General features: G+C 45.9%; 1 protein-coding gene across 4 annotated transcripts; it reads right to left on the bottom strand.

Annotated features, from left to right (window-relative positions):
• Window positions 1-54,599: 54,599 nt before the first annotated feature.
• On the bottom strand, window positions 54,600-143,505 carry ST8SIA1 (ST8 alpha-N-acetyl-neuraminide alpha-2,8-sialyltransferase 1). Of its 4 annotated transcripts, none has more exons than XM_059472863.1 (5): window positions 143,261-143,505; window positions 118,503-118,647; window positions 93,337-93,446; window positions 89,401-89,493; window positions 54,600-55,074 (listed from the first exon to the last, which is right to left on the bottom strand). In XM_059472863.1, the coding sequence occupies exons 1-5, from the start codon at window positions 143,503-143,505 to the stop codon at window positions 54,600-54,602; spliced, it is 1,068 nt and encodes a 355-aa protein (XP_059328846.1). The 4 variants fall into 4 exon arrangements, with proteins under 4 accessions (XP_059328846.1, XP_059328848.1, XP_059328849.1 ...); XM_059472865.1 differs by lacking the exon at window positions 143,261-143,505 and adding an exon at window positions 136,041-136,072; XM_059472866.1 differs by lacking the exon at window positions 143,261-143,505 and adding an exon at window positions 129,282-129,480.
• Between the last annotated feature and the right edge of the window lie 674 nt (window positions 143,506-144,179).

The following is a 144,179-nucleotide window of genomic DNA, read 5'->3' as shown; positions in this document are numbered from 1 at the left end:
GCTATCTTTTTGTGCTCCTGCTATCACTAATTTATAATCCCACACTGCAAATATATGTGATGTAAAGACTGCCATCCCATCATGACCTCTCTGAACAGCCCTGAGAGACACCTTGAGCCCCTAAACCACATTCAGATTTTCTGTAATGACTCAGTTGCAGAGCTATTCTCAGGGCTTAACAGCTGCCTGAATGGTCCTTCAGGCTCAGCAAGGGACACTTGCCAGTGACTCATCTCTGGAAAATCTTTATCATCATTAATAACTCCAGGAGAGGAGTATCCACAATTGTGTTGTGCTGGATTTTATTATTTTAGGTTGGGCACACAATCTATTCTTCTATGGACGTCACCAGCACTGATCAGGATGCGGGTTGTCATGAGACCCCTCAAAAAGCCTGTGGTCTGGGAGAGGAAAAGTAAACCCTGCATTCCCTGCCCCGGGTGAATCCCTCAGATACCCCTTGAGCGCCCAGCTGATATTTCAACAAAGGCATTTACAGCCATTCACAAGAGCACACCCTACCTTTGGCATTTTTGTTTAGTTTTGTGTCTGTTACCTTGCAGTTCATGCTTGCCTGTTTTCCACAGCACTTGATGCAAAGAGCATTTTCTTCACAATTAAAAGGAGAGCATCTTCCACAAATCCCTGGGACTGTGAGAAACTGTGCAGCGCTGGGGAGCAGACAGACCCTGAGCTAATGAAGCATTAAACACATCCTTAACTAATCTGAAGCACAGTAGTAGTACCACTGTAACTCCAGCTAGCCATTCCTCTTTGTTTCTAGATAACCTATCAACGTTCCAAAACTGACTGTGCTGCAAAGACACCGGATTTGATCCAGAAGAATCATGTGTGCTTTTTCTGTTTGGCTCCCAAACAGTGTAAGTTTCTCAAGAGAAGTGTGAATCGAGAGGGAGAGGATTCTGAAGGTTTTCAAGCAGCTGGAGGCTTTTCCTCAGGGTAGATTTTGTGATCTGGCTGTTTAGTAGCATTAATCCTCAGCTGTCTTGTTCATGATACAAATTTGTCATTTGTCTGTGGGCACTGAGTGGAGAGACAGCAGCCTGTCAGTGGCAGAGCAGCTGCTCCACTCCCAGCACACAGATGGCCAGGATGCAGCTCAGTTCTTTCCTCTCTTTATTTCCCTCCTATCTTATCTTATTTTATGCAACCCCCTTCTCCTCCACCCAGTTCTTTCAGTGGGGGGAAGGAGATCCACTTGGACCTCAGTGTTCTGAAAGAGCAAATGATGTTTTTGATGCAATTGCTTCCTGGGTCTCTGCAGCAGCAATCTGTCCTCACCCAGACAGACAGACAGCAGCTGCACAGCTGCTCTGGCACCAGCAGGCTGGCAGATCAATGGCAGGGCAGGCAGGTGTGGTGCTGCTTTGGCTCATGAGCTGCCAAGAAGTCCAGGAGGAAATCCCTGCCTGCTGCAGAGGGCAGTGTGGTTTGGAAGCTGCTCCAGCACGGTGGCTGCTGGTTTAATCAGCAAAGAGCCTAATGGATGAGCCCACTAATTCCTGGATGGTGCCAGCTGGCACTGGGCCTTTGCTGGAGGACTGAGGGAGGCTCTCAGAGCCTCAGTGGCACCCAGCTGCCAGGGCGGTGGGCACACACAAACACAAATGCCTCAGGGACAGCTTGGGGGCAAGACTGGCATTAGAATCATTAAACACAAATAACCTTACCACAAAAGAAGGTAATAAAAGGAACCCCAACTCATCAGTGTAAAGAACAACCTAAGACTTCTTCCCCATTCTCCTTCACTCGATAAAGCAACAAGTTATCCTGGACCACCCAACAGGCTGCCAGCTTGGCTGAAGTTCTGTGCAGCTTCAAGCATTTTACAATAAAAACATTTTCAGTCTGAGTGGTGGTGTCTTTTGTTTCCCCATTTTCATTTGCCAGGTTGGCCACAGAGACTTTCACTGTCATGCTGTCACTCCTGCCAAAGTTTTCAAGAGCACTGAAATGTTCACACACAAATGGATGGATGAGTTTGTTTCCAGCAAAGGAGGAGTATGACCTCCTGATACCAATACAGCACTCTGTGAGCCTTGTGAGCCTGTACAAGGGCACGGGGATGAAAAACAGACCCAGCCTCAAGGACCAGCCTCTCACCAGGCACTACAGAGCAAAAAGAGCTGACAGAAAAACAATACCACTTAAAACCTGGACAAAACTGCTTCTTCAACAAAAGATGGTAGAGGTGAAGAGCTTTCAAGTTACCATGAAAACAGAGGAAACACTAGAGATCCACTATGACAAGTAACTGAAGAACAACACGATTTAGATTTTAGATCCAGTGGCACAACCCAACCAGAACATTTTGCTACACATGAAACCAAACTCTGGAAAATTACAATAGCAAAACTTAGGTGATAACTGAAGAGGGGGAGGAATCTGTGTATCAAGGCATACTGGGGAGCTTGCTGAATCTGTGATGGTGGACAATACCAACCGGTAAGGGCTCTAACCTTCACAAAATCACCTCTGTTCAATTAGAGAGCACTGTTTCTCCACTCCTTCCCAGCAGGTCAGTGCTGGGAACCTGCCACGCGTCCAGGCAAAGCCAGCTAGGAGGGGAAGCTCCCCAAAAACTAACCCCAAACCTGAAAAATGCTCAAAAGCCTGAACAAACCTAAGCACCATTTCTTAGATGTTTTATTCAGGAAAAACTTTCTCTGACTGTCAAGGGCAATCCCACCTTGAAGGTGTGATTACACTCAGTAAAAGTTAACTGCAAGTCAGGCAATTTCTTCCCCCAGGCCTTATTGAGCAGGCTCCTAAGCATTTTCCAAATAGCATAAAAGCAGTTGTATTGAAAGGTCTAGAATTCTTATTTGTTGTGGTTTTTTTTTCATTATTCTCAAACTGTCGAGCCTCAGCCACAGACTCACAGACCACAGTTCGACAGAGGGAGCTGCTGGGAATGCAGCACAACAAAAGATAATTAAGCATTAGGCAAAAATAGAAGCATGTGTTCTCCCAGGATACACTCTAGGCACAATCATTTATGGGTAACTACAGAACAGTGACAGCGTTTCCACAAAATCTCCCACCAGGAAGCCAGATGACTCAAAAACAGACCTGGAAACTCCTATATCCTTTCATTTTCAAGCAATGAGGGAGAAAAAGCCAAGATGTCACAAAAGGCTGGCAGACTCCATGTATGCCATGCTGAGTCAGCATCTCACTGATTCCAAAGGCGCCGCTGAGATGAAGATCAGGCAGCAGCTCCCAAGGGAAGATGGGCCAGATCCTTCTGCTGGGCTCTCCACACAGGGTCAATGCATGAACACTGAGAGCTGTTTCCATCAGGGCCGGAGGCACCACTCCCAGACATCTCCTGCCACTTCCCAAAAAGTCACAATCCATTTCACTTCCTCACAGTAAGCCAAAACCATCATAAATTAACAACAAAACTGAATATTGGTCTGAGCAGGATCTGCAGCCCTCACATCCTAGAGATTTCTGTTCCCACAGTAGGAAGATAAGGGCTTTGCTGCAGTCAGCAAAAGAAAGTGATTTTAAAGCATAATCAAAGCCAGTCTCTCTTAAACAGCTTCAAATATCCCCTATGACTTTGCAAATCCTGACCAAGGGCACCATCTTGCAGCACTTTATTCCAGCACAGCATTCTGTGCTGCTCAGTGGCATGAACTGTCCTTAAATTCCACTGAATCCACTGATTTTTCCTCTTCTTTATCAGCTGAATAACTCTGCTCCACTGCTGTCTCACTCATACAGGCAGGTGGGAGAATGTGCATCTCAGTGGATGCAGGAGGTAAAAAAACCCCACCAATAAGGGGGAGCCAAAGCAAAAGCTTTTACTTGCTTCCATCTGGGATTTTGAACGCATGCACAGAGCTGTACAGCCAGCTCAGGCAGCAGCAATGACTGCCTAAGCTCCACCATGTCCCTCCAGGAGGTCTCTGATCCCCGTGGCCATCCCAAACCACATCCCACCCCCAGACTGTATCCCATAAGGAGCTGGGTCACACCCACAGATCAGAGCACTGCCCCAGGTTATGTGGACATTGTTTGGCAGGGACAGAAAGCCATTCTGAGCTCCTCAAGGCTCCACCAGGCTTTGCAAAGCTCAGATGGACTGAGCAGGAATCCCAACAGCCGTGCAACGTTCTCCACATTCCCCATAACAGCACGGAGCAAGGAGCATCCAAGGGCATGTCCCAGAGTTTGGAGCTGCATCCAACCATCCAACCTTCCCAGCAGCTGAGGGGAGCCCCTCAGAGAGGCCAGCCAGGCTCTGCCCGGACATGCCATCTCCTGGCTGAAAACAATGGCAAGCCTCATCTACATTTTCCAGCAGCTGTGTCAGCAGAAGAAATGCATCATCTAGATCCATAAAGAAATGCATCATCTAGATCCATCTAGATCCACTGCACACCCAGCAGAGCAGGGTGCTGGTTTTGGAGCAGTGTAATTCCCCAAACAGGGTTACTCCAGGCCCCAGGGACACACTGCACACCCAGCAGAGCAGGGTGCTGGTTTAAGGCTCAGCTGTCATGCTCAGTCTGTTAACACTGTGTCTGCATGTTTACCCATGCACATCTGTGTCCCTGCATGGAAAGCCAGAGGAAAAACAAGGAATGCTTAAGAAATGCTTAGGAAAGAGCCTGGCTCAGTTACCAGCCCTAGCACCCACCAGCTCTGCCTCTGAACCCCTGCTGCCCACAAAACCCAGGCGCCTGTCTTGGCAGAGTTCAGAGCGCCCCACACACAGGAGTCTGTGCTCAGCAATGCAATGATCTGCAATTTCAGGGTGCTTTTATCATTCTTCTTGCCATAACAGACTTTGGGACAAGAAATGACCTCTAGTTTGACCACCTGTGGGGGCAGCAGGACACCCTTCTTCACAGGATTACTCGATAATATTATTTTCATTTTCTAAGTGTTTTTCTTCTCCTGCTGTTTAACACTGTGGATGGAGAAGCTGTTGAAGGAAGGCAAGCAAGCCAGGAGCTGATGGGGATACCCAACTTCCAACATTCATCAGCCCATCGGCCTGAGTGAGAGCAAAGGCAAGGCAGAGAGGAAGGAGCATCACATTTCTGCCTATGCATGCAGATGATATCTTCATAAACTTAAATTGTTGCATCTTCCAGCAAGCACAAGAATTTTTTTCAACAACAATGGTGCTCCATTTTAATTATTTTTTCCCCTAAGCTAGAGATTTACTCTCTGAATGTGGCTGAAGTGGCAACTGAGTGTCTGCAGAGGTCTGAGCACAAGGCAGTGAGGAATCTCCCTCACACAGCCATAAAATCAAAGCGTGAATGTGCAAGGCAGGGAACGCACTTTGCTTTGTGTTTACACTCTGCCTACCACAGGGTGGTCTCAGTGTCTCAGCCCGAGGCTTTAAAGGCAGAGAATAATCACCAATAAACAATAGATACTAAGGCAGATAAACGAAGAACTCAAGCTATTGGTTAAATAGGCATGACAAAGGCTAATAGAATTAGCATCTATGTGACTTTCCTTATGCTACAAAATAATTATAAAGGCCAGAATTAAAGTGTGAATGATCAAGAAACCTCCATGAGAATTCAGTAAAGATCTCAATGTATTCAGAAGTAATAGCTCTGCAATTCAGTTACATCTCTCATTAGGCATTGTTAAAAACTCCATGAAAGGGAAATGAAGTTAATTGAATTTAAATCAGCTAATAAATATTCTTTTGCATAGTCTTTTCCCAGCAAAAAAAAAGAGATGATACCAGAAGTGTATTACCAATGTTAAAACCAGCAAAAGAAAGCTTATTGTACTCACATACAGTAAATTCTAAGTGTAAACCTTGTATCTTATTCGGGGCTGGGATAATTCTTCAAATCAAATGTTCAGGTAAACTGAGAAATGGTGACTGAAACACAGTATATACAGGAAAAATTCACCTTTTACCCTGGATTAATATTTTCTGTCTGTGTAACTGCAGACAATTCTGGTAGTCACACAAGCACACGCTTATGCCTGAGTATCTCCAGGAAATAGCTTAATAACGATAAATGAACAGAAGTCATGGAGAATACAACAGAAAATCAACTCACACTGGAATTATACATGACAGAATTAATTTGGGAAGCATGCTGTAATGCCAAATTTGATTCATGCAAGCAAATCTCACTAATTCGGGCCAACATCTGGCTTCTTATCTGAACTCTGCAAGCTGCTTCCTGATTTCCCAAAACTGGCTGGGATATTTAATAAGAACCAAGTCTTTCTCAAATTTTCCAATACTTTCTGTTATCAGGGATGCCAGAATTACCCCAGGTAGGTATTTTTGCAGGTACTGTGAATTGGATTGATCCAGACTTCACTGCTAAGTGTTCTGGTCTGAAGCCCAGGTATCTGCCAAGGAAGGTGGGAACCTACCTTGGAATGGAAAATGTGACCCCCTTCCCCCAGATCACCAGATGAGGAACTTTTGTGACTCAAGTCACACTTCATTAAAAGAGGTTCATCCTTAAACCAGCATTGTAAATGCTTGTCCACGTATTACCTGCCTGCCCTTCAATAAACCGTTTGTGCTGAAGACAGACAAACTGTCTCCAATTTTTAAAGTAGCCACTATGAATCAGAATAAATATACTCCTCCCTATCTAGCAACAATGCCATCTTGCTGCCCCTGTAACTGCACCAGTTCTGCAGGAAGAGCGCGCCTAATTTATAAAACCTCTTAGTTTATTGTGGGATAGCAGAAATCTAGTGCAGGAGAGACTGCCTGTTCAACAAGGAGACACAGGTTATCACACGCTGTACTTCTCAGGGGTCTGACCAGACTTTGCATGGACCCACCCAGCTCGGACCTGAGGAGAGAAACAGAACAGAGCAGTAACACAGCAGAACCCAGAGCTGCACAACCCTCTGAGATGGCTCTCCACATTTCACCAACAAGCTGTGCCTGTTACTGGGCTCAGCAAGGGAAGAGGCAGCTGCTGTCCCAGACTATCCATTGGGTTATCCATTACTGTCCCAGACTATCCATTAGGTTTTCTTCGTCAGTTACGGCTGAAACTTGAAACAGGCAAACACCCCAGGCCTGTTTCTTTCCAGCTTTTCTTTAAGAGGAGAATTCATCATGGGTCCAGGAACACAAATTAACGAAGTCAATGCAAACCCAGTAGTATTTCTAGCCCAGCCTGCTAGGCTCACCACTGGAGCACCTTCCATCACTCGCCTCCCCTATATTCCCTCACCACACAATCAGAACAGAATTCAAGATGCTCCAGCATTTGTTATTTCACAGAATAACAGCAGCCAGGTGATGCTCATGTATTTCCTGCATCAGAAGCTGAAGATGGAACGAGACCCACTAATTCATCCATACAAACCCAAGGTACCAGGGCATGACTGCCCTTGCAGCAAACCACAGAGGGGGCTTAGCAGCCAGCTCCAACAGAGGAGCTGGCCTGGCAGATTGAGGAGCTTTGTTTCCAATCCTGCACCCCAATCCCCAGGCACAGCCCAGCCAGGAAAGATGTGACTCCAAATGACCAGCCCTGCAGAACATTTTCCCAGCTCTTTGCGTCACACAACACCAAACAATGTTACCACCATTTTCCATGGAAGATTACTTAGCTTCATTGCAAGCAGCTTTTCCTGATGTTCAAGGTACCTTCTCTTTTGCAGCCCATTATGTCTAATCACACCCCCGTGCAAAGGCTAAGAGATTATGTTCCTTGAGTAATCACACCTGAAATCAATGGAGTCTTTGCTTCTCAGATTATCTATATTAAGTATTTTTAATCATTCCTCAGAAATCAGTCCCTTTGCTCTCCTCATCAGCTCTTTCTGTTCCTGCAGAAACTTTCCAAGGGCAAGTAGCTTACAGTTATGGCAGGGAGCTAAATGTGCTTTATCCAAAGTGCAAATGAAGAGCTGTTATTCTCTGTCCATAACTGGGATATCCAGGACCCCGTGCTGTCCATACAGTGCTGCACTGAGCAGCCACAGCCAGGCACAGGCCCCTGATGTGCTCCAGCCCTGTGACTGCAGGTGCCCTTGCACACCCCATGCACACATTAACCCACCTATCATTCTCTCCTCTTCCCAGCCCTCAGTCTCCTTGGATTGTTCTGCATCACTGGTGTGCCTGCACAGCCAGTGTATTGCCAGAAACTGCAGGCACACGAGTTTGACACGCGAAAAGGCCAAACTCACCCATCCCTTTGATGCCGTTCATGGTCCCTTGCACCCTCCCTCCCCAGCTGCCATCATCCTGGCTTCTGCATCTCACCACTCCTGAGCAGAAACAGGCTTTACCCTTGCTGAGGAAATGCATCGCCACATCTCCTGACAGAGCTGCTGCTTTCTCTGCTCACACGAGCAACATGGAGGTACCTCTGTGGGGGTACCAGCATCTTTGGGATCACAGCTGTGCCCCAAGCCACTCAGCAGCCTCCCAGGCAGACTGAATTTCAGCCTGAGCAGCACAAAGGAGGATATTGTGGCTATCTGATGGGCACAAAGGGAGTTGCACTTTACAGCTTCTGGGAGTTTTCAAGCTGTTGTGGGGTAATGTGACAGAAAGTAAACATCTTTCAAGTAAAAATATCTCAGAATAAAATTGACATCCCATTTGTTTTCAGGACCAGTCTTCGTTTCAGATCCCTAGTCATTAAAAGAAACAATCTTCAACTCAATTGTGTGAGCAGAGGAATGCCCAGCATCACTGAGTGGCATTTTCAGTTAGCTGTCAGGTTCCATTTAGCATTCTGCACTGCTCCTGTGGCTTGGTTCGCCTGGAAATTTTAAATGCAAATGCATTTCCAAGATGACTTGAGAGAACAATATCAGAATTTTACCTCACACGACAGCTCCTCACTCAGTTCCATTCAACTCCCTTTTCCTCATTCCCATATACACAGATTTGCTGCTGCTAAAAACAGAAGGCTTAAACAAGAAAATCTTTATCTACTATTTTTTCCTGTTGAAAGACTTTCCCTCACTATTCTGTTTAAAGAAACCTAAACCACAGCTTAAGTAATGCTTTAAAATTGCCTAGAGCTCCAACTTGAGACACAGAGCAGGCAAGGAATTTCTTTAACAGTAGCAAATAAAAGCACTTAACTTAAATCATCCCCATGCATTATTTTCCATCTTCCAAGGGCTAAATATGCACTGGCTAATTAATCACTCTTTTAGTGACACCTCAAACTCACCAGTGTTATCCTGTGAAACTGAGGGAAAGCCAACACCTCCGAGAGGATGTGCTGCAGGACAAGCACTGGGATTTTGTCTCTTCTTTGTGCTCAGTGCCAGTGAGTCCCGGGCCACAGATGGAGGCAGAAAATCACCAGCTCTCATAATTCAACAGTTTCCTGAGAGGCTGTGACAGAGCTATTGGAGAGGCAAATTTTCACTGACCTTTTTATGAAGGCATTTATTGAGCAGTGACATTGCACCACTTCCAACAGTGTTATATGACCAGAACCACCCTAGCAGCTCTCCCTGGCACAAGGATGGTGCTGAAATGACCAGAACCAGACTAACAATTCTCCCTGGTACAAGGATGCTGCTGAAATGATCAGAACCATCCTAGCAGCTCTCCCTGGCACAAAGACATTGCTGAAATGATCAGAACCGGAGTAACAATTCTCCCTGGTACAAGGATGCTGCTGAAATGATCAGAACCATCCTAGCAGCTCTCCCTGGCACAAAGACATTGCTGAAATGATCAGAACCGGAGTAACAATTCTCCCTGGTACAAGGATGCTGCTGAAATGATCAGAACCATCCTAGCAGCTCTCCCTGGCACAAAGATTTTGTTCCCCACGTGTGAGACCAGCCACTCGTGTAAATAGAGGCACAGCCTCAGTGCAGCTCAGCAGTTTGTGCTGAGCCACATGGGATCAGAACACATTCTAGAAATTACAGTGCCTTCATGCTGCAGCAAGACATGCTCCAGTTTGCGCTGTAAAGAACAGCTTTGTGATTTGCATTTGTGATTTATTTTCAAACACACTCACAAAAGTGATACTTTAAAGGAAAATGAAGAAGTAGGCCACGTCAGCAAGCATGAATGATCTGAGCCTCCAGCTCTGGACCAATCTATCTTGCTGCAGTTAATATCCATATTTAACTCTACAGTTGAAAGAGGAAATACTATTTTTAGCCATTACCTATTACTTTTGTTCTGAGATTAAGTGCCACATACTATTACAGTATTTACAGAGCTGTTCATCAATCCCGACAGCTTCTACACTACAAAAAAAATTAATTAAAGTAATTTCACTGGCATGCTTTATTGTGGCCAGATTTTACAACCATAATTCTATCTACACAAATTAAATGAAAGTGCCTCCAGAATGGAAGTGTTAGGACTTATGACCGCAACCCAAGGATCAGATTTTTTAAAGCGCTCAGGGTGTGATTTTCTTATGCACTGAAGGTAGATAATTTGTCTTACAACAGACACATTTCCCTCACTGTCTCCCAAAGCACTCTGGATATAAAAGTCTGAATACTGAAAAGCAAGACCTGAAGATCTAGCAATTAACTCTGGACCCTAAATACAAGCTAGAAGTATTCAAAATCTGGCTATGTCTTGGATGAGTAAGTACCTCTGGAAATTTTTCTTATACTCTGTCTGCTCTGCAATGTCTTTTTTACGGAGTTCCACTGGGACTGTGTCTTAGTTCCATATTCCTTCCAGAGTTTTCCTCTAATTAGATTATTAATAAGTAACAATGAGATGAAGCATGAAGTCAATCAACGACGTATATTACAGACATGAAATCCCTGTCAATACGTGTTTCATAACAAGTCACTTATCGCTAGTCTACCACAGAGGAACTAGATTTATTCACTGCATTCACCTGACTCCCACAATGAAGTTTTAGCTCTGTTTTGGCTACGAGGCAAGTTTCAGACAAAGAACGGTTTTGCCAGGCAGTGCCACAGCTCTACACTCAACTACCTACAGGATGACAAGTGGGTCCATTATTCTATAGCTGGCCTATACTGAAGTATTCCTTTAATTAAAGTTGTAAGAAAGCTGCCTAATCATCACCTAATAATTGTCTTTTCCTAAGAGCTAACAGGTGCAACAGAGAAGAAATGACAAGAATATATTTTAAATGAAGCATCAAAATTTAGCTTTAGACCTATCTTCTATTATTCCTCAACGTGCTAGTAAACACAAAACCTAATTGTTTCCTGCAATTTACCGTGACTTGCTTACAAGTATGCCAGCTGGAAACGATAAGCGTTAGGAAAGCTAAACAATTTCCTTTAACCTTTTTTAAAGGCTGTTCTCTCTTGTTGCTTCTGCAATATCAAAGCACAGGCATACATACAGCTTAATGCATTCCTGAAGAACACGAAGACACCGGACCTTTACCAATGATCCCTTACGAGCTGCCAAATCCGACGGCACACACACACAGACTGAAAGGGACAAGCCCATCTCCTGCATGAGCCATCGCAGACGGTGCATTTCAGAGTGGAAACATGCAAAATCATTCTGCAAGAACATTTTACTCATGCATTCAGGTCTTACTCGCGTAAGTAAGGCTTACAGTAGTCAGAGCACAGGAATCACATTTACAGCCAAGTCTAGTTACCTGAGATGGCCATTACAGACTGGAAGAGAAGGAGAGCAGTGTCGGCACAAACGCTGAAGGCAGTAAAACCCGCGAGCCCGAGCTCCGTCCAGCATTCCCAGGCACCTTCCCAAAGGCTGCCAGGGCTGCGTCTCACCCAGCGCAGCTCAGAGCCACGAACAAAGCCGGGAGCCCCCGCGCCCACGGCTGCCACCGAGAGCCCCGAGCCTCGGCCGCCGCCCGGCCCGGGGCTGCTCGGAGCCGCAGCCCCCGGCAGCGCAGCCCGTGTCCGCCCGGCGGGGGCCGGGCACAGACCCGCGGCCCTTCCGCGCAGCTCCGCGGGGCGAGCCCCGGCCGGACGGACCCGCACCACCCGCTTCCCCCGCAGCGCCCGGCCCGCACTCACCGCACCCCTGAGGGCAGAGCAGGCGGCGAGGCCCGGCCCGGCCCGGCGGGTCGGGGGCGCTGAGTGGCCGCGACCCCTCACGGGGCTCCGCCCGGGCAGCGCACGGCGCACAATGCGCGGCCGCGGAGCCACGCCGGCGGGGCGGGCACGGGCGGGCCGGGGGCGGCACCCGGCTGGGAACCAGCGCCCAGAACCGCTGGAGCCGCCCGAGCCCAGCCCAGCCCGGCAGGGCCGCCGGGGGCACCCCGGGACGCGGCCTCAGGCCGGCCCAGCACCGCTGCCCTCGGCGTGCGGCCCCGGTGTGTCCTGCGGAACCAACCCGGCCACGGGCCCCTCCCCGGCCCCAGCCACAGTGGAACAAGGGATAGCGACCGGGCAGACACACGGACACAAGAAAGGGGCAGGTGTAGGCAGCAGCGCATTCACGCGTGCCAAGGAGAAATGATGCTGCTCCAGGTGCTCCGGTGCTGGAGGAGCTGGGAGGCCACTAGGAAGCATCACACCCTTCTCCATGGGCACGCAGAGCCGGCATGCCGCGGTCCCGGCGAGGGCTGTGCTGGGGCTGGCCGGAGCGTGCTCCAGTTCCCCTGGATCATACCAAACTGCTGCTCTGGCCGCGGCTGGGAGGGGTAGCTTGGATCTGAGCTATGCGATTTTAGGTACACCTTGCAAGGGTTTAAACCAAAGGAAGTTTTATAAAATCAATTCCACCTTAACTTTCAGCCACATCGAATCGTAGCTTGGTTGGGCTATCTGGCAGGCACTGCTCTCATACCTCCTTCAGCTGTCCTGCTTGAGGGAATGACGGTGCCAATAAGCGAGTTCAGATGCCAGCTGTGTTTGCGTGTTACTGCCACTATATCTGTCACAGTACCATGGGTTTCAACCTACACAGTCTCAGGGACTGCTCATGCTTCATAGTCTTCCAGTGCCAGCTGGTCATCACCATTTACTGGAACTATTTGATCCAGTTTGCATTCCAGGTAGGAGGACTTTAAATGGTGATGGTATATCGAGGAACTAAACTTCTGTGAGGAACCTCTTATGGCATCAGAGCCTCACTTTGCTGGATTAATTTGTGATTATGCTAGGTAGGTGAAATACCATCCCAATATGGTGTCTTGGTGTGAGAAATATTTAGTTTTCACCAAATATTTACTTTTCACTAGATGCCATAGCATCTAGCTGATAAATATTTTGCAAAATAGCTGCAATAGCTAAAACATCAAAATGAACATAAGGTTACTTACCATTGGGTAATTTTTGAGTGAAGCATTCTTTAGGAAGAGCTGAAGTTTTTCATCCCAGTCAGTGAGTTTACCTTGAGAATACACAGTGCACCTGAGGGCTGAGGATGTTTGTCCAGAATGCCAGGGACCCACAGTTCCTGCTTTGATTCAGCTGCTGAATTTGCAGGCAGGTCCCACACAGCGTCTGTAGGAACAAAACTACAACAGTGATTGGCTGCTTGAAGGAGGATCCATCTCTGTCTTTTCTTTGCAACTATGAATTTTGGTGTAAATTGTTCACTATGAACTGGGCAAAGGAACAGGCTCTTGCCCCGTGACCTTCCTGTTGGACATGAGAACACTGCACAGAGGCAGTGTGAATCCCAGGGGTCCCTAGCACAAGGAATCTACCCAAGAAGCTGTTGCTGCCCTCTCACCCCATTGCCTCCATCGTGCAGGGCCTCTGCAGAGAGGGTCCCTGTTCCTCACGCTGCACAAGAGCTGCACACACCACTGCCCCTTGTCCTTGCACTTCCCAAAGCCCCCTCGTGTTCCACACTGTCCCTGCCTCTCCCTCCGGCAGGCATTGGGACTCTGCCCGCCAGGACCCTGTCTCATCACCTCCTCTGATAAAAACAAACTAACAAACCAAAACCAACCAACCAACCACAAAAGGAACCAAATCAAAACAAACAAAAGAGAATAATTTGAATTTTGAAGTGTTGCAGGAGGTGAAAGCTGTTTCTGCAGTGCTCTGCTGCACATACTGATGCAGGTAGTTTTTTGCTGTCATGCTCTTGCCCTTCCAAATCTGTCACTTACGCAGGTCCAGGGAATTGCTTATAGGATTTCTCTGGGCATCTTTCTAAGATTTTGGGTAATTAATAAATTTGGACTGCTGTTGACCTTGCTGCTAAGGGGTTGCTGCTTTCCATGCCAGTGTTGGCTGCATTTCCCTGATTACAAAAAAGGATTCCTACATCTCATATCATTAAAAGTTTAAGTGCTAGTGGTCTCTTCGCCTAAAGAGTCCACATGCACCATCTGCAGGGACTTCAACTTTCTACAAAAATAATATTTTTCATTTTCTATTTTTGATTTGTTTTTTGATCAATTTGTTTATTGCTGCTAAGGCTCTTCCTTAAGGGAGTCTGTTTTCTAAGTACTGTTTTTAGTACCCTGAAGAACAAACTTACAGTAGCCCTATAAAATAGATTTTAAGTATTAATAGCAGTGTACTTGTAATGGCATAGGGAATGATAATATCTTCTTTAAAGTCCATTCACCAAAATTACCTCAATAAATAACATTATTACTCTGATACTAGACTAAAAGCAATGAAATAATAAATCCTTACATATTTGCTGTTTGTTGAAACAATTCTTTCAAAAAATTACCATAAAAGATCTGAAATTTCTGTAAGTCTTCAACAGCATATCCTGTTTGTCTTTGAACAGACACTCCTTTTTTCAAATTAAAAAAACAGTGGTTTTGTTACTCTCAATGTATCCAGATATATTACTCCCACAATAACAACTGTTCAGAGCTGTTTTACCTCATTTATCCTTTGGCTAACACTTGTTTGCAGTAGCACCTGTAGCTGACCTTTCTCCAACAGCAAATACAAACCTTATATATTTGAAGTTTACAAGTTTTTTGAGCTTAAGCTACTGGTATCTGCTGGCTCCATAAAGCAGTGAGGCATCAACACAGACACCTTGGAACAACTCACTGTGAGGGAGAGGAGAAATAATGGAAGACTGGGAAAATTCCAGCTGGTCATGAACATTACTGCCTTCAGGAAGGAGCTGAAGACCTGGGATGATGTAAAAACCAGAATGCCAGTAGGTAGCTCAATACTCCATCAAGATCCAAAGCTTGTAGGTTTCATATTTTCAGAAGCCAAGTTATATCCATGCAGATAAGTCCATACACAGATAGTACGTGGCATTCCTGCCTAAAGGACAACTCTGCTGTCATGAACAGCTCAGCTTCCTGGTCAAAATATCAGGACATTTGCAAAGAACAGCTCTGGGTGAGAGAAACATCCTTGTTAATAAGGTGGCTTTTTTGTGCTGATATCCTGAGAAGTTCACAGAAATTTAAAAGACAAAAATGCTTATCAGTACAAAAAATGAACAACCTATCCAAATAACTGAAGGAAAAGCCTGTGTGTCATCAGAAATGCTGCCTGCGTAATTTGATTTCTTTGGAGTAGGCCTTGGATCCATATTATGACCATTCCAGCAGCCAAAACATACACAATTACATGTATAACCTTCCTGCTCTTATCTAATCTGGGTTTTTCAACCTCCTGTTAGCTTTGTAACTGAGACATCTTCCAAGTGACTGACTCTGCAGCCTCCTACATGCTGAATGAAAACCTGCCTGCCAGGAGGATGGCTTTTGTGTTTGTACCTTTGTGTGGACCCCTGAAAGTCAGAGACACTCGGGAGTGCCCAAGGAAAGGAGTGAAAGATAGTGGTTTCAAAAGCCACCCTCGAGGAGCATTCCAGGTAAATGAGAGGGAAAAGCATCCCAGGAGCAGCAGCCAGAGATGAATGAGGTGGGTGGGAGCTGCTGCAGGGCACTGGCTGCCTCCTACCTGCTCCCATGAGGGGAATCCTGCACCCAGGCCTCAGGCATGTGTTGTACCTGCTGTTCACGCAAAAGCAAGGTGTGTTCTAAAGGCTCCTTAGGGCTTCTTTCCTCTGCACCAGAGATGTTATCTATGCCACATGCTGCTCTAATTAATACCTTTGTTTAATGAACAATGTGTAGGGGAAGATTCTGTGATGGAGAAGACTGGTCAGAACAGCTACAAATCCACTGAAGTGTTTCAAAGTGATTTGTATAACATTTTTCAAGTTCAGCTGTGTACTATTAATGTGCCTTTTTTTTTTTTTTTTTTTTTTTTTTTTTTTCTGTGGGAAGTACCTGTTTTCTCTTTACTGTGCTTCATTCTCCCAGTTCAAGACAGTTTGTGCCCCAAGAGATGCCAGTGGAACAGAGATGGAGAGAAGAAAAACCATGCAAGGAAAGGTTCATACACTTCATGTGACCACTTCTCTGGTGCCCTCTACCCCTCAGGACAGAGGAAAGCATACCCCATCCCAAAATACTGCAAAATGAGAAGAAACATTTTGGGGAGGCAGGTTCTCGGTGTTTGAGGTGTTCAATACATGATGGAGGAGATCATGAGATGTCAGTGCTGTGCAAAGATCAAGGCACTCAAGAGCAGATCTGCAGAGACCAGGCACAGAGGATGGAAAAGCACTTTATGGTGAGCTCATGACTCAGTACCATGATTTTCCAAAAATGCTGGTAACAGGAGAACAAAGTGTCATTTACTACCAAAAATTATTGCCAATCCAGTCAGATTGCTAATTCATTTTATGAAAATCAACAGATTGTGTGATGGAATTTCAGACTACACCTAGCTTTTATAGAAATCTGTTGGTCTTTTCTTTCACAGGCAGCTCCTCAAAGACAATCTAGAAGGTATTCAAATTTAGTCTTCCCTACACCACAAACCTGACTTGCTGACTTTTTAGATCAGACAATGACAAGTGTCTAGGAGTTACTTGAGCAGAGGAATGATTTCAGAGGTTTATAAACAAATGTCTCCCTATTCATTGTGTCCTAGAGAGGCAGACCATTGCTCCCAAGCTGTCTTTTAGGGGTTTTTGGTGGGTTGCAGCTATACACACACACTCAGCTCTCTAAGATATTTTCTCTTACATAAGCAGAGCTTGGAGGATGCTCACAGCTTTGCTCAGCAGTCATTAATTTCCCCCCGGTGCTGCAAATTGCTGCTTTGCTGCTGCTTCCTCTGCTTTACCCCAGCACCCAAACATCTCTCCCCCTTGGCCAGATTCAACTGCTCCCTAAGGGAAGGAGCATCCTTGCTTTTTTCAGAGAGCTCTTTACACACCCACTCTCCTCTCACAGGGAGATAACCTACAAAGCAAGGACAATCAAAACACACACTGTCTGTCACACAGAGCTGTCGCTCTCAGTGTGCAGATGGCAATAATATTTGTTACTCACTGATCACCAGTGATCCGGGGACATGGCTTGACTTTCCAGCCTGTGCTTGTGGCAGCTTCCAGGACCAGCAGGAGCACCAGGAATCTCCTTTTGGAGCCTCGTTAATACCCACAGGCAGGCCAGAGGGGATCACCCAGCAAAGCTGCAGGGCAGGAACAATTTAACATGTTGCAGATGAAGAGAAAAACAAAGGACATCATCAGATCTTCCCACAAGCTAGACTTAATGCATGGAGAGGAATTTGCAGCATCCCAAACTTGGAAAAAGGGCATTTCTAAAGAAAGCCACCTGCTTTGACAGTATTTTAGGGGTGGTGGGTGTTAGATTCACAGTGTTGAGACGTTGAATTTGTCAAAAGATTGGGAAGATGCTTCAGCCAAGAAGCCCCAAATATCTGTTGGGAACAGACTTCTTTTTCAGATCTGATGGAAGATATCAAAGGAGTCAACTTTAAAATGGAATCACCCTATCTGCTGCCAGTAAATGTTCTGAGAGTGTGCTATAAAACTAAACTAGACTTTGTTAGATCTTACTTTCTGTCACATCATCAGATAGGGTTGCAGAATCACACACCAGCACAATCCTCATTTTTTCAGGAGGTTCCATAAACTTATGGTCAGTCATTGTGTGTGTATGTGCTATGGATGCCAGAATAATTGTCAGCAAAAGCCTGAGGAGTGAAGAAGTAAAGAACAATCTCTTCCTTATTCTGCTGGCAGTTCAGAATTTCAGTGCTTCACATTTTAAGTAATGCTGTACTTGTGCATGAGAAAATAATTGCCACACAGGAATCCACATCTCAGGTATACTGTGGAGATCTCTGGGGCACCACCTTGATAAGTGCAAAGGGGGTAGAAGCTGTTCCACTTGCATGAGCACTGTGTTGTCTGGTGACCAGAGGAGTCAGAAATTGTCTTGTCTGATGTCCCCATTAAAAAAACCCAAACATTGTCCATAAAAAGATCTTTCTGCCCAGGGAAAAGGTTCTTGCTCAGCCCCAGCAGTGCAATTCCTGCAAGGTGCCCTTGAAGCAGCAGGAAGACACCAGAACCCACCAATGCTCCCCAGCAGCCAGGAGTCTTTGCACACTGAGGAGGCTCCTCTGCAGCCCATGGAGAGAGCTGTGTGTTACAGCCGTGTGCCAGCCAGGCAGGCTCAGCAGCAGCTGAGGAGAAGCCCCTGCAGCAGCCAGGGAAAAGCTGCCCAGTGCCCTGGGATGGTGTGTGATGAAAGGAGACACTGAAGGATAAAGCCTATGCAGATAAAGCCTTGCAGGAAAGGCCTTCACACTGTAGTACTACCTCCACCAGCTGCCGCTTCTCACCATTTATTTCTCCTGCGCAGGCACATTGTTAATGCAGGCAATGAGCTCCTGGGAGTTCCAAAGTGCTGGCACCTCCTGCCTCAGTGCCTCCTGTGCATGTGCAGCTTCCCAGCAAGAGGGCTTGGGCTGTGTTTGTAAAGATACAGTCAGCTAGCTGTCTCCAGGCCCAGAACAAGAACCCTGTATCTGAATGAGGACAATTCATTCCAGGAAGTGGGCACAGCCAAAATTGGCTGAAACCAGGGCCTTCTGTGAGTTCCACCTGACTTGCTAGCTTTTCCCTCCCCAAACCACTAAATTAAGAAAGCAAGGCAAAAAGCCTCAGCAGCACACAACCTCACTGCATAAAATTATGCCTCACTCAGCAAAAAGAAGGAAGCGAGTAAAACAATGCAAGTGATTTATATCATTCCACTCGCTTTCCAAAGGGCCGTGTGAGCATGCTACAGTCACTCATTTTTAACTCTATCTCACTACTGTTATGGATTCTGTGAACTGTCTGGCTAAGGCGCTGCTGGCCTCTGATATCCCCCCCAACCCTGCAGAGACGCTTCACAAAATCTCATTACAATGGGTGTAACTTTTGTAATAAAATAAATTGCTTATCCACAATGGCCTCACAGCTGGAACAATGAGCTGAGGCAATCCTGCATGGAAAAGTGCTGACCCAGCTCTCACAACATCCAAATTCAGCATTTTGCAGCAGGTGGCCACAAAACACGGAGACACAAGGTGAGGTTTGCACTCTCCTAACTTCCTCAACTCACCATACTGCAAGCATCAGGGTATCAGCATTAGCCCCTGCCACAGGGATAACACTGGGGAACGACAAAACATTTCAACAAAGCAGAAAATGCCTTGAAAAACCTTTCTCTTGATCTTGCCATATATTTGTTATGTCACACAGGTACAATCAAGCACACCTCTGGGCAAGCGCATGGAGCCAGAGGATCTGAGTCTCAGTGGAACCAACAGTGGAGAACACACATACACACCCTTTGGAGCCCATTTCCACTTCTGACACAGTGTTAAATAGCCCCACTGTAAACAAAGTTCTCTTTTCCTGAGCTGCTTGGGCAGTAGATCACACCTGTGTTATGTGAAGGGTAGCAGATATTTAATTTTCCTCCATAAAGCAGTCCTGCATATCACTCACCGGTGTTTCTGCACCTCCATCTGGATTTTGGGGGAGCACCCTCTAATGAGGCCTCTGCTAGTGCTGTGCAGTTGTCAGGCGCACATGAAAGAACTGATCAAAATCTTAGGTTTCTTCTTGAGCTTTAACTGATGTTTTCTTTAATTAGAGCATTCTTTTGGTTTTTTATTCTTTTTTCCAAACGTCAAAGCCGGTTGCTTCAAAGGATCATTTAAGTCACCCCTGCAAGAAGAGAGAAAATTGCTTGGAAAGATTAAAGGGAGCATGAGAGAGGGAGGTGCAGACTGACAGCACAGGACAAAATATTTAATGAATGCTTGATCCTCCTCCCCCCACAGTGACTCTGCAGAGGAAATGCAGAGAACAAATAAGATTTTTGCATTTAAGACACACTCATGACAATACAGCAGAATAGTAAATGCAACTTCTGTGACATTCATGAGAGACCTTTTGTGAAGTTCCTCTACTCCAGGCAGATCCTGGCAGTTGCCTACTCAGGTATCATATTGCTGATACTCATTCCAGCTCAGAAGAGCTTCAGAAAAGCCAATTTTAATTCTTCATTCTCAGTTCTTTTTTTCTTTCTCACAGCAATTTAAATTAAGCAGGATAGGCCTCACATCACAATACCTCATCTTCTAAATACACACCACATAATGTAGTAAAGCCTTTGGATAGAAATGTATTGTTTGACAATACAGTATTTCTAATATTTTCATGCTTTGCAGTTGCTCCAGTGGGTTTCTGTTGCAGTGCATATTGACAGAGAAATGTGTACATGTAGAAGAGTTCAGAAGAATGAAATCCAGCTGCATTATTGTGCACATATAAAAAATACTAGTCTTGTTTCAACCTAGGCTCTAGTGAATATCCATTGGCTGTTTTTAACAGCCAAAGCTGTGGGCCTGATGTTAACACAAACCCACCGACTTCAGTGGGACTCTGCATGGAAATAAGAATATCTTTACACAGCACTGCACTGTTCCATGCAGCTGATCCGGGAAGGAAAATTCACAGCAGCTTCCTGGAGCATTCAGCCTAAGCTGCTTCCCTCTTTGGAGCAATGCTCATGCTGCCTGTGCAGCTCAGAAGTAACAGAGGCTGCATTTTCTGATGGGGAAGGGATGACTCAAAAACCCGACTTTTTGTGCCAAAAGCAGCCAATTTGATTAAACTTTCCTAAAAATGTTCACCTTAAGTATTGCGAAGGACTGGGAAATTTTAAGGCACTAAACAGACCCAGTCATCTCCTCAGTGGGTAGGACAAACCTACCCTAAACCTACTTTTAAAAATCTTAGAAAAACATACCTGCACTATATGAAACAAGCCTAAGAACCATGGATATTTCTAGTCTAAGCCTGATATTTTCCAAACACAGAGACTTCAGGAAAAGACAAATTCAATAGCAAAAATGAAAAGACTCAAAGATCATGGTCTCCCAACTTTCCCCTTTCCCATTTACAAGCCAGCAGTTTATCTGCCCATGACCACATTTCAAAGAAGCCAAAATAAGGCATAAGGATGAAATTTGTGACTTCAGGACTGGAAAGCCTGTCCTCATTCCATCAAACACAAGTCAAGCACTTGAACAGACCTGATAGTGATCTAACAATCTCCAACAGAGGAGACCCATGATACTAAATGGATAATTAACCCAGTTCTACAAAATGCATTGATTGGAAGTTGGAAAAGTTCATAGCTAGACGAAAGACTTCCCTTTTTTGAGGTATGACACCAGTAAAATGGTGACCAATGAGGGAACTACTGCACTAGCATCGCTTGCCAGGTCCAGCTGTGCAGTGCCCTGAACACACTCCAGCCCCAGACACACAACTGTTATGTTTGGCTTTGTTACCTTTTGGGACTTTACTGGTGTAAACACATGTGTGCAGTCATGTAGGTACATACCCAAAAATGCCACGTGAACCTTGTGAGAGTACTGCTTTTCCCAGCTCTAGCCAAGGAATACATGGTCCAGACAAAGCAAAAAACCCCACAACCATCCCTGCCTCATTTGCTTGCTCTCTCCTTTTCTTTAGCTGGGACCAGGCATCTCCTGTTCAAATGGCTGCTTCTAACCCTTTGTTTTTCCCTTTCACCTGAGTGTTCAGGTCCTCCAGCAAGATCAGTGGCAAAAGCCTCAACCCAAGGAATTTTCACTTAGTTCAATTTGTTGTCTATTGACACAAATTCCTGATTGTTAATTGAGATCAATGATTTGAGGGGAAAGAGTACAAACACTAGAGACCTTTAGATCTTTCCAAGGGTGGGCATTGTAGCAATCTGAACATAAATCTGTTACACATTGCACACCTTGCTCCTGTCAGCTAGGTCACCTAATGTTATAGTACCTGCTGCAGAGGTTGCACCTTATCCCTGTAAAACACACAGGCAAGAACATCATACCCACATAAACTCCTCATGAAACCTTAGCATCAAAAATACAAACTTTGTTCCAAGATTAGTGTAACTACAATGGATACTGATATGCCTGTAAGCCCAGCAGGGCTTTGTGCAGGCCCAAGGGGATGGTGAACACTGTTCATTTGATAAGCAGGAGCCTTTCCCCTTTTGGGGAGTAAAATGATGCACTGAGGGGTGCAGCTCTCCCTCCCAGAGCTTCCTCCATGTACTGTGGCATTAACTGAGATCCCACCTTGTCCCATCACTTGCAATTCCTTAACCCTTCCCTCAAATTCTGCAGGGCTTTTACTTCATCAAACCCTCTCCCTCTTCAGGAATCTACACAAGTCCCTACAAAAATACTGGAAATGCAAAATATTTGCTTGCATTTACAATTCTAAGCAAAGAAGTTGTTGAAGAGAGCAGCTACAGTGTTCCATTTCATTTCTTTTCAGGCAATTCTGGGCAAAAGATGAAGACAGATTCCTGACTGGGATTCCTAAAATATGTCTAATCCTTACATCTCTTTGGCTTCAGAAAGAGTTGTGTAGAATGTACAGGATAGTTTGCTATCAGTTTTTTCCCTTCTGCTAGTCCAAGGATATGATGCTCATCACAAACTACAAAAAAAATTACATGGGAGAAGCTGCTTAGATTATTGAAGTATTAGCTGTGGATGTGAAAAGAGGCCTCTTGCTGCCAAAAATTAGGCTACAAGACCTCAAGCCATCTGCAGCAGGGTGGAAATTCTAATGATATCACATTGAAATAATAATTTGCTCCATATTTACTTGCTTTTCTCTCTCTTAAAGAAGGAGACAAGTAAACAGTGAAGGTAGTGAGCTTCAGAAACAATTTTCTAACACAAATAAAATAAATACATAAATAAATCTTCATGCTGGAAAACTCAAATGTAACAAAAGAGAAAGCAATGTAGGTATTTGTCCCAAGCCTCCCCCAGAGCAAAGCAGGCAGAAACACTCTGCTGCATTGCTTTACTTGGCATGCCCATATGGCAAGTGACAATCCCAAATCTCTGCCACACTCACTGGCTCTTTACTCGTGCCAGGTTTTGCTTTTTGCTCTGCTCACAGACACTCTGAGGTAGCCCTCTCTCACACAGATTTGCAGATGAAAGAAACAGGATATATATTTTCAGAGACCTACATCACTTAATGCAGGGGTCCTCCAAAATCTCTGAAGTCAACACATTCTTTATCTAAGCTGTTTATCATTAGATTATGCAAAAAACCCCAGACTGAGAAAAGCAAAGAAGAAATACAATCCTGAATAGGAATACTGATACTGACCTGCTTGCAGAGCTGAACTGTTCATGCCTTGGGATGCAGACATGACCTGAGCACATGCCTCCTTACCTGAAGGGAGGCAAGTTTGAGAGAAATGGAATCTAGATAGCAATAAAAATACTGGCTGATACAAAGCCTTCAAAAATTCCAAAAGAAAGGATTACTTTTCACAAAATGAAGGCAGTCCTACACTCCCTGTTTGAAATTAAAATGATAAAAGATACCTGTTGCATACAATGGGCCCTCCTAAAGAAATGGCATACACTTTACACTATCTTTCCTTTTATTGTCTGCTTGTGTCTTTGACTTGAACTTGCATTCTGGAAAATTTTATTACAAGTAAGTAAATAATTACATTAGTCACTTGTTATTAATTCTTTTTCCATATTCTAGTCTCCTATTCCAGGATTTAGGAGCAACTCAGCAATGTAAAACCCAGGTGCAAACTTTGTATCAACACCCAGTAAAGACAAGGCTGCAAAAGCTGCAAAGGGATTTGGTGAGCAGTTATGAACCACAGAGCCAGTGCTCTAAATTGAATTCAGTTTGTGAAATATTTGGAAGCCATAAGGGAAAAAAAAACCCCAAGAACACAAACCACAGACCCAGGGAGGATTACTCTGGAATGCAATGCAGTGACTATGATTTCAAACCTATTTTCAATTATAAATTCCTTAAGATGTCTCATATTTCTTGTCCTATTTACAACAGAGCAGTCATCATGCTATTAGGTATCAACAAGACCTAAATGATGAGCGTGAAATTAAAGCCACGAGTAAAGAGTGAAAACTGGAATAACAACTGTAATAAAAAAGAAATAAAGAAATAACTGCAGCTATTTTGTCAGGGACAGCTCAAAGACAAGCATGTCTCCCATGTAAAATAATGTAAAATTGTAAAATGCCAACATGTTTTAGAAGGGAGGAGCTTGAACACACTGTGAAATTGAAACAATTAAACAGATTAAATTTTCATAGTAATAGATAATGGCTGAGGAAAAGCAGCTCTGGCAGGCCTTAGTTTGGCAGGGTGAATAGGGGTGCCTTTATACTCACCAATACACATATTCTGAGGGTTTTTGAACTGCAGTCTGTGATCCAAACCTGTATTCATCTGGCTGCCACTCTGCGCTCCAACACACCTAGAAAATACACTAATAGAGACTGTGACTTACAATAAAAATATCAAATACCTTGACTTGGGTCACAGAAATAATGGTGATAACAAATCCATAGTATTGATGATAAATTCCCATGGCATTCATTTATAAATAGAAATATATAATTATGGCTCCAGTGCATTTCAGAAGAGTTACAATTAAAAGTAAACTGCTATATCTGCTTTATGAGTCACTTGCACACAATAAATGTAGCTTTTTCTTTCATTTGAAAACCCCAGCATTCTAGAAATGCCTTTTTCAGGCTGATTTTTCTGTTCATTATTGCTGACCAGGCACATTCTGAAACCTCCTATATAAACCACAAAGGCACCCTGACAACAGACACCCATATGAACCTGATAAATTCCACATGATTATCTAGTCTGTTACTTGCATTCTTTATTGCTGATTTGCACTGGAGATTTCCACCTGTCCAAACTCAGAGTGCTGAAGAAAGCAGAGATGTTTTATCCACTTTTGTTTAAAAAAAAAAAACAAACAAAACCACAGCAACAACAAAAGGCAAGCAAAAACCAAGTCTTCTAACAGGCATTTATGAATAATTCAAGTTTGCTGCCTTGGCTGAAATTCAGACGATTTCTGAATGGGTAGCCTGCTCCCATCCCACAGAATGATGATGGCATTTGCTGCAACCCCATCCCTAGCCCTACCCAGCCCTCCCTTCCATGGCATTGCCTTTCATACACATCCCCTGCCTTGCTCTGCCTCCTCCTTTCCTCCCAGGCTTTGCCAGGCTTTGCCTTCCTTCCTTTAGACCTGCTGGGTCTTTCCTTCCCTTCCTTGTCTTGCCTTGTGTACCATTCCCTGCCTCGACTGGCCTGCCCCTTTGTTTGGCCTTGCTTTGCCCAGCCCTCACTGCACTCACCTGCCTGTGCTCAGCCTTGCCTGCAATTTCTGGGCCTTCTCTCACCTCCCACCCCTCTTGCTTTCCCCACTGGTCGTGCCTTCCCACCTCTCCCGGGACTCGCCTGCAATTGGATTGCATTGCTTTGCCTGCCAAGGCAAAAGGCAAGGGGCAGTGGGCAAAGCAAAGCAAAAGCAGCTGCAGACAGGGCAGGGCAAGGCAGACACGAGCAAGGGAAGGCAAAGCAAGGCAGCAAGGATAAACCAGGCAATGGTACCGAAGGCGAGGCACTCCCTCAGAGTAATTCAATGGTGATGAACCGTGGGGAGGTCAACTCCAGCAAGAGATTTCTCACAGTTCCTCTCTTCACCAAAGAAGCCAACTTGGGCTGTGCACAGAGTGCAGTCTTAGAGGGTTTCATGGCTTTTCCTGATAGGCAGTTCTATGGGCTGGAGCTGTGCAGTGGGAATGCAAAGGCCAAGCTGTTGGGCTTTCTGTCCTGGTACCTTTAGAGTGTGAGCAGCCCCAGTGCCGTTCAGTTTAGCTCCTCACTCCGTGAGACTAAAGGATTGTGCCGAGACACACAGAGCTGAGAAGCAAAGTGCAGGCGCCAGGGTGTGCTGCTGCCTCTGTGGGTGCAGCTGAAGTTGTGAGCAGCAAGAGCTCTCTCAGCTGGCACTTTTGTGAGCTCTGTTTGCGTCTGATGTTTTCAAGCTTGTAGCCAGACTGCGAGAGTGGAAAGGTTTCCTAGGGCAAAGCAGTTCGTGTTGCCGTTTGAGTGCCGTGCAATTAGGAGTCAATCCCTGGAAGGGGAAGATCATTGAAGTCGTTTAGTCCTGACACCGCGGATTGGAGAGCGGTGACATTTTCAGCTTGACTCTCAGCCGGTGGGTGTTTCGGAGCTGGGCTGGTGCGGCCCCTCCTGCGAGCAGACACCGCCGTCCTGTGGCTGTTTGGGTGAGCGCTGACGGTGTGACAGCGCCCAGGACAAAGCCAGCGCGGCTGGCCCGGCCCCGTTCGTGCGGGGACAGCTCCGCTGCGGAGCCCGGCTCCTGGGGACTGACAGCACGGGCTCCTGCAGGCAGCGGGCATGGGAGAGGAATCGCTGCCTTTTACAGGCTGCACGAGAAAGTGCAACTTCCAGCACGGCCTCCTTCCTTCAGAACCTTTCCCGTGGGAGCGGCTCTCAACAGGTAACTCGCACCCACTGAGCTGCATCCTTTCCCTCAAGCTCTGTGTACCACTCCACACTCAGGCTCAGCTGATCTTGAACCCCTCCAAAACATCCATGGGCTTTTGCTTTGTTGCCTGCAAAGAAAAAGTCCAGCAACACAAAGCCAGTGCTGATGTTCATTCTCCCCTTGCACGCTGCAAACTGGACCAAGCACACTTAGTGATCTGCACTTTCCTTCTCAGCTATACAGAAAGCATCATCCTCTTCTCTCACGCCTAAGCTACGTGTTTCCAGCTGAGGACTGCAGGTCCATCAGTCACTGGAGCAGCTCTCAAACCACCCAAATGCTTCAGAAGAGAGTGTTGGCAGCTCTCTCACATTCTCTCATCCACTAGTGTCACACTGCATGTTAATAAAGCAGTCCACAAGCCGGAAAGATAATCCTTCAGAACAACACCAAATACATATTTGTGACTTGTGCAGCTGAGATCCAGCAAAATCCCAACCTCCTTGTTCTCCTAACAAATCCAAGAGAACAGTCACAGGTTCCAAACAGTTCCTAATACAAAGGCATGGGGGCCGTAAAGTCTGAGACTCCTTCAAAAGTGACTGAAAAAAAGCTTTGTCCCTGTTGGATTTATAACTTGGAAAGGCATTACAAAATTTATTTCTCTCCAATAAATTCCACATCCTCTTTAGCTTTCTGATTGATCCATAGGGAGAATCCATGTTGTCTAAATGCTACACCTGAGCTCAAACGCTGTTTTCCAAACATGATGTGAAGTGTTGAGTGGAGAGTTGTGGGGAATGCCCATTGAAAAACAACCTGCACAATTTTGCATAGATGAGACAGGTATGAAAGAAATCCACAGACTTCAAGAACCATGACATGGTTTGGGTTAGAAAGGACCTTAAAGATCACCTCATTCCACTAGACCAGGCTGCTCAGAGTCCCATCCAGGGATGGGGCAGCCACAGCTGCTCTGGGCAGCTTCACAGGGAAGAATTTAATCCCAAAATCCAATCTAAACCTACCCTCTGTCACTTGGAAGCCATTCTCCCTTGCCCTGTCACTCCAGGCTCTTGTAAACAGTCTCTCTTTATTTATCCTGTGGGATACCTTCAGGTGCTGGAAGGCCACAATTAGGTCACCCCAAAGCTCCTCTTCTCAAGGCTGCTCCAGCACTCCGTGTTAGCAAATGCTTGAGAAAAAGGAAGGTTTAGAGAAACATTGATTGCTCTGACAACTCTGAGCCACATTTTTGTCCAAAATCTAGTTTTTTATCAATGGGTTTAATCCTTTTGGCTCATCATTGAACTAAAGGGTTCTAGCCGAAGACATTTATTTTGTAGGGATTTAAACAAGATTCTGAGCAATGCTGGAGAATGGATGCCCAGAAGGTAAAATAATGCTGCTCAGTATGGCCCTTAAAATAGCTCAAAGTGCAGAGTTTGTAGTCTAGCTCACCAACCTCCAATAAGTATCTTGGGAGCCTGCAGCATGCCTGCTGTTACAGAGGGATCTCTGGCCTAGTTTCAGCTGGGATGGAGGGAGCTTTCTTCCCAGGAGCTGGGGCAGTGCTGGGGCTTGGATTTGGAATGGGAACAACATTGGTAACATACTGACGTTTTGGTTGTTGCTGTGTAGTGCTTACCCTCAATCAAGGATTTCCTGGTTTCCCATAGTCTGTCAGTGAGCAGATGCACAAAAACTGGGACAGGTGAACCAGAGTGGCCAAAGGGATATTCCATAGCAGCACCTACCCGAAATCAAGGATTTCCTGGTTTCCCATGGTCTGTCAGTGAGCAGGTGTACACAAACTGGGACAGGTGAACCAGAGTGGCCAAAGGGATATTCCATAGCAGCAGCTAAGCTGGGAGAAGTTGGCCATGAGCTGCTCAGGAATGGGCCGGGCATCACTCAGTGATGGGGAGTGGTGCTTATTCCTCTCGTAGGTTTTATTCCTTTCTCTCTCCTTTTCTTTAATCTATTATATTTTCTTTTGTCCAACTATTAAACTGTCCTTACTTTTTCTTGGATTTCATTTTTCTTTTTTTTTTTAAATTTTTCTCACCCCACCAGATCAGCCTTGCAGAAGCAAGTAACTGGTACTTAGTTGCTGTTGCCACAAGAATCTGCTGAGCTGTTCTCCTTAATCTGTCTTCCTCCTGGCATTCCTGAAAGGACAAGGTGGAAGCCTGCATGCAAACACGTTGACATTTCAGTTTTGTTTTCTCACTGAATAAAATAACAGCTGCACCTGGTGTGTAATTGTGACATTTAGAATTCCCTTTGCACCAGTCTTGTGTTTGGAAGATGTGGAAAATCCTAGTGTGTGATTCTGAAGCCCAGCCCTGATTTACACATTGCTCTAAGGTAGGAATTACTGCTCTTCTCTGCTGCAGCCTCTTGGTGGCAACAGCACCAAGGCAGCATTTCTGAAAGAAAGACACTAAGTTCATAATTTGGTTAGGAGTTAGCACCTGACACATTTTTATTGGTATGTCTCTAGTGACTTAGAATTTATTTTCATGATATTTGGTTAAACTGTATGCAAGGAAGGAATACTTAGTGCTTACTGGAGATAAAACAGTATTTTAAACTTATGGCCTTTTTTCTGGCTTTGCTAGCACCACTTTTAAAATCATGGTATACTTGGTTCATTGCCAAATTTGCACAATTTCTAATCACTACTAAAGGGGAGGGTTTGGCTCCTCACCTTTCAGGCAGTTTCCAGGTGGCTGAATTTGGGTTGTGTCCTATCCAGAGATGATGTGCAATGTGCCCCAAACTTCTGGTTATTCACATTACCTCTTAACTGCAAAGTCAAGGGTATCAAACTCTCAGCGTGAAGTTCTGGCATAGCAGAAACACACAGCTACAGTATGGGGACTTGTCAGGACTTTGAATTACTCTGCATTTGCCTCAACCCTTTTGGACACTGGTTTTTGTTACTGCAACAGTCCCATCTGTGTATCACCATCCAAGACATCCTATCTAATATTCCCATTCCAGGCTCAGGTTGAGAAAATTTTTTAAAAATTACCCAATCTTGATCTAAGGATGGCAAGTGGTGTAAAAAGCCCTTCCCTTTCACAAATCGTTCCATTTCCGATTGATCCACATAGTTTTAAAGTATATCTTGTGAGCAGGATTTCTGCCTCTTGGTTCTAGATACCTATTCCTAACACAGGTTCTTTTTATAGACAGAGGGGAAAAAGAAGCACGGCAAAAGCACATTTCCTCTGGCCTATATTGTTATCAGCTGAAGACTGACCTAGACAAGTTGCTTCTCCCATTGGCTCCCTCTTACCTCTACCTCAACCCTAATTTTGACATAATTTTACCTAAAGAAAAATATTTTTGTTTCAGACTCTGATATTTCATGCTTTCCCTGCCAATGAGCTGAATCAAAGGAATTTCTAAATCTCCCAGTACAGTGCACATTTTCAAGCCTCCAAGTCACTTCATAGGTGTTAAAGCTCCCTCCAGTTTTTCAGGAATTTGGGGGATGATGGGTGATTCTGATAGCACTTTGCAAGCCTGATTCCAGTGTATGTGGGTCAAGAGGCACTAGCAATAAGCACCTTACTGTGGTGCTCTGAACTAATTAGACAAGTGACTCAACCACTTAGTTCTGGAAAATTGTCATAGTGGTGTGACCATAATCATTCACAAGTGACGCTGTAATCTCTGCACTGCCTTGTGTTGCACAGCTTAGACAGAAGGGGGTTTAGAAAAATGTCTTTGTGATTTGGATATAACAAAGAAACAGGACAAAAATTAATTTAACTTAATATAGTAAATGATGAATAAAAAGAAAATGACAATAGGGAAAAAAAAACCCTTAATGAACCTTATAGTGGGTTGTCTGGGAGTAAGCTATTATATAGTATATTCTATGTTGCTTTGCTTTGTGCCCCAGAATGGTTGCTGTATCTCTAGGGCCAGGGACTGGATCTGTGTGGGGCTGGGAGAGGGAAGAGGCCCTGCTTCAGCACGGGCATTTTTCAAAGCCTCGCTGTCCAGGTTTTCAGTGGTTTGGGGCATACTGCGAAAGGTGAAAGCTTGGCCTGAGCTCCTGTTTCCCTGCGGCACATTTTGGGCACTGTGCCCAGGGCCTGCCCGCTCGCTCACTCACCTGTTTGTTCCCCAGGGTGTGGAAGCCCAGAGTGTGGGTGCCCTCAGGCCGGCCTGCGCCGGAGCCCTGCTGGCCACGGCTGCTCCCTGGGTGCTAGGCTGGGACTTGGATCCCTGCAGCTCCTGCACTGCAGGCTGGCTCCTTTCTGCTCGCTTTCTGCCCGTTCCCCGGCCCTTTGGCTGTCCCAAGCCGCAGTGCTGCCATCGCTGGCCTTCCTGCCCACAGGCCGCTTCTCCCAACATGGCGCCCGAGCCCTCACGGCCTCCGCAGGGCCCCTCATGAGCTCCGCAGAGCGTGCCGGAGCTGCGGCCAGCTGCTGCCTGTGGGCTTGCCTGAAGGAGAAATCTCCTGCAACAGGTAAAACACAGAATGTTTTATTTTTGCCTCGATTGCTAGTTTGTTCTTACTCATTTTTTAGTCGGCCTAAACTTTGTAACTTTCATTTTGTAACTTAGCTTTACTTGCCTGATTTTGCTTAAACTTCGTAACTTTCATTCTGTAGTTTTGTTTTGCCATGTAACTGACTTTGGTAGCTTTGTTTTAGTTACTGTTCAGACAATTAGTAGAATGAAAAGAATGAGAAGGAGGTGTCTTGACCAACAAACTGTGGGCCTGATGGAGGAAGAGCTACACATGGCAAAGAAACAATGAAACACAAAAGAAACAATGGGGGAAACCATAAATTCCATAGGAATTCCCCTAACAGACACAGACTGTTACTCACTCAAGGCCGAGCTAAATCTCTGGGTTTAGAGAAAAAAAGCAGGGACACAAAGAAAAAGAAAAAAGGGTGGTTATACATTACAAGGGATCTTAGGTATTAGGCATTCAAGAAGTCTGAACCTCTCAAGTATCTCAGCCAGTGGGGAAAGAGAGAGGGAAATGCAGCCAGGAAATTGGGATGTAAAGGAGGCTGTGTCCCCTAAAAATCTGAGAGACCCCAGGGGAAATGCCCCATGGACTCTCCCTTTATTCAAATAAAGTTGGAGGACTCCTCTGTCTCCTTTTTGAGCTTAAACCTCTGGTGTTTGTGGATTTTCCTGATATACACAACACCCCAAAACTCCAAAACAAATGCTGCAGTTCTGAACAATGAAAGGCAGATGACAACCTTGCACCATGAAAACATAAGGGACAAAAAAAAAATAAATAAAAAAAAAATTCAGGGTTTATGTACTGATTACATACCAAGAGGAATGGACTTTGGGCGTGATTTGGGGAATTATTTAAATATTATAATGTATATAAACCCCAGAGAGCAATGCCTAAACAAGGTTGCTTATGGAAAGGGACACCTCCAGCACGCTTCCAGTACTGAATAAATTAATGCTTTCCTAGCAGGTTACACTGTTAAGTGTTTTTCTTTAAATAACTCCCATCTTTCTTTTTGCCTGAGCTCCCACCACCATTTGAAGAGGTTGCTGGCTCGTATCAGCTCAAATACCTATTGCTTCAACTTTCATAATGTAACAAGGAAGATTCTTTTTTTAAAGTTAAATCAAAATAATTAAAATTACAATAAAGCAATAATTTCACTGTAACATTAAATATACTTTCCTCCAGTGAGAATGATTCATCTGTTCTGTAATTTTTTTTCTTTTTAAGTAGTTTGTTCTATCACTAAATTAGACCTACAGCTTGAGCCCGTAATGCACTGTGAGGCAAATCTGGGCTGTTGAAAGCAAGATTTATATGCTTAATAATTAGATACCTCTCTTCCCTTGCTTTAATTTGGTTTAGGAGACAACTCATATTTTGGTGTCAGAGTAATTGAATCATGATTTCTATTTTAGCAAAAGCCAGTTCTTGCAGAGGAACACGCTGATCACAAGGGTGGCACAGTGTCTATCCAGGGGGTTATTTTTGCTTGCTAATCCCATATCCCACAGTGGCTCTGCCTTTACTCCAAGGACACATCAGCAGCACATGGATCCCACCTATTGCTATTTCATCCGTCCTCCATCACGTGTCACCTCACCTGCCCCTTCTCTTTTGGGCACCAGGAAGCCCCAGCAGCACTGAAAATGCACCAGGTCTCCCAGGAAAATGAATTTGGCACATCGGTCCTACTGAGGCTTGGTTTCAGCTGTAGCAAATGAACAATGAGGTATTCCACCAGAAAAGCTTGCTGGGACTCTATATGAGGTCCACATAGACAGGAACAGGAGATGAGGGGCGAAAAAACCCATCAGTCACATTTTTATAGCAGTAAATTCCCAGTTCCTAAAGGAAGAGGAAATTACCTCAGCTCTTGTGTCATGGTTTAGGTTTCATCCCAGGTGGCAGCTACACCCCACAGAGCTGCGTGCTCATTCCCCCCCTCAGTGGGGTCAGGGAGAGAGTTGGAGGAGCAAAGGTGAGAGAACCTATGGGTTGAGATAAAGGCAGTTTAACGGGTTTAGCAAAAGCTGTGCACAGAAACAAAGCAAAACAAGGAATTAATTCACTGCTTCCCATGGGCAGGCAGGGGTTCTGCCATCCCCAGGAGAGCAGGGCTCCGTACAAGCTGAGTAACATTAACAGGAAGAAGCACTGTTGGGCTGAAATTGTATTTTAGGAGCACAAAAACTCAGGAGAAGCGATACCAAAGAGCAGCAAACGTGTCTCTGAAGGGGACGGTGTGTGAGGGAACTCCTTCACAAGCCTTTTGGAGGGAAGCACTAAAGAGGTGGTGCAAGATCTCACCATGCAGAGAAAGGAGAAAAAGCAATGGCGAAGTGGTCATAGATAGGGTTTTTTCCTAATTTTTTTAAACTGAAAACAATGTGAGCAGATGATATTTCTATCCCCTGGCTCGGGTCCCCTGCCATTTGCCACTGAAGCATCCTGGATTGCTCATGATCCATGCCAGCCCACTCTGGCATACCCGTGTCTTAGAGCACTGCAGCAGGTGTGCATTTCATCTGCCCAAAATATTCAGCTACCAGAGATGTGAACACTTCTGGCAGTCACCTGTAATTTCCCCCCAATCCCCAGACCTTCAGTTTTGTTTGTAATAGCAAAATCACGAGTGGTTAATCGTTGATGAATTTATATTTGTCCATGAAAACAGAGACAGATTGGCTGGAGGTTGTCTCCTCAATCAGCCAAGCTGAAATCCTCTGAGCCAACAGGTCTATTTTCCTTCAGTCCTGCATGTTTCCCATGACGTGTGAATTCATCAAATGCTGATGCTACTCTCTCCCTAAAGGAGAGCCTTCACAAGCATTTTCTGATTTGGAAAAACAACATTTTATTAGAACTAGTATATATGCAGTGGGAACAGCACCAGCATAGGGAATTGCAAGTTTGTTGAGTGGTTTTAGTTAAATGTTTGATATGTTTCCCAAGAATGTTTTCCACTTGAAAAGACAATTAATTTGTGCCTGTTCTCATTGTTTTTGTGTTTGCTTTGCACAACAGCAAAACATCTGCATTGCTCCAGGCCAAACTAATATGAATTACCAAAAGAATTGTAATTTTCCCATTTATACAATTGCTGTCAATGGTTTTGACAGCTGAAAAAGTTCCCTGCTTTTTAATTTTCCTTCTAGTCAGCCTTCCCCAGCTGACTAATTGCTCCATAAATGATGGGTTTCCCGTGAAGGTTCCCACTGCATGGAAAAGAGAGAGCATTGAATAGAGCCTGATTGGCCAAAAGGTAATAGCCAAGTGTTCCCCATGGGGACAATCAATGAACTAAGTCAAAACGTGTCTTTTTCTTTCATCACTGATGATACAAATATACCTTGACTCTGTGTGTCTAAGCATAGAAAATCTGGGGCAGAATGTCCAATAGCTGCTAAAAGCATACAGAACTGCTTGTGCTGCTTTGGAATGTGCAACCACTGTGGCTTCACAAATCTAAATTTAAATTGAAAAATAAAACTGCCCAGAGCAATGATCTGTATTTTTGCTTAGTACCTTGATGAACGTTTAAGTCTAGGCTTAATCTGTGGAACAATGCTGCACTCCAAACATACCCATTACAGCTGATTTGACATATGCAATCTATAAGAATATTAGGCTATCACCATATTAAAAAAAAATTATAAACCACATGAAGAAGGACAAAAAAACCCACCTTCTTCCTGAATTGATGTAATTAAATTCTAGCCTTCTGTCAGGATAAAATGCAAGCAGTGATTATCCCTCCTCTATTAATTCTGCATTAATACTGCTACAAATGCTTTGGGAATATTACAAGCTGCTTTGCTGCCCACATTCCAAGAAAGTGAAAAAGCAGAAGACTGAGAAGAACAATCTAGGAGTTGTTAAAGTATTACAAACATTCTGCAGACAGTCTTGATGAACTTACATTTAAATGCAGTGAGGGAGCAAGGGCACGACGATGGTAGGTCTACTTTCAGATATTGTGGGGAGGGAAAGGAGTGCAAGGAGAGCTTTCCTCAGCCAGCAGGGAGGCACAGGCAGATCCAGGGACCTTTCTGTGAGCTCAGATGGCTTCAGAATAGAAGTGAGTGCACACAGTGGTCCTCTCTGGAACCCGGTAGATGCTCATATTAAAAATAAAACCATTTTACTCCATCTCTTCTTTTCATCAATGGCTTCAGCCTATTTAGCCTTACCTTCAGCCTGCTCTTTATCACAGCTCAAAGCCAGTTTTTGTGATCATGGCTTCCAGAGGAAGATTATAGGTGAATATATATTCACCTGTATATTTCATGGGTGAATGTATATTAACCCTTCATGAACAATGATCTGAGTCTGACAGGAACTTTAAAGTCTTGTAGGGATGTTGATAATTCCCAACAAGTTTAACAGTATACCACTAGCAAGATTTTTCGATAATTATTTCTGCGCAGTTTTATTTCTGCTCTTCTCAAGTCAAACTGAAATAGAGTTTCTAGTTCCCTCTCCTTGAGATTTTTAGTGAACTGAGCTTGAACTCATCTTACATTTTTATTAATCCTGTGTGATTTTTCTGGGAATCCTGCTACTCTTCCCTTGAAATTCACATCATCTGCCCACAAGTTTTTTTAACACAGAATTGAACTTTTCCCCTTACACATCCCTCTGAAAGCAGAAAAGTCTGGTTCATACTCTGTTTCATTAATTGCACGGCAAAAGACTTATGAACTATTGAAAATGGATTAAAACATGAACACATTCCTTGTAATCACATTATATCTTGAGACAGACTTCAACAATTATTTCTTAATGAGAAGCAGAAGGGAAGAGAAAATATTTTCTGGCAAGTTATGAAATAGTAAAGGCCCTGCTCTGTAATCAAACTGGAAAAAGTGGAACCTGTTCCTTCACGTGAGGAACATTTCCACCAACATAGTCCTATACTAGTCCATTATTAAGGAAAAATAGATGTGCACATACACATATAGCAGGCACGTTTGAGAAGATATTTTTTAGAAAAGGCTAAAAGAAAACAAAAAGAAGAAAGGAAACATGGATGTAAAGATCTTGGCTGAATTGTTTCCCTCCGGGCAGAGCAGTGCTGATGGCAGGGCCCACACAAGGCTCTTGCTCTGTGGCATGGACCAGTGACAGGGGCCTGTCCGAGCAAGCCCATCACTGGTTACTCAGTTATTCAGCAACTGAAAAACAAACTATTCCCTAGGTTGAGCCTGAACCAAACACAGAGTATTCTATAATCCACAAAACCAGCCACCTGAGACCAAAGAAAACCAAAAACAAAAAAACCAAACCAAAACCAACCAAACAAGAAACCCCAACAACAAGAACAAAACCCATACCCAAAAAGCCAACCAGCTTTAGTTCCTGGACTTGGAGAACTCTTTTCTATTTACGCCCCCTCTGGCTCAATTCCCTGCAGTGCAAATCCCTTCCCAAACTTTACCCACTAAGTTAATATATCTCACTATCAATTTTACATGAACCCTGGTGGAAAACAAGCAAAAAAGCCAGCAGGATGCTAAATTGCATCAACAAGGCCATAACCAGCAGAGACCAGGTGGACCTGATCACTGGACCAGGTGATCTTGGACAGGTCACAGACATTGCCTGTGATACCAAACAACAGTAATTTTCATTTACAAGGCTTCTTTTTCTGCCCAGAGATTTCAGATCAGCAATCCCACACAGCTCCACAGGTTTGTGCTGCTGTCAGTAACCCCTCAACACGGGCAGCCTGTGCCAGGTATTTGTGGAAGAGCTTGCACAATATTTGTTTCCATTTTCTGGGTACATCTGCTCTGAGCCCTGCCTGATGTCAGCAGGGTGTGCAGAATTAAGCCATGGGGATCTGTGAACTCAGAATTGCAGGAAGCAGGTAATACCCATCTGAGTGATGGATGGATACCAATATTTGTCAGAAGGATGATGTTGGCATCATCTTCAACAGCACTTTGTCAGTAGTATTGGTTTTCTGTACTCCTTTTCCTCTTTTGAACTCTTTTCTTTTTTCTTGCCAGACAGGAATCTCTTCTTTTTACACTGAATAAATAGTTATTTATACCTATTTTATATTCAGTGTGGTTGTCACGAGCTTTCTAGAGTTCAGACCATCAAAATATGCACAGATGAAAAAGTATTTGCTTCCTCCAGGCTCCTTTTGTGGAATTTTCCCTACAGCATCTGCTTCAGTCTGTCCAAGGTGTTTAATGTGGAGCAGCAGCGTTAGCAATGCCTCTGGGGATCTGAGTGGGGACAGTGTGGGGCTTGGAGGATCCCTCAGAGTGGGGCAGTGGGCAGGGAACACCACAAACTGCAGGGCCCCAAAGGGAAGCAGAACTCCAGGGACTGGGAAAGGAGCGAAAGGGAGGAGATGAAATGGAAGAAAAGAAGAAGAGATGTGGAGTACTCAAACAATTGGGGAAGGTGGTAGTTCTGAGAGGGCTTGGCCAGAGTGGGTGGGAGCAGGAAGGGAGCTGGGAGGCAAAGGGAAAGCAGCCCTCACCCTCCATGCCCCAGTGCCACAGAAACACCAGGAGATGCTCCAGTCCCCATTGTCAGGCATGTTCCCACAGTGCCCCCAGCCCAGGACACGGTCACCCTCGCTGCCTGCTTGTCCTCCTCTCCGTCAGTCGGGACACTGGGGCCTGGAAAAGCCAGCAGGGAGGCCCCTGGGCTGCTGAACTGCGCCGGGAACAAACAGCAGCTCTCCCACCTGTAACTTGGTGCCAAGAGGCAGGGCAGAGGGATCAAAGGAAGTACTCACAGTTGGGAGAATCACAGTTTGAAGAGTCATCATTCCAGTGGGAAGGAGCTTTAAAGGCCATTTGGCCCAACCCCAGCATCAGATGTGGATGGCAGGGGTACAACTGACACCAAAGAAGGCTCCAGGCATCTGCAGCTCTGTCTTGTCCCTCAGCCCAGGGTTTTGTGCCCTGCTGCTGCTGCAGTGCCCCTGTGTACCCTCTGTGCCCCTGGGCACTCCATGGCTTGTTCCCTTCAATGCTGCTCACCTGTGGGCACAGCTGGGGCCAGTTGGGGATGACTGGGCACAGCCCACCCCAATCAGCACACACTCTGTGCCCACAAGGCGCAGCATTGCAGACACTGATTCAATCACTCATTGCATGGCAGAATTCCTTGTCTCAGCCTCCTGGGCACACCCCGTGGTCCCTGGCCATGGCAGGTCTGCATTATTGACGTGACACCTGGTTTGCTGCCCTCCCAAGCCCTCTTGTCCCTCATAAACACGGCTGCCCTTGCCATTTCCTTGTTAGACACAGCTCTGAGGACACCCACCTGGTCACTCTCACAATCATCCATCCCAGCAGCTGATAATCCAGGAGCCAAAGCACACCGGACAGCCCACGTGCACTCTGAGCCCCAGGTGTGGTGCCATTGAATGGACCCAAGGCCACCGTGGTGCTGGCACTCACAATTTCCTTTTGTTGTCACGTTTCTGTCACGCTTTCCCGTCCCGCGCCAGTCCGGTGTGCCACCACAGCGGGATTGTCTCACTCAGCATTTGCTGGCAGCCAGTGGCGTCCCAGTGGCAGCGAGGGGCTGGGAGATGGGCATGTGAGGAAGGCAGAGCACCTGACCCACGTGGATGGGTTAGAAAGTTTGTTACATTGCTTCTCTGAACTGCTGAAGCCTTCAAACCAAATCTTCATTTCAATAACTTGAGTGGAACAACTTCTGGGAGACTTTTCTGAAAGAGACTCTGAAAAACACATTAAGATAAAAACACTCATTATGGCACAGGGTTGTTATGAGAGAATGCAACTGAACTATTTGAACTTTGTCTTCTCTCTCACATGCATATTTTCAGTTTCATCTCCTTACTGGAAAATCTCACACTAGCTTGATTTTCAAGTACTTTGTTTTGTCTTAGAATATTTTTTAAATTTAAACACCACACAGAGCCTGATGGTAATTCAGCATACACAGTTGTATTTTATTTTTAGTATCATGGCAGATAATTTTTATAGCAGGGATTCTGAATATCTTTTCCTCATCATCTATAATATTTTTTGGTAGTAAGCCTGTATAACACAGTAAAAAAAAAAATCCCTTTTTGGGAAATACTCTATGTCTTGTGAAATATTTTTGCATAATAACATGGATATAGATTAATTTCAACTGGTAGATCTGCAAGTATCACCACTTGTAATCCTAAAGGGTGAATACAAAGCTCTAAGAAATTGATGCATAAATCCTACCTGAAAATTATCTAGAATCTCTTTTTTATTTACACGATATTGCCTTTTTCTTTGGAAGCATATACAGGTACTTGATTTTTTTAACCATTTTGTGGGATCTATGCATTGCTGGTACTGGTTAAAAAACCCTGTTTTTTTTTCTCAGTTATGGGTATGTAATATAGGAAAAATACAAAGTGGATGAACTGAAATAAAAATATTGAAAATACTACAGTGATCTTTTTGAGAACTGGATGAAATTTTTTTGAGACAAGAACAGGGTCTAAACCACATTACAATCTTACCCCTGTTAGATGCCTACAAAGTAAAAGGAGTCTGTAGCAGAGTGGACCAGAGCAAATGATTCCACCTTCCTTTATCTTTTGATATAATTAAATTAGTAATTTTTGTTCTTTACAAAAGGGGCCCATGCAGACCTTTTAATGGAAAGTAGCTGAGTCCCAACAATCAATCTTAAGAATATCCAGATATCCAAAGGGGTTGCATTTAAATCCCTCTTTAGTAAGAAGTCTGCTTCAGATATCTGAAGCCTTCTCACCAAACCCCAGGATACAAAAGTGTACATGTATACACACACATATATGTGTATACAGAAATTAAATAGAACAATTAGATTAAATAAAATACAAAAATGTTCTACTTTTAAATTTTAATTTCAGCTGCTTAGCCCACCAGATTTGCAGATCTTGAGGTTCTCAGGGAAGAGGCTAAAAGCTGGAGATGAGTAAGGCCTGAATTAACAGCCGCTGAAAACAGTGAAAAGAAACCTTTTAATTGAAATTCCATGAAATTCCAAGCCTTTTCTCTCAAAAAGAAAGAGGAAGGAGCAGAAAAGAGTGCAGGGAAGAGTGCAGGGATAATAACCCCAGCTGCTGGGTGGCTTTGATCAAAGCAGTAATAAATGGGGAGTCCTGGCTGGGGGAGATGCAGGGCCTCGGCATTGGCAGATGGGGAAAAGCCACACTCCGTGGTGGGAAGGTGAACCACGCACCTGACAGGACAATGCAGGAGGGTCTTTCACGGAGTAGCAGTTTAATTAAGGCACAGTACCTCATGGTTATGGCACACTGGGAATGCTCTCTGAGCAGATACGGCAACACAAAATGTCACGGCGGCCTGGGAGCTGTGTCCCGCTGGAGGCACTGCTGGGCAGGGCAGCTTGTTTCTTTCCAGTCTCCAGTTCTCCCTGCCACAAGTTCTCAAGTTCCTTAAGAATATTTTACCTGAATATTTGAGAGACTGCAAAGAATTGGACCTTGTTGACAAACAGCACTTGACATAAAGCAGTTGATCAGTTTGAGGGGGTGAGGAGGAAATCTCCAGCAGAAAATCACAAATTAAGGGTTTTATCCCAAGTCCCCCAGGTCTTCTCTGGAAGATCGTCTTGAAGGTGTTACCCATGTAACACAGATTTCTGTGTTCATTGGAGGACGGCAGGTGCTGCCTGATGGAGGCTGAAACCTCACTGTGGCTGAACAGGCCCAGCAAAATGCCACAGCCAGCTACAGATCCTGGTGTGCCTGCGGCATCAGCTCCACAGTACCTTCAATAGGGCTAGGCAGAATTGCACCACATGGGGATGTCTGCATTAACTACCCTCACCAGCCCCACTGCAGCTCTCTCTGCCAGCTGACCTTGGCATTTCCGAGTGTATTTTCTGCCAGCCAGCCAGATCAAACCATGGAGAATGTGCAGCACTTCTGCTGAAATGCCATGCAGGGATGGACTGGAAAGCACATCAGTGAAACAGATCCTTGGAAGCCAAAAAGTCCCAGCCACACCAGGCTGTCCACCAGGCTGGGGATGTCACTGTGTGCTGGAAATGTGGGTGGAAGAGGATTTGAAGGGAGATCCCAGGAGAATTCTCTGCACTGGATGTGCTTCTCTTGCCCTTCCCTATGACATTCAAGCGTCTCCTGTCAAAGTCAGACAGAAGCAATCCTAAGGCCCTGATACTGACAGCATTTTACCTTTTCCCAGCATATTTTCCTTTAAGGAATGAATATCAGTGTACAAGGTTAAAGGGTTAGGAAGAAGATGCACACAGCTACACCAAAGTACCTGGGATCAGGGGTGTAACTAAGGAAGGATTCCTGCCCAGAAGGAATAAAAACTGCAGACATCACTTTCAAGTAGCATTCACCAGCTCCAAGTGCAGTGTACCTTCAAGGACTTGGGTATGGGACTGGGTTTCCTGCATACCAAGGCAATTCTGCCTCCACAGGGAAGCACCCACAGTGAGATCCTGCACAGGAGTTCAGGGAGTTCTCATTCTCTGAGCCCCCACTGACATTGGACTCTCCTTGCAACAGGAACTAATCTAGAGAGCCACCTTGATAGAGATGGTACATTAACAATAAAGAACTATTAACAGAGAATAACGAGGAACTCTCACTTACTCCTCACTGTGTAGGAACATGCATTTAGAGAAAGGAAATGCATGTGTGACAGAGCCAAGGAAAGCTAAGGCATAACCTGAGGATTTCTAGCATAAACATCATCACTGGGATGTCATCCTTGACTGGCTTCAGCAATTTATATCTGCCCACACCTGATAAAACTGGAAGTTAAATGGACTCTAACTCATCTTGAAACATGGGTTGTTGAAAGGAACCATCACAGCTGAAGGAAAGTGTCTGTCTGCCCCCGTTACCCCAGAAGAGAGCACCTTTGCTATGGATAATGCCTCCAACAAAGGAAAGCAGAGCTGTTGGCTCTGTGGTACCTGCCGGCCGAGGAACCCTGCTGCAGCTGTCCTGCAGTGGCCAGCACTGTCTGCCCCTTCATCCTCGCTGTCCTTAAAGGGGGCTCAGGCGGGAAGGTTTAACATGTACAGAGCAACGGGAAATTGCCTGGATTGTTTGGACATCTGGGGTTAGAGAGTGAGGAACAGAGAAGAAAAAGAAGCCCTGCAAATACTCTTTTCATTTCTTAAAATGGCGATATTTATTTGTTAGGATAATGAATTTCAAATAATGAGTAACATAACAGTGAACTCTGAAAAATTTCATCAAAATTAAATAAAACAATGAGCCTGTCCCTTCTGATCATGATCATTAAGACTCTGCAGCTATGAAAAAAAGGCATGGGCAGCTATAAAATCATTATTTGTTTCCATCCACTTGCACAAACATTATAAATAAGACTTTCCTTATAAAAAATCACAGAAGATGCTTGTAGCACATTTTGCAAAATGCAACTAGAAAAAGACAAGATACTGTTAATAAATAATACATTCAATAACAAAGCAGTTTTTGCAATTAAGAGACATCTAGACATTTTGGGGTACAGTCACCATGAAACCACCTGAAAAAGGGACATTCTTCAAAGAAGCACTTCACAGTACTTGAGAAATGAACAAATTCTACTGACAATCATAGAAAATACATTATTGCAGGGCAAAGAAAGAGATTCCCTTAGTCCTTGAACGGTGTTGGCTGACAGCAAACATCTGCTACATTGGAGAGTGAATTAGATCAAAGCCCTACTCACGAGACTCAGAACAACACCACACTTTGGGATGTTTAACACACTCCACACAAGCACCTCTGCCCCTGAGCATGCCAAAAACCAGTGATTTGAGATGTTCACCCAAGTGCTCCTCTCATTTGGGCACCATATCCAGCCTGTAAAGCTTACACACACCAGAAATGAGACATAAACATTACATGCTGGGCACTGCAGGTAAAACAAATCCATGGAATTATGCAATCTCAGGGGCATCATGGTGTGCTTATCTACTTCAAAATCATCTCAAGACATCAAACTACCACTTACCATCACATTTCTTCAATAAACTGGGCAAGGGAAGAAGGAATGCAGATAAAAGTACTAGAATTTAACAGCTAACACTGACATCCCACATCACATGGCTCCGTTGGGAATACTGTGTGAGAGAGCAGAAATGGCAACTGTGCCCTGTCCCTAAAGAGCCAGGAGAAACCTGGAGTCTGTCCTGCCAGGGCTCTGCATGGCAGCAGTGCTGTGAGGCACAGACTGACCCCAAACCACCTGGTTTCACGCCAACACTGAGCTCCTTGCCAGCACCTGCTGAGGTACCACGGATCCAAGCACCCTTCCCTGAGCACTGCCCCTTCCCACAGGCAGAGCCAGCGCAGCAGCAGGGCTGGGATGTCAGATGGCAGCTCAGGGAAGGTGACAGCACCCTGCAGCCTCAGGGAGCAGCAGCAGAGGCTTCCAGCAGCGCTCCATGGGCTGCCTGCCCTCAGGTAGCACAGCCTGTTCCAAGGTCAAACACCAGTGGGATAACCCCGTGACATTCCCTGCTCCCCTGGCAGGGCACACGTTCAGGATGGCTGCAACTCCAACACATATTGGTGCCCTGGGAAAGCACTCACTTCTCCTAAATACCTCTGTGAGGTAAATGCAAAATTAACAAAATTTTGAAAAACCTGTGCCCAGCCCATTTCTGTTCGTTGGAGCACAAAACCTTCCCAAGTTGCCCCAAGTTCTTTTCAGGTGGCTGTGCCTACCAGAAATGGAAGGGAATTCTCAGAGTTTTAGTTTGCACTGCAGCTTCTGGCCCTAAGTGCAAAGTGTACCAAAGCCCAGTGAGTTATGTCCTGGCACAGGCACAGCCTGGGGAGGCAGGTGTGGGCTGGGGGCACCAAACACACACTGTGGCATCACCAGTGAGCCTGAGTGATCCAGCCAGTGCAGCCCCACGCCTGGGAACAGATCAGATGGGCTGGAAATACACACAGATTGTCCCTCCCAGTGCTGGAAAGAGGCAGATTTAACTTTAGGAACAGAGCAGTGTGTTTTTTACTATCCTAATGGTGAGGGCCATGTTACCAAAGCTGAGAAGAAAAAGCAGTCAAAAGGGGATGTGGTTCACTGCAAAACCCACTACAACTATCTTCTTTCCACTTCCCTTCTCTTTCCAGTATTTTTCACTACAGAGCTCATACTAACAACCCATCTCAGGGAGACAACATTCACATAACAAGACATGCAAGTGTTTACATTCATCATCATCACATGCTACATTTCACAGTTCATTATCAGAGCAGTGTACCACTCTAGGAAATCAACAGCAAGGCACCTTTCATTTCCTTGGTGTCTTTGTTTGCTTGCTTCTCGCTGGAGCTTTCAGAAATAGCCAGATGGAAACAGCATTAACACAGGTTAAAGCCAAGTGTCTGCTATGTGCAAAAACAAACAAGTTTACAAGTCCTCGTAACTTCCATGAGACATAAAATTAAAATAAAGAATGCTTGTATTGGCGCCAGGTGTTTTTAGTATTTGGGGCTAGGGTTGGCTTTAAGTCCCACTTTGCAGAGGGTCCAGAGATCGATCCTGTTACCCATCCCAGCAGGACTGGGCACTCGTGCCCTGCTCCAGCCTGGAGGCTGGCGCTGTGTGAAGTGGTGGGACAGGTACCCCCCAAACCAGGGGGGGAGGAGCATTCAAAGCCCCGAGTGCTCCCACAAGCCAGGGCTGCTGGCAGGGAACCCCGAATTCCCTGCTCCAAAGGAAAGACCTGAAACAACTGGGAAACAGGGACTGATACCAATCAGGACTGTGCCATTTCAATGGTTCTTCTCTGCATGCTCAATGCACAGCCGGTAGCCACAGTGCAGATTTGGTCCCAGAATGTGCATGCAGCTTTAGTCCAAAATGTATCCAAAAGCTCTTCATGAGAACAACCTGCCAGGGTGGTATTGAATATGTGAAAATTGGTCTGGTAAGTTTTGCCCCCAGATAAAGACTGGGCTGTTGGCCTGTGCCCATGGAGCTGTAATTCCAAACATAATATTTGATCACAGTAAGGGTTATCGAACATACTGAAAAGCAAATTTCAGATGCAATTTTAGCCCCACAAGAAGTCCATGATTTGTCCGGTATACTTTTACAAAACAGAATGACTCTAAATTTCCTACTGGCTGCAAAATCATTAACACTGGTTGTTGTTTTTATGTAGATCAGGGTGAAAGAATTATTCAGGATTTGGTTGAAATTTGAAAGCAAACTCATATTCTACTTCAGGTACCTTTCAAAAGGCCCATTGAACTTTGAATATATCTTTGACATTCTGGCCTCATGGTTACGGAACTGGGCCTGGATAAAAGGAACTGTTCCTACTACTTATACCTGTAGTTATTCCTTAAATAATAGCTGGCTGTATGACACAGGGATCTGGTTAAATATGGAGTAGAGACTAGACAAGGCAGAGTCTTGTTAGTCTCTAATAACAGGGGGAATGATGCCATACTGATTTATTTAGGATAAAACCCAAAGACACTTGACAGTTTCATGAACTGGGTTTTATGAAAGCCAGAAGATCTTTCCATTTTTAAAGAGGAAGATAATTTGTTGAGATTTCATCACTGAAAACATAAGTACTGTTATGAAATAAAATATTGTGCCCAAGACAGAAAAAAAGTGTGAGACCAACATTTTAAAGAAAACCAGCATTTGAGATTCGAATCATGCCTTAAATATAAATTGTCATTTTAGAAAACAAGAGAGAAGAAAGAAGTATTTCTTCCTTGCAAACAGTATCAAAAAAGAATTGCAGTCAAAAAGCAGGGGGAAAAGATCATCCCATTCCATCAATAAAATCTAACAAAATTATTTGATGAGAGGAAACACTGGCAGACATCAGATCCATCAAGAATAATGAATTGAGGTTACAGCTACAGCCAGCGAATGGTGAAGCTTGCCAGTGTTGAAAATCCTTTTTTCATTTTCCCTTGGCTCAGCCAATGCCCTTGACAAATGGAGCAGCTTATGGATCATTCCACGAGACAAGGACCTGACACGGATCACGACTGGATTTCAGCCTGGGATGCCTCCAGTGTGGCAGGAGTTTGAAATGCAGTGAGAGATTTGCCTTACAGAAGCACCCAACAAACTGCAAAATCTGCTCAAGGTCTAAACGTGTGGGGAAAAAGGAATTGGCAGATTACACACTTATGATACTTTGACTAAGTATCATGATCTGACAGTGCTTTAAATAATTTCAGATTTTCATAGGATGAATTCCCTCAGGTTTGAGAACAGTCCACTAGTTAAAATCCAGGCAATTCTATTGATCTGATTGAGTCAGAACAGTGAAAGAGAGCAGAGAATCTGGTTTGTAGATTGATGGGTGTGGCTGAGAGGAGAAAACCTTTTCTCTTTATAAATGCACAGCTTTTCCCTCCCTGCAATCCAGGTGTGCCCTGAACAGAATGTTCCTATTGTACTTCCTAACAAAGGCAGAGGATTTTAACTCAGAAGGATAAATTCGCTCAGATAAAGAGGGTAGTTCATTTGCCTGTTTGCATTGTTCAAAACAGATAAGCTTAATAACATTTCTGGGGTTTTTTCATTTTAATTCCCAAGCATGAGTTAATTAATTCTCACAACACCTGAGCTAAAAGCAATCTTCATTCACCTAACACAGAAATCACCACAGGAAGAACGATTTCAAAACTCTGGGATAAGTAGTAGCTTCCACTATTTCATTTAACTATGAGTTAATAGAGTAATTAGTACTAGGAGGATGTGAAATGCTGCATACAAATATTGATAAACCAGAGGTAAAATGCTGCATACAAATATTGATGATAGACCTGAAGTGGTTTTTGCCTCTCTGGTAACTTTTAGGTTTAGGGCCAGAGGAAAGTTCAGTGCAGTGCAGAGAAAATTTTAAGCAACTTGTGAACAGGGCAAGTTTCCCAGTACAACAACTGAGGGAAAGAGAAGCAAAAGAATAAAGACATAACATCAATTAACAACTTTGGGTTCCAAGCATTTAAACCTATGCTTCCATCACTTTACCAGCAATATTGTGTCCTTTAGTGCATTCATCTCCTTTCTGACCTTTGCCTGCTTCTTTGGCCACCACTACTAAATGGCAGCACACAAACAGTCACAGCTTTCAGAAGAGCTGAACCTGTCCTGGGCTTGCTTTTTTGGTGTTGTTTTTTTTGGTTTGTTTTTTTTTTTTTTTTTTTTTTTTTTTTGTGACTACATTTGGAATATAACTTTTTTGTTGTTTCTTTTTTTTGTTTTGTTTTTTAATTATATTTTTTTAGTCTATGAACACCACATGGGACAATCTAGAATTGGAAGGTTTGCACAAGTATGGACTTGAATACAAAACTTGAAGTGCAGGATAAGGAAACCAGGGAAAATTCCCATGTCTTTTAACATGGTTTCTTTAATTATTAGTACACTTTAGGAGAAAAAAAAAAAAAAAAAGGAATATTTTTCACATGTAAAATTTCTGCAATTTTTTTTTCCTCTAAATGATTTGGAAGTAATTATTCAAGACACTAACCAGCATCTGAGCTATAAACCTCAGGGTATTTTATTTATATGTATGTAACTGTGCCAATCTATTATTTAGGGAGTCCTCACAGCGCTCTGAAAGGGGTAAGAGCTCTGAGTTTTTGTTCCATTTTCAATGCAGCGTGACACGTGTGAACAAGAAAAAATCTGCTGTTTCTGCCTTTGCATGGAACAATGATTGGAAATGCTTACGGAGGGGGAGTTTCACCGAGAGCTGCCCCAACGCAGCGTTGCCCCATGGGGATGGGATCACTGACAGAAATGCAAGCACCGTGTGCCTGCACTCTGCAGCCTCAGGCTGCTGCCCTGCAGGGACCTCCCCTGCACCCGAGTTCTGCAGCTGCAGCTCGGCTACGATGGCTTTGGGTGCCCAGACACAATGGTTTTCATGTACATGTTCTGCAACAGGCCAGACCCTGCAGTGCCCAAACCATAACACACCAAAGGACAATTCCCAGGCATTTCCATGCTCCTGGAGCTTTCAGCACCAAGCCCAGGCCTTTAAACCAGCCAACACAGGACTGATCTGTAGGATCAGAGCCCTTGAAGGCCCCACAGAATGAACAAACACCACTCCACAGTGGGACACATCAAGCAGCCAGAGCTGAAATGGCTAAAATATCTTTGCTTTTTTCCTGTATCATCTGCCCAAACTCTGCAGCTCAGGAGGCAGCAGCCAACTCACGTGCTCCAGGGAGTCCTGCCAGAATATTCCAAACCAGCATTTTCCTGAAATCTGGACATCTCCTGGCACTTTCACTCTGCATACCATGGATACCCAAAAAGAAACTCCTGTTCCTGATGAAGGAGTGTTTGCTTTCAGCACATGGAAGGCTTATAAAAAAATTTCAAGCATTTCCTATAAGAACACACGCACAGAAGAAAAAAATAAGTTGCGATTATGGCACTTTTACAGAACACCAAAATCTTTGCTGGAGATACCAGAGTAGAGACTCAAATTAGTGTCTCAGTACTCCAAATGATGCTTTTATTTTCAGTGAAGAATTTTCATTTACTATCAAGATAATCACCCAATAGCAAAGCTTCCTGCACAAGGAAGATTCCTTGAGTTGTTGGTAAGATTCAGCTTGAAATGTAATACAGTTCTGTAATTGTTTCCTTCCAATTAACAGAAAATGATGCAACTCATCTCTGCTATGGGTCCCATCTGACTGAAACAATTCATTGAATATACAATTAGAAATCAGAAGGAACTGTCCAAAAGGTACTCCAGTGTTTTACTGAACACCATCTTCTTCACAAACCCACAGAACAAGTACTAGTGGCACTGCTTTCTTAAACTCACTCTGGAGTCCCTCACAGGAGTTAAATCCAGCATAAAAGGAGGAAAAAAAAGAGTTTAACTTGGAAGATGAAGGCCTCAAATCCCACAGTAATTTCCACATGGTCGGGGTGCTAAAGGTTCCCTTGCTTGAGAGGGTCCCAGACAGGATGAACATTGAGCTCAGCCGAGAGCTGACCCCACAGCAGAGGGAGCACACAGCCAATAATTAAAGATGCAATAATTAATGGGCCTTCCTGAGCCTTGCAGGGATCTCAGGCGCTGCTGGGAGCAGGCTGGGCTCCCGAGGGATGAGGATGAGCTCCCAGCGTTCCCACCACTGCCAGCAGTGCTGACTGTGAATCGGGACAGGGCTCACCGTGCCTGGGGTGCTGATTCACACTGCTGCCCCTGGAGCTGCATCCCCTGGCCCTGGGCACAGCCACAGAGGAACAATCAGAGCCTTCTGCAGAGGGGGAGAGCCCAGCCCTGCTCTGCCCTGCACAGCCACAGCTGCAGACAGCCCAGAGCAGCCTGAACCTGGCAGTGCCTCTCTCCTGGCTGCACCAAACCAAGCATTTTCCATTAGCAACACATTTCTTCCCCCCACCGTAGCTGAAAAGCAGAGTGAAATTCATTCTAAACACATGCATTAAGCTGAAGAGGCTGAATACACCAGGGCCCAGCCTGCTGCAATAAAACTGATGGAAATGAATAATCAGAGAGGAATGAGTAGCTGTTTAAGGTCTCGCTGCTGCCAAAAAATATTAGCCAGGGAGGATAGGCTAAGCCTCCTGTTGGGTCTTGGCATTCCACTCAGGGAAACGAGTCTGTTAATATTTAACAAAAACAACTTTAAATCTTTTACTAATTGTTCTGTTCAGAAACTACAAAAAAGTCAAACATATGATAGATTCCAAGAGATAAAATACGGGAATTCAAGGTAACAGGTATTATTTTACAACAGTTGAAAACCACATCCTTCTATCATGTATCCTCTTGCTCTTCTCCAGTGAGGGAATTACCAACACCTGGCTGAAGCCCTATTTTCTATTTGGAGCTCTTGGCGGATTTGTCAACAGTTTAAAAGAAAAGCTTGTTCAAACTACAAAACATATTAGCTGCCTTATGGCAGGATTTTTAAAGTCACACCTCAGTCCCCAAAGGGAATGGTCATCTGGAAGGGCAGGGAAGAGAGATCCTTCAGGATGATGGCTTGGGGCAGAAATACAAATCCACACTAAGAGGAGGTCACTGCACCCAGAACATTCCTCAAACAACCATGGAGATGGGGAACAGGCATTTCTGGGCAAAGCCTGGTGAGTTTGGCTTCCCTGGAAGAGTCAGCTAATGGAAACTGCACCACGTGAGCTTTTGAAGGAGGCCATGGCTCAGGACAGCAGCTGGTTAGTCCATTTTACATCTGCGTTTGATGGGCAGGAACAAACAGCCTGTCCTTCCTACAACCTGGACTTCTTCCAGCGCTTCCTGATCTGTTAGGCTGGAGGAGAGTCAGAGAGGCAGCAAATGCTGAGATTGCTGTCACCTCCTGCATTTCCTCACTCCTCAATAAATGTTCCCTTGCACCTTAATTACAGGCCAGGGTGAGCTGGATACCAGGTCGGTGTTCATGAAGCTGTGGTTCATGAAGGAGTGGTTTGCTGTAACTGACACATCTCAGGACACTACATTTCAGAAAGCAGATACTTTGCATAGTTTCATCTCTCACAGAAGGGCTAACTCAGCTGCCTAGAAAACAACATTAATTTTGAGGAAAATAACAAAAACGTGAAAGTAGTCAAGTCAAAAAACCAGCCAATATTTCCATATTCTGTAAAACTTCATCTGTAACAGAGGCTTAGACCTTTGGCTTTAGTAGCTGCCTCACACCGAACTTGTTACCTTCATTCCAGCAAAAATATCAAAATAGCACATTCATGAGCAAGAGTTCTTAGCACTGTAACAAAGTCTGTGCCAAAATTAGAGATGTTTTTATTCTCATGGGCACACCTCCCACTCCCTTCTCTAGGATTCTGCTTTGCTGGTTTCTGTTTTGCTTGTCTGATCTAGAAAGAGCTCCAAGAGGCTTCCTAATCAACAAGGACGGAAAGTTTCACATGATTTTGTCACAAGTTCAAAAATTGGTCTTGATTTCCTCAAGAACATATACAGGCCCAAAAAGATTGTATCAAGAGGGATTTCAGTGCATGCCCTTCTTGTAAAGATATTTAATTTATTCTCCTCACAGACATGGGACAATGATTGCTCTGCAGGCAGAGCAATATTCCAGCACTTCTGTCCCTTGTTACCTCTATCATAAAATTAATAACTATGAATATTAACAAATCATTTGGCCAGCCTGAGCCAGATTTTATTGAGGATGAACTGCAGTGGCTTTCAACCTGGCAGATTTGTGCAGCTTTAGCCACACTATCAGGGAAACTCAGGAACTCGCAGTGGAAACAGGTGCTGCAGGAGGGAACTTCACTAACAAATAGTAAGATTTCAAAGGACTTCACTAAAAACACAGCAACACAAGCAATGACCTCCCTCCTGAAGATGGATAAATTCTCAGGCCCTTTCCTGCAATGCCATATTTGATATCAGTGTTGCTACACGTGGGCTGCCCTGCTGTGGGACACCCCCAAGGCCAGCCCACAGTCGCCATGGATGCCTTCACTCCAGCATTCTCTCAGCTAACAGCCCCTCTTACCTTGCCAGCTCCTTGGTTCTGCCCTTTTCACTGCTCCTGCCACAGAGGAATTGCAGTGCTCCCCTGCCTCCCCTTTCACCTGCTGGGCAAAGGCTGAGTGCTGGCCAGCGTTTCCATGGACTGACAGCTCAACCAGATCTTGCCTCTCAACAGTGGCATTTCTTGTTGTTTCTCACCTGCCAGTTCGCTGGAAGTTACTGAGAATTGCTCACCCTTGAAGCCATCAGTTCCTCGCCACGCGTGGCTGCCTCGCACTGTGTGTGCCGTTGCACTCACTGCACGCAGATGTGACCAGAGCCAGAACTACAGATGTCTCAGTATCGGCTGCACATCACACACGGCCTGGGTGCCTCCTAACCCCACAGTTCCTTGGAAGCTGTCTCCTAGCAAACACCAGGACTGCAGACACCAGCAAAGGCCTCAGGTTCAGTCCTACTCAGGTGGGGAACACAACATCTCCAGATACCCAGGGCACCGGCTGAACATGAACAACCAGACATTACGAAATACTCAGAGTTTTCCTACAAAACCACTTGTTCTTCTCATGCAATTATTTCCCCAACACCCAGAACAAATAATCACCAAGGGGCTGGAGAGCTGTAGGAGAGGTTCAGAAGTGAATTCCTAAGTACTGGTAAAACAGCACAAGATGACCAGCCAAGAGGCAGCTCCCTCTCACTCTCCCACTCCCTCCTGCTCTCAAGGAAATGCTGGCACCCTGCTGATGTGCCATTTGTAGCACATCATATTCCAAATGTTGTTTGCACATATAATGGAATCTATAAAGCACTCACAAGTGCCAACCTGATGCACCCAATAGAAACCATACAGGCACCTCTTTTGCCTCCAAGAAAGGCAGCTCAGTCAAATTCTGCCATAACAAGCAGAAAGGAAAATATTTTACTTTCACACCCTTCCTCACCGAGTCCCCACATCACAAGTAATACACTAATGAAACAGAATGAATTATCAGGTGAGGTTCCATCGGTGTGCTGAGTGTACTTTTAATGAAAGCATGGACAAAGATATCATGGGCTACGAGGTACATTCAGGTTCTATCGGAGCAATAGCTAGAACACCCCAAAATATCCACATTACCCTTCAGCACTGCCCTGTAATCCTACAAAACAGTGCCCACTTTATGCTTGGAATATCCATATTCCAAAAGAAAATTTTTATTATGAAACATAATTTAAAAAAGAAAAACATTATCATTTTGTCCCCAGTTTCTTACAGAGTGTTGAACTATTCATATTTAAAAAGGAGCCATGGATTTCACTTTTTAAAAAAATTATTTATATCTATAGAACTTGCAGCTGGTAGTCTACAAGGAGAGACCTTATCAACACTTGAGAAGAGACATCCCCCAAAATACTGGAACTTTGGGGCTAGAACAGCACAGGAAGTTGCTGTGGAAAGTTGATGACAGTTCTGTTGTTCCAACACCTTGGCTAGATTTTCAGTAAGAAGATAATAAGAACGAGAACACTGATCTGGATTTTTCAAGTTAATGGTGGCAACATCTCGCAGCCTAAATTGTGCTGCAGACCGAGCTGGGATTCTCCTCTTGTCCTCCAGTGCTAAACCAAAGCAAACAAACAAAAGGATTTCTCATTTCCACAGTGAGAGACCATCTGCTGCCCAAGTAACAACCCAAAATAAAACAGTCCTTCAGGCACTGTGCACACTGACAGATTCTCCACTGCCAGCAGGGCTGCCTTGCAGCAGGCTTGCCCTTCTCTTTTCTCCTTTCCTTGCTGGCTGTGCAGCTTCTCGGTGCTCCCAAAGGCTGTTTTATTTCCCAGACTCTCCTCAAGCAGAGACAATCTCGTGTGAGAAGTACAAGTCTTTAAGGCTAACGTTACAATCCAAGCAGAAGAGCAAGTCACACGCAGAGAAACGATTCTCAAAGCTTCGACTAATTTTAAATGACACATTCATTTCTGCAATTTTCCTGCTGTAAGCACACGAAGAACCTCATTCTACATTCCACTGAACCCCTCAAATACCCTCAACAGTCCGTGAACATCTGGAGTCCAAATGAATACAGAATTAATCCCTAAGGCTGGACAGAAAAGCAGGTCAGGAACCATCCCTGCTATGAAAGTCACTGCAGAAATCTTGCAGCGGGTCACTGAAACCAGGCTGCACTTCCCTGTAGCTGGTTTTGTAACATGCTTCCTTTCAGAGCAGTTTGCCTTAACCAGCTCTTGCCCACAGCACAGCACCGGCACAGCTGTAATGCAGCGACCTGAACCATCCTGATAACACCTACAACACACAGCTCTGTCTGCCCCCAGGAGCAAGGCATTCCTAGGACATTCTAACCAGATTCTCAGCACCTTCACTCTCCCCAGAGTCTTCAGAGGAGCTGATGGTTCTCAGCTCCTGGGGCTTTCAAGCCCTTCCTTTTCCTTCCTCGGGGGAGGGGGCAACACAGCAAAAATAAAAGGAATAAAAGGAAAAGAAACAAGGAGTCAATGACACACATGCTGTCCCACACACACACCCACCCCCAAACAGAGGGGAAAAGCAAGGAAAAAGGAAAGTTCTACAGGATGCTGATCTGGAATGAAATGGAATTTGGAAGAGATAGTCATATTTGGCACTGTCAGCAAAAGCTTATGAGCGGCCCGGTGACTCTCTGAGCCTTAATGCCCTTTGTACGCTTGTCACTTAAAAACGTCCCTGCAAAGTTCAGCTGTGCTGCTTCTGACAGTTTTCCCACCGCTGCTGAATGGACTTGATGGAGAGATGCATTCCTCCTCTCCCAGTTCCACAAAGCACTGAGCAACAAGGACATAATCCATTTGGCCTTCAAGGAGCATTTTCAGGGTCCGTGCAGATCCCTTCAGAAACAACCACCATAAGCCAGAGCTCTCTGTTGCAGAGCACGGAAATGAAAAACTCCCCGCGTCCCAGAGCGGGCTCAGGCTGAGGGCTGCTCGCAAGGCTCCAGCTGCATGCGGAGCACGCCGCTCTTGTGCAGGAACCAGAGCTGCAGGAACTCCTCGGGCATGGCGTGGAAGCCCGAGTCGGGCAGCACGTTGTCGTAGTAGTGGTGGCTGAGGGAGCCGCCGCGCAGGTCCACCGCGAAGGGCCAGAAGCCGTAGATGGTCACGTCCTCGCACAGCCCCAGCGCGGCGCTGACCAGGAAGAGCCCCGTGGAGAGGCGCTTGGCGTGGATGCCCTTGCCCTTCCAGAAGCGGCCGATGTCGCGCAGGAAGGCGGGGTTGGCGAACAGCACGGACTGCCGGGCGCCGAAGTCCTGCAGCGTGTAGTAGACGCGCAGCGAGGGCCCCGTGCCCGTGCGCATGGAGAAGGCTGGCATGTAGATGTAGCTGTGGTTGTACACCCTCACGCTGTCCACAAAGGCCTTGCGGGACCACAGCAGGTTCTGGAACCTGCAACGGCACAAGGCAAAAGCAGCACGTCACACATGGTTTCCCAGATGTCTGATAATCCACCGAAGGGCTGCTCCTCATACCCATATTTACAATTCAAAATATGCACACCTTTTCTGAGCCCGGACAAAGTCCAGACCAACTCCGGGCTGACACTGCCTCTCTGTGGAAAACAGACACCTGAATAGAGAGTTGAAACCTATCTGGTATCCTGCTAACTCAAAAACGTTCCTGATTTCATCTTCTTTAAAAAAAACAAATCAACACTGACAACATTCCGTAAGACTCAATCCTTTTTAGCAGTATTTTTCATCTGTCCAAAAATTCAGATTTTTCAGGTATGGGAATCTATAAAAAAAATTTTTCAAATCTGTGTTGTTGTTCTTGAAGGCAGACTAAAATAAGAAGCCAAGTTAGATTAGGAGAGCAAGGTATGTGTACAGGTTATTTCTTTGCTAGCAAAACAGCACATTACAATTTGTTTAATTGTCAATGGCTATTTGCTGATGGCTGTTTTATTCCTGATGTTGGAGTGACCAACCGCTCCACAGCCAGTATCATGGGCTGTAAACTTTCCTTGCCATACCCCAAAGGTGGGGTTTCCTGTCCGAAGCCTTCAGAGCGCAGAGCTTGCCGCACTAAAATCCCCTTTAGGCCAAGCCTCCCACGCTGCCTGCACTGCAGCCAGGCTGCTCCCATTTCCCCTCAGCTCCCAAATGCCCGTGTGCTGTGCGCTGCCTCCTCTCCCCGGTTCCTGCAGCCAGGGCACACGTGTCATGGCTCATTCCCTAGCCACACACCACAAGACTCAGAACAAAAAGGTTAAGCCAGCAGCACTGGATTTTTTTTCCTTTCTCTTGTAAAGGCAGAAATAGGTATAATAATGTTTTTAAATGGTTATAAAGAGATCAATTTTATGTATAAACCTCTTTGAAACTACAACAAGAATGACACAGGTTTAAATAGAATGCCAGATGACCTCCAGAAGAATTAAACAAAACTTCAGCTGAAATGACTGGAAACAAAAACCCAAACAGCGTCAACAGCATTGGAATGTCTCATAATATATGCCAGGTCTTTTTGCAGTCTTTGTTTTGGCAAAAAAAAAATCCCTTGAAATATTCTTGATAAATTGAAAGGTTTTGTTGACATTTTTAATATTAAATATTTGGTCTCTTGATTTGCTACAAGGTCCTTGTAAGACTTCCCTCACATGGTGTTAGAATGAAGCTGGTTTGAAATCTGAAATCTGTCTGGCTCTCCCTGCTTCTCTGCAGATCTGCTCCTACTGCATGGTGCTTATGGAGACAGAGCCACTGGCTTCCAAGCAAGGCATCAATTCAACCCCAACCTACAAAAAACCCCAGTAATTTCATAACTTATTGCATTTGGCATTCTTTTCTGTGGAACCAGCCAAGACACAGCTTAGTGTAGAGGGCTGGCCAAGACCAAGGTGCCTTGGCAGAAATTCACTGTCTGCTCTCCACGTGGGCCTCTCCCTCCCTCACTATCAGACCTGTGACTGTTCCCCAAAACCAGCTTTACAGCCTCTCTTCCCAAGGAATAGCAGGACAGCCTGCAGATTCCAAGGTGCATGAGTGGGCTCCATCCTACCAAGCTTATTTTGTTTCCAGCAGGACACTCTCACTGAAGGGTTAAAAACAAAAAAGAAACCTCAAGCTTAATTCTTTCAGTATCCACATAAGTGCTGAGACCCCCAAACACTGTCCTGCTGTCCCTGATCGCTTTGGAAAGGCCCTGTTCAGTCCAGGGCAGTGCAGGCTCAACCTTCCTTCCCCAGTGAGGGGTGTTGAGCCAACCCCTTGGCTGAGGAGGGGCCAGAGGCACGGTCCCTGTCTCTCCTGGAGCACCATGTCCTTTCCCACTTAGAACCAGTCCACAAACTTTACTGCAGAGGGCAAATAGTTGTGGTTATTCTAAATTTTCTAGCAAATTTACCATTCTTAGGAAAGCCCCACACAGCTCAGGATGAACACATTAAAACTCCTCAGTCTGAGAGGACCAGAGACTGTCTCTGAATATTCATTTGCTATCACTGCCACAACATTTGCAATTCTTCTGGATAAAAGCCCCCAAAAGCTGTAAAGTAACATTGGTGACTGGTGCACGGGAGGGTCCCTGCGGGAGGGACAGCAGCATTTGTCACCGTGCTGCAAGCTGTCCTTCAGGAACATCATCACCTCCTGCCAGCCCACGGCTCATTGCAGCAGTCTGGGTGGCAGTGCCACGGGCAGCCTGCCCAGCTCAGCACGTGGCCATTACACAGGTGGCCAGGAGCCCAGGGAGAAACATAAAACATGCTGATTGTGGCTGGGCTGACAGTCTGGCAGCCAAAAAGCTGCTGCCCATCGTGAGCACCTCATGAGGGGACATATTAGAAACAAATGAAAATTTCTGTTACCTATTTGTAAAAATGGGAGCGCTCTGCAGCATCCTGGCACTTCCCAGGCTGGCCAGAAGCTGACAAATCTGGGGACAAATGCTGTGCACAAGGCAGTTTCTGGAGCTGGTGCTGGAAGCTCAGGTGCGCTTTCCTTTAGCTCCCAATGCAGGCAGGGAGTCCTGCAGGCTTTGGAGGTACCACAGCACACCCATGCCAGCCAGAAGGCTGCTCCACGCTTGGCAGAGAGACCAGGAAGGCTTTTCCTCGAGGCTCTGTGGTGCCCACAGCAGCACCAAGGTGTTTGTCTCCCGCCTGTCCTGGCACAGCCCTGGATCCGCACGGGCACAAATGCCTTCCCTCGTGCCAATCCTCACCCAGGACGAGGAGCTGCTGGTTCCTGCTGGCCTCTTCTGGGCACCCAGCCCTCTCAGTGGCACAGGAGCTGTGCAGCTCCAGCACACTCACAGCTTCCAAGGAAACGCACCCAATGATCCAGAGCTTCGCACAGGAGTGCATCTCAGGTGGTGTTATCTCGCCAGCACAGCTTGGAGCAACAAATGGCTGAGCTGCTCTCAGGGTCCTGCCTGACCTTCTGCAGGCAAGCTCACACAAACACGTGGTGAGGTGCCAGCATCTGGGTAAAACTGGAGCTGCAACGTTGCAAGCTCTGAGCAGCACCTGGGGACTCCACAAGCAGCTTGGGAATGTGCCACGATGTGTTCCAGCAGCTCCCAGAGCGGCACGAGTGACTGAGCCCTGGCAAAACCAGAGCCCAGCAGCTCCAGCCCAGGCACTTCCATTGGCACTGCACTCATCAGGGGACAGCGAACAGCTCAGGCCATCAGCACCACGTGTTTCTGTCAGGTTCCTAGCAAAGATCAACTCAAACCCAGCAACTTTCAGCAGCACGGGGGGGGGGGCAGAGCTGCACAGCTATCAGAGAAACTGTTTCCTTGCTAGCAGCTGGAGAATTCCCTCAAATGCTCTGCTTTTCCAGAGAGAAATATTCATCCAAGATAAAACTGCCATGGCACACTGTCATAACAGAACCACTGAAGACTTAAGAGCACTAAGTGTTTTGTGTTTTGTTTTTAATCTGTTTCTAATGTTCCTTAGCAGATACTCAGGGACTGTGCTGCTCTCTGGTACGGAGAGGCAGTTCTCAGGAACCACAGGGAATTTGCTGCAGTGACATTGAACTAACCTCCTTGCAGATAATTATGGCAGCATTCCTTTGCATCTTGGTTTCTTTTTGATCTCCCCAGAGAGCTGCTATCTCATGCCTGTGATGATATCCCAGGCACTGCCTCTGCTGGCATCTGCAAAGTCACAGCTTCAGCATTCTGGAGAAACTGGGAGTTGACTTACCAGAGGGGAAAAGTAAAATTATGTAACGAGGGGAACAGCTCAGATGCCAAAGAAATAGCATATTATTTTAAAATTATGACAGAGAGCTCAAGGGAATAGAGCAGAAGGCGTAAAGACTTATATTTGCTATGTCCCTATGACAAACAATAACCTCACAAAAGCTATGTAGGTAATTCGCTGTCAGCATTAGCCAAGGATGATTTAGCAATTTGCTGCAGCTGTTGGACTCTGCTCACAGCTGGGGTCACCAGAAGTCAGCCTGCACACACACATGTGAGCTGCTCTGCTGTCTTGTGCCCTGTGCTGTCACTGAGATCCAGCTCCTGCTGAGGATGTGCCCCTCTGGGGCTGGAGCAGACAATCTCACTGACACACAGGCTGTGTCCCGATTAACACATTGTTTCTGTGTGCTCATTCCACATGCGGGCACTTCTGGCATGCTTTAGGTGCAAGGCAAACTTCCTGCCTGTCCACACAGGGAGCCAGAATTGAGCACTTAGAGCACTACAAATGGACCCCATTTTATTTTACCCCAGCTTTCCCAACAACAGCAGCCACTGCTTACTCACCTTAAGGATGGCTGCCTGAATTAAGGATCAGTTGTAATCCCACTAAGGTCAATGGCAAATCCCAGTGTTCTGTCTGACCTCATTCCAGCCACCTTCCGCAGGGGATTCCGGCCTGTTCTCACTCTGGCACCCAGTGAGAGTTCGTGGCACGAGTGGGGTGATGCTGTTCCCGTATTTTCCTTCCCCTCTGCCCCTCTTCCCTGCAGGCTGTTCATGGAGCAGATTTCACTGCTCTCTCAGGGGTGTCTGACCCCAGACTCACTGCAGCTCATCCCCTCGCTGCTGTTCCTATGGACAGGGGCTCCCAGCCTCCAAGAGCCTGCTCTTCTCTGCCACCAAGAATTAAAGACAAATTTGCCTCATTCTCCTTTTCATAGACCTTTGCAATGGTGTTTTCCAAGGCAGGGATTCTGGGTACTTCCACCATCATCTTTAAATGGCCAGAAGCAGGGAAAACACTCTTTCCAGTGACTTTCTGGGCTAATCTGTTTCTTTATGAGGCAGTGTCCTCAGCATGTGACCTTCAGAATCATTTAATGCATTCAGAAGGTTCAGTGAGACATGGCAGAGGGATGTTTTAATCCTCATGAAGAAGCAAGCTCCTTTTCTGACTGAATTCAGCATTAATTGGAGCTTTTTAAAAACCTCCACCCATTCCTCTGTGGCCCTAGAAATACTGGATATAGTGCCAAGGGAAAGCTGACTTTTCCAAGAGCCAGCTATCCTGCACAGCAAAACAATGAAACATTAAAATCTGTGTTCACTGGTATTTTGGGACTGTGTGTGATCCTTATTCTGCCAACTCAAATTAAAATGTGCTTTAAATAGCTACTCTTTCCAAAAGCAGCAGAGGTAAACCTCAATCCTTTCTGGTACCTGACAGCTTGGATCTCAGCTTCCAGAAGATGAGCTGCTCATCTCAGTCTAACTCTCGGAAAATTGTGGCTGCCGTAGTCACACACAAGTGGAAATAACCAAAAAGGACAGACACAATAGCATGGGTGTAAATTACTTGTATTGTTAAAATTGCTGCTGCCTGGTGTTTCTAAGTCTCCTGAATTCTTCCAGACTCTTGCAGCTGGAAGTCAGGAAGGTGGGAAATAGGAGAAGCAATGGAATCAGCTAGGAAAAACCCCAAATAGCACAAAACTAAGTCTGATATCTTTGAATTGGCATTGAATTATCTAAGTCTGATATCTTTGGCATTGAATTTCACTGGACTGCACGGCAGAAAGAGCTGAGCAGAAACAGAACCAGATCACACATTTCCTCAGGTTTTAATGGAAAAAGAATCCCAACCAAGCCCAGGCAGAGATTTTGGGAGATTTGCTTGGGATTAAGACAGTGTCCCTAAGACTGCTGTGTCTTTGGGACAGCAACAAACCAGAGACTCATCTCCTGGATCTTTCACTCAAGTACTTTCCAGCCCAGGTCCCTGTGGGGCACTGCAGAAACACAAGGCTAATAACATCACATCTGCCTTACTGTGCTGGCCTCCCGTGCTTTGTCACCCAAACATAAACCCGACCAAATGACTGCAGTTGTGAAAGACCTATTCACAGCTGAGAACACTTCTGCTGAGTCTGAGTTCTCTCTTGAATGTCATGACATCCTTCACACATTAATAATCTGCAAATATCAGTGAGGGTGACATGCAGCTACATCCTCTCTTCAGACTCCTGGAGCTCTCTCCAAAAAAACTGGAAAGAGGAAAACAGCGATTTTTGAATGAGTATTCCTTCTAAAGGTGCTCTCTGCTACAAAAATTATGGACTGCAGGAAGTTATTTAAAACAGTAAATGCTTCAACGGGGATTATGGCAAGACCTGTAACTGGGATGTGCTCTCTTTTGAGTATGTAAGCACCCTTTTAAACTTTGGTACATCAATCACTGGTGCTCTCTGAGACCATGCCACAGCTGCAGCGCAAATCCCTCTCAAAAACTGTCAACTAGAAGCTTGGTGAGCAAATCAGAAGTTCTGAGCCCATAGGAATATGTGGTGAATCTAAAGTATTTGAAATGGGGTAAACTAAATTCACACAACTCTAAAACACATAAAAGAGGATCTCTGAATTTTCTCTGTTAGCTGCTCCCACTGGGACACCTCCCCTGCTGGAAAGCGGCTGCGGCACTGGGCTTCCACCCCTCTGATTGCTCTTGGAAACTTCTCCTACCTGCCACAGAGTAAAATATTTATTCAGCCAGAGTTTATTATAGATGCAATTTCCTTTGGAAGCAACTCCAGCTTTTGGTAGGCTGTTTCTCTGTTTCCATTAATCTCCTTTTTCTCTGTCCTTTAGTGATGTCTTTAGTGACTTCCTGTTACCTTAAGGCTTAACAGAAGCCTCTGGAACTTTGTCCAGTATGATACCCTTAGGAGAGTCCATTGTTTTGGGTGGATCATCCAGATGTACTTCCTAAGATGCTTCTTGGTGCTTAAGGCTGAGAATGCCACTTTAAGCTTCTTTTCAACACAACCAAACTGCCCAGGTTTCCCCTCAACTCTTAGTGCAGCCTGTACTCAATTTCAATTGCTGTAGCTACAACAATTTTAACCAAATTAGCACAACAGAATCAAAGCACAGATAGCTGAAATATGCTGGAGCTTTTTCTAATATCCTCAATTATTTTGATATCTGTGCAAGTTCTAGTTCCTGTACCTTTTTACCCTTCACTAACTTCATTTAAAGGAGACACAGTGTAAAAGAAGTAAAAAGCAAACTTTTTTCTAAGGTAGCAGGAAAGAACTACTATTTGCTAGGACAAAATGATGCTTTTGAAAGCCACTGAGTACTACAGAGCCCTCTATGCATGGCCTGAGCAAAGTGGAGCACAACATTTAATTCCCCATTTCTCTTAGTTTCCAAATGCCAGTGAAGATTCAATGGCAGAAATATTTATATTATTTAGGAGCAACTTGACAATTGTGGTTGGTGATTTCCCCTGTCACACATCTGAAGATGCTACAGCTCTTCTTTTTTGTATAATGTGTATAACTCAGATGTGGCCCCCAATCTGAAATGCCATGCAAAAATACCTTTTCTCAATTTTGCTCTCTACCTCAGGGAATGGTCAGTGCCAATGAATTGCCAGAACTGGATTGGCACTTCTTTCAGATTCAGGCAGCACAAAAATAAGCTCCTTTTCTTTAATGCTCAGGGCATTTAATCCTGAATTACAGCAGATATTCTATCAAAGGACTTCAGACAATCACATTAATACTAAATAAGTTCCACGTGCTTTATGTGATTACAATAAACACCAAAGATACAAACACAGATTAAGCCACTATTTTCAAGTATTATTGACTAACCCAACAGGAACAAAAGCTACCATGAGTGCCTTGGCTCCCTGAAGCAGCAGTAACATATTGCCCTAAAAATGTGGATGTGGACCTAAAAGCCAGGCTTTTGGAGGGAGGAGGGAGCATGGCCTGGTGTCCACGGCACATCTCAGACACAGGAAAAGACAATACCTTAGGGGCACCTGTTAGGGAAAGCCAAAGTAGTTTTACATGACTCCAAACGGTAGGTTTGAAATAAATAAATGTCAGCAGCTCCAAAGAGCCTGAGCTTGGCCATGAATCACTGGAACAGTCACAGCCATCAACTCCTCCTTGCGGAATCAGCCCCAGAAGACTTCCAGACACTGGAATGGTCATTCAGGGACGATGCCTGACAGACCTTTGTATCCCTGTAGCTCAGCACAAGTGGTGAAATCCAGCTCCACGTTTTCACACACCAGGGCCAGAATCATTCGTCTGGTGATGCGCAACTCTGGGAAGCTCTTGCTGAGGTTTATATCCACAGGCTTTACCCAGATAATGGTTTGGAAAACAAATACAGCTTTTAACAAGTGACATATCTTTATCTGAATTTGTCGCAGGGCCAGAATTTCCCTTCCTTAGTCTGCCACTGCAGCAGATCAGGCCCTGGTGCACAGCACTGCTCTGCTTCACCAGGCTCAGCAGTGCCCTGCACACTCCAGTAAATCCAGCGCTTGGCTCGCAATACCAACTACTCTGCAGGACTAGTAACTAGTCTCAACTATTTACTTGTTGTAACTAGTCTTAACTATTTGCTAGCAGTAACTAGTCTTACTTGTTCTAAAAATCAGATCATTTTTTCTACTTTCCCCCATATCTGCATTTTTATGTTCAAAATGACCATCCTAAGGAGCGCTGTCAAACATGACAAATCCTTTACTTTGAATATACTTTGACATGGAGTAAAGATGCAGTCATGAAGACCCTGCCTGGAGTCTTTAAATTGACACAATTCCTTGGTGTCAGTGGATTTACACCACCTTCCATCAAATCAGGATATAGCTCAGCCCTGATGATCCCATATGCCAGATACTGACAGTTTCAGGGAGCACCAGCACACTGCATTATTCAAGAGGCACACTGTGAACACACAGCAGAGACAATGACATCATCTGGATGCACAGGGCCACGGAGATGATTCACCGAGCACAATCATTTGCATTCCTGAGCCAGGTTTAATGTACCGGGGAAAATGAGGGATGGCAGCGACTGTGCTGGAGCATGAAGTGAGGAAAATAAACAGAGCAGGATCTCTGGCAAAATCTGTCCTGTGTGCTGCTTCCAAAAGCCATTCCAGTCCCATTTCCAGCTTAATGGGCCTAGGAGCAGGCAGTGAAAAGCACAACAATTTGCATGAGAGCGTGCTGGTGTGCCTAAGGGATTTCCTTTCCCAAAGGCAGGCTGCAGTAGCAACGCACACCATCAGCCCGTTCCCGGCTGCATCTGCCCAGTGCCATCCCTGCACTCCCAGGCAGGCTGCAGAAGCACTCCACACCATCGGCACTGCACACCGGCCCGTTCCCGGCTGCATCTGCCCAGTGTCCCCTCTGCACTCCCAGGCAGGCTGCAGAAGCACTCCACACCATCGGCACTGCACACCGGCCCGTTCCCGGCTGGATTTGGGCAGTGTCCCCTCTGCACTCCCAGGCAGGCAGGCCCAGGGGCTGACCCAGCTCAGCTGCACAAACCCAAGTAAAGCCCTGGCTAAGCCCAGCAGCTGGGTCTGTTCCAGCACAATCCAACTCCAATTGTTTGGGAACAGCTCGTTTGCAGGTAGCACCACCTAGAGATCTCCCCAGCAGCCAGGGAGCAAAGGATCACCTGGGTTTGGGGGTTCTGCTAGGGCTGGGTCAGGGACAGATGCTCTGGCCAAGCTGAGGTGCTGCAAGGGAACCCAAGGAAGAACAGGTAAGATGCAGAAAGCTCCTTGGAAACCCTGCAGTGTCAGCACTGTAAGAGATGCTGACTTCAGAAGGCTCTTAATGAGTTTCCAGCAGTCCTGAAATGCTTCATAATGTCTGGTAACTACCACAAAATCTGGGATAAAAGAACCAAATGCTACACTGTGAGATGCTGAAAAAAATAAAAATAAAATGTGTGGAAGAAATCAGGGATATCACCAGTGTCCTCTCGCCTCTGAACTATGATGATATTTGCTATATTTGCTATATATAAAAAGCTCACAGATGATAAGCAGCTATCTCTGACTATACTGCAAAATCTATGAGCAGACTCATAATTCACTCTTGACATGGAGAAAAACTTCTTGCTCAGTCCAGAGGAGAGAGCATTTTTCTTTCAAAGTCGAATGTACAGACAACTGAGTGCAGCCACACCATCTTCACTCTAAACCTTGTTCTAATTATCCTTCCTGAGAGAACAGCAAGAACTTGGGCAAGTTTCCCTTTCCAGGACAATGGTTTTGTACAGCCTTCCCATATAACAGCTATTGTGAGAAACTGAGAGTCTCCTTTCCATTCAGAAGGACCTGGAAGCCAGCAGGAGAGCTGGATTCCAGCTGGATTGCAGATCCTGCCTGCAAGAAAAGGGCAGGGCAGGAATCAGTGCCTCCCTTGCAGGGTCACAACAATGCACTCCTCACACTCAGGAGGGAATGCAGTCTCCTATAATACCTTTTACAGCACAATCTGTGCACTGCCCACAGTTTTCTACTTTATTTTTACATTTATGCTGACTGTAGTGCTATAGGCTTTCGCATGCTTTCAACTTCCCCAGGAGTACAAGTTCGCACTCACAATATTCTTGTCATCCTCCCAGGTTTTATTTCCTTCGGGAAAGCTCCAAGATGCAAGTAGCCACCTTCTGATTTACCCACTTTCTGAATTGGGAAAAAAGCCCTCCACTTTCTTCTGCAACATTCTGACACTTGAGAGCATGCTCTGTTTTCAGATATAATCAGCAGCCCATTCCCTCCACAGAAATACCCCATGAAAAAACATCATTGCCATGTTTGAAAACCAGTGATGATAAAGAATAAAATTCTAGGATCACAATATTCAAACCCACAATCAAAAAAGTTGTTACCAGTTCAACATTTCTAAATATACAGCAATATTTTAAAAAAAGCTCCCATATAACTTAAAAACCAATTTGCAATAAAAAGCTCCCTATTTACATTTCTTTAACATTATCCCTGAGCATTCACAGCTAAGCTGTAGCTTAACAAGAAATCCAGTATGCAAGAATAGCTTATTACACCCATAATGGGAGAAGCTGCTTCCTCATTTTCCTTCCACAAACCCTCCTATTTCAGTGCCTTGAAACTTGTAAGCATCTTTACTGCTTTTGCATGTTTGATGAAAAATCGGTGACTGTCCTTACTGAAGTACACGTTAGCTAAAAAAATAACAAAAGCTGAAGAGAGAATTTTGCTAAGGGTTTTTTTCTCCTAGGAAAATTCTCTGTGTGACCCACATGCCAGGAACCGGCTACAGAAGTAAATAAAATCTCTCCAATCCATTTTTCCATCTTCATCTATTCTCCAAGTCCCTTGAAACAGTTAAATTTATTAAATTGCTGCTAAGAGAAGATGCAGAGATTCAGGTCCTACTTTTTATTCTTTCTAGGGCAGTTTTTCTGCCATGAGAGCCACGTTGTTCTCTGCCCTGCTGAATTGCACTCCTGACAGCGTGGTTTGCCTCATCCTGCTTTATCTTTCAGCAGCACCACTTGGTTCTCTTTCTGCACAGTGACAGCTTTTGGCAGCTTTCTGTTTCCTCTCCCAGCAAACAAGCTAGTGAGGGCTAAGGATTAAACCAAGATGAAGAATTCCAGTGGATCAGCTTTAACCTACCAGATTGCTCCTCATGTCTTGAAAACCACCGTCCTTTCACCACTTACTCTTTCAAATGAGAAACTGAAAAAGCATCATTGCCAGAGGTAACTCCCCCCCCCCCCAAAAGGAGACAGGGAATAGAAATTAAGTGTTAAAGCATAATATTTATAATCTAATTAACTAATTCTTGCCTGTAGTAGTATATTCCAGAACTGATTGCAGAAAACTGCCATGAAAAACTAATTAAAACAAACTTCCTCCAAAAGAGAGTGGCTGAAACTAACAGGAAAGAGGTCTGTGCCATTTACTGTGATACCCAAATAAACCAGCCAGAACTAATTTCCGTCATTCAACTTTTCACCAAAAACTACATCCCAGAGAGGGCTCTTATGTTTGCAATAAAACATAAAATCACTTGCTGACCTGGGACCTGACATACTTATTTTTGTGTTTATACTTGGATCTATTTTATATTTGCTTCTAGACTTTCAGTTATCACCACTGCAGACCATTTAGAAAAAATAAAAATCAACCATTTTTTTTCAATTGAAAAAAATACTATCCTGAGAAGAACTTGCTTTTGAAAACACAGAAATTGTAAATTTTCTTTTTCAATGAATAACTGGTTCTTCCGAAAGATGTACCCCAAAATTCAAACCACCTTTAGAAGTGGATTTTGCTGTACTAACACTGGGGCAGACTGCACACACACTGTGATGCTCAGTGTACAAACAGGGAATGTCAATGAGCACACAGTGCTGTTAACCCTTGCACTGCTGAGCCCAGATGGAGCCCACCTGTGCTGCCTCTGGCAGGGCACACGCAGACAGGTACATCCCCCAGGTATGCTGTACTTTCAATGAGACATGGGAAAAACACTGCATAAACTCTGTGTCTCATCAGCTCAGCTGCTGATCCAGAAAAGCTCTAATGGGAGCAAGGGCAAACAGCCAGAAGCAGTCATTAGGATGCAAGCAGAAATAAACACCCAGGGATGGTGAAACGTGGAACATGCCAAAGCAGTCTAGAAGCAGATGCCATCAAAGAGAAGAGACTTCTTTCAAACAAAACGCTCTGATCCCACACAGAGCAACAAAAGAAACTCCTGTTGGCTTCAGCATACAGCAACACACAGCACAAATCAAATAGGATATGGATTTTCTGCAAGGGAAGCTGTTATTTGATGAAAGAGCACTTACAACCCAGCTGCATCATTATCATAGCAAGAAGCTCTCTGGGATGAAGCTATCTAAACCTAACAAAGATGAATTCACTATCACCCTGATAGAGATCCCAGATGCACTTTTGAGATGATATGTATCACCTTAGCCTGAGGCACTGCATTTATCCTTGTAAATTCAGGGATGACAGATGGGTCTGTTAGGCACCAGCAGTGCACCCTGAACATGTTATGACAAGTAATCTGCTTACAAGCAAGGAATCATCCCTTCTCTAATGCCAGGATCTTACACTGAACATGCTGCTTGGACAACAAAATCATTGATAACAAAGAAGTCTGCTCTGTTTCTGCAAGTGCAAACTCTGACCATAGCCCAATGCCTGTGCTGTGCCCCAGGTGCTGGGTCTGCACCTCTGCTGCAGGATGGTGCTCACTGGATGTGCTCACACAGCCCATATTCTGGGCTGGGGCAGCGTGTGAGGCACAGGAACCAAGGATGGAGCTGCTGCAGGATGGTGCTCACTGGATGTGCTCACACAGCCCATATTCAGGGCTGGGGCAGCGTGTGTGGCACAGGAACCAAGGATGGAGCTGCTGCAGGATGGTGCTCACTGGATGTGCCCACACAGCCCATATTCAGGGCTGGGGCAGGGTGTGAGGCACAGGAACCAAGGATGGAGCTGCTGCCTGGGCAGGATGGTGCTCACTGGATGTGCCCACACAGCCCATATTCTGGGCTGGGGCAGGGTGTGAGGCACAGGAACCAAGGATGGAGCTGCTGCCTGGGCAGGATGGTGCTCACTGGATGTGCCCACACAGCCCATATTCTGGGCTGGGGCAGGGTGTGAGGCACAGGAACCAAGGATGGAGCTGCTGCCTGGGCAGGCTGCTGATGTCATGTCTGACTCCAGTGGAGTCACTCCAGGACTTCCCTCAATTAGGGCACAATTACCCCAGCAGCAGCATTTAGAAACAGGCAGGGGAAGGAGGAAAGGAAAGGAAGAGGGACTTTTTTCAAGCCTTTTGGAGTCAACAACAGTGCAGCAGCCTCAGCTAAACCCTGTGCAAGAAATGAGCCATAATCCCTGAAGGATGACCACTCAAAAAACTTCCTTGGCCTTTAAATGCTCTGGCCCGTGAATAAATAATGAAAGGACACGTGTGGATTTGTCTGTCATGCATGAAGAAAATGGAATGATGAAAACAATTTCCCCACAGTTCAGGGAAACACTGCAGCTGCAGTTGTGGATAAAAACAAAGCCCCATCAGCACAGCCTCCAAGTCTGCTTGTGCAGCACAAGTGCAGGTGGCTAAAGATAACAGTGCCTGACCATTTCTGACTCTCCAAGGCAATGTCTTGCCTAGCAGATGGCCCCAGCCTTTGGCCTTTTCATAGTTAATACATTTCTTGAGCTGTTTAACTTCCCTCGCTCTGCAAGACAATTGCACTGTGCAAAATCCTCTTTACCTTGGAGTACTCTGAGGAAGTCCTGCAATGAGGGGGCTGCATGCACTGACATCAGCCAGCAGATGCTAACTATTCACATGTCCATCATGCCCTCCTTGCAAAGCTGGCATGGCAAGACAAGACAAGCAAAAGGCAGGGACAAAAATGATGCAAAGGCTGTGTAGATCACCCAGGAACAGGCTGAGGTCACAGCCACAGAAGGATGCTTTGAGAGGTGGAGCCTGAAAACAGAGGGAGAAAACTTCCAACAAAACATTTAAAAAAATTATGTGGAAAGAAATGTTTAAAGCTAGCACTGTGCAAACCACAAGGGAGTCACAGACTGAGTTTAGTTTATGAGAGGGTGAGAAAGACAAAGGTGACCTAAAATGACACAGGTTTATATAGAAACATAAACACCTTTCAAAAGTCTCCATTCCCTTCTCCAGGCCATGATTCCTTCCCAAAGGAGCAAGGTTTTCATGATTTTCTAACATTTGTTGCCAAAATCCTTTCTCTCTTTTCTTAATGAAGATTAATCTAGACCCCAGAGGTCACCACTGTCCCTGCCAGCCACCTGCTGACCCAACGTGGCACAGCCACCTCCATCATCCACCTGCCTTCTATTTCCAGGACCTCAGGGCCACTCAGCTGAGAGCTTCACTGAGCGAAAGGTCCTCTGGTGCCTGCAGTTGTATGATATTGTTCATGGCAAATGATGCCATTCCTTGTTTTACAGTTTTATCACTCTTACCGTGCCCAGTAAAGGTGTTTGAAATGGTTGGCATGGTATGGCCCCAATACAGGCTGTGCAAGGAAAAGGTGACAGTTCAGGAAGGAAAACAAAGCAAACTGATAAACACTGCTGAGACACAGAATAATATCAAAGAAACATACCCCACACACTGTAACTACAGCCTCAGAATATGAGGCAGCTCAGGTGTTTCTGTCTCTCTTATGGCCCAGCAAATACAGAACCCAACGGAGTGCCTACTCTCTAAACCCTCTAAAATGCTGCAACTGCAGAGACATGTGAAAAACCACATTTTTAGGAGACTTTGCAAAGTACTTTTCATACCAGAGCTTCTCCAACAGGTCAGGTGTGTAGCAGGACAGCTTGTGGATGTGCTGTGCTTGTGTACCTGCTGTGATAATGTGGTTTAATGATTACAGATGGGCTGTTCCCATTTCCCCTTTCAAATCTTTTAGATTAATCTGCAGAGTGCTGAAACTCACACCAGCATCCGTGCTCAAACAGATGATGGGGCTTGTGGAGGTTTACAATTCTGGCACATCCATTGCAGAGGAAAGCTCTAGGGAAGAGAAGGCAAGCCTAGCCATTACCTCAGATGTCTAATTCTGCAAGACTCGGATTTATAAATTCATAAATGCATACTCTGATTTAATTTCTCACATTTCATTCAGTGCTAAATGGAAGTTGCAACCATGACAGCCAGAGCATTTATTTTGCTTATGGGAACACTAGCAAAGCAGTAATTAAACAGAGGCAGCTCAGTAACGTGCTTCCTTCCCCACAAACCTCTCCAAAGCACCCTTGTCAATTGACTTACCGCATCAAGTAAAATCTCCTCATGTTTCCTGATAAACTATTTCAGTAGCAGGTTGTGTTGGTTTTGCAGAGCTCAGTTTTTGGTAGCAGGGGGGTCACGGAGGTGGCTGCTGTGGGAAGCTGCTGGAAGCTCCCACCACATCCAGCAGAGCCAATTGCTGACAGCCCTGAGCACAGACCTGCTGCTGGCCAAGGCTGGCCCAGTCAGGGATGATGGTAACGCCTCTGTGGTAACAGAGTGAAGAACAAAATCAAAAAGTGGGGCACAACTTTTTTTCTCACCAAAGAAGAGCAGGAGATGAGAACATGTGAAGGAAACAACCTAGAGACACAAAGGTCAGCGCAGAAGGAGGGGCAGGAGTGCTCCCAGTCCTTAGCTCATGCACCCTCCATTAAATCTTCCTCTGCTCTGCCCAGCTGTGGCAGAAGTGACACCATGGGTGCCTGGCCTTGGGCAGTGCCAAACCACAACACAAGCACCTGCCCTGCACAGCACACAGCATTTCTCCCTCCCCCATCTCCTGCTGCCCTTCCTCCTCACTTCCCTGCAGTCACAGCAACTCTCAGATGTCACCACGAGACCGTCTTCCAAGACTTCCTTTTTTTTATTTTTGACATCCTCCACAGTAGAGTAATGCACAGGTGGCTTTCACCACAAAACTGATGCACAGCAACACGCACAGTGTTTGCATCAAGTGATTTTGCTGCCTGGCTGGAAAAAAGAGCTCAATGAACAACAAGGATCTGCCTCATTCCCTGTGGAGCCGAGGTATTCCTACCTTTGCTTCCCAGGAAGCCATGCCTGGCAGGAACTGAAACCTGCTGTTGGAACTGAGTCCAGACTCGGTGAGGAAATAAGCCTTGAGCATCTCTGGGATTTCAGACCACAGCTTCCACTCTCAGATCTCTTGAGCACTCATTTATTGACCTTCTTTCATTTAATCCTCACAGAGACCAAGGAGCAGTGAGTGCAGAACAGCAGGTAAAGGCCAAGCAGTTCTATCATCATTGAAATGTCACATGAAATATTTCTTTCCTGGATGTAGCTCTGCACCAGAAGCAAGGCAGACACACCATCCCTTTCTGTGTGACCCTGCTACATGTACCAGACTTCTTACTCTGGCCTAGGGCTGCTGGTAACAGACAGGGAGATAAACAAGGATCTTGAGCCCTGTTTCAGTCCTGGAGCACACTGTACCAGGTGTTTGTCCCAGTTACCAGGGCAATAAAAAATCCTGCATTTTCTTTTTTTGTGAATGAGAGCACAGTTTTGGAGAGAAAGCTCTTGATATTGAAACCAGCTTTTCCGATCCATTTTTAGCTGGCATGGCTGTTGTGTAATTCAGGGATCAGCTTCCCCCTTTTGCAGATTTAAAAAAAGCTTTACTGTAAGCTCTGCCTCTCATTCCATGCCAGGGAACTCTCACAGAGCTCATCTGAGCTTTTGCAGTGCTGGGGCAAACAGGCTGATGGCACTTGAGTGAGAGCCTTCTCCTCTCTGCAGCACTCAGAACTGTGGGCTGTGATGTTCCCTCCAGATGCCACAGCAGGGCCCAGCCCGTCTGTCCTTCCGTCCCTCCCTGAACAACTCCCAGTTCCCTGCACCTCTGGGGTTCTTTCCCCAAGTCACCCCTGATTCTCACCTCTAAATGCACTCAGAGGTGGTTCCTCGTGAAACCCAGGGGTGCTGATGCTGCAGACATCAGAGCTCCAGGAGAACAGCCCTGCCGGGGCTGATGTGTGACAAGGACAAGACCAAAGGGTGTCCCTTGCAAAGAGGCTGCAGCTCACAAAGCCAAACAGGAACAGCTGCAGGGACGTTCAGAATTGCTGGAGGCTCTGACTCACAGTCATTGTGAGATGATTCAAAATGGAATGACCTGCTCTCCCAAGTGTTTGTCCTCACCTCATGCTAGGGGTTACAGGCTCCAAGGAAAACCAGGAAATCAAACTTGAGAAGGCTGGTTCAACCCAAAGCTCTGCAACTTTGCTAAAGCCACGCTTGGAGATGAACTGAGCTATGGAACATGCACCAAACTCCACAAATTCCATCTCAAACCAGTAGCAAGCAGCTGGCAATGAGGCACTTCAATCCCTGTACAGCACTGGGTAAATAAATACACACATAATGCCTAAGGCACTAGTGTGTCTATGGAAAGGGGCCAGAAATCCAAAGGTTGCCAGAAGAATAATCATTCTGAGACATTTCATCAACTAGCATAAGAATACTTTTCCTCAGAAAATGATTAATCACCCCTAAATTAGTTATCTTTTAATCAGAATTTTTTTAAACTTCAAAATTAAAGATGTAAAGCTTTACTCAATTAGCTCAATTTTAAATCATTAGAACAGTAAATAAAGAGGAAGAAGTATTTCCTTATTTCCGAGCAGAACTGAGTGACCAGCTGTTGGAGATTAGGCTCTCCCAATGTCCTACAGGAAGGCTATAAATTCTTGTTTCACTTCTGCTAGAACAGGGTGAAAGAGGAGGTGGACACTGCTGGCACACATCAGCTGTCTGTCTGTCCAGCTCACCACCAGCTCTTGGGCTTCACATGTTTGCTCTGTCTGAGCAACAATTGCCAGGTGCTGCTTTCAGTTCTCAGTGCTCAGCTAAGATTTGTATTTTCTCTCACATTTTGACCAGGTTAAACTGCTCTCACTAGCAGTGACTGCACCCATGCTGGACATTTACATCCAAGGACAGGCAAAGGAGCTTTTCCCATACTCACACTGCTCCGAGTGTCCCCTGGCAAGGGGAATGAAGCAGCAGGAAACCAGGAATGGGATGACAGAGTTCTTTTTTTGTAATGCACTGTGCTGCCACACACGTTACTGATTCCTCAAGGAAGGAATGTTGGTGTTCTGGTGGCCAAAAGCACATTGCTGCTTCACGGGGAGTCTCATCATGTCAGGCTACAAAATATGAGGCAGCCTTCCCTGCTATCCATCATAAAAATATCCCATCACACTCTCTAAAGAAATCACATGAATTTAAAGGCATAGGCATTGGAAAACATACAGCAAGTGAGAGGCTTTTGGAAACACCAGTGTTTGTACAAATGTTAATCATTGCCAGAAGGGCTTGTCTTAGTCATTCTGTAGTTCATCATTGCATATAAACAAGAAATTACAATTTCAGGTAATAACCAGTAGCGTCTGGTTCCTAATAAGTTCAGTTTTCCTACAGAACAAACCCAATTTCTGCTTTTAATTACATAATTGCAAATCCAGAGTAACTGATTTGGGAGATAGAACACTGCAATGAGAATAAAAGGCTGCTAAGAGTTTGATTCAGAGATTTCCTGCTTGCTGACCTTAACTGATGGGAATCGGGCAACATTTTCCATGGGCCCTTCCATTCCAAATCTTGAGCTGCATGTCTACTTAGCAGAGATGCTCTCTGAAGTGCGATACAGCAGCTGCAAACACTTTTCACTGGGTAAAGCAGCTTCTCCTGCCTTTGAGAGACTGGAGAGGATTGGAGTTTTGGAAGAGGGCCAAGGCAGTTTAACTTTTAATTACTCCTTTTAATACATTTGGCCAAAAACACAAATAATGCTGGAGTGTAGGATTTTTGTAATAAAAATTTTACCAAGGACACCTATTTTTTCTGGAAAATACTCAGAAATTATTGACCTGCATTTTTAAGAAGTACAGGCTTGTTTATGTAATAGACTTCTGTAATAATTTGTATTTGACCATGGACAGCTGGAAAGCAGACACAAGTGCAGATAATTTAAATGGTAAAGGAAATGGGGAATCTGTCTCTAATTAAGGGCTCTGGTATGAAGTGGGCTTACGAACTGCTAATTTAACTAACCAGCCTTAGTTCAGTGCTATCACAAATGAAGGGTGCAGTAAAAGGTACAGGCAGCTCCCAAGTGAGGTGGATCTGGTGCTGCACTTGCCCCAGCTCTGAGGAGGAGCCAAGGCAGCTCCCAACACCACACTGATCATTCCAAACAGAGCCTGCCGTTTGTGGGGCACTCTGCCCCCCATGGCACAAGGGATTTCACTGAATTCTGCTGGGGAAGCACAAACTGAGCTGGGGCAGCTGAGAGACAGAGCAACTGCAGAAGTGTCCTGTTCACGTGGTGAGAATCAGTGCAGCTCCCTTGGCCTCCCTACAGTGATATGGCCATAGTGCAGCAGCTGAGCATGTTACCCATTATCTGCAGCTCCAGCTGTGCCTGCATGGCTAATCCAGACAGATCTGAGGCAAGGCTTACATGGCACAAAGCATGCTGCTTAATATCATATCATATCATTTATCAGGAAGAGACTCCTGGATAATTTCTGCCTCAGCTCAGAGCTAAGTGAATATGGCAGAGCAAATAAACAAGATCAGAGTTATTAGGAGGGCTACTAAGTGATCCAAGCCCACTGAGTGATCCATGTGCACATCAAAAAGTCATTGGAATTATTTAATTGTTGAAATGACCCATGTTGTTCAATTTGAAAGCAGTTTGTTCTGAGCACTGAACACTCCATATTGAAGCTGTTCTCATTCAAACTCCACAGCTGCTGCAAGATGGGAGATAGTTTGTGAACTCCTGCCTTTATAAACACTTTACTTAAATTCAGCCACTTATACCTTTATTCAGCCACTTATTTAATTATACCTTTATTCAGCCACTCTTTCCCCCATCTCCTTAATTTACCCTAAAATTCATGGCAAATTTACAGCAAATATTTTAAAAAGAAATCTTGTAATTTCTTGTGAGCAAGTGTACAAAGGGAGGGAAAAATCTAGGTTGGAACCAGCTTTTCTCACCGAGTGGAAGGACATGCACAGAAAACCAGCGCACCTGGCTCTGTCAGTGAGCCACCCTTCTAAAAGCTGTCCCTCCATCCTGTCCTTCTTCCTGAGGCTGCTGCTGCCAGAGCCCCAGAGCTGCATTTACTGATCACAGCCTGTGCATGCAGCCCCCTGTGTCACTGCATGGCTCACAGCCCCTGGCACACCGCACTGCAGACAAAGGCACCCCACAGGCCCAGGCCCGGCAGCCCCCACAGGCCCAGGCACGGGCAGCCCCCACAGGCCCAGGCACGGGCAGCCCCCACGGGCCCAGGCCCGGCAGCCCCCAAGGGCCCAGGCCCGGCAGCCCCCACAGGCCCAGGCCCGGTGCCCCCACAGGCCCAGGCCCGGCAGCCCCCACAGGCCCAGGCCCGGCAGCTCCCAAAGGCACGGGCAGCCCCCACAGGCCCAGGCCCGGCAGCTCCCAAAGGCACGGGCAGCCCCCACAGGCCCAGGCCCGGCAGCCCCCACAGGCCCAGGCCCGGCAGCCCCCACAGGCCCAGGCAGCCCCCAAAGGCCCAGGCCCGGCAGCCCCCACAGGCCCAGGCCCAGCAGCCCCCAAAGGCCCAGGCCTGGCAGCTCCCAAAGGCCCAGGCCCGGCAGCTCCCAAAGGCACGGGCAGCCCCCACAGGCCCAGGCCCGGCAGCCCCCACGGGCCCAGGCCCGGCAGCCCCCACGGGCCCAGGCCCGGCAGCCCCCACGGGCCCAGGCCCGGCAGCCCCCACGGGCCCAGGCCCGGCAGCCCCCACGGGCCCAGGCCCGGCAGCCCCCACGGGCCCGGCAGCCCACCCCGAGCCACTGCCAGCCGTCCCTGCCAAGGGCTGCAGGAGGCTGTCCATGCTCTGTCTGAGCACAGGGGGAGCAGGTGCCTCCAAAGGGCACACATCACCCCCAGCCCCACACGCTATCCTGGCCAGCTGTCCTGCAGCACTCACAGGGTTTGGCTGCCCTCCACACAGATCTGGTGCTGCGTCTTCAGTGAGGAAAGGGGAAAACACAATGCAAGAAAGAGCAGAAGCAGATCTGGGGTGTAAATCTTTCTTCCCTGCCACGAGCCCCATCCCCTGCCCCCAAGCTCTTCCTGCACCTGGTCTGTGCCTGCCAGGGCACCCCACTGGTTCCAGCAGCAGCAATTTCCACTCTCTTGGGCTGGAAGCAGTCACCTGGCTGCTCACACATTTCTGAGGGACCAGCTATCCCCCACTCCTGCACTGAAAGTGAGACTGGACAGAAGGATGCCAAAGGGGGGATTCAGCCCCCATGCACACCCCCAGTCAGACAATGTTACTTTACACTGAAAGCCAGAATAAATGGCTGAATAAAGCATAAACCAGAAAATGGGAGAAGGATTACCTAATATTCCAGCTCAGCTTAGGAACTCACCCTGTTTAGAAGGGCAAAACCAGTCTCACTCTAGTTCTAAGGAGAAGATGTAATTTGAGTTCTAACCAAGGCCATCGAGAACTCCAAGCCCACTCTAAGAACCAATCCCTTCTTTGCCAGTAGCATTACAGCCAATTTCTTAAACAAGTGATTTAAAGCAAAACATCTTCACTGCCATCTGAACATGAGCACACAACATAAATCTTGCTTCCCAGTTTCTGCTCTTGACCACTGGAATGCTGCTGCCACTATGAACACTGACTGTCCTTCAGGGAATGAGAGGCCTTTATGAATACTGCAGATAAATAAAATTTATATGGCAAATTCTGGTTCAGGGCTTCAGCTCTCGTACCTCTGTTATCTAAACATTGCCAGCAGAGCCTCAGTAGAGCCACCTGAAGACAGCAAAACACAATTTGGAACCTGTCAAACATGAATTCCCTTTGTGTGAAAAAGGAATCAGTCCCTTAAAAGGCAGTTCACTCCACAGGACAAAATCTTCCTTTGCAACAGCTAAGCATACACAGGGAAAAAAAACCCATTGATATCTCACACCCACTTTATTCCAAGTAAATAATTTTAAATAATTAATCACCATCACTACTAATTTACTTGTTTTTTTCCTTGGTATCCCAGGGCTGTTGCTAATGGTGGTTATTTAAGGCCTCACATCACAGAAACCTATTTTCATGCAAGGTTGCAAAGGGCAGAATGAGAGGAAGGGCAAACAGCACTGTGGAACTTAGCTGACCCAGCAACATCCAGGAACACTGACAAACATAAAAGGAGGATGGTGGAGGTGCTTCTGTGCTGTGGCTCCTCAGTGATTGCAGCAAACTAACAGAAAGACACAGATCCCTGATGGCATCACTGGCTCCTAGGAAGGCAGCGTGCTCAGGGTCCTGCCACCCCATGCCAGGGGAAAACGTCTTGGACAGTAAGTTTGTCACTTGATGTGCACTCCTGCACCCGAGGAAGAAGCATCAGAGATGAGAGCCAGACACTGCAATACCCTGACAGTGTGTGAACAGCAATTAGCAACTCTGTGGACAGAAACAGATTTTCTGGCAGGTCTCATTAATCTCTTTATGCAGATTTAATACTCGTGAAAGAAACTGTGTGAGTGGCCAAGAACATGAAGTCTCCTTCACGTGAGGTAACTAAGCCAACACCTCTGATCAAAGACTGGGCAAAAATCCAGGGATACACTGCTCTGGGCTTCTCTGGCTCACTGCTGGACTGTGACAGCTCCCTCGTGTTTCTGTTATCCTGTCTGAAAAGGAGGGACAGGAGTATTTCATCCACCTTCCTAAATGCATCTCTGCACCAGCCTGCAAACAGCAGCTTGACTTACAACTTAAAAAGAATGCACCTTCTAAAGTGGGAGATCAGATCTTTGAAATCACACCCCACAAACAAACCTTTTGCTGCCTGCTCTCCACTACAGAACCAGCACCAGAAGCCCTTCCCAAAGGCCAACTCAAAGCTTGCCCCTTGCTGTCACACATGCCTTCATCCCCAAGCTCCACAGCTTTTCTGCAGGTTCCTTCCTGCCTGACACAGAAGGGGAGATTCAGCCATCATTCCCTGGGGGGGCTGGCTGGGACAGGACAGGAGTGGACAGCTGGGAAGGAGCTGCATTTCTGAGGTGCCTCTGGTTTGCTCAGCAGTACCCAGCCCCTCTGTGCCAACAGCAACACCTGGATTCAGAGCCGTTCCACCTCCCAGCACCAGCCCCTCTGTGCCAACAGCAACACCTGGATTCAGAGCCGTTCCACCTCCAAGCACCAGCCCCTCTGTGCCAACAGCAACACCTGGATTCAGAGCCGTTCCACCTCCCAGCACCAGCCCCTCTGTACCAACAGCAACACCTGGATTCAGAGCTGTTCCACCTCCCAGCACCCGCTGGTCCATGCCTGCATCCCACGGGGATGACCTGGGAACAGAACACGGCTGGGACCCCTGGACAGCCATCTGCTCAAGCTGCAGCTGGGCACCCCAGAGCACACTGAGCTCACCTGGCCCTTGCAGGGCTGCTGGGAAGAGCCTGAGCAGAGGATCAGCTGCCCCTCTGCTGGAATGAGCCCTCAGAGCCCAATGAGCTCTGCTGTGCTTCACACCCATGAGGGCACTCAGATCTGTACCTGCAGCCTGTTCACATTCTGATCAGCACAGAAACTCCACCTTGGACTCAGATTGACAAGGCTTTTCCCTGGCTATTCATCCTCCCTAACTTGCACAAATAAAGGAGCACTGATGCCAGGTCTGTCTGCACTGTATTTAACTGGCAGCCTCTGATATCCGAGTGAGTTTGTGTCTTGTGTTACAAAGCCCAGGTCTCACAAAATTGATCACTGCAACTGCTATAAAAGAATGGTGTGTTTGGCTGCAGGGCTTTTTAAAATTTTCTTTTGTAAGTCAGTTGCTTTCTTAAAAAATGAAGCTTAACTCTTACTGTTTGCTTCCCATTGCTACTGCTCAGCAAGCCCACTGCCAGGATACAAATCTGGCTGCTTCTTGGGTTGCCTTCTTGCCCAAACACTGGTCTGGCATAACCATAATGGAAGGTAGGACAGATTGGTCAGAAATATCTGAAAAGCAACTCTCTACCATATCAAGAGCAGGTTTAATTAGCCTAATGGATCTAAGAATCACAGCCTTTTACCTCATAGAGTGTAAGTACATCTCTCAGTTACTGAGCTGACCTTTATAAAAAGATAACTGAGTCACGTTTCATCATTTTATCCGATTACTCCATTTTGTCTTTTATCCTTTTGGAAAGTCTTTCCTGTTGTCATTGGGAGTGAATAGAGAAGTGCTGTGTGTCTACAGACCACATTTCAAGTTTTTTCTAAGAACTGCTGCAGCAATCCAGGGGCTGCCAGGACTGGGTGGCCTTGCTTGAGCAGAGGCTCATCTCCAGGGGTCCCTCACAATTATGCCATTCCATGATTTTGTGAATCCCTCTCAAACTTAGCTTTACACAAAGATTTCAACCCAAACCTGCCAAGGTGGCAGCTGCTTTCATTGTGTATCTGCAGCACTGCCAAGACTTGGGTAAGTCATCTCAGCAATCAAGTCTCCAGAGAGTAAGATGAATTTTACAAGTTATGGGCTTAGATGTGGGGATTTAAAAGTCTGCCTACAGTGTTTAGCCAGTCTCTGCCTGGAATGGGGTTAGAAAAGGTGGCATTAGATGAGTCCCTCTTGGCTGGATAGTAAATACAACCATCTGGTGTAAGCCTGCATTACTGATTTACAGTACTTCATTACTGGATAGCACAGGAGAGCAGGGACTGAAGCTGATGAGAGATCAGAATGAGGACGGAAATCCTGACTGAAGTTTTAATGAGCCACGATCTTTTAAACCACAGGATGAACTTTTGCCATGGAAACAGTGACAGGCTCAGCTCTCTGTTCTACACTGTGCCTCATATCAGTGTTGCTCAGTGCCAAGCTGCTGTATGGAACGGGCAGGGCACTGAAAAACTCAGCTCAGAGTATTCCGAGTACAAATTCAGCACTGCTGCTAATTAGAAATGCTGCTCTGGGCATAAGCCCAGGCAGAAACACTCTCTTGTTTGTAAGGAAGGCCTGTCAATAGTAGCAGAAGTAATAATTACCACACAAGAATCAACACCCTCCCACAACAGAAGAGAATAAATTAATTAAAAGTGTAATAACACATGCTTTTAGAGAATCATGGAATGGTTTGTGTTGGAAGGGACCTTGAGGGTTATCTGTTTCCAGCCCTACTGCAATGGGCAGGGATCCTTCCACTAGACCAGGCTGGCATTTTGCACATTGTTTGCCATCCTTGTAGAAAAAGCAAAAAAAGGTAGGACAGTCACAGTGGAACATTCTAGTCTGAAAAATGAATTTATTTTTCCTTCTAAATACAAGGTATTCATACCCCCTTAGGCAAGCCAGTTATAGGGGCTGGCACAAACAGAGTTAAAAACAACAGTAAGATTTCCTGTAGTAAAGTCTCCTAAAGTAGCAAAAATTTCTTATTTTAAGACACTTGAGAAGTCTCTTGTGTATTGCTTCAAAACTGATGTGATATAGACCCTTAATTTTAGTGTGCAATTTGACTTAAAGAGTCAGAAGCTTTATGGTCTGGTTTTAGCACCCATCCTTCCTCAGTGAGAAGTGCTCAAGTGATCCAAATGCAGAGACAGCTGCCAAAATCAGCAGTGCCAAATCTTACAACTCTATCTCCACACTCATCCAGGGAAGAGTGTTAAAATTACTCTACTGGAGATATTTTCTAGTCCCACTTTACAGCTCCATCTTTTATTAGCAGTTAATAATACACTTCAATATTACAAGCTGTCTACACACTCTGATCTAGCTTTGTACTCTAATTTTTCAAATTTAAACTCATGGAAACCTGAGCTTATTTTATGATTTTTCCTCAGATATTCAGGCTTTAATTAATGCAAGCAAATCCACTGAAAACTTTCAGTCCCACAGGGGTGACAAAACTGACAGGAGGGTAAAGCTCAAATCAACACACCATCCCTTGAAATGTCCTGTGATGGAATTAATGAAAAGTCTTTGTGATTTTTCTTAGTCAGAAAACAGAACCAGAAATTGAAATAAGAGTCTTCCTTGTTTACAAATAATCCCAACAGCCTCCAAAATCCCTCCTGAGCCCCAGGGAAACCATGAGAGCAACAGCCTGCAATCACATCTCACTGCCTTGGCTGCTTGGAGACCACCTTCAGAAATTCAACTAACTCGGAAGAGAAAAGCAAAGATTTTGGGTGAAAGACCTCCAAAACTTGTCTTTTTCTCCGTGTTGTGCCATTTTGAAATGTTGGCTCCCATAAATATTCCACCCATTCTGCTTTTACACAGCTACCTAATTGCTCATTCTGCCAGCCTGCATGCAAGTGAAACAGACATCCAGACAATAAAATGAGAGCATTTCCTCCAGAGACCTCTCAGTGAGCAGTAATGAGCCTGTGGGTAGAGCTGCTCAGCACTTGCTTCTCCCACTTGCCTGCCTCTAAGAGTAAAAGCACATTCTAGAATGGTCACAACTAAGCTGTTTACAAGGACTCTGATGGAACATAAATCAATCAGGATCAGCAACTCACAACTTTCTGAGACAGACCTGGAAATCTGGCTCTCATATCTTGCACACATTTGCTTTGAAAATAGGTTTTAATCCCTGACAATACCTCTCCCTCAGTGATGGTGCCATTTATCTTCTTTGTGACCTCCTGGGAAGGGCCTTCAGAGCATGGAGACATTTCTTCCATGTTTAGCCATTTCCACTCTCTTTCAGTGGACTAAACTAAGAGCAATTTATTTATTCTGCCCTTGATTTCCCCCACCCCCTGACAGAATCACAGAATCCTTAAGGTTTGGAAAAACCTCTCACATAATCAAATCCAGCCATCAACCACCACCATTTTCACCATTAAACCATGTCCTCAAGTGCCATATCCACACATTTTTTGACACTTTCAGGGCTGGTGACTCCCCATGGCTATCTGTTCCCATGTTTTAAAACCCTTTCAGTGAAAAAAAACTTTCCTAGCATCTAATCTAAGCCTCTCGCTAAGGCACTACTTTGCCCTTTTTTTGCCATCTCCTAAGAACATGTGGAAAAAAGTCCCAGAAATTCTTCCTTATTGGTTCTGATCTTGCTCTGGCTATTTATTTATCAACTCCTGAAAAAACATTTCTCAAGATCCATCTACCTCCTGGTTTACCTAAAAATCCCTGCAGTCTGTGAAGCACTGCAGTGATTCACACTGCACAGTCTATTCCCCCAAAGGATTCCACGTGAGGGTTTCTCTCTCCATTCATCCTTTCCTTCAGCATCTATTCCAAGTGCTGCTTAAAATTAATTCAGCCTTCTCAGGTGCTGATCTCATTCTCAGCCATCCCCAGCTGTTTAATGAGAAAACAGACCCTAATTAATCCCTCTGACATTATGCTTCACCCTAAAGCTTTTGGCCTGCTATCCATAAGGATTTTACACTCCTGTGCCCATCTCCTGAATTTGCATGTTTTCTTGGAAGTTTATGGGATCACATGGCTGCAGATGCTGCAAACTATGGGAATTATTTAGAAACAGGAACAAAAGAAAAAGTGGGAATGTCACAACATGGCAGATTGCAGAGAAGTAGCCATCTTCTGTGTTCTCATTATCTGTACTCATTCAGATTGCAGGATTCCTTGTATCTCCATTTAAAAGAAAATATATATATACACATTTGCTTTCCTATCAGTATCTGAAAATACCCAAGAGATGCAATAATGCTAAAAAAATCTAGGTTAACAATAAAGACTGTAAAGAAAGACTGGTTACCTAAACATGGATTAGGCGCTTAAAAATCTTTGGAGAAGTCACTCTGAACAATCCTGGGTTTCCCACACAAGACACTAAAGTATTCCAATGGCTTTGAAGATACCAGTCACATACTTAAATATAAGGCACTTGATTAACCACTCCACACATTGGTAGTAGGATTTAGAAGCTCTCATATCAAGTCCTACTGCAGGAATACAAGGATGAAAAACCCCTCACGTTAATTAAAAGCATGATTTGCTCAGGGACATATATAGCATTCCCATTTCACAGCCCTAATAATGGAAAATCAGACAGCTGACTGTGTTTGGTAGTGCTGGCAGACTCTTGGATACAGCGGTCTGAAGAAGACACCAGGAGCTGGGAGAGGGGGGAGGAATGAAAAGGAACAGTCTTCCTGCCACAGCTTGCCAAGAAAATAAAAATGTGTGAGACAATGTGCTAATGAATATCCCCACAGATGAGCAAGCACTGGTGATTTTGGTAAGGCAAAGATTTTGCAATTAAAATGTCATTCACAATGGAGATAACGACGATTATCATCGAATTCCCAGACAAGAAACTTCGAAATGCATGTGTAAAGCAATGCCTCCCATTCCTCTCCAATCCTACAATTAATACACAGTAGAATTGAAATTTGAGGCTACTTCAATCACAAATCCAAATTGATTCTTTTAATCCTGGTATCGTCTATCTCTATGACAACTACTAATAAAACATTTCTTTTCAAGAAAAAACATCAAACCATGATTTCATGAGATCTCATTTAGAATTTCGCATTTCATCTCCACATCAATTTGCCCTTTAAATTACAGTAAGATGGAGACATGTGTAGGTTCTCCCTAACACGTGGCACTTGCTTTTGCTATGAGGTACCATCCCTAAGTGTATCCCAGAAAACTCTCCTGTTCTCCTCCATCTTTCCTCCCCCAGACTGGCTAACTTTCCCTAACCCGAAACGTCACCCCACTGCAGCAGCACCTGACCCTTCCCTTTGGAGCCAAAGGTGCATTTTGAGACACCTCTAGAGCCACCAGCCCTCTCCTTAGTTGAGGGTTCCTGGATCTCCTTCCTGCTCCTTGCTATTATCTAATGGCTAAGAGAATAAAGGCCCCTGATTTACATGGGGTCAAAGCATGGCTGTAACAGCAACAAACTGTTCCAGTCACAGCAGGACTTATTTGCAACTCCAGGTATTTCTGCTCATCAGCTAAGAAACTCAAAAGCAAACCAGAAATTCTGGAATTTTTCTTTCCTGGCTCTGCCTTTGGCCTGGTGGTAGCACTGGGCCAGTCCCCTCCATCCCCAGAGTTTAGCTTCCTTTTCTGTTCAAACAAGGACAGAAATAGATGTTCCACACAAAGAGAAAATAAGACAAAATTTATAAATGTAAAGGTTTTTAAGGAAACGCTGTATTAGAGGAGGGCAAAAACTGATTACCACCAAATGGGGCTTCAAGCAACCTCCCCATACAGGAGAGTTATCACAGTCCTAAGAAGTACTTCCCAGAAATGTTACCCCCTTGCTGTTGGCACAGATGTTCAGAGACTCTTGCAGATGATTTTGGATTTCTCATCAATGAAATCATCTGAGATATATTTAAATACCAGGAATGAAAAAAGGAACTCCATATGAAGTGTTTAATATCTGGTGACTAATTGACTTTGCAGGGGAAGATCTTCCCATCACTTGACTTGCAGAGAAAGGACAAGATAAGCACAAAGGGTTTTCCATCAGGAACATATTTTATGGGTGGTTTCTACCTTTCTTTTTCTGATCTTTTGCAATTACCAAAATATAATGTAACTACATAGGAATAGAATATGTCATTTTTACACAGACACACACTGAAGAGGAATTCTCATGAAACATTTTTATGAGTTTAAGCAACAGGCATAATACTGTACATTTGTTTGATCAAAGATGAAGGAAGCTTTTATCAAAGTAAATTATTGCTTCAATTCCAGTTTTCTTTATTCCTAATAGTCTAAGTCAGTTGGATCCAGAGATGTCTTCAGGACTGAATCTAGGAAAGATTATTAGCTGCCTCTAAAATGTAGGGGACACTGGAAAGCAAATTTAAGCCCACTCAAAATCCATGGGAACCTAATAAACAGCAGTGATATTTAACTGGCATTTCCAAGCTGAGAGGCAGAATCATTGCATTTGTTAGTTTTTAATCTCATTCCCTCATCATGGTTTAGTGCAAGACACTGGATGCAGCAAAAACTTGTCAAATATCACAGAGATCAAAAAGGTGAATTAATTTACTGAAAGGAAAACATTCCCATTCAGTGCTGGAAGTTCAAACTTCCACACGGGCCATGGACACACAGCTCATGGATAAAATACTCCCCAAAATCACCAGCTGGTCTAAAACTCCCTGAATGCTGGGGAACATCTATTTGGAGTATTATATCCATGTTACTGATGATATAAGTGTGCATAGGTTAGACAGATAAGCAGACGTGGCACTAGAAAGGAACACTGCTGCAAACAGCATCTGGCTGCAGATTTAATTAGGAGTGCAGACAAATTATTACTGCATGACATTTGCAAGAGCTGTTGAAGATAAGAAATTCATAAAATTGGCTTCTCCTGAACAGCCCAGATCCAGTGACTTCAGAAACAGATAATAATCCACGTCCACAAACTCTTTGTGTTTCCGAGTTACAATTCTTATGCCATTGATCAAAAATCAGCGCTGCCTCTTAAGCATTTTATGTTCACTGACTCGTCCCTCTCCACGGCTGTAGACAAGGGTTCAGAATATGGAAACAACCTCTCTAAGTGACACAACCTTGCTCATTTTCCCCAGAGTCCTAAGAATGGCTGTAGGCACATCACAGGTACTGCTACTCTTTCCTAGGAGGGACTTGGAGCCGCTGGACTTGGAAAGAAAATAAAACCCAGGACAAATACAAAATCATCCTCTGAAGCCAAGCTGAGTAGGATGGTAGGGGAATGAACTGGAAACATCAAAAATGTGGGACTGCAGTCCCACAGCAACACTCAGGGCTAGAGGGTGGCAAAGGTCACCTTGGCCCCAGGAGCACCTTTATGCAACATTTCCATCCCAACTGCAACCCTAACACAGTCTTTGACAGAAAAGTTATGCTGTGAATGCAAAGTGGGAAAAGGCATTTCACACAGGAATGAAAGACTGTCAGTTCCAGTATTAACTGAAGAGAGACATCTGCAAAAAGTTTTAGACAAAAAAAGAAACTGGGACAGTCAACACACATCCTCTTACACTGGAAAATTTCTACCACAGTGCATCTGTTGTCAGTTCTCCTGTATGACACTAATTGAAGTTAGGGTAGGACATTGCCAAAACCCAAATGAGTAGGACATTCAAACCCAAATGAGAACAGAGCAAAATATTTCACAAGTGAAAACTGTACTACCTTTCAGAAGGATGGTGGAGCCACAACCAGCACCCAGGGAGGCTTCAGGCAGCTCTGTGCTGTCCCTCAGCCCAGGCTTTTGTGCCCTGCTGCTGCTGCTGCAGTGCCCCTCTGTGCCCCTGGGCACTCCACGGCTCGTTCCCTTCAGTGCTGCTCACCTGTGGGCACAGCTGGGGCCAGTTGGGGATGACTGGGCACAGCCCACCCCAATCACCCCAAACTCTGTGCCTACACCACCTGCAGACTCTCAATTCCTGCTGAAAACAGACAAGGAACTTGATCTCTACGTTTTGCAAAAAGCAATGTTTAGAAGTTATTTTTAAAGTCAGGGTACTCCTAAATTAAAATTGTGACTCTTCCATCCTAAGGTGCTAAATTGATAGGGCAATGGTGCTATCTCTGCAATGACTGCTGCCAACAATTATTTTTTAAAGGCACTAATTCTGGTTTTGGAACCACACAGAAAATTGCTTCCACATCCCTGGTATGAAAACTTTGCCCTACTCAACATGCATCACCATAAATTATCTAGTAAGGGTAAATCTTTTAGAAACCATGAATGGTGTTGCAGGACCAAGTCACTAAACCTGCCATAAGACACTTGAGAGATAACTGAGATGTCAAGCCTCATCAATATCAACATACTTCAAGTAAGGACAAGAGGAGAGGGGAAGAATGCCAATGAATAATCCCATTATGTGATGCTAGATAACACTCAGCTTAGAAACAGATACATCAGTCACAAATATGAATGTCTTTGAATTTCATCAAAAGTATAAGTAACCTTAATTCCTAAAAAAGCTTTTTTCCACAGGAGTGATGACAGAGTTGTAGTCTTTTTTTTCCATTTTAACTTTCAAGATACAACCTTTATTTCCTCACTCTAACTAATACACAGGAGATAAAATAATTACTTTGGGCAGCACACAGGAAACATGAGTCAATTATTTTAAAAAAATTAAAATGTTTCTTCCTGACCAGGCAGAGGAAGCAAAGCCTCAAAGGAGGCTTCTGCCAATTCTCAGTGCTATGAATTTGTTCCCTGTGTTATTCTCAGTTACTGGTTGTGTATCTCCCCTAATCAATACATGCACATACATTCCACAATACTCTCTCATCTTGCATGACAGTAACTGTCCACTCACTTTGAAAGCTGCCATTAATCACTATCTTGTTTCCCTTCACTTTTTTTTTCCCATTTCCCACCCCCTCCACTCCTCCTTGAGCTATCCACCCCTCACAAAGCAGCATCTCACTTCCTCCATCTGCTTCTTCAACCCTCTCCTCGTTCCATCCTCCCCTCTTGCTGGAACACTCCATGGTCTCTCCAGTGTGGCCCCGCAGTCTCCTCCAAGCACCACCAACACTCTTTCCCTTTTCTGTTCAAAAATAGTGACTACAGTCAGCTTCCTACTCCGGACCTTGACAGAGGGGAGCGTGTCACACAAACATGCCTGAGTTAAATAATCCTGTCTTGCCAACTGTAAAACCCTCTGAAAGGCTGTGTTTCACACTGCTCCTCTTCATTTCACCCCAGATGCCATGGCCAAACTGATCTTTACTTGATGAGATGTTCTGGCCATGTCATTCCACTTCTTAAATCCCTTAGCCATCCACACACCACAGCATTTTCAGATCACTGCCCTGGGAAACTCCCTGGTTCTGCCAGGCACCTGGTGCCATCCCCTGCCAGCTCTGCTTTGCTTTCATCTCATCCCACAAACATTCCTGTGCCTTCGCCTGCTCAAGCACTCTCTGCCTGCAATCAGCTCTTGAAGCTCATTGTTATTTATTATTACTCCATCTTCCTCTTGCTTGTCCTCTCTGTTCTACTCTGTCAAAGACTGTCATGTCTTCCACACACTCAACTACAGAACCCTTCAATGCCCGAAAGAGAGGAAAAATATTACATTTAAATACCATCAAACATCCATTTCCAAGCCAGTGCCTCTCTTTCTAAAACACCTGGCTTTCTACCATGCATTTAATTTCCCTGCTTTGCTTCCTTTCACAGTCCTTCACCTGCCAGTACTCACATTATACATTTCTTTGTGCTTAATCATTTCCTGCTCATCCCCTTGGCTGATATTTTCTCTCTTGTGTTTTTCAGTCAACGTGGCAGGTTACTACCAGATCTTGTTCTGCCTGAGAACAACCTACCTCATTCCAGAGGATAAGCAAAGAACATGGCAATTAAAATTCAGGAAGACAAAATCAGAGAGATAGCACTGACATTTTTTCCCCACTCTCATCAGCAAGTGACATTTGGAAAATTTCAACCAATTCTAATAAACAACGCAAATTTGTCCCAGTTTGCTAAGAAAGCAAAGCTGGTATGATCACACCCTGCCAAGCAGTTCCATCCTAACCCCTTTTATGAGTCAGTATCAAACAAATAATGCCAAGGCAGTGACACTCAGGGGTTGTGCGTGCTGAAACACAGAGCAGCCCAAATCAGCATCTCCTGCACTGTGGGATGCAGCAGGAGCTGGCCTGGCCAGCAGAGCAGTGTGGGGCACCCACCAACACACTCCTCCCTCAGCTCCCTGCTTACACTGAAAGCATCTGAGGGTCAGCTTTAATTATTTCACCTAACACCAAGCCATTGCCTGCTGCACCTTCTCCAGACCCCCTTCCAGCATCAGATTGTTAGGAACACAACTCTGATGCACCAGTTTCTGTAACACTGATGAAGCATTTTTCTTTTTTCCTACCCCCAGCCAGAAAAGGAAAAACCTGCTCTGTACCTTTTTTGAATGATACTGGGGTTTGCAGTCACCAGTTGGGTTTTGGATCCAACGTCCTTGCTGTATTCACTGGACAGAGGAGGAAGGTTGCACCTGCACACAAAGACAGACAAGAGTTTAGATGACATTCAGGACTGACAGGCTTCAGAAAATGTAAAAACCATGTATTACTGCACCAGGCTACAACTGCTCCCTACTGTACCACACCTATAAGCGTTTTTGTACCACACTGTGGGGAAATACAGAAATAAAACCTTTTGCAGAGATGAGATCTGTGTAGCTGCTAAGGAAAACCAAAGGCATGCACTTGACATTTCTGACAGGCTGTGGAAGGGGCTGTTACTAGCTACAAAAGAACTTTTTTTAAAAATACAAACTCTACAAGTTCTGGTTTTCACCCTGTTTTGTCTTGTTTACCAGTATCAGGCTTCAGTTTAATATTACCACTCTGTGGTACTGCAGGCATTATCTAAAACTGGCATTTTTAATATTGCACTCTGGGATACCATCACCTTATAGAACTCACTGAGAAAACACAGAAGAAAAAATCAGATGGCTTTTTAGACACGTGTATCTGAGTTCTGCTCACAATCTTGTTCTGGTGGGCAGGGTGAGGATGGAATAAAGCCAAAGCAATTGAGCAAATTTACTTTGGGAAGCAGAGAATCAAGACTCAATAACCCAGAAGTAGAGGGAAACATCCCCACAGTGAGCAGTCCTAAAAACTCCTTTGTAAAGACCTCGGAGAAGGAGGAAGGTGCAGGAGACAAAGATGAAGATACATTCAAACAGTATCCAAGCCTGTGCACTGCCCCAAAAATTAGTCAGGAGAAATCTACTCAATACATAAAAGTTGCACTAAAAACTGGTTTCCAAACACTATTAATTTCAGATTTCTCCTTTAAAACAAAGGCATGAAGAGTATTTGGAATGCTTAAAAGGCAAAAATGAAATCATGATTCTCAAAGACAAGCAGAATTTGGATTTTTTTTTTTCAGAGAATGGCTTTTAGAATGTTGTTGGGGTTTTCTCTCTGCAGTATTTGTTAAGTTGAAAAAAACCCAACCAACCAATCCAAAACCAGCCAACTAGCAACAAAACAACCCAACCAAAACCACAGTGGTGTTATATCAGCCTCTATCTGCATATAAATACCAGCTCTCAAACGCTTAAATTCTCATCATCAAGCAATGCCAAGGAAAAGGACAGCAATGTCCTGACTACATGAAACATAATGAATTAAATCACATCCACCAAGAAATACAGAATTTCCAGGAACATTTTCTCATTTTCATGACTGTACTTGTTAAGATGTGCACAATGTATTGAGATTTCAGACAGGAAACAGCTTCTAGGTCACTGTACCACAAATTAAGAGAAGCTAGAGAAATTCAAAAGAAGACAGAAAAAAAAACAAAATAAGAGTTTTCAGAAACTGCAGTCATTGATGGGAAAGGGAAGGGCCAGAAGCTTGGGGAAATTTTAATTCTCAAACAAATTATAAAGTCTTAAGAAAAAGTAAAATAAAAGTCAAACAAATATTTGTGAAGGAAGATTTAGAGCTGATTTGCCCTAGGGCAGAGAGGTGGCATGATGTCTCTGGCAGATACAATTTAATGCTCCCTGCTTTGAATAGACACAAGCTCACAGGGCACACTTCTAAAAAGCCATTTTTGGTTCAAGTTGATTTAAAAGCACTGTGAAGGACTAAGACCTCACCCTAGTTTTTGTCATCTCAGCATCTAGATAATGACAATTCTTGCATAAGCCAGTCACAGATGCATGATTTCAACACATCATTTGTAAGTCTGATTCCCATCTGAGAGAGAGTGCAGGAAACATTGAGCAATGGGCTGAGTATCCACAGGAAGCTGCAGGAAATCTGTTACCTCATCTTCCCAGTTATTTTCTTGGATTGGTCAGCAGAGTGCTGAGTGTTCTGCAGGTGAGAAGCACACTGAAGCACAAAACTCATCCTAAGAAATTTTATTTTTATTTCTCTTACTGTTAGATCTGGTACTGAGAAGTAAGTACACGAAAATAGAGTTAAAGACATGGCTTGGGACTACTAACCAACACCTTTCCCTTAAAATAAGCATTAGGAAGTAGGGAGTGGGGAAAAACTGTTTTTTTCTTAGAAATAAGAATTACAGACTTGAAAATCAGAAGAAGAGCCCATTACACCCACAATACCTAAACATGGGGACCATATGCACCTTTGTCATTGCATAGGCAGCTTGCTGTGCCTCAGGGGCTGAGAACTGCTGCTCTTCTCATCTCTGTGTTGGAGCAACTGTGCTGGTAGGAGATGCTCAGCAACCAGATGAGTCTAAACTCATTAAATACCCTTAGCAATTACAACACATGACTGCAGCCATCTTCTCTCACTGGACAAAGCTTATGGAAATACACATAAGTGAAATAAAATTCACATGAAAGGAATTAACAAACAAGGGCAAAACCTGGCAGGACATTTCACACTGCAGAAACTCTTTGAAGACATTGCACAAATTTCTTTTGAAAAAATGAGAAGTGTTATGGAAGTCACTATTGTGCTCTCAGTCTAAGATTATAGAAATGAGATTTAGAAAAGATCAACTAAATTTTCCATTAAAATTATTTCATATCACTAATACCACAGAGCCTGCAGACAGCAAGTGGGATTCTAGCAGGATTCTCCCTATCACTTATTTCTAAATCAAAACAAGCTCTGTACATATAATGGCTGCTTTACCCTCCCTGCAGAGAAAGAGGGTTTTATGATCAAGCTAAAATAGCTGCTGTTTTGTTGGCTTTTTTTTTTTGTAAACTTCTGTTGTTTCTGTAACTGGTTGCTCCTACAGCATTTTAATTTCTGTAAAATACAGAATGCAAGAATCTGCATATACACTGCAGCCTCTGGTATTTAGTCTGTGGAACACCTCAGGAGTTCTGCAGTAATGGCAATCAGAGTGCTGCTCTCCCCCTGTGCTTTACATCTTCTCTTCCCTAAGTGCTCCAAGCATATGTTTGCCTTTAATGTGTTCTGTTTCTTTGCATTAACAGGCATTTAATAATGAAGGCATTTTTGGTCTTTGCAAACCAGAAATTACAGGAATGGTTTAGAGCAAATTTGTATAGTTTTATAATAAGCCATCAGGATGTAATGAGGAGACTTGTTCTAGTGGGTGTTCATTATGCATCCATCAGAAAGCCAAAGAAACTCCAGTTCTCATCTCTTTTGGAGCATTCCTCCAGTTTCTCCCCCACAACGTTTCTCTTGTTCATGTTTATCAGGGAGGAACTAATTTCTGTCTTTTTACCTCAAGGATCACAGACCTACAAAGTGCCAAATTTAATCACAAAAGCAGTAGCAGGTTCAGCATCCCTCCTGACAGGTTCTTGTAAATTGAGGAAGGCTGGAGGGAAAGGAAATGTGAAGAATCACAAAAACCTCAAAAGAAGAAGTTTGGCCGTTCCTCAGACAGCCACAGTTCGGTCTTGAAAAGAAAAACAGAGGAAGATTCTGGCTTGCAGCAACTCCAGCCCTGCCCCCTACATCAGCCCCTGCTCATTCTGAGTTCCATGGGTCGCACAGATGGCATTTAGCTTCAGAGCACAGAGCAGGATGAAGCAGCCTGGCCACCAGGGCATAAATGATGAGCAAAGCAGCTCCTCAGCACCTCCCTGAGACCCTGCACAGGCCCTCACAACTTCACTGAGCAGCACAGGGTCCCCTCACCCATGTCCCTTTGCAGAACCAAGCCCAAACTCCTTTCCTGCCTCTGCTCACACTCTGACACACACTGCTTGTGTGCAGCATCCTGCCAAGGCAGGGCACCAGGGCAAGAGACCATGGGTTGATGCCACCATGGGTTGATGCCAAGGGAACAGCTCTGGAAAGGCTGAGGCAGAGCAGGTGAAGGGGATAACGTGCCATGAAGGGCTCTGCCTTACCTCATGACAAAGTCTGCTTGATCGATTTGCTTGCCGCAGCCGCTCTTCTTCAGGATCCCGCCGTTTCCCACCACGGAGCACTTCTTCAGTGGCAGCTGGAAGGGAGTAGCCTAGCAACACAAAACAACACCAGTTTTACACAGGAGAAAAACATCCTTGGAGTAGCCACTCCTGGAGAGCCCAGGGAGCTGTTGGGGCTCAGAGTGACAGAAAGAAAAAGGGAGAATTAGGAGTGAAGGAAAAAAAAAGCACAGAAACGAGCTGGTAAGTACACGTAGAACCAGTCTGATCCCTGCTCCCCAAAGCAGGATGCAACAAACGTGATACAGAAGATGATTTTCTACAAAACCAAAACTGCCTGGTCCTGAGGCAGAACTGGCCAAAGGCAGGCAGCTCACAAGCCTTCCAGGCAAGCTGCAAGGACACAGGAGAAACAAGACAACCAGGAAAACGGGACAAACAACCCATGAGAGTGATCCTCCTGAGCTGATATACAACAGACATTTCTGAGGAGGAGAGGAAGGAAGGAACAGGGAATGCTGAGATGACAGAAGTGTGCTGGGAATCTGGAGTCACCCTGGCTCTCTCCATGGCTGTGTTGCTGGGACAGGTCAATCCAGAGCCCCAGGCAAAGATATTTGGAGCTTGACAGCAGCTCCTCAAACAGCCAGTTGCCCAGATACATTACAAATTAGTATCAGCATAAATTAAAATTAGAATGGGACCATTTCAGATGAGGAGCTCTTGCAGCTGCTGAACAGGGCATGAAAGCGCAAAGTCAAATGGTCATGGGATCCCATGCACCAGACACAGTAAGGTATTAGATCTGCACATCCTCATTCCAGAGGATCTCAGACTATGGATGGGACATGTTCCTGTCAGCCCCAAGCCTCTTGTGAGCATGGGGCAGCACACAGCACTTCACAACAGCCCAGCACGTGAAAAAGAAAGGTGGTGAAGAGACATGTGAATTTAAAGCAGTGAGATTTAGTTACAGAATGTGATTTATCTACAAGACAAGAGTTAATATTCTCCTCAAGCAAAAACAACTGTGCAGGGATTTTTATTTATCACACCTGCCACAGCCTGACTGTGGCGGCCTCACTCACATGTACACAGCAACATCTGCCACGCTCATATATTCACCAGGCACTGCAATACAGGACGCAGTCCAGAAACAGAGCCAGGATTACAGTGCACACTCTGCGGTTTTTACAACATGTGCCTGCTGCCTTATTTCTCTTCTTCCTAGATTTACTTGTTTTGTCTACCTTTCTCTGCAAACTAGACTCTGTTCAGCTTCCATAAAGTCACAACTTGCTTTGTAATGAAAAAACTAACTCTGCCTTAAGATATACTTAAGGAGGAAAGTAAATGTTCATGTCCTGAGAGCCAGTCATGATAGCACAGCAGAGAAATACTGACTGCGCAGCTGCATTCTTGTCCTGCATCTGCCTTCTCAAGAAGATTTTTTAACTTAGCAGTTACTGAAGCATATCTTGAGATTCAAAGAACATCCCATCTGTGAGATGACCCTGATCCAATGAGAACTCACATTCTCTGTAAAGGCATGGGGGTGGGAAGCAGAGGAAATGCAGACTAGATGTGTTCTATAAATAACAGTACCTTTCCTAAGGATACATCAAAGCTCCCCTCAAGACAGCTGGTTACACAAAGGCTGTGCCAAACCACAAAGGCAGCAGACATTAACTCTGGCTTTTAAGGGTAGTGGGCACTGTCACAAATTCTGTGCCTTTAGACCCCCCCAAACACACATTTAGCAGTTGTTAAATGCTTCCAAATTCTGTGAGTTGCGGACAGCCTTTAATAGTGCTTGAGATGACCTGCTGTCCCTCAAGGGAAGCTTATTTCCTGTTCTGCTCAGAGATGACAATGCCAGTTCTCATTTGCCTACATACTTTGGTTTCCAGAAGCTTATGAAGTTCTGATACTCTTGTCCTTTTGTTTATCCTGTGCACAGCCTTGCTACCTGGTGTGTACAGAAAATTCCCACACCAAGGTGAGGTAGTTCTGTTTTATTTTAGTTTGTGCAAAGTAAGGAGCTTGGTGGGAACCCACACTTTGTGTAAATAGACAATTTCTACATTTTAACAAACAATGGCATCAATGGGACACATTGGTTCCAGATTACACTCATTTTTCATTAATCAAGCCCTAATTTATTACCTATATCTCTTGCTTATCATTCTAATTTCTTCTCCCCCATTACTGCTTAGTCCTGGTGACTTCACTCCTAGTGGCTCTCGTCCAAGCAGGCTATTCATTTCAGAATAGCACTCCCTTTCCCTTAAAACAAAGGGTTAGCGAAGCCTATAAATTTCCACAAGTTTCACAATGCAACTACTCAATCACTCCTGCCAAGGTATAGCTACTGATTAACAACAACATAATTCCCAAGTTTGGATCACATCTTGGACTAGGCATCCCTTCAGTGAGTCTGAGGCAAAAGAATGAGCTCAGGGCTGACAGGGTGATGTGAGGAAGCCAAAGGAAAGCAGGAAGGGCAGATTATATCATCATGGTGGGTGTCCCTCTGCCTGACCTGTGCAGATCCACCTGCCCTATGCACAGGGAGGAAAACCAGGCTGGACACAGCTCCTGGGGAAAGCCACCACGGACACTTGTGCCTCCCCCAGCACAGCACAGCACAGACACCAGAGCCCACACAGCTCCCTTTAAAGGGACCAGGGCCTCTTTCCACAAGGGCACCCTGTTACACTGGCTGCAGGCGCTGAGCACAGGCACGGCTCCGTGGCCATCACCATTACTCCCTTTAGAGAGCAAGGGCCTCTTTCCACAAGGGCACCCCGTTACACTGGCTGCAGGCGCTGAGCACAGGCACGGCTCCGTGGCCATCACCATTAGTCCCTTTAGAGAGCAAGGGCCTCTTTCCACAAGGGCACCCCGTTACACTGGCTGCAGGCGCTGAGCACAGGCACGGCTCCGTGGCCATCACCATTACTCCCTTTAAAGGGACCAGGGCCTCTTTCCACAAGGGCACCCCGTTACACTGGCTGCAGGCGCTGAGCACAGGCACGGCTCCGTGGCCATCACCATTACTCCCTTTAGAGAGCAAGGGCCTCTTTCCACAAGGGCACCCCGTTACACTGGCTGCAGGCGCTGAGCACAGGCACGGCTCCGTGGCCATCACCATTACTCCCTTTAGAGAGCAAGGGCCTCTTTCCACAAGGGCACCCCGTTACACTGGCTGCAGGCGCTGAGCACAGGCACGGCTCCGTGGCCATCACCATTAGTCCCTTTAGAGAGACCAAGGGCCTCTTTCCACAAGGGCACCCCGTTACACTGGCTGCAGGCGCTGAGCACAGGCACGGCTCCGTGGCCATCACCATTACTCCCTTTAGAGACCAAGGGCCTCTTTCCACAAGGGCACCCCGTTACACTGGCTGCAGGCGCTGAGCACAGGCACGGCTCCGTGGCCATCACCATTACTCCCTTTAGAGAGCAAGGGCCTCTTTCCACAAGGGCACCCCGTTACACTGGCTGCAGGCGCTGAGCACAGGCACGGCTCCGTGGCCATCACCATTACTCCCTTTAGAGAGCAAGGGCCTCTTTCCACAAGGGCACCCCGTTACACTGGCTGCAGGCGCTGAGCACAGGCACGGCTCCGTGGCCATCACCATTACTCCCTTTAGAGACCAAGGGCCTCTTTCCACAAGGGCACCCCGTTACACTGGCTGCAGGCGCTGAGCACAGGCACGGCTCCGTGGCCATCACCATTACTCCCTTTAGAGAGCAAGGGCCTCTTTCCACAAGGGCACCCCGTTACACTGGCTGCAGGCGCTGAGCACAGGCACGGCTCCGTGGCCATCACCATTACTCCCTTTAAAGGGACCAGGGCCTCTTTCCACAAGGGCACCCCGTTACACTGGCTGCAGGCGCTGAGCACAGGCACGGCTCCGTGGCCATCACCAGCCTGCAGGGTAACGCAGAGCCCAGAGGATCAGCTGTCTCTGCCGCCCGGGGACATTCCAGGTGCTGTGGGACGGCTCAGAGCAGAGCCATTCCTCAGGAATGGCTGGGAGAACCCTGCATGTGCCATGGCACCTGACTTTGCTGTGTTACTGCTGAGACTGCAGGGACATCCCAGGAGCTCTTTGTCCAAGCAAACACAAAACTGTCTGCTCGCACAAAACTGACACAAGTCCTAGACTCAAGTGGTGCCCATAAGCAACTATGAAATATATATATGACTTTTTTTCCTCTCTCCACAAAGCCTTCTAATGCTTTCCCTCTTTACCTTCCACATCACAACACTTTGCTAGGCAAATTATCAGTTCATAGGTGACAATATGTAAATTCTCACATTAAAGGGACCCAGCTGTCATTTATGCTAAATGATCACAAAAACCACGGCTGTTTTTCTCCTCAGAATTCTAAGCTAGCCTAACAAATGCTGGCTTTAGGCAGCAGAGTTATAACAAAAGCATTTCCACTAATATTAGCTTCCTGAAACTGTTATTTTCATTGTCAACACATGTTATTTTCTTAATTCATGAAATTTTTATGAATGGCCACAGTCTTGTGGGTGGACTGGAAAAAACCAGCCACAGTTTATTTCGTATGATAGAGCAAATGTACCAAAAACCCACCAACTTATCCCCATTATCAAGCAATAATTACCATAGAATTTCAAATACTTTTAAATAGTAACACCTTGCATATTGGAAATAAGCAGGAGGAATTCCCTTGCAAAAAGTCAAGCACTTCATTAAATGAATTGCATGAGGAATTTTTAAAAAGGTATCTCCCAACAACACCACAGCCAGGAAGGCCCCATTGTCTCATTTTCCCCTCCTTAAACAATGAAACTCCACTGGCAATCAGTGAAGGCATTCTAGTTCATATTCATGTAAGCAAAAGAAGAACCTGCACATCCCCCCACAAATTCAATGACAAATAAGCACACAGAGCAATGGATTAAAGACTCCCAGTTGAACATGGGACTAATTTAACAAAGCATCTCTCAAGCAATGCACTGATTAGTTTCATCATTCATCTAAGCAGAAATAAATCATTGTCATCAGTTAAAAGAACATTACACATAGTAACAAAAAATAATTTTAGATAATGCTACTCTAAATCACTTGGATTTCATTGTTAGGTTGTTAATGCACTAATTTTGTGCCCACTCACTGCCAATCAGAAACCAGGTTCTTACTGGAAAAACAGGAAAATCTACAGTATTCAGCCTCTGCTTTAATGCTGAAGACACAAAAACCGTTGAAAATGCTGAGAACATAAATTAGAATAATTTATCTTTAAAATAAGCCTTTTGAATTGGAAAGATGCTGTGATTTTGCTGTCCCTTTTGAGCAGGCAGCATCACGATGAGGAGGGTGAGGCTGTAGTGAATTCCCCAAGGAGCCAGCTGAACCCTGAGAGTCCTGGTACCTTTTCAGCTGCCAGGCGCTGCAGGGTGGCAGCGGCTCCTTCTCCATCGTCCACAGGCCACATTTGGGCTGGTGGCCCTTGGTGCCACCCTCAGAGCTGTGAGACACCAGCAGTGCCAGGGAAGGTGTGTCCCAGCAGGGAGACGGGGGCTCTGCTGCTCCCATGTCCTCCTCTCCAGCCAGGTGCAGGAGTCTGGAGCAACGAGTGGCCCAGGGGCAGCGGGGGGAAACGGCCACGGCCACGGCCGGGGGGGGAAACGGGCACGGCCACGGCCGGGGGGGCGGAAACGGGCACGGCCGGGGGGGGCGGAAACGGGCACGGCCGGGGGGGCGGAAACGGGCACGGCCACGGCCGGGGGGGCGGAAACGGGCACGGCCACGGCCCGGGGAGGGAAACGGGCACGGCCGGGGGGGGCGGAAACGGCCACGGCCACGGCCGGGGGGGGAAAACGGGCACGGCCACGGCCGGGGGGGGGGGGAAACGGCCACGGCCACGGCCCGGGGGGGGGGGGGGCAAACGGGCACGGCCACGGCCGGGGGGGGAAACGGGCACGGCCGGGGGGGGGGGGGGGAAACGGGCACGGCCGGGGGGGGGGGGGGGGAAACGGGCACGGCCACGGCCGGGGGGCGGAAACGGGCACGGCCTGTTCCACTGCCTCACCCCCCTCACAGGAATAAATCCCAAATTCCACATACCTCGTCTAAACCCACTCTCTCTCACTGGAACGGGTGGGACTCCGATTAAAATGTGATTATTACAAGAAGCAATGGTGGCAGTGACCATGAAAGAAGATAAAGAAGAGATCCCACATGGAGCTCCAGCTGCCTTCTCCGGCTGATTTTGGCACTGCCAGCTGGTACGTGCTGAAACCTGAAGCTCGTTGTTTGTACCAAAGAGAAGCTGCCCAGGTGGGACAAGCTCCTCTGCAGGTGTCCATGTCTCAGCCATGACAGCAGCGTTTTTATTCAGCCCTGAGGTGGGATTCACATCCAATATGCAAACTTTGTGCTCCCCACAAATACCTGCTTTAGACAGTACTGTTTTTCACAAGACTAGAAGCTCAGGAACTATTTACACATGGATCACTTGAAGGCTAAAAGCATTGCAGGGCTGCTGCAGGAAAAGCTCTGCCACCCAAAAGGATCCATGAGCTGAGAGCAGCCACAGCGAAAGAGAGAGAGAACACTTTGCAACATTATTCACTTAAAGCACGGAGCAGCAGTGACTAAGCTGGCAGTCACTTTTAGTTCCAGCTGCACTTTAAGTGGGAACTTCAAAATGGTGTGAACTTTAACAGCTTTCTACCCAGCATGATGTCACCGCAAGGGAGCACTTGCTTGGAATTAAAAACGTTTCACATTGCTGATGTGACATTTAATTCAATAGAGTCAGCCTCCGTACAGCCAGGGCAGCACAGTGTGGGATTATGGAAAAAATAAACCAAAAAAAGCACATCTGTAGATGGCAACAGACTACTGACTGTGCATCATAGACAGTAGTTTAAATGATGAATGCTCTGGCAATGCCAAGGGTATCCTCCCTGACAAGACAAAAATAATAAACGGGTGAGAAATTCCAAAGATCTGCAAGATTTGTGGATCCAAACTTTACAACCTGCAATCCATTAGGACCCCAAAATTTAATTAAAAATTATAAAAAGAAAATATCATTTGGTGTATTGTGGGCGTGGGGAGGTTTTCTCTTATTCCAGGAGATGTAACAGTTTCCAACATTTCCACAGTTGGGAAGCCTCAAGAACTTATGCTGCCTCCTAAATAGCTGCATTTAAATGTTCTGTGGAGTCACCCAGCCCCATGTAAATGGTGGAAGAAGGAAAATAGCACACAAATTCCTTGAGGAGCAGAGGAATGGTCATCCAAGGAACGACCAGGATCCACGCCCAAGTGCCCCTGCTGGCCTCCCGCACTCGCGGTGCCTCCTCTGAGCGACGCAGGCGCTGCCCAGGCCGGCACTGCCTCCCACACCACAGGCACGCGTGGCACCAAGGCGCAGCAGCTACTCCAGCACTTACTCCCCTGCTGCTCAATCTGCTCCAATTGAGCAGAGGATAAAAAGCTGCCTATCAACCAGGGCTGCAGGAATAAAATGCTCTAAGCCTAAGCCAAAAAAAAGTGCACCCAAACATTTTCAAGTTGTGGCTGTGTGTTGCATGGAAACAAGAATGAACACAAATCATCACTTCTGGGCGGAAAACTACTTTGTTAATGCCATGTAAATCTATTAAACAACACAAGTAGTTATCTTACGATAGTTTAATGAGTTCTCCTGCAGGTCTGGGAAAACGCAGTATGAACTTCAAGGCAGTTAATCTCCTGCCTTGCAGTGCACAATATCCTGGCTGAGGGAGTTTCTCTCTGCAGGCACACGCTAACTCTCATGCACAAAAGCCTTTGCTAAAGTAAATAACTGTTACATTCCAGGTAGAGAAACGAAGATAAAACCAAATAATGTGACTGCCAAATGACAAAGTCCTCCAAGTCTTGCCTGTACATTCTCCCCCAGTGATTTAAAGATGCACAGTTTGAGTAGCAAGCAGAAACCAGAAAAGAACAGGGAAAACTGCAGGCTATCTGCTTACTCATGTCTGGTGTAGGAATAAGTAAAGAATGTTGAACTGTTCTCCTGTGGCAGTGTGGGACAGCACATAGCCAGCAAGGGAGATATCTGCAGATTTTGCAAGACCAACTACTGTTCAGGAAAGAACACTGTTTACTTTTCTCAGTTTTACTAAGGGTTTATCAACAATTTCACATTCCTCAAAATCTTATTAGCAAGACACAGTATATGCAATAAATAAGCCTAGTTTCAGCTTATAAAAAATAAAAAGGGCTGTCAATCCTAATTGCAGAAAGGACAATAACACTTATAGAAACTGATTCCTGAATTCCTGATCCTAGCGATATGAATATGCAGACACAGCAAAGGTAATTAATCACTTTATACAGGCATCAGAATATGGATTTAGATATCATGGGAGGTATCAAAGCAGCAACACACTTCCATTTTGACAGAAGTTCAGACAATGAGCCTCTACAAAGAAAAGATCCTCTCATCAACAAATGAGCCTTGCCTTCCTGTTACCTCTGAACAACTCAGATGAATCACTGACATCTTTTGAGATTCACTGGTTGCAAAGACAAGTAGCAAGGACTGAGCTGTCCAGGAAATTTGAGCAGAGTTTAAACACTGAGGTTGGTTTCTCAGCAGCATGGAAACACTGCTGATGTTAGTACTTGCACACTTCCATTTTTTTCTCCTCTATTAATGAGAAAAAATAAGCCTTTTAAGAAAATTTCACCTATCTTATTGCTAAGGAGGCAAAACATAACTTGTAAGACAAATTTCAGCCCTTGAAAACTGCAAATTTCACCACAGATGTGGAGGTTAATTAACAACGTATCAGCCTGCATCTCACACCTTTATTCTACCCCTCACGCAGAAGCACATGATCTGGCTGATGTAACTAACAGGACAAGAAAAGCTGACACAAAGACGCGAAAAGCAAATTACAGAGAACAACACAGAGACCTTCAAGGACTGCACATCAGGCAGTGGTGCAGGTCTGCATTTACAGCACTCTGTTCAGGCCAGTCTTTCTGCAGAGCAGCAGAGCCAAGGTTAAAAGCCCTTGCTGGGAAGTCAGAAAGGAGGGCAGCAGCATCAAAGGATTCACACATCATGAGCGCCTACCAACGTGCTTAAAAAGCCATGTTTACCAAATAAGGAAGCAATTAGAGCCAAGTGCAGTGCCATTAATGTCATCTCTAAAGGTTATGAAAACAGAAGTTTAGAAGGCCAAGGAGGTAAAGGAGAATAACTACTGAAATTACAGAACCAATGAAGCTTCCATTAGCTATTTATTTTTCTGGTAATGAAAACTGAACTCCTTAAAATGTATTATCACATAGGGGGACGAGAATAATTAATGGATAGCTTATCATGACTGATTTAAATGAACAGCAGTCACTTCTACATCAATAATAAAACACTTAGCAACATAAGATTAAGTGGGGGAAAGTGCTTTTTCATTATATAAGGATATAGCTTGCCTAAAAAATAATCAGAAAATGTCACTTTTTTGCAAGCTTATGTGAAGCCTTGTCCAGAGAAGAGCAACAGAGCTGGGGAAGGGTCTGGAGCACAAGTCCTGTGCGGAGCAGCTGAGGGAGCTGGGGATGCTTACCCTGGAGAAAAGGAGGCTCAGGGGAACCTTCTCACTCTCCACAAGTACTGAAAGCAGGATGCAGCGGGGGGGGTCAGGCTCTGCCCCCAGGTAATGAGCTACAGCACAAGAGGAGGTGGCCTCAAGCTGTGCCAGGGAGGGTTCAGGCTGCCATCAGGATGAATTTCTCCACTGAAGGGTTGGCCAGGAACCAGAATGGGCTGCCCAGGCAGGTGGGGCAATCACCATCCTTGGGAGTGCTCAGGAAACACTGGGATGTGGCACTCAGTACTCTGGTCTAGTTGAGAACATGGGAATCATTCAAAGATTGGAATCAAGGCTCCTGGAGGTCTTGTCCAACCTAAACGACCCTGTGATTCTGTGAAAGTACTCTGGGGCTCACTCCCGTACTGAGAGCGCAGCCAGACAGGGAGGCCAGGCCTGAGGGGCCCAACCCAAACCACGACAGCTCAATTACACATTAGGATCTGAAATCTGACCTCACATAAAGAAAGGCCTCTCCTCGCCGACTCGGTGATTCCCTCGCTTTCGGCACCAGAGAATTCACAGAACCCAGCGCACCTCCTGCTGCAGCCGGGCGATCCCGGTGTGTGCGGTTTGTGGGTGCAGAACCCTGGACAGCGCCGGGATCCGCCGGGCCCGGCCCGCCCTCAGCCGCGGAGACGGCGTCCCTCAGCCAAGAGCCCTCAGCCAGGCGGGGCCGCATCCCTGAACAAAGGGCCTGAAACAAACTCTCTGCACCCTGGAGAACACAACAAACAGCTTCAATAAACTGCAGCTCCCCTCTGCCAGGGGTGACTGCATCCCTGAACAAAGGGCCTGAAACAAACCCTCTGCCCCAGGCTGCACCCTGGAGAACGCAACGAACAGTTCCAATAAACTCCAACTCCCTTCTGCCAGCTGAACAAACAGCCATGGAAATGAAGTTCCAGATGGAATTCCTCCACAGAAAGGTGGCTAAGCATTGGAATGGACTGCCAGGGAGGTGGTGGAGTCACCATCCCTGGAGGTGTCATGAAATGACCCAGTGCTATGCTTTAATTGACAAGGCGGTGATTGGTCAAAGGTTGGACTTGATGACCTTGGAAGTCTTTTCCAACCTTAATGATTCTATGGTTCTGTGAAATCACAGTAGCTGCTAGGACACCATATTATTTTGTTATTTTTAAGGTATTGTCAGACCCAGCAAGTATGTTTTGAGCTTCCTATCAAGCTAAAACCAATCTTATTTTTCACTTAAAGCAATTCCCAAACCTGCTGCAAATCCAGGGCAAATTAATGAACACCCAGAGCAGCAGGAAGCTGATAACAGCATGGGAATGGATGGAATACTCCCTGAGTAATAAGCACTACCTGACAGCAAGCTACCTAAGCCCAGAGCCTTTCCCTCCACTTTGCTTTTGGGGCCTCCTTCAGCCCCAGTTTAATGGCTAGGCTGAGGAGGGACAGCTTCTATCTGCAAACATTTGAGCCTTGTGACCTGGAAGAGGATGGGGTAAAGGAGCAAACAGCTTGCAGTGCACCAGCAGGAGTCCCTGAGCCCCAGCAGGGATGAGAGGCTGGTAATTAGGCTCATGCTGAACCCACTCTCAGTACCTGCTACCACAGAACAGTAACACACACACGATGGCTGCGTTTCCAAAGACATCCCTAGGCCAGACTTGTTTCTGTGGCTAAGAAAATTACTCCATTCTGCCTCTTATACTCACTCTGCTGCTTTACTTCTCATCCTGTTACCAAGGTATGTCATACAAGAATTGTCATCATCTTTCACCTTTTGAAAACTGAGTTGTTTGACTTTGATACTCCCCAAAATTAAGCTTCTACATTTCCTTTTAGTTTTCTTTATTCACGTGATGGATCTCATGGAGGACAGCACAGGTTGGTTGCTGGCTTTTGATAAGAGATGTATAAAGTCATAGAATGGCCTGGGCTGGAAGGGACCTTAAAAGGTCATCTTATTTCAACACCTTCCACTCTCCCAGGTTGCTGAGAGCCCCATCCAACCTGGCTTTGAACTCTTCTGGGGATGGGGCAGCCACGGCTTCTCTGGGCACCCTCTGCCAGGGCCTCGCCAGCCTCAGAGTGAGGACTTTGTTCCCAATACCCAATGTAAACCTACTCTCTGTTAGCTGGAAGCCATTCCCTCCTGGCCTGTCACTACATGTAACTGTGCCCTCTGGTTTCATCTTCCCACAGCATCTCTAATTTGTTTTTTAGAGTTCTCCAAGTCAATTAAAGAGATATATTCAAGTGTTGTTGCTCTCCACCCATAGATAGCCTTTAAAGGGCAGGCAAAAATGACTGAAAAATGACTTTTTGAATGCTATACAATATATTCTTTCTCAATTATGTCCATCCAAAAAAAAAAAAAAAAAAAAAATCACACAGAGAAAATGTTTCTCCCCTAGGTATAGAATCTCTTATAATATGATCTGTAATTAGAAAGTCAGATTAGGCTCTTTCTTTTTTGCATCACTAGTAAATATTATACACAAGTGGACCACCTAGGCCTTCCACTTTTGTCTTGGTCCTCTGACAATGCCATTCATGACAGCTAGAAATAGCAGATATTCAACCATCCCACTGATAACCAAGTCTGCAACAGTATTGTGTACTTTTCCCCCGAGTAAATAAGATTTTAGTGACTCTAGAATATGCAGAATAAACAGATTCCTTTTAACAGCATCCCCCTTGTAGTGTTACTTGCATTTTCCTACCTTTCAACATAGACCTGTACTCTTTTCACCACAAACAAATGTGACTCTTGGACTGCCAGAGCCTACATATCCTCTTCTTTTCCATTCAGCTTCTCCTTTTTGTCAGCAAAGCAATGGCACATTTGGGTGTTTCATGTCAGTTAAATCCCAAAGAAAACCTTACCAGAACCATTGAGTTTCATTGAGCTTTTGTATGAAAATCTTGGAGGCCTGTGAAGTTTGTTATCTTTCATAAATCAAATCCAGATTCAACGGAAAAGTTTATGTATATTAATAAATTAATGGCCTGCATTTTTCATTCATGAGATAGTTTAGTGGCACAGCCTCCACTTAAGCAGTGAGAATTTTCAAGGTTTCATTAAGCCTGAGGAGGACACTTGTAGACACAACTGACTGGCAGACTCTGCACTCCAAATATTCCAGTGAAGAGGAGGTTGTTTTACAGCACTTTGCTAAAGATAAATTAGCAATGATTCTACATCAGAATTCAAAATGGGCAAGTCTTTCACAGCGAGTTTGGCAAAGTGGTGGGTCACAGGCTACACTGTTTTGTTTAAATCACTTCTCCCACTCCTACTTAAAATTCAGCCATCCCCACTCAATGCAGCAAAGCAATCTCAGCAGAGCCGCAGTGAACTTGCAGAAATTCCTGTGCACCAGGACTCCCCACAGAACAAGCACAATCCCCACGTATTTCAGAGCAGGAGCTCCACTCTGGGTGCAAACGAAACACTTCCTCGGCAATTTCCCTCTCCAGCCTCAGACCCTGCATGCCACTCATCCCAGGGCGTGGACCAGGAACAGCTCCTCACAGTTTGGTACAGAGGTGAGAAAATCCCCTTTCCAAGAGCATTGCACAGGAGCATGCAAGGCTTCGGGCAGCCAGCACCAGCACATCTCCCCTTCTCCCAGCTGCCACACACAACAGCCCATTCCAAGGATGAAGGCACACAGGCAGGCAGACAAAACAAAGGGTTTTTGCCTGGCTGCCTGAGTCAGAACAGGTTGCTCTGAAGGACAGACCTCTAAGGCAAAGCTCACACCATAGTCAGATAAAACCCCCCAACATGAAGCATGTGTTCATATGAAGAAATATCAAGCCCTAACATGGAGAGATTTCAACAGAGAATTCCTTGGTAGACAGAATATTTTCAGTTACTTCCAAATTCCTGAATTGTATATTCCTATGTATCACACACATAGGCCTACAAAGAGAGGCCACAGCAACAAAAGTACAATTAGACACCATACCATCAGGCAATAAGCAATAAACAGAGAAAGCAACAAACTCCAAATATGAATGAAAAAATAGTGCCATGATTTTGTAATAAATTTATGAGAAGAGCAAGTGCTCAGTGCTGACCCAGCAGATGAGGTAATTGCCTACACAGCTGATTGGACAACCCTGAATTCATTTTCTCTAAACACTGTTGTAATTTATATCCATTTTCACAGCCACAGCAGTGCCTTAAAGAACCCAAAGCACAAGGGTAAAGCTCAGTCATTGAATTTACAGCGCAAGCAGCTGCGAGGACAGAAATTAAAATTATTTTCTCCATAAAAATCTGTAATTTCTACAGTGAACTTTAAATTTGAGCCATTCTATGTATGAATTTCAAACAGAGGATAACTTGGGCTGGCATTTCTCAGCACTCTGATTGCAGTCCAGATGTGTGGTATGTGTAATTTGTTTTGATTGTTCACAGCTTTCCAGGATTTGGCCTGGGATCTGATCTCCCAGCAGCCTTTCCATGGCACTCTAAGCACAGAACTCCAAACCCCAGAGAACCTGCAGGCTGCAATGCCGCCTCGACTGCATCTGCTTTGTTTCCTGCTCCTTCCCCCAAATCCAAGTTTCTCTCCTCCATCCAAATGAAACTACTGCAAGTCCCAAGAGAGTGGGAAGAATATTAAAGTACAGCATAAATTGCTCTTAACACACCAGCAAAGAGACAAAAATAATTTTCACTCAGCTCATCATTTTTGCAGAGACAGCTTTTTTATCCCTCAAATAAGTAGCTAGACATCCACCGAAGGCAAAACAAAGATGTGGCAATCAAAAGACGAATTCTGCAGTAAAACCTGTGGTTTTTGAATTTACTCTTTCTGACAGGAATTTGGAGTGCACTCACTGCAAGTTAAGTGGTAGTTAGGCATATGTTAGTGAAAGGAAGAAGACTCTGAAAGCTTCACTTCAGAGAAAATGCTTCTTGAAAGACTATGAATTCTGGTGGCAAGGCTACTCATCAAAGCCAAATGCATATCTTTCACATTTTTACAAGGTGTACTGCATTTAGCTTCTTTGGAAACACAACAGGGCGTTAACATATTTGCCAGGAAAAACTTCCTAAGTGTACAGGGAAAAGGGCTATGAAATGCCTGACTTGGATTGCTGCCAAGTGAGCAATCCTGCACAACTTATGTTTTCCGTATTTACTCAAGTTTTAAGGAGATTTCAAAAAGGAACCCCACCCGACCCACTAACAAGATATTTAACAAAATAATTTTCCAGGGTTCCAAAACCCTGCTCTGCAGAGCATTAAAATAACATCAAATTGACTTGAAAACTCCACAGACAAATGTAATCCCAACATGCTGATTGAGAATGGAACCAGGGTATTTCTGTGATCGGAAAATATCAAAACAGCACAAAGAAACAAATGGAGGGAGTAAAGGAAAACATAATTACAGAATAATTTAGGATGGAAAAGACCTCCAAAGTCATCAAGTGCAACCTTTGAGCTGTCACCAACTTGTCAACAAACCCAGGGCACTGAGTGCCACATCCAGCTGTTTCTTGAACACCTCCAGGGCTGCCACTCCACCATGCTCTTCACCATCTGAGGTCCTCTCACCACTACATTTTACTGGGTAAGACTAGAAGCAGCTGTGGCTTAGATCAGGCAAATTCAGCACGTACCAGAACCTCATAGAGGCATTTTAAATCCCAAAGAACTGTGCACTCTTTCCTTCAGCTACGGCAAACCAAACAAATGACGCCCATCCTATAACCCAGTTCCACTGGAGTTCTGCTCTAGGTTACAGAGTCACAGCCTGGCTGAGTAAGGATCCCTGCATAATGAAACAGCCTAATCCCTAGGTTACAGAGTCACCTGGTACCACCTCCCTGCACAAGAGACAAGGTGTCTCCTATGAGAACTTGTGTAATCAAGACCTCAGTGAGGTCTCTTGGCAAATCAGGCTTGATTTTGATCTGTTATATTGTCATCTCCATGGAGAAGTAAGGGTAGCAGAGTCATGCAGAACCTTAGCCCCTGACAAATGTATGACAAAAACCCAATTAAGCTGGTGACACTACTTAGGGGCAGGGCAACTTATATTCCAGCCTGCTTTTCTGCAGCTGGGGATGCTCTGAAGGAACACAAATATAGCTCATCAGTGGGAAGATAAAACCAAGTGGGGTATGAAAGAAGCAGCTCTGCTGAATAACAAGGGCAGCATTTTTGCTAGCTCACATATCTGTAAATATCTGTGCCTGACATGACAGAGCTGCTCCAGCAGATCCCCTCAGAGCCACCAGAGCAGAGTGGGCACAGCCACCACACTGGGGTCCCTGCCAGGCCCAGTGGCCTTTCAGGTCACCTTACCCTGGGCAAATATCACCCTCAACCACAGCTGGCAGAGAGAACCAGGTGCACTGTTCCATAAAGCCAGCAGTGCTCACAGGAAGGGGAAAGGAAAGAGAAAATATAGCAGGGACATAGTTATTAACATGCCTTTTACAAACAAAATGAGTGTGAAAATCAAGTTTACATGGTTAGCAAGAGTAATATTGCATGGAGGTAACTGGCATATCAAACTCCAGAGCACAGGAAAAATGGAAAGAAGGTCCAAAAGCTAATGTTTAAAAGAATAAAACCAAGTACTATATCTTGCATAGCTAATTACTGTGAATGAGGAGTTCCTTGCAGGATCAAAATGCTAATAATGAAACAAGCAAGAAGGATCTAATTTACATTAGAGTAGACCCATGCTGAACACTTTCTAACTTTGCCTATGCATTTTTTACCTCTGATGAACAAAGACCCTTTGAAAGCACAAAAAGCAAGTTTCTGGTCTACTTGGAAACGTTATTTATTTTGTAGGCTTCACATAACAGCAGGTTTCAGAAAAGTACTCAGCCTTACAAGTGCTCAGTGGGAGCACATATCAAACCTGAGAGGGAAACCAACATTGCTAATTATCACTAGACAGGGTTTTTCTACAACTTCCTTGTCTCTCAGAGGGTCTGCTCTCAAACAAGCAGATATTTGACACTAAATTCACAAAACACAGGGACTACCTTGGCTCCATGACAACAATCTGGTGGAAATGCACACCTGAACATGGCAGTATCTGATCATATCTCTAGAGAATGCTGCAGAAAATAATATAGAATCAGAACTCACCTTAAAGACTGAGTTCCAACCCCACTGCCATGGGCAGGGACACTGTCCACTAGACCAGGAGCCCCATCCTTAAACAGTTCCAGGGATGGGATATGCAGAACTCGCCTGTTTCAGTACCTCAGCTCCCTCACGGTAAAGAATTTTCCCTCATATCCCATCCAAACCCACTCTCTGTCAGTGTGAAGCCATTCCCCAGGCCCTGTAAATGTCTCTCTGCCCCCCTGTTGTAGGCTCCCTTCAGGCACTGCAAGGCCACCATGAGGTCACCCCAAAGGCTGAACAATCCCATTTTCCCTGCTTTGCTCCCAGCAGAGCTGCTCCATCCCTGTGATCAACTCTGGACTCACTCCAACAGGTCCCCGGCCATGAAGGAATCCTCCTTCAGTCAGACTAGACCAAGAGCTCATTCACCACATAAAACAATGGCTAATCAAGGCTGAGAAACTGGGGAAAAGGAAAAAGAAGGTAATTATTTGTTGTGCAAGAAGCCACATAATACCAAAATTATGAGTTCTTAGCAGAGCTGCACTCAGCAAAAGGTTACAGGGCTAAATCCTGGCTGCGCTGAAGTCAGCTGAACACTTCTGTTGACTCAGAAGTAACCAGGCTTCACTTCCCGTTTTACCACAAACTTTATTACTCACTTGGCCACCACATCTCCTTCTGGATTCATACACTGGCCAGAGTATCACAGGGGCTTTCCAGGTCTCTTCCTTTCTTTTGTTCTTTGTGTGAAGGAAAATAAATAGTGGTCCAGCATCTCTATTTGTTTACTGTGAGGGAAAAGGGGATTTTGCAACATTTCTTCCCCACAAACTCTACCTGAAGAAACCCTTATTTTCATTTTCTCCAGAGGTCCTCAGGCATAGATTTACCTGTGCAATAACACCATGCATTGAATGTGAATGACCATGACGTGCCTGAGGAAATTGCTACAAAAGCATCATACTCAGACAAGAATTATTTCTCTTTGGCTTTCTCATTGTGACTGGCAGAATGCTGGATCAGAGAACAGATCTCTGCAGCCTTTGCTTTTATTGTCTTCCTTCACCTCAACTGTCTCCTATTGAGCCCAGTCCCAACACTTAAATTTGCAGCATTGCTCCACAGTACCAAGCCACACTGTGATCAGCAACACTAAACACAACCTTGTTCAAGCAGAAAGGTGACATTAAGCTCTGCTTTGGAGTATTTGGTCCTGATGTGCTGTACCAATCCAAAGGATAAATCTGAGAATGTTTTTATGAGGGCACCACGCAGTTAATTGGCACATATTTTCCTTACAGACCACCAGAAAAACAAAAACATTCAGAAGTTTAAAAAAACCCCAACTATTTGAGTAAAAGACTTGTGGTTGTTCAGCCTAGAGAAGAAGACTGTGGGGAGACTTGATAGCAGTCATATGTGGAAAAGAGAAGAAAAAAAACATCTCTTAACTTATAGCCAAGGGGAATTTCAAGTTAGATGTCAGGAAATGTATTCTGTGCATAAGGCCAGCAACTCACTAGACTGGACAGCCTAGTGGGCTGTGGAATTTCCATGAAGAAGCTGTAAAAATCATTAGATAACTATTTCTGAAAAACAGGACAGATGGGAGACTTAGATTAGAGGTTAAAATAAATGGATCCTGGCAGAGGCTGCCCAGAGCAGCTGTGGCTGCCCTGGATCCCTGTCAGTGCTCAGGGCCAGGCTGGATGGGCTCTGAGCAGCCAGCTCTGGTGGCAGGTGTCCCTGCCCGTGGGGCACGAGGTGATTGTTAAGGTCCCTTCCAGCCCAAACCATGGCAGTGTGCTGGCAGAGCTCTCTGGGCATCCCCTGCAGCCACTGGCCTGGCACAGGTGGCACTGAGGTCCCCCATGAACTGCTGCTGCCTGCTGTCTGGGGGCATCCCTGCCTCGTTCCTGGCGCTTGGCACTGGCCAGACAGGCACCCACAGCAGCCACTCCCTCGCCCTCCCCTGCCACAGCTGGGCAAGGAGAGAAAACACCAATGAAGGGTTCACGAGCTGAGCTGAAGCCACGGCCTTGGGCTTCAAACCATCTGCAAAGCCAGCTATGCTTTTATGAAACCTGCTCTTCTCCTCAGCACACCCAGACTGGCACTGCCACCTGCCCCCAGCCCCAAATGCCCACAGCTGGCAGAAATCTCTAGGACAGGCTTTGAAAAAGAAATTACAGAAGAAGAAGGGAAAAAAAGGACACCATTTCTGCACTGAAAAGAACTATTTCTTTGTGCTGTTGGGATTCACAGCTACATTACACAAGTCCAGATTCACTGGGCCATTAAATGTCAAATACTGGCTCAGTCCACAGCAGTGCTTTCAGTTTCCTTGCCTTTGCCTGGCGCTGCAGACTAACCCTTGGCCACCACACTCCACAGCCACCTCAGGCTGGTAGGGACTGGCCAGTAGACAATCTGCAGCACAGACTTAATTGCCAAATTTCCTCTTAAATTACTCCGAAAGAGTATTAAGCTTTGTAGTTCAAGAAGGAGAAAGCAGGCTGGATTCTGGTCTGAGCAAGCTGCACATGCAGGATTTATGCAGTGCATCCTGATGGAATAGAGGCACTACTGCCTTATTCTCCCTGTGCCCAAAATACCACTTGGAAGGCAGTGCCTGCTGCATGGGAATCCTTCAGGGGATAAAAGCAGCTCCGGGAGAGAAGCCCTTCCCCTCCCCATCATGTGATAAGGACTCCAAATCAATAATGCCTGGCTACAGTGAGTCACTTTCTGACCTGTGATGCAGCAGAGCTCCCATTACACGGACAGCTGGGCTGACACTCCCCCCTAAGCAAGAAGACATAAAGGATTTCCTGAAAGTCACTACACAACCTTCCTACAAGGTGTGTAACTTTGCTACCCCTTCTTAATAGCTTTAGCATGGCATAACCTTTTCTGACTTTGTCCAGGCCTGCAGACACCACTAAGCCACACCTCCATCTGTGTTTAGAAATATGTGGGAGAAGGGGAGGCTGCACCTCTGCTACACAATAAATATCTTCTGAACATAACCTGGTATCCTGCTATATTCCAGTAAAAATTACCTGAGCTATAACAAGATATCAAATAACAGCACAAAGAAAAAAAAATATATAGAGGTATGTAGCATTCCATAAATTCATACTCATTATTCTGCCAAGTGTTAAGAGCTGGATACAAAATAGACCCAAACCTAAGCCTCAGATAAGCCAGCACAGGTATTAAGCCTATTTAAAGAAGTATCTTACCAAAAAAGGCAACTACTGCAGGGAGAAAATTAATGTAATGTGCTGATCACTGAATAATTAAAATATTTAGTCACATAAACAGTAAAACATCTTTAAACTGAACAAGATGAATTTAAATAACAAAACTCATAAATAAAATAAAGGCCAAGCGGTGAGCAGCATATAAAGGATAAAGCTCTCTCAAGAAGCAAAGGTTGCACTGCACCTGTAGGTGGAAGTCTGAGTATATAAACAAGTTCACTGCCAGAAAAACCTGTGCATGGAGGAACAATCTCCTTTTAGTATCTTACCAGGTATATACAACTGCAATAAAACAAACAAAGCAAATGGAACTGTGCTGCCCTTGGGCAGACTCAAACCCACCCTTATTTCTATACCCCCAGCCGGGTTCATGTGCCCTGAAGTCACTTAGAGCCATCACAAGTCTGGTGTCCCTGCAGCTTCTCATCTGTGCCCACTTGCTTTAATTATGCTTTTGCTCACAACAGCTCCTGCTTCTAAAGCAGCAAGTTTATGTCCTTGTAAAGCAGATGAGCATTGACAAAAAAGCCCATAAAATGCCCAGGGCCTCTCTGTCCCTCGTTGCTTGCACTCCCACTTCCTCCTGGAGCTCAGCCTTTTTGCTCTGTGCTTGGCAACCCCACAGCAGAACATCTGTAGCTGTGCCCAGTAGGTAGTGCAGAAATGATCCTGCAGGGAGAGCATTTCAGCTGTGCAGGCAGTGGGCAGGGACACGAGCTCCTGTGTGACCCAGGACAGGGAGTGATGGATGCTCAGGCACTGTGGATTGAGGCACAGAGGCCGAGGCAGGGCAGCCCATCCCTCTGCCTGCAGGCCAAACTGACACTGCAGCCAGATCCAGCCCTTCCCTGTCTCTGTCACACGTGGGAAGGGCAGCATCTATTCGTGTGTCTGCACTGCACACGTGGGAAGGGCAGCATCCAGTCGTGTGTTTGCACTGCACACGTGGGAAGGGCAGCATCTATTCGTGTGTTTGCACTGCACGTGTGGGAAGGGCAGCATCTATTCGTGTGTTTGCACTGCACACGTGGGAAGGGCAGCATCCAGTCGTGTGTTTGCACTGCACACGTGGGAAGGGCAGCATCTATTCGTGTGTCTGCACTGCACACGTGGGAAGGGCAGCATCCAGTCGTGTGTTTGCACTGCACACGTGGGAAGGGCAGCATCTATTCGTGTGTTTGCACTGCACACGTGGGAAGGGCAGCATCCAGTCGTGTGTTTGCACTGCACATGTGGGAAGGGCAGCATCCAGTCGTGTGTTTGCACTGGCCTGGCCTTGCATTGCTGCAGACAAGCCCACAAGCAAGGCAGGCTGACCAAAGCCACCTCAACAGGGGACAGGCAGCAGCTCCTGGCTCCCACTCAGCTCACCCCCACAAGGGCACACTGCCCTTCCTTCATTCAATTACTGCACACTAGACACGCTCCAGCTTTCCAGCACAAATTGCATTTTCACCATCAGGAATGGCTGCCCCTTGTCTCCACGGGGCAGTGTCACAAACACTGAGCATCCAGAGCAGAGGATGCTCCATTACAGCATTTCTGACACACCACACAAACTGGCCCAGTTACTGCTGTTCATTAGTCAGGATGCAATCATAGTGAAGGCAAGGGTTTCTCTTGACTAAGTACTAAGCCACATTTTTGTTTGGATCACCCCAATACCAATGGCTAAAGATTATCCCTGACTGAAAGTGACGCCTTGCATTTTAGCTTTCATATTATCAGATTCATATGAAGATGTTTAGCACATCTTCGTTTTGAATCAATATATGTAGCCCAAATCAAGAACAGAGCTTGCATATTAATGTAGGCACAGGGAGCAGGAAAAAAAATGAAGGAAGAAAAAAAAGGGACCAAAAGGGAAAGCAGCAAGAAATTTCCCCAAATCCTAACTAAATGTAACTCTAAGGCACACAAGGTGGTACCTACTTAGGCAGCAGAATTAATGAAAATAGAAATTAAAGCTGCTTAAAAGAACATCTGTAGACCTAAAATTTATGTCCACATTCAAGGCATCAAGAAAAGGTATCACAAATGACAGCCAACATTTCACTGTATTTCTCCAAGAGTTCCTAAGTACAGAGCATCACTGAGAGCAGAGCACACTGCTAGCAAAGAATTAACAGAGCACATCCAAAATCACCAGCGGGGCAGCAATTGCTGGGCTTTCCTGGTATTCCCAGCACTCAAAAAGGGATAAAGAGCCTGCAGACTCTACAGCCAACTCCCTTTCCACACCTTTTTTACCCCTGAAATAATTACAAACTATTCTACTTGCTGCAGGCTGTAACTGTAGGAGCAGGGAATTTGCCTGGAAACAGCACCAGCAGGACAACACAAAATCCCTGGCTAAACAAAAGATGTTGTGAGCATAAGCTCCCAAAATTTAACAGGAACCCTGAATGAAAAACACAAATCACACAGCACAATCATCAAGTAAGTCACTGTTACCCAACACGATTCAGAAAATGTCTCCAATTTACATTTACAATTAGAGCAACTTTTTCTCTGCTTTTATATTAGAGGTGGGATTTTAAACTGTAAATAAATATTTGTATTATATGTGTGATTTGGAAAATGTCACCTTTCTCCTGATCACAGAGTACCCAGAAACAGATGCCACACTTCCAAATTTTTTTTGTGGTTGGCAGTTTTCTTTTTTGGTTGTCTCTAGCAGTATTTGTGATGACTATTCATGAGGATCTCAGTGCAAGTAGCCACTCCTGTAACTGACAGGTTCTGCAGGCAAAACTTTACAAGGGATCTGAGCAGCTGAGGAACCATAATTCAGTAATTTAAAATAATTTACTGGTACCAAAAGTGTCTAACTGTTTAAGTGAAATACAATGAAGCCAGAGCATTTTTTTCAATGAATAATTTTATTTTGCTCCCAAAACCTCATTCTCAACACCCAGGGCTAAAACCCCACAGAGGGCAGGCTGAGGGGAGCTGCTTCCAGCATCTGCTGCCACATCCTATTTGGTCCTCATAAACTGAAATGCAGCACTGAATGACTAATTCCACATAAAAGCTTTTCTCTTTTGCACATTTCTCCCTTGGTGGTTCAAAAACTTGAAAAAAGAAAAGGAGTAATATAATCACTCAAAGTCTGAGGAAAAAGGAGGCAGCAACAGAGCTGATAAAAAGAAACCCCAACCACTGAAGTATTACATTAAAAAAAAGTTAAAATGAAAATGTCCTAACACCATCAAAACCTTTCAACCTTTTCACTTCAAAGAAAAATTGAAAAACTAATGAAGTGATTCTAAATTTATATTTTCATGAAATAGCATTTCTAGTGGAAAAGCACTCTGTCAGGAAATGTTGACCCAGCTGTAAGAACTTCATCTACAGACTGCTCAGAAGAAAAATTAGGCTGTTTTGTATTGCTCACATTCCGAAATAAGTGACATTTTACATGTTAACTTTGGACATATTTATTTTTCTATAAGATGAAATACAGCAAGTTCCCTACTGAATTTTGAGTTACATTATCCTGTAAGTTAGTCACTGGTTCAGGGCTGAGAAATCTGTAATCACCAAATTGCTCAAGCCCAGCAATGTGGATGGAGCCATTTTTATTTATTCCAGAGGAAATATTTTTTTATTATATCAACACAGCTGTGGCCCTTTACATTCCTGTTACATCCCCACGGCATTTCAGAGTATTAAGCGTATTTTTGAATTGTTTTAAGCTCCTGGATACTTTTGAAAGGAATATTCATCTTCAGGAAAACTGCTTGCAAGCAAGGTCATAATAGACAACACTCTTCAAAGAAGGAGCCTGAAAAATTTAGGCAAGTACTGCTCGTGAAACAAAGAGAGAAGCAGAAAAATCCATTTAAAAATTTACTTCAAATAAATCTCCCTTGGCTTTTAAGGGCACCAGGATTTAGTCTGATAATGGCCTGCAAAATTTGTCTGGGCAGAGGGCATGAGAATAACACATCAAATGAGAGGCAGCGGTACTGGCAAGGAAAGGAGGAGCAGCAGTGAGCAGCACTTGTGAGAAACAAGCTGCCCACCACTACAGGGACAGCATTCCTGGGTGGGAGCACGCTGCAGATTCCCCTTTTGCACCCCAGGCCCAGAGCAGCCCCCACGCAGCCCCTCAGGACAGCAGGTCCCAGCTGCTCAGCCCGCGCTGTCCCCCAGGAGCCTCTCTCTGCTCCTTATCTCTGCTGATAAGCTTTAGGTCAGGTATTAGGGTCTGGGGAGCGGTGGAGCTGCAAAGACCATGACTTCTCTCTAAGCTCTGTGAAGGAGCCCATCCAGCAGCTGCTCTGTGCTGTGAAGGGAGGCAGGACACCGCTGTGGCCAAGCACAGTGCCTGGTATTAATAAAAAATCCCAAATCAGAAATCCCCAATCCGTCACAAACCAGTGACCTCCCTCTGCAGAGCAGCCCAGGTGGGGCTTCCCTGAGACCTTGGGCAGGACACACACTCTGAGCAATCAAGCCATACAGAGAGAAGGTCAGCTTTCTTTAAGTGTGTAACCACATAAAGCATTTGTGTTCAACATACAAAATTCAATACAACAAACTCACTATTTAGTATCAGTTCTTGTGTTAATTAGAAATACAAGAAGCAGCCTGATCAGTATTACAAATTGCTTTGCTTAACCCAAAGCACCTTTGATAGACACTAATAACCAACCCCTTCCAACACTCAAAATCACAGCAAGAATCAGCCAAGTCCAGCTGCTGGCTCTTGCTGGGCTTACACTGTTGGCCACCAACGAACTTAATTAACCTGGCAGTAACTGGGGACGATTCACACACAGCTCTGTCCCCTCCTGGCTGCACAGGTGGGAGCTGGAGCCACTGCAGGCGAGGGTGAGGGCTCTCAGTGACTGCAACCCCTGGCTGAAATGCAGAAATCACCCTCCTGAAACAGCCAGAACCAAACTCTTCAGAAATCGAGACAGGCGACCCAAGTTCATCCCTTGTGTACATTCCAAAAAGCAGCCAGAGAAGAATTAACCACTCATACAACCAAAATTTTGAGAAAGTGGAAGTAACAAATCAGATGCTGTTTGGTATTGAGAAATGAAGATACAATTTCTTAGCATATTTATACTTATTTGAATCATGTTACCACTTAGTATTTCAATACTTAAAATGAAAACAAAACATGGTTACTAACCTGTGGGAAGAGAGAGTAAGTTGCATTGTCAATTGTGACAGAATATAAAAACTCCCCGTCAAACCAGAGGTTCTTTCCCATGGGGGAATTCATCTTTGTCATAGCAAAGAGCTGCCCAGGGTCACAGCATTCTTCCAGCAGCTTCCTGGAGAAGGGAACAAAAGAGTACAGGCCATTAATTGGAGCCCTGTCACACCTTTGTTAACCACCACCCCTCACACCCCCGTTCCTGCTGCCCTCAGGTGCTCCCAAGCCACACTTCCCAGCCAGCGCATGAACCATGGCACTCCTTTTTGCTTACAGAAAAGCCAGAAAACCTGCTTTTATTGCACAAAATATGAGAAACAGGGAAAAAAAAAAATCTAAATTTTCATTCAGACTGACACAGAAACAAAACCAAGATTCAGCAAAAGAAACTCCATCCTATACAGCCTGTTTTCATGAGTAAAAACTGGTCTCCAACACATACAGAAACCAGAAAAGCTCCTTTGGAAACCCCATCCAAGGTGCCTAAACATTCAGTACCAAAGGTTATTTATGAGGAGCAGTTCTCCTGAAGGCCCAGAGCTGCACAGCCAGGTGAGGCAGCGCTGGCCCCTCTCTGCCTGTCCTTGTGCTGCCTTCCCATATATTCAAAAGGTAATCCCAAAGAGACTGGAACCATTTCCAGTGGCTGCACAGGAGCTGGAAGCAGAAAAACCTCAATTATTAGTGACTACTAAAATGCTTGATATAGCTCTTCTCTGCAAAAGAGATTTTATTCAAAACCATAAAGTCATCCACAAAAATTTAAATTTAAAAAAATGCTTAAAGTTTTCACGATATTTTCCACCTCTAAAAATTGGTATTTGAAAAAACAGGTTATTTTTCCCCTATCAAAAACTGATTTTGCCATAAGTTCATAATTCTCTGCAAATGTGTGAGTATTATTTTTCAGGCACACTTCAACTGAAGTAACAATAAGTCCCCAGCAACAACATCTCTCAAAGTGAGAGAGTCCCCAAGGCTGGAGACCCTCAGGACAAGAGGAGAAGCTGCTGCACGTTCCCAAAGGCTGGGACAGGTGAGCACCTGGCAGGTGTGGGGCTCTGGAGTGGTTCTGTCCCTGTGTGAGCAGGACCCAGCTCTGGGCCAGCAATTCCCACCCCAAACACCATTGGCTTCATGCACACCCACCAAGGAAAGGCTTCCCATCACCCTCCTGCTGATTCCCAACAAAGCCTTCAGCACAGAACTGTGAAAAAAAAATTACAGCCAATCTGAAACCTCTCACTTTGCAAGACAGGATAAAACAGGCATGCAATACTGTTCTAAACACAAGATTTGACAGTGGACATTTTTCTGGCTGTCCAAAAACCAGTTTGCAGATTTTGGAAAATGATTTCTCTCTCTCAAGTGGAAAGAAAATAATTCTGCAGATTTTTCTATCCCCACAGCAACTCTTTGAAAAACCTAAGTTAATCCAAGATCAGCTGGAGCCATTTGTTACAAAGCTGTATAACACGATTAAAATTTTCCAGTGAAATTCTGCAACTCACACCTCCTCTGGAAGTCTGGACTGAGCAAAAAGCACAAAGAAACCCCCCAAAAACTTACTGGAAAATTATCTAGGGAGTGTTTTGTACTAATGAATCTTTTCTTAGGCAGGGCAGACTGAAGAGCTAAGGAACAGCTCCTTGTACAAGTTCCACCCTATTTATTAGGTGAGATATATATCCCTCCTCCTTCCCATCCCTAAAACGCCTCCTTCCAGTTCCCATTGAATGCCTCATTAATTAATCTATTATGAAAAGCAGTAGGGGTCTCCTGGAGGGGCCACAAACAGGCAGCCACTCCTGCAAGAATGAAGCCCTGTGCATGAGCACAACAATCTTGAGCACTCGTGTGTGCTCTCTGTCAGAAAGGAATAATTTATCCAAAGTCTTTCTCTGATCCAAATCCCAAAGTTACAAAGCAAGAAAAGCTTCATAGGAAAATTGAAAAGCACAACAGATTCAAATCCCAACCTATAGCAGGATACTGTGCAGGATCAGGGAGACTGAGCTGCTTGCTGAGCTTGATTAAAACATACGGCATAAACGTTATTGCAGAATGTGCAGGACTGCAGCAGCTTTCAGTCAGCAGCCTCAGCTCACTGCAAGCATTCCTGCACTCACAGGACATAAACAATATAAACAATCTGCTTTTGGTTCAAAGTTCTCGCCAGTTCAGAGAAGACCTCTATGTGAGAGGAATTAATATTGGGATTAAAAAGGCACTGAGGGCCCCCAGACCCAAGAGCAGTTAGGGGACAAATCCCTGCTTGTGAGAGGAGAAATGTTCCTTGGAGAATCTCACTACAAGCCCCTCAGAGTTCCACTGTAATTGGGCACCAGGAGGTCATTAAGCAAAAGGCAGCCTCAGCACTGAGGTCTGAATTCCTTCACAAAACTTTCATAGAACTCCCAAACTGCTGATTCTCTGCCTTAAACTAACAAACTTTGCCGTCTGATCTCAGCCTGCAGACAGTTAATGCCCAATGGCACCCTGGTGTGACTCAAGCCCCAGTCAACAATGACACAGGAGCTATTTTGAACATCCCAAAGGCAGCAAATACAGCAGCAGAAAGAAAGAATGGACAGTTCCGTGGCAGGGGCTGTCAGCCAGGGGGTCACAGCTCTTTATCTGTCTCTCCCAGCTGGGCACCATTTCTGCAGCTGCCCTGGGATGCTGTCCTGCACGGAGCACGGGAGCACCCCCAGCCCTGTGCGAGGCAGGGGGAGCAAAGCTCCTCCTCTCAGCTTTTCCCTTTCACAGCCATGCACTAGAGCTGTGCTGCATTCATGTGAAAGAGCAGAGCGATGGGGAGCCAGCACAGCAGCAAGGCACCTGCACACAGATCCCAGAGGTGGAGGCACCACACCTGGAAGTGTTCAGAAAACAAGGATGGTCCAGAGCACATGGATGGGGAGAGGACAGCAGAGACTACAGCTTGATGCTGCTCCTGCGGGTCCCAGCAAATGCCAGCAGTGCCCTCACGGAACAAGGGCACTGATTCAACCTCTGCACAAAAATGTTAACGTGAGATTTAATATTTCATTACAGTATGGCTTTAATGGAGCGTTAAAATAATGACTGAGGCTCACATCCAAGGCTGAGATAAAAATAATCTGTGAAGTGAACTGCCTTAGTCAGCCTCTGCTCAGCTGCCTGGAGTTAGGTGGCATCATGCTAGAACAGAGCGGGATGTGGCAGCACAGCCTGACACAAACCTTCCCTTCTCATGGCAGCTCCCATCCGCCTCAACCTCCTTTGCTCTGCTTCGGGATCAAATGGAAGCCCGGGGAAAAGAAATACCTGGCTTTGGAGTTTTGGCTGGTGCCAAGACAGAGCCATCAGACCCTCACTCCCAAGCAGGGTTCTGTGGAGCTGCTGGAGTCCAGAGCACACTGATCACTCGGGCTCACTGGGGAGGAGTTGCACAGATCCCTTCAGTGCAATTTATTATTGCCTCCACCTCCATGTCCCAGCAGAGGCAGGGACACCACCAAGGCCCCTGCATCCCTGTTTCCCAGCATCTGCATCCCCTGTGGGAACACTGCAGGGACTAAAGAAACAGTGCCTCTGAAACACATCAGCTTCACCACCTCTAACAGCCTCAAAATCTAATCCTGGAATTCTCCTCATTATCTCCTTGCTGTAATGTTTCCATGAGGATAACACATTCCCGTGTTTTTGCAACAAGTGGCAAGGGGAAAAACCAAAATCACTGCTTAATAATGTATTGTCTTTACAAACCCTGATCAGAGTCTGATTTTTTTGGCACTTCACGTCTTGGCTGATTTTTTCATATATTTTCCTCCCTCCTTTAAGAGATCCTTATAGGAGGCTGCTCAAATTTCAACCTCCCCTGTGATGAGCAAAAGGGTTGGAGTTTCCTGAATGTCTTGCTATGAACAAAGCTTTTTTCTCTTGCCATAACTCCTGTGGCCATTCTCTCTTTTTCAAGAGCCACCCCTAAATATGTCATTCTAAATACAGCCTGGAAATATTATTTCTAGGGCAGCTACCCCCTGCTAACTCCAGGCACAAACCGACCTCTCATTACTCCCACATCCCACTCCATCCCAGAACAGACCAAAATCTGGGCTCACATCCCATCTCCCAGAGCAGGCAGCAGCCAATGCCTGCAGCTCTGAGAGAGCCCTCTCAAACACCACATAATGACCATTTTTCTGCCCAGTTTTTGCTCCAAGCTGGCAGCCTGGGAATTTTATGGCACTCCAGAATTCTACGAAGCCATCCAATAACAGTAAAATCACTGGTTCTAGTGCAGTCAGTGGGCTTGGAGCTGCAGCTGACATTTGGCTTCTGAATATTCTGTGCAAACATTGCTGGGTTTGGTCACACACACTGAATTTCTCTTTCCTAGGATTCTCTGTTCCTAAAAAGCTCAACCTAATCCTTGCAACTGGGGATTAGCATGAAGAATTCCGTGGGACTTTAAGGTTCTCATGGTGTTTAAAGCACCTTACTACCTCAGCATACCACCTCACTCAAGATGAAATTGAAAATTATCCTCAGCACAACTGTTTGGGAACGTGATCTCAAAACCTCCCCCTAAGAAAGATCAGCTGGAAAGTACCAAATGGATGAGAGAATGGCCAGTGCAAGAGCTCTGGATACCCACAAAAGCACACCCAACTGGGATTTTGGGACAGCAGGCAGAGTTGGAGCTCTAGCTGAGACTCAGAGCTTGGCCAAATCCAACACCTAAATCAGGAATACATTGCTGTGCAGAGGTTCATTTCTGAAAGTACCCAGTTACCAATGCAACAAAAAAGAAATATGAGAAGAGTGGAGAGCACAGAGCAGAACAGAGATAATCTGCTTTACTCCCCTGCCAAGGGCTCTGCAATATGGGAAGATTTTATGAAGAATGAAGTCATGACCGTATTCCTCCTCACATTTATTATTATATTGTTCCTTGGTGTGAAGCCTTCAGCCTATTCCAATGCCTCCTGCAGCAATTCCCGGCGTGTGGACTTTCCAAGGACCATGCAATATTTCCCCAGCTTCCTCAAGAGAGGAAAGTTGTCAGGACAACAGAAAGGCTGCAGGCAGTAAATCACGCCTGGCACTGCAACCTGCATGAAGGCAAGAGGCTGCACTGCAGAGACCACAGAGTAAGGGCAATTAATCGAAACATCTTCATTAGCTCAGCAACAGAGCTGCTGTGACTTTTTAAAGTAAGAAATTAAACTTGAAATTCATGATAATTTGCTACAAATTGTGATAATAGTTGGGGAGAAAACTATGAAATCAAGAACTTGCACATTTTCTCCATCATTGGTATCTTTTTAGAATTTTTCCAGGCTTTTTTGAGGTGCCCAAAAGGGAAACAAAGTATTTTACTTAACATGAGAATATAGTTTTCACTACCTACTTTGGTTTATCCAGAGAATATTTGGGTTTTCATTATCTATTTTAAAATCACTGATCTGTGGTGCCACCCACACAGTATAGTTCACAGTTCTGCTTCCCAGACTGCAAAAGAAATAGAAAACTGTATTTCCATGCTGTGGGATGATATGGCTACCCTATCCTTGCTGCCTTGGCCTTGAGCACACAAACCAGTCTTCCTTCTCCATTGTCATAACAATGTAATTAGACTGATGCTGAGAAAATAAAAGCTCTAGACACTGATTTCAAATGTCCCATCCTGCTTGAGTATATATAATTTGTATATAATTTGCTGGTGCCAAAATTAAAGCATTAAGGATGTTGCTTTTTGCTTATAGTTTAGCCTTAAAGAGTTCTGCAATAACCTTTTGAAGCATAATTTTAGAATGTTGCTTGTATCCTTGAAACTATAGCTTTGGAATATATATAAAGGAAATATGCTTATCTCACACCTCAATAAAGCAGAGAAAAACAGCTTGAGAAGGAAGATGACCATCAGCTCAAGGATTAATAGTTTTGACCAAGGGAAGCTGGACATCCCTGTTATCAGATTTATAGTCTCTGCAATTAAAAGGTGGACACACATCTGGGGAGCTGGACCCCACCAGATGGGATTCATCTTTCTTCTTTTGGAAACAGGACCACCACCACCTGGGGATACTCCTTTGAGATACATCCTGAGAAAAACTAAATCCCAATAGTGCATAGAATTGTGACGTCAAAATTGGGAACAGAAACTGCTGATGAGTAAAAATTGGGAACAGAAACTGCTGAGAAAGCTGATGAGCACCCCTATAAATACCTGTAACCCTCAACTATCAGTGCGCAGCTGGAGGGAAAACTTCCCCCACTGGACCCAGAGCTGTATTTTTCATACTTTACCTTATTAATTAATAAATTGATTGCTACTTGAATTTTGGCCTAGTCAAGCTTCTCATTTATAACACCTCTGATGGCCACAAAGGTCACCCTTAGGGTGGGCTCCATGTCAGCCTGACCTCCCTGATGGCCACAAAGGCAGGAGCGCCCCAGGTACACACACGCACATCCACGTGCCATAGCACACGCACACCTGCCAGCTGCATTCTCTGGTCCAGCTGCTGCAGATGTGGGGAGCCAGAGGTGAGCTCTGAGGAGGGGGCTGCAGCCCCCATGGAGCATCCTGCCTGCCAGCCTCCCCATCTGAGGGGTTCTGCCCACACATCCCTCACCAGATGAGCTGCAGCAGCTGCACTGACAGGAAATTCTGTCACAGAGCGTTCAGAGGGAGGAGATTAATTGCTACACACGCTATCCTTTTTTTTTAATCTTATAAAGCTGGCAGGAGGAGAGCAGATTTCACAGATATGGGGTGAAATTAATGACCAGCTGTCTCACAAAGCAGCAGAACCATCAATGGAGACACAAAGTTACACTGCATGAGGTGCTGCTGCAGGAGGCAAAAATCAGCTGTTCTCACCCACTCCCCCCTTCCTTCCAAGGAAACCACGGCTTGCTTTGTGCCACCTCGAGCGCACAGAAAGAAATATCTGGCCTCAACAAGGGCACAGGGTGGCTGTTTTCTTTCAGGAGAAGGAGATTCACTAAAAATTAATTGAGCAGCTCTAATCTTACATTTGAGCTTGCACTGAAGTGCTGATGGGTCCCCCCTGGATCCAAGCAGTCAATTATCACACCACAGCGACTTCCCCACCTGCTTCTGCAAGCCAGACGAGAGCCCTGTGAGTAATGCTCCTTGCAAAAGGGCCCCTGTGCTCCAAGCCAAAACACTCCATCGAGTGCTCTTCACTGATTTCATCAGTTCAGTCATGCCCCTTGATAAAGAAGGGGAACAAGGCAGAAAGGAAACAAAAAGTTCCTTCATTAGACAGATTTCCTAAAAGCTGAGGCAACAGAAATGAAGAGCAAAGGAAACTCTTACACTTGTCACTCCGAGTGGCTTTTGATGCAAAGCTGTGTGTGACCCAGCAGCCACTGTCACACGTGTGCCAGAGACAAGAATATGCAAAAATACCTCAGGAAAAGGCATGAGAAACCAATATATCTTCAAAGGCATATGGAGGTGCACATCTGGAGAACAGTTTTAACGCACCAAAGATGGATGAATAAATCTGAAGGAACAGACTGAAGGAAGCCCAGATCTGAAGGGAAACTTGTTCCTCTCATTTCTCAGACACTGCTTCCCACATCCCATAACTCTCAATTGTTAGAGTGGAATGAGTTTTGCCTAGCAGCCAGCAGGATGAGCAGATCAGCCAAACAAAATAGGAAACCTTGGGCTTGACCTCTCTCTTTTATCCAGTTTCTCATTAAACTGGTAGGAACTCACTACCCTTAAGACTTCCATAATTCTGTTTCATTTGGATGAAATCTGCCAGTGAGAGAAATGCCTTAAAGTGTGTGGGTTATGATTTGAGATTTCAGTCATATCACATTTCCTACTGACTGAAAAGGCAAAAATAATCCATAAATGCCAAATAATGCCTTGCTTCAGCCTCGTTGAGGTGGACAGTGCCAGAACAGAGTGCTCTTTGTTGCTCCTGTACGCCCAGAATTACACACCAGTTAAGCTGTAAAGGTCTGGTTCTGGGTGAGAGCCAGGATTTAATGCACCACCAAGCACTGACACTGGACTCCACTCACAGCCCTGGTGCTGCCACCTCCAGCATCAGCTCTGCCAGCAGCTGAGCCCAGCTGGCCTGGGACCCAGAGATGTTTGTGAGCTGAGCTCAGGGCTCCTCCTGAGCGCTGGCAGATGGCTCCTAACAGATAAACAAGGGCCGTAAAATCATCAGACAAAATCAGAGCTCTTCATCTCAAACACCCCTTGAACTTGCAGCTCCTCTGTTTGCAGCTACAAGATAAACTTTTGAAATTCTGCTAATCTCTTTTAAACCTTGCCTGAGCACTGGGTGCTAAAGTCACAAATGCAAACACTTTGCTAAAGGCACTGAGTAGATTAAAATAAAGGAAAGACAGATCTAAAGCAGAACCTCTTTTTATCAGAAACTCCAATTCCAGATCCTGTTAAGTCTCTTTTGGTGAAGCCACAGAAAGTTCCATGGCAGTCATCTTGCACTCATGTTGAACTCCATCATAGATGGACTCTTTTGCCTCTTTTCAGAGCTACTGAAAGGAGGTGGGATCTCCCCAGCTCTGGGTAAATGAGTCTGTTCTTACAGGGAAGATCAGCTGAGATGCCTTCATAAATCCCCTCCAGATATCTGTCCCAAGAACAAGAGGCCACACTCCCTGTTTGTCTTCACACCTTTGTCTCCTGTAGGCCCAGTGGAACCCAACATTCAAGTTTATTGATGATCATCAGGACTCTGTTACAATGAAACAAAAGCAGAAGCAATTCTGGGTCACACAGTTTCTTGCTGCTCCTCTCCTACTCCCATTCCCAGGGGCTGAGTGGCAGCTGTGTGCTGCATTAATTGATTTGAGATGGTCACAGCTCCGTTCTGCACTCAGCAAAGTGATTTTTTTCTTTCTGAACATATGTGAGTAACAAACACTGCCTTACTCCTGCTAGCCCCACATTAGAGAGGACAAATGCTCTCTAATGCAGAAGTAGTCTTATGCCATTTGGTCTAACAGTGCTGCCAGCTCACCAACAACTCTGTAAAATGCTTTCTGTGATTGCTCACAGCATCCCCAAACCTCCTCTCTGTCCTAGGGCACAGGAACCCCAGCAGTCTCTGACGGGAGGTGGGGAAGGGTCCAGGAGACATTTCCTGAGTTCCCTCCCACACCCCTCATTCCTGAGCCTCTCCACTCCTCCAGTGGCCCCAACCCGAGCCAAGCCCCTGTTCAGCCCCAGCTCATCCCTGCTCCCCAAACACCCCCTGGATTCCAGGGGTGCACAACACTGGGAATGCCCTGGCTTGGACTGCAGCAGCGGGGCTCTGGGCACTCCTGAGGCACCCAAACATCGATCCACATTTCTGTCACCTAACAAAGACACGCTGGGGCTCATCATCTGAGCTATTCCAGACCCAAAGGGGTGGCAGAACTTCCCCCAACCCTCTAGAAAGAATTTCCCAGTGCAAGCAAGGAGCATAAACCGGGCTTTACTATAAACATTCACGTGGTGCTGAAAGCAGGGTTTCCAAAACTCGCCCTTCCAAAGCACCCAGATGTTCAGAGGCACCACTACAGCTTGTGAGGGCTCTGAAACAGGCCTTACATATCATATATTGTATAATCCAAACAGCTCCAGCCATCATCACATGTTCACAACTTTCAGCCCACTGCACGCTGCCATTATCATCCAGCAAATGACAATTGAGCTTCACAACACACCACAAAGTTTGGTGGTTTTGGGGTGGGGAGGTTTCCTGTGCAGGCACGGGGCAGCAGCAGAAGAGGAAAACACAGAGGTGAGCACAAGGGAGGAAGCGTGTTTGAGTCTGTCCTAATCTGACCAGTTTGCTGTGAATAAATCAGAAATGCACAAACCCCATTACCCAGAGCAATCAAACAGCTTCCCAGGGGATAAACATGATTTATGTACTAAGTTCTTACAGGCCTGAAGTCCTGGCAGAAAATGTAATGTATCCAACTTTCCCCTCTGCCCAATCTGATGGCCGTAACAAGCTCACACTCCATGTGAGATTAGAACTCCTAAAAGCAGAGAGGGCATGCTCTGGCTCCCACCCACCTTGCCAAGATGTTCTGTTTTCCATCCAGCTCTCGTGCCCCCAGCTGTACCATCACATCTCCCCTCATGCCCAGCATCAGGGGGGTCTGGGAACCCGGGGCTTCCAAGGGCAGTGGAACAGCTCCAGGAAATGCTCCTGGCAGAAACCAAGTCTGGAGTTCCACCTTCCCCTCCTCTTTGTGGAGACTTTAGGGACTTCTTTATTCTGAGAGAACACAGCCACAGGATGCATTAGAGTAAAGGTAGTAAACAGGAGCTGCCAAGCACACTACCACAAAGCAAAACACACCACCTTGGAATGCCTGCAGGAGTTATATATATTGCAGCACTGTGAAATTCTAAATTAAAGCCAAGCCTGAAGAGTTTGACATATACAGCCACACATATCACAGGAAACTATTTTGGGAAGTACTGTTGGAATTCCTAAGTTTAATTAGCTGCCATGCTCCAGATTTCACAGACTACCCATAATCCAAAGACATCTAAATATTAAAAATACTTTAACAGGGCTCTGAAAAGATCTGAGGGAGGAATTTCTAAACCAGCTCTTTCCAACAAGACACAAAACTCACACAGGCAGTCTCCCAGGCTAGTGCATCCACCCTGAGTTTGCTTTCACCCAGGAACCCACATCCACCATTCCCAGAGAATGAGGCACAGTGCTGGGGACAAACCTCCTTTAAGAGACTCCAGAAAACCCCTGCATCACAAACTCTGGGTCCACTGGGAGACTTGCATGTCTGTCCCTGACAGCCTCAGGAAGGGTAACTGTGGTTAACTCTTACATAGTGTGAGTTCTGTTATCATTGTGGTGCACGGATCCCATATCACCAGAGTTTCACACCTCCCCGATGTTTCTGCAGGCAGCTCCTCGAAGCACTGCCCGCTCCCGGTCCTTGCAGCAGCCATCTGACTCCAGAGCCCACCAACCCACTCTTTTATAACACTGTTCTTATTGGCTACAGCTGTGGCCTGTTAACATCAGGCCTGCTCCTAATCTTTAGTAATTGGTCCAGCTGCAACTCTTTGGGGATCAGATGACATTCTATCCCACCTTCATGCTGTATCCTGTCACAGTTAACAGTGCTGTGAGCAGCCTGGCAGCCCCTGGGTGTGCCAGGGATCAGTTTTGGTGCTGGCATTGATGGCTCAGGGCAGCTCAAACACTGCTCACCAGCAGAGAGCCCTGACTGGGGAGATACCACCCATAAAAGCACTGGCCATGGAGCACTGCATTCGGGATGCCCAGGGCAGTGAGGAAGGGAGGAGGCAGACTCTCCAGTTTAGTGACTGATCTGGAACTCGTCACCTGCACTGGAGGAAGCTCAATCCCCCAGGAACACTGTGGGAGCAGGGCTGGGAACAGGAACCCCCAGCCCCAGGACATGCTCTCCATCTGACCCCTCTGTCCCCAGCTTCCTGGGGCAGCTCTGGGCTTGTTCCACAATGAACTGACTGAACCTCTGGCTTTCCTTCCTGCTGCCAAGTAAAGATAAAAATGTGCCCGATCAGGAAGATAAATGTCAGCTCCTGACCTGCACGAGCAGCCTCCCACGCCCTCACCTACAGGATGTGCACTGCACACAAGTCAGCCCAACATGGTTTTTCCTTTGACAGCCTCAGCTCCCAGCCTGACACAGCTGATCTGAGAGCACCCTCCAGATGGGCAGTCCAACTGACACCTTCTAAGGTCTCAAACTCTTCTTGAAAATTCACCTTGCAGCTCAAGCATGCATGACAAGTTACAGAGCTCTACTAAGTCATGACCAGTTGGTCTATGCTACTCATTTCAAGAAACTTATGCAGTGAATTATTTAGGTGAAAAAAAGGATCAGTTCAGAAGCAACAACTGAACCATTTTAGAGAGCAATAATTCAGTTTCCACAGCAATTAAACTGTTTACTACAGGGTTGAAGATGAGCTGTTTAGTTTTCAACAGCATGGTGACATTTTGTTTTCTGGTACAATGTCAACATCTAAAAATCAACCAGATAAAAAAGCAAATTAGTACAAAAAGGGTGTATGAGCCAAAGACGAAACACATTTTTTTAAAGTGATTAAGCAGCAATCTAAGAATAAGACAAATATATTTATGAACTAACCATTCCAAGAACACCTGCACTTCCTTAATTAAGCATAATGAAGGAATTGATTGTTTATGTAAGCTCCAAGAACCTGGAAGGTTGTTGTAAGTAACAACGAGGTGTTGAACTAAGTTCGTGAAGGCTGAATGAAGTCTGAAAATGCTCAGAACCTGAGACATTGATTTATTTGGAACATCATACTACTCCTCCATGCATTTACTGCATGACTTTCCTGCAGCATTTGGTACCTAGCCTTGACAGAGACAGCAAACTGAACTTAAAGGACCTCATGTAGTAATTAGTCCTGCTAAAGGCATTTCTGAGTTTTCATGCACTGCAATAAAAGTCCACTATCAGCAGATTTATGCTGCACACCTCTCACAAATCTGCAGATCCCCCCAGGGTTCCCAGACCACTGGGAGTGGGCACGTTTGGAGCAGAAGCTACACAATGGAAGTGCTGGCAGAAGAGAGAGGACAGCAGCACCCAGAGCCAGAGTGTCCCTGCACAGCCAGGGCACTGGGGACAGGCTGGCATGGCACACAGACCTGCACGGCTCCCTGTCCCTGCCCTGGGACAGGCTGGCATGGCACACAGACCTGCACGGCTCCCTGTCCCTGCCCTGGGACAGGCTGGCATGGCACACAGACCTGCACGGCTCCCTGTCCCTGCCCTGGGACAGGCTGGCATGGCACACAGACCTGCACGGCTCCCTGTCCCTGCCCTGGGACAGGCTGGCATGGCACACAGACCTGCACAGCTCCCTGTCCCTGCCCTGGGACAGGCTGGCATGGCACACAGACCTGCACAGCTCCCTGTCCCTGCCCTGGGACAGGCTGGCATGGCACACAGACCTGCACGGCTCCCTGCCCTGGGACAGGCTGGCATGGCACACAGACCTGCACAGCTCCCCATCTGGCCCACACAGCCCTGACCTCCCCAGAGCTGCCCCAAAGCCTGGAACCCAGAGTGGCCCAGGAGCTCTGCAGTAGCTGAAAACCCCAGAACAGAAGGCTGGGAGCTCTCTGAACACACATTTTGTACCCATGCGGTGCCAGCAGCATCCCTGATCCCACTGGAGCACACAGTGAAGAGCCACCCCATCAGAAATGCAGTGTCTGCACCCAGCCAGAACCAAGCGTGCCTTGTTCTCCAGTCTCACCCCAAAACCACAGTGACGAGCCCCACTTTGAGACAGAAGTCAAGGAATTGCCTGCTGTAACTCATCATCCCTCAGCCTGGTGCCCCAAAGGACAAACCAACCCTCAGCAAACAAAGTTCACTGCATGCCAAGCCTGCCTAGTTGGCAAAATGCAATCAGAGAATGAAAAAAAACAGAGCAGCAAATGTTGTTTTCCTGTCTTTTTGCTAACCATATGGACATTTTCCCTAGCACAGCTCCTAAGTAGGACAGGTACCAGAGATAGCTGCAGTGAGTGGGCTGTACTCCACATATTTCATCACTCCACTTCCACAGTCATCTCTAGAGCAAAATGATTCTCCTCTCCTGTGGCATGAAAATGCCCTGTGCTATTATGGTTTCATAGCCTCTCTCCTAGCTCTGGCCATTGAAACTGGACCCTCCATTTACTCAAGTGATCTGCTTCCATCTGACACTTGAGCTTCCTCACTGAAATTATCATTTAGCTCACGCTGTTCTAATTAATTGTTACCTCCTTGGGTAACCTTGCTTAACCAACAGAGCAGCCCTTAAATTGTCCACTTCACTGAATGTTTCACCTCACTTGATTGCTGCTCTGATTTAGCCACGTACTTGTTCTCAAATTTCAAACTATGCTCTTCCTCTGCTATTCCGCTTCACATCAATGTTTCTTTGTTTTATTCTCTGCTCTTCGTGTTTCTTCTTCTTCAGTGTCCCCACTGCCACAAACTCCTTGTCTCTACTGTGTTAGGTCCTCTACCAATCTTCCAACATCCCAAGGCTTCTCCAAGAGCATTTTCCTTGCTTCTGGAGCATCCCTTCCACAATCCTTTCCTTCCAGCTGACAGAAGGGCTCTGGCACTTCTCCCAGGAGAAAATTCAGCTTCTAAATAAGAATGGGTGAAGGAAGGCACCTGCCCTGAGAGCAAGGCTAAAGCTGGCAGAGCTGTGCCCTGAGAGCAGCCAAGAGCCAGGACAAGGCCAGGGCTGGCAGAGCAGGACAAGGACAAGGCCAGGGCTGGCAGAGCTGTGCCCCTGCCCAGCACCTGCTGCCTCCCACCCCACACTCCTGTCACCAGGGAGGGAAGAAGCTGAGGGATCTGGGACACAGCCAGGGCCCAATTTGCAGCACTATTTATAGAATGTATTACTCTTTCAGTGGGAAGAGCTGCTGGTGACAGCTGAGGTGGCTCTGGACAGGATCCAAAGCAATCCTTTTCCAGAAGAGCAGGGCACAAGCTATTCTGGAGCTGGCATGCCTGCGGTGGTGGCACCTGTAAGTCCCCAAGGGCCAGCAGGCTCGGGCAGCACCAGGAAAGCGGGGAAACCCCCCAAAGGTGTCCCTTTTCCAGAGGAGGTGCATCAGCTTGCTCAGGAATAGCACAAGCCCAGAGCACTCAGAGTGCTTTCCACTGGGAGGTAACTTTCTCAAGGTTTGTGGTCTTTTACAGAATTAACATTTAAAAGCTGCTGCTAAAAAGAGCAAGCAAAAATCCTAACCATCCTTCAGGAGATTTATCCAAGATAAATCAGTACTACTCAGTATGAGGATAAAAGTAAAAATCCACTAAATAAATCATTCAACCTACTTAGTCCTGCAACGAGGCATCTTAAGACAGGAATATTGCCTGAAAGTCGGTTTGAAAATACTTTTAAAATCATGTTTAGGTGCTCAATCACTTGTCCAGAGTGTTTTGGGAGATCTTCCTCTGCAATACATTCAGCCCATTCACTTTAGAGCCAAAAAGGTGACAATGAAATGACAATTCCTGACTATTTCTTCCTTAAACTGGCTTAAAGCTGGTCTGTTCCTAGCAGTTACCCAGGTTTTTGAGAAACACCTCTACACAGGCAGCAATTCATGAGTGGAAACAACTTCTCAAGACTTTGGGGTTTCGTTTTAATTTCTCTAAGGCAAAACAAGTGATTGCTCTTGAATGGAAAGGAGTAAGAGTCTCACCAGGCAGACTGCAGACACCACCTGAAACCAAACCACAAAGCTGAAAGCTCTGAGAACGAACTGATTCAGCTCCAAAGTGCTGAGAAAGCTCAAATTCACCGAGGGTGAGCCCTGATTTCAGGGACAGACACTGGCCATGCCACAGAAGAGCCCAGCAGCCCACATCCCCACACTGCAGAGGGAACTCTGCTTCTCTCCCTGATGCTGATCTGCTGTTCTGCAGCACATGAGAAAACTGAATTTGTGCTCAATTTGTAAAACCAACGCAACATTTTCCCACAAATAAGGTGGGGAACAACAACAAGCTCAACCCTCTTAGTAGCAATGGCCTGTTAGACAAGCGAAGCACAAAACTGTTTGTTTGTGAGAGAAACAGTTTGTAAATGAGAGAAAGCATCAAAGACCCAAGGCAAAAATAAACATGCTCTCAGCTGCTGGACCCATTAGCAGCTACTGAACTACATTAAATAAGTGTTTTCCACTTGTTCTGTTGTCCAAACAGATCTATCAAAACACACAATTTCCCTATTGAGAGGCTAAGTTCCTTGCTATCGTTGCCATTTGTGGATCAGAAAGCTCCAACAGCTCTCTGCCATTCCCTTCTGGATACACTGAAGGCAATGGCTGGAACAGGACGGGAAGGATAACAACCCCATGTGCATTTTCACTGCCTCATCCAGCTGGGCACACACAAACCTGGAGAAGCCCAGCATTTGTCCATAAGGCTCAGCAAGTGTCTTGGTGCTGGATGCCTGCTGGCTGCCAAGACAAAATGCTCAATAATGTGACCTATGAAGGAATGCCCAGATTGGTTTTGTTTCTCTTATTCCCTTCACTGTTGCAGCTTCCTTAATTAAAAAACACATCTAATTATAGGCTGATATGTAATTCTCACTATGGCAATCCCTAGCACTTAAAAACTGTGAGTCAGGCCCCCAAAATGATGATTAAGCACAGAAATGAGGCATCTGAGTTACAACAACCCACACTGGATTTTTACTTGCCTTTTGGGGGCCAAGCCACCATTCACATTTCCAGCACTTCCCTGCAGTTATGAGGGCTGAACATTCAGTTTCGTTTCCACGCCATGAAAGCAGGACTGTCACAGGGTCCTGATTGCAGGAGCTGGCACAGCTTTACAAGGGTGGGCACTCTCCAGGTTACACGGAGTGCCCCCAGCTCACATCCTTCAGTGTCCTTTGCTCTGAGGGAGGAGTGAGCATCCCCAAGCCAGGGGAAATGCTGCAGGGCATCCCCTGGCCTGAAAACAGCTGGGATCCTGGTCCTTGGCAAAAGCTGCCCTCCTCATAAACCCTAAATACTGACCACCACAGTGACAAGCCCTAAACTCCTCTCCAGGTAACTGTGAATTGTGGTAGATATAGAAACCTTCTGAGAACTTACAGGTGAGCTATCTGCTTTACAGACAGGTAGACAGACCAAAGCTTCTCAACCCATTTCTTAATTCTATCATAAAAATTACAGAGTCTAAGAGCAAATAAAAATGAAATACAGTATATATTTATCTCAAAATTATTTTTCAAATCAATCTCCAAACAAGCTGTATACAGAGTGTTCACGCCATCATTCCCATTTTCATCTGATCTAGCAGCATTCCTCTGCTCCTGCCTCATGAATATTGCATCTCCTTTCTAGCCCATGTTACAGCCACACCCTAGAGAAATTAATTCTCATGCTTTTTACATTGCCATTAGGTACTGAATAGCACAACACAGGAGACTGCAGGGTCTGAACCTCACTCAGACAAATTAGAAGGGAACACTGCCTGAGTGGATGGCAGTAAATCACCCTCAAGGAGCAGGGATAATCTATAGACTGCATTCCAATCAGGAATGTCTGCTGCAGCACTCACTACTGTAGGCTCAGATGTGACAGAGCTCACAGGTGCAGCAGCAAATCTGAAATTCACCAGTAGCTGGCAATTCATTCTTTGTACTGTAAGCAACTGTGAGCTACTATCCAGGAACAGGATTAATATCCCTAGTGAATGCTACACAATACAGAGCTCTCCTATTCTCTCTGAAGTAGATAAATGCTTCACTGGAAGTCATAGAAAGAAGAAAAATACTGAAACAAATGCATTTCCCACATGACAAGCAGCGAGCTGGTGCCCAAGGGTGTAGCAGCAGGGAGAGCTGTACCCACCAAACCCTGAGCTCAGTTATTGGGGCACCCTGCAGGAACAGCCACACAGGCTGGCACTTACCAGGAAATCCTTCCTTGGCACAGCAGGGCAGCCACAAGCAGCACCCAGGGAGGCTCTGAGGGTCTGCATCGCCCTCCAGCCCAGGCTTTGTGCCCTGCTGCTGATGCCCTGCACCTGCGTGCCCTCTGTGCCCCTCAGTGCTGCTCACCTGTGGGCACAGCTGGGGCCAGTGGGGGATGATTGGGCACAGCCCACCCCAATCACCCCTATCTCTGCGCCTACAAAAAACATTCCTTCCCATTAACAACTGCACTGACACGTGGGAAACCCACCCCATCCATCAAAATTCATCATCTGCACAGCCGGGATCTCACTGCACACGTTCCTGGAAGGAAAATCCTTCTGAGCACAGAATGTCTCTCTGCAAGCTTATGGCATTGTAAAAATAATAACTTCTGGGCAAGGATGATTATTCACAGAATTCCCAACCAGCACCAGTGGTGACCTAGACCTGAAGCTGAGTTACAAGAGATAACCATGCCATGCACATAGTTCCTTAATTCCCTTTATAACTCCGCTTCCTTTGCTGTACAGAATCCATGGGAACCAAAGCCCAGTGTCCCTGCAGCTCAAAGCAGGGGCAGTGAAGCCCAGATGAGTAACCCCAATAGTCCCCATCCCATTTGCCATTAGACCTAAATCTGACTGCCTCACGAGAAAGGCAGAGAGCTTTGGGTTCAGGATCACCACTCACCGTGTATTTCAGCCTTTTGGACTGGTGTCCTCAACTCTCCTGGATTTCTGAGCACTGCCCAGAGCAGAGGGTCCCTCCTCGCCCTGCCCTGGGACACCACCAGAACAAGGGAACCTCCAAACCTTGTTCAGCACCAGCACAACAAGGGAACCTCCAGACACTGAGGCAGATGGAACAGAATTCCCAGAACTGACATTTGGCCAAGATGGACCACATAGGAAACCACTAAAATCTTTTCACTGGAGAAAATAAAATTTGTCTTTCATCTCTGACAGGAAATACAAAGCTGTTATTTCCCTATTACAGCAACGGCCACTCCTGGCATTCCAGAAATATGCAGAGCAAGTTTTTCCCACCAGAAAGCAAGGAAAATAGCTGATGATGTTTTCCCAGCACTCCTTAAAGTACAGGAGATCTATATAGCAACTATTAAATGAGAGCTGGCGGTGCTTCCTCAGAGCAGAGGCAAGCTGATAAGCATAGCCTTTATCTTGCTGATAGGTGAAGGCAGAGTCTGGAATTTACCTGGAAAGCCTGACAGCCAACTGCTGGAACATCAAGGATGCAAAACAACAGATGCCCTGATGAGCAGTGGGAGCTGCAGGAGGCAGGACAAGGGTACTGATAGCTCAGATGGGGACGGAGAGAGGAGTAAATAATTTCACAGAGTTCTCTGTATCACTGCTGTGAACGTTAATTGGACATTAATTATAAAAGGTGCCACTCCAATAGTCTGGGGCTGCCCTTGAAGCTGAGGAGGGCCTCAAGCAGCTCAAGAATGGGAATTGAGTGAAGAACAGGAGCAGGGGAAAATAGAGGGAAAAGTATAAACACAATGGTTGTTCAGGAAATGTTCAGGATGCTTTCAGCAAACATGAAAGACATTAAAAATGTTAACCATTTCTATTCAGCTGTTCCCAGCAGCTCTAAAAGCCTCACTGTAGCCACATCTCCATTTGAAAAGAGCATCTCCAAACCAAGAAATTAAGGAGGGCATTTTCTAGCAAATGGAACAAAAGTCAAAATAAAAGTCTGTGGATGTAATGCAATAACAACAAAAAGCCCACACCATTCTGCTAGCCATAAAATATTATATAACAATCTCATTTCATAACTTTCACCTTTATCCCGAATGGAGCAGCGGGAAAGTGACCTCCAAAGCCCTGCTGAAAGCTGGGATTTAATTCTCCACAATATAATTCACCTTGTTAAAAATTTCAAATACCACTAAGGTCAAGGCAGCGGGCACAGCTTCTCCAGGAAGCTCAGAGCTTCTGTAGCAAACACTTCACAGAAAAAATGCTTTGCCAGGGTCCAGGGACTTATCAGTGCCTTGTCCACCCCATCTGCTGCTTATCTAATCAGGTGAAATTCCCAGACCTGGGAGAAGAACCTCTGGTATCTGTATGTAAAAACTGTGGCATGACAAAAGCTGAATCCACACTGAGGTTTACAAACACCACTCAGCTTGGATTAATGCGCTTCAGTCTGAATGTAACTGTGTGCAGCTGTGTTAAAATGATTTGGCATCAGGAGCAATTTCCTTGCATTCTGAGAACCCCATGCAGCATACAGAAAAAGATTAACATATGCCCGGGGATTTAAAATTTCAGTATTTTTTTGGTGGTCAGAAAACCAGAACAACAGAAGAGTGCAGTCCAAACAGCTTCTTCATTTCAGTGAGGTTCATCCACACTGGGCAAAGACCAATTCTAAAGGGTGAAAGACAATTAATTTTCCATGCATCTACCTACCAGCAACTAGCCTCAAAAGTAGGAATTTTCATACATGCCACCGAACACACATCAAATGGCAGCACCACTCTTGGCCGCCGTGAGGATGAAAATGACCAAGAAAGGAATAGATCCCTCACTGCTCCGTTGCGTGGGTGATGCGTGGCCACGCACAGCACAGAAAGGGGAAGGCTACGTGGGCACATCCATACGCGCACAGGGCTGGCGTGCACAGAGCAGCTTGGGGCCAGCTGGGTAACCTGCATTCAGCACAGTGCCCACAGCCTGGCCGGGGCTCTGGCTGCTCCCGCTGACAGGAAAGGAGCCTCAGGGGGCTGCCGCAGCCCCCCATACCTACTGGCACACCGGGGTTTGTACGGCCCGGGGGAAAGCAGCGATCCAGCACGGTGCAGGACCCCAGGGACCCCAGCAGCCTGTTTCATCAGCACTCACAACCACAGCCTGCAAGGAAATGCTGCTTGGGGTCAAGGAAGGAGAGAGCAGGAGCTGCTCGAACTCGGGCATTTAAATCAGTTCCTACCTTGCCAGCACAGCTCTCCTCTGCAAAGACACTGTGAGCTAACTCAGATCACTATTCCTCATGGTTTTCATGTCATTCAGGGATCCACCTTGAAGATATGGAGCCAAGCCTCTCTACAGCTTGCTTTCCTCATCACAGCCTCCAAATAGTAACATGCAGTAAGAACATTTCTTTCCTCTCACCTTTAACCTGCTCTCCAAAACTGTACCTCTCCACCAAAATAACTCATCTCAGCTGGAAACACAAATTGCAAATACTCCATTTACCACTAGTGAAGCAAATACTACGGCAACAACAACATCATCAAGTAAAATGTTGATGAAAACACAGCCAGGAAGCAGCACCAAGGACAGAAAAATGAACTGGATTTGGCTCAACACGTGGGCATGTCCATGAGTTTCAGGGCACAGAGGCAGAACTAACCCAATCCAGCACCTCCCAGGTGTGTTCCTAGCTCTGTCCTTCATATGCATCCAGGGAAAGCAGGGATAAATATGTATCTGGTGAAGCTGTTTAAGAAGGCCAAACTCTCATCTAAAGATAGCCCGAGCAATACAAAGCTTAATCTCAGATTTGCCTTAATCTCAGAAATAGCCAGTGAGAATCCCCAGACTCGTGTAATTTACAGTGCTGCCAGAAAAAGAGAAGGAAAAACCCATCTGAATAAGGAAACCTTGCTGACTCAGCCATGGGGGAGTGACCTGGAATTGCATCCCTGTGCTCATGAATCCAGGATGAGCAGTGCTGTGCTTGGGATTCCTGGCTCTATGGAGCTTGTCAGGCAGATAAAAAGATCCAGGTCTGCCTTTAATGAATTGCAGTATTTTAAACAGAATCATCCTAAAGGTATTACTGTATGCAATTACTTCTGCAAATAACAGACAACAAGTAAAAACATTTTGCCTAAATAATCCCAGCACCACTAGGCCCTAAAAAACCCCTAAGCAATCTGTAAAAACAATTAGGGCTCAATAACATTAACCACCTCAGAGGATGACAAGCCATTATACTGGAGGCACATTAGACACAGTAGCTATTAGTGGCTCTAATGACGGTCTTACTCCTCTTTTGACCACTTTGCAGCTCAAAACTGAGCAGTTTTACCATCTGACTGACAGAATACTCAGCGTTTGTCAGACAGGAGATGCTTTCACTGTATGACTACCCTCAACCTCTCAAAATTGAAAGGCATCCATGGCTAATCATGCAGGTATTTATATGTGAAAAGCAGTTCTGGAAATGCATTCAAACACAAAACCCCCACTGAATCGTTCCAGGAAAACCAGGCCAGTCTGGGGTCCTGCATAAGGGGCCACATCTTTCCTGAAGGTTTCTGGCTCTGCAGAGAGGAGAAGGAAGGAGCAGTGGGGACTGAGGGGCCTTTGGCTGCTCCCAGCTGACAGGAAAGGACTTTAGATAAGAGCTTGGCCCTTCTTAAAGCAGCACTCGGCTGCCAGGGTTCAACCCAAACTACCCCAAATTACCCCAGTGGTTTGGCTGAACTTGCCAAGTCACTCAGGGAAGTTGTCCTTGGTACAGAAGGCGAAGGGGAATAGTCTTTCTGAGGCTTGAAAAATATGATTTCATCAAATCAATTAGCCAAGATCCACTTCAGCAAGGGGAGTCAGTGAGTCTAGGGGAGGAGAAAGTCCCAAACCCAGCAGGGGTTTGCTCTGTGCAGAAAGAGCCTGGCTACACAATGCCACAAGTGCCACTCTGTTACACAAAGCAGAACTGGATTCTTAGCCCAGATTAATTCCAATTTATGCTTCAAACTGAGTGAAACCAAAATTGCCTGTTAACCAGAATGTGGCAGAAAGGCTAGGGAGAACAGCAATTAACACTGTTCTTCAGTAATACTTTATTAATAATACATTAACGAATACTTAATATTAGACTATTATGGAAAGCCATATTACTTGAAAGTTCACATGCAGGTTTTCTGTGAAGCTCTATCCCTCCTTTCCCATTCCAACAGAGACTGACATTCTCTGGAATTTTCCAGCAGAAAGTTAAATTTGGAGTTTTTACAGCTGGCTTGGTTAGGGACAGCAGGAGCAGAGCAAAGAGTTTCTGTAAACCTCAAATATACAGCAGCTTGCCTGACATGGGCTTCAAAATCTTTCATCATGAAGAGAAGCAAATTAAAGCAGCAAAAATAGAGTTCCAATCCACAAGTGTTGGAATAATACAGTTTACTATACTCACTACACATCTCCACCACACAATTTCTCTTTAAAACTACTTTTAAAGCAGGTTGATTTAAAGTTCATTGTATTTAGCACTGTAAGAACTCATCAAGAGGCTCAGACAAGAAACAACAGCTCCTTTTACTGCATGAGACTCTCCTCAATAGCATCTGTGAGATAATCACTGTGCTTGGAGAGTAGAAAAACATGTGGGCAAGGGGAATAGCTGGTAAGCCACACAGAGTTTCTTACTAAACCATGTGGTGGAAATGATCTGAAACTGTTCTGTAAACTGGAGCTGCAGCAGCACTACCACTTTACAAACATTTTGTTTACTAACATGACAACTAACAGACCAAACTCTTTCCTACATAACCCATGGGGCAGTTTTTTAAAAAGCTGGATTCATCTACCCCCAGAAATGGGGGAATTTGGTGCACAGGATCAAGATTAACTAATAGTCAAGAAGATCAATGTAGCTTCTCGTGTTAGTTAAGTGCTTTAGGAGAGGGATCCTGGACCTGGACCTTATTGCTAGCTCTGTATTAAAGGGAGGACTTCTTCCAGGCCTGCCTAATGAGACAGTATCAGCACATTCCTGCTCATCACCCACCACTGCTCAGACCTCCTCCAGGCTCTGGGGGCTACCCAACACATGTGCATTTCAAGAACTGCTAGGATTCTGTTATCCCAACAGACAAGATATAAAGCTTGATATTAACATCAGCTCCGCTTCCTGACAAAGGTAAATACATTCAGAAAATACTGAAGAACTTAAAATAAAACTGTATGCCACTTAAAAACAAACAAAAATATTTTTAAAAAGGAAAATAAGTCCCTTGAATTTTGGATCTGATTCATTTTACTGAAGAGGATATTTCTGGAGGCATTCGGATTACCACTCACTCTCATCTATACTTTGCTACTTGCTACAGGGACAAAAAGCCAGCTTCCCTCGGGAAAGGGAGGGAGATCTGCCTCTCTTCCAATTGCCTGTATTGTACCCAAACATGTGAGGAATTTTTGAGGGGATGCAGGTCTCCACTGCAGCCGCGTTTAAAGGAGAGTGATTAAAGATTCCTGCCCAGCGCAGGGACTCGCTGTGTTTCCTCGGCTGGCAGCGGGGGCAGCTCGGCTGCAGCTTCCCCCTTTCGTGTGCAGCTGGGCAAAAGGCGAAACGAGCCCCAGGGATTATCGCCATTTCCCAGCCACGTCAGGAGCAGAGAGGAGAGAGACAAGGTGCCTTTTCACGTGGCTTCTGTAACAAACCGCACAGAGCCCAGGAGCAGCGCCGAGCCTCCCGAGGCTGCTCGGATACACATCCACGGAAACCTTCCCTGAGCATCCCGGGCTGTTCGCAAGAACACCCATCCCTGAGCACTCCGGGTTCCCTGCAAAAACACCCATCCCTGAGCATCCCGGGTTCCCTGCAAAAACATCCATCCCTGAGCATTCCGGGTTCCCTGCAAAAACATCCATCCCTGAGCATCCCGGGTTCCCTGCAAAAACATCCATCCCTGAGCATCCCGGGCTGTGTGCACGGACATCCATCCCTGAGCATCCGGGGAGCCGCACGGGCTCTCTGCACAGACATCCCTGCACATCCCGAGTTCTCTGCACAGACACCCCTGAGCATCACGGGTTCTCTGCACATACATCATTCCCTGCACATCCCGGGAGCCGCACGGGCCGGGCTCTCTCCGGGCAGCCCCGGGCTTTGTTGGCAGCCCCGGAGCTTTGTTCGGTGCCTCAGATATCCGCCAAGCAGACGCATCCCATTGTTCGGGCGCCGCCGCAGCCTCGGAGCCCTCACCCCGCTGGCAGCGCATCCCTGCGGGGCCGAGCCTCCATCCCCGCGCCGAGCCCCTTCCCCCCGCAGCCAGCGGAGCCACCCCAAAAAAGTTCTGTGGGGCAGGAGGGGCCCTGCCCGCCCGCCGCGACAGAACAAAGGGTCGGGGCAGAAGAAATAAAGTTTGGGGCTCGGCGCGGCCGGGCGGGCTCCGGGCGCGGCTGGCGGCCCCCGCTGCCCGTCCCCGCTGCCCTTGGGCCGCGCACGGCGGTACCTGAACAGGGCGACCGCGGTCTGGTTCCTCCTCCACGCCTTGCCCTGCTGCAGCAGCACGCCCTGCACGATCTCCTTCTCGTCGGGCAGCCGGTACACCGGGAACACGTAGAGCCAGCAGAGCACGAAGACGCCCAGGGCGCTGGCGCCCACGGGCAGGCGGGTGCGCGGCCACTTCCACGGCAGCCCCGCCATCCTCCTCCTGCTCCCGCAGCGCCGCCGCGGCTCCGGGCCGCGCTCCGACATCAGGCCCGCGCCATGCGGGGCCGCGGGCGGGGGCCCGGCCCGGCGCGGCTCGGCCCGGCTCAGCTCCGCTCAGCCCCGCCGCCGCCCGCCGCCATCGCCGCGGGGGAGCGGGGCTGCTGCTGCCGCTGCGGCTCGCTGCTCTCTCGGCGGCGGTGGCGGCTGCCGCCCTTGCTCACAGTCATTTGGTCCCTCGCGTTCCCCGCCAGATGATGCTCCGCCGCTCCCCGCCCTCCCTCCGCCTCCTGCCGAGCCCCTCGCTGAGCACCGACCCGGTAAATTTCCGCCGGGGGAGGGAGGGAGGGAGCGGAGACCTCGGTGCTGCGGGGTCCGCTCGGCGCCACGCCCGCCCCGCCCCGCCGCGGGCACCGAGCGAGGGGGGAACGCGGCAGCTCCGCTCCGGCCTCGGCTCGCTCCCACCGGCTGCTCTCCCTCCCTCCCCTTCCCTGCCGGCGCCTGGCTCCCTTCCCCGGTAGAGGCCGCAGCTTCTCCAAGGCGCCCCGGCGGCACCGACCCCCGCCCGCCCCGGCCCGGCCTCCCTCCCCCGCCGGGAGCCCCCCGGACCGGCCTCGGCCCCAGCCGAGAGCCCCGGACCGCGATCCCCGCCCGCTCAGAGCGTGTCCCGCACGAAGGACATGCCACAGAAATATCCGCGGGTTCAGGGGCTCCGGGAGGAC

Source organism: Ammospiza nelsoni, chromosome 5 (genome assembly GCF_027579445.1).
Source record: "Ammospiza nelsoni isolate bAmmNel1 chromosome 5, bAmmNel1.pri, whole genome shotgun sequence".
Taxonomy (NCBI): domain Eukaryota; kingdom Metazoa; phylum Chordata; class Aves; order Passeriformes; family Passerellidae; genus Ammospiza; species Ammospiza nelsoni.
Note: the sequence above shows the minus strand (reverse complement) of the source record. Positions and strands in the feature narration are given on the sequence as shown.

What these genes read in the sequence shown, in the direction of transcription:
- ST8SIA1 (XM_059472863.1), bottom strand. Translation starts at nt 143,505, where the DNA reads ATGTCGGAGCGCGGCCCGGAGCCGCGGCGGCGCTGCGGGAGCAGGAGG. An exon ending in ACCGCGGTCGCCCTGTTCAG is followed by an intron (nt 118,648 to 143,260) that starts GTACCGCCGTGC and finishes TCCCTTCTCCAG; the next exon opens with GAAGCTGCTGGAAGAATGCT. An exon ending in CAAGCAGACTTTGTCATGAG is followed by an intron (nt 89,494 to 93,336) that starts GTAAGGCAGAGC and finishes CTTTGTGTGCAG; the next exon opens with GTGCAACCTTCCTCCTCTGT.